Genomic DNA, 113,423 nt, shown 5'->3' with positions numbered 1-113,423 from the left:
GGACCCACGGCTAGCCAGTGGCAGAGCCAGGACTGAACCCAGGCTTCCTGACTCCATATTCAGTGTTTCCCCTATCCCATCAGGCTGCTACTCTTACAGGCTCAACGGAACCCTTTTCCTTTCCCTCACCTCTGCCCTGTCTGTGGACCCCTACCTTTAAGAAGCTCAATGTAGACACTGATCGACTTCCCCTCCAAGTCTCATCTTCGTGCTTTTCCTTCCAGGAGAGGTCCACAATGATACAAAAACAGCGAGTGCACACACAGAGGCGCCCACACATGATGGGCTCTTTCCCTGCCCCACCTCATCCTCCCCTGCCTGCCAAATGATCACTGGCTGGGATTCTCCCCTTTCTAGTGCCCTCCTTCTCCTTCCCCTCCATGTTCATCTTCCCCTTTTCTCTCCCCCACTTCACCCCAACAGGTACATCTTTCTTGGGTTTCCACAGCTTGAGGAGTTTTCAGCCTGTATTTGTACTGTTGAGGTCTTTCTTTCCTCCATCTCCATTCACTGCCTTCAGCAACAGCTTTCAAGGAGGAAGAATTTCAGGAAAAGGGGCCAGAGGTCCTTTCTGCACTTCCAGTCCGGAAACCTGCGGAGGAAGCTGCCCCGGTGTTTCCTGTGTAATCCCCATTCTTCCAGCCCCACCTACCCCAACATCCCTGCCCTTCCAATCGACTGATATACTCAATTTAGCTTTTGCTACTCTAAGGACATTGATCAGGAAAGAATACAGTACAAAGAATCACGTAGGAATTGGAAGGGAATTTGAAAGAGCAACCATTCTTTCCTCATTCCCCCCTTCCCCTACCCCCAGCAAATTCAAGATTCCTGTCACTACGTCCTCATCAGATGGTCACCCAGTATTAGTCAAACATCACCAAGGGTGAGAAATTTGTTTCTTTCAAGAGGTCGTGTTTTAATGCAGTTTGATTTAAGCAACCCATTCTTTGACCTCTGGGTGATTTCTGATTAACGGTCTAGATATAATCTGACTAGGACAAAATATAGGAAGATAAGATTTTCCTTGTTCAAGGTTCCATACTTATATAACTGTAATTAAAATGGTCTTTCCTGTGGGCTCCCATTCCCCTTGACAACATGCTTAACAAATTTCATTTTGATGGTTTGAGTCCATCATCTCAGCTTCTAAGGGGAAACTTTTGAAATCCTGATTCAGTCCTCTGTTGCTGTGATACCAACTTAGATAAGCCTGCTATCCTTGGGTCTATCCAAGTCTTGATGGAAAATATTGACAGAACAACGCTAAAAACAGAACCCTACTTCATGCCATTAGAAACCTACTTTTCTCAAAGGTCAGAGAAGACTTCATGGAAGAAGGAGGACATGAGCTGGACATTGACGGTTTGGATAGAGTGACCTGATATGCCTGGAGGGGAAGGTGCAAGGTAGGGGGCGTGGGAGATGATGAAGACTGCATGAAAAGGTGTGTGGAAAGAATTACTCAAGATGTGACGGGTATGGTTATGGTGTTGTTGATGATGATGATGATGTGGGGCGTGGGCAGCAGCAAGAAGATGGAGGAGGTTGGAGTGTACACTGGACAAGGTAGGAATTGCTCTCGTGGCCTTCTCCTCTCTTACTCTTCCTGTGGGTGTCCATTCACCTTGATGTGTGGCGGGTCCAGAAGAGGGGTTTGGGAGGAAGCGCAGGACTGCTCCTCAGGTGCAGCAGAGGCTGTGGTTGCAGCTATGATGCTGGGGGCAGCAAGGCATCTGTTGGCTTCTCAGTGGCTGACCTGGGTTTTATGGAGAAGAGAGACCTGTGATGTCACCTGAACTCCTCTCTAGTCCCTTAACTTCCTGGTGCTTCTTGCATCGTGGGCCCATTCAGATGCCCCTTCCTGTCTCTCCAGATGCTGGGACATACTGCAGGTTCCCAGGGCCCACTTGTCCCAGCCACTGACCTTTGATGGTCAACTGGGTTTGCCCTAAATGGGTAAATACCACCCGACTATGAGTTCTAATGTTGCCTTAGAAGGTTCAGAGAGTAACTGCCTCTGGTAGAAAAGATGATCTTAAGATCTTCAAAGCCATAAAGCCAAACTAGCCCCGCAGAATAGAGAGGGAAATGCCTAGCCTGTGACCCCTTGACTTTAAGGATGAGATGGCAGGGGTTCCACCTGTGTGTGGGGGGGGCATTTCCAGAGAAGGCAGCCCAGATTTTATTTCAGCTTGTTTATATTTCTTCCGTGTGGGATCCCAGTCCCCACCCCATGGGCAGCCTACCCGAGGCAGAGCTGTTTGAGAACATCAAAAGCCTGACCACTGGTGGTTCTGACGAGGGTAGATTTATGTCTGCCTTAGGCAAGATGGTGGCTTAGTATCAGCCAGGTGGATGTTTCTCAGTAATTTTGCTTCACAGTTCATGCGTTAATTAAGTTTCTCTTTATTTCAGATACTAGATACAGTCACTTGTCTTGGAGTTCATTTCCTAACATTCCACAGAAAAGTTAAGTTGTTCTGCAGAGTGTTTGGGGTGCAGGGAAAGGGCTGGGGTTTCCCCCCTATTCTCTCACTACCCTGAGATGTTCACTCTCTCTGACCTGGACAGAGATCTTGTTCTCTTCTTTCTCTGGGTCTTCCCCAGCTGTTCAGAACAGCGCTCCACAGGTCCCCACCTAGCGAGTCAGCCCAAGGAAGTGTTGGGTATCTTTCTAGGATAAGAGAATAACAACATTCGTATAGCATTTACCCATCTACAAAGTTGCACAATTTTTATATTTCATTTTTCTTAATCTTTGTAGTTAATTTCACATTTAACTCTATTTAATCCTCAAAACTCGTTATGCAGGAGGTATTGGCATCACCCATGGCCAAACTTGCAGGGGGTGGGGCTGGAGGATGAGGAAACAGAGGCTCAGTTCCTCCCTCATGAGTACAGGGAGAGTGATGGCAGAGTCAGGGTCTGAAGCCAAACCCGGGGGTCTCTCTACCAGACCACATGACCTTCTCTCAGAGATTCAGTTTCGCAAAGGACGGGCACTTACCTGGCTATCTGAGGGGAAAACTCTGCCTAAACCCTTTATGAGCTTTTTATCCGACACTTACTATGTGCCGTGAACTGCTAAGCTCTTCACACACATCACTTCCTATGGTCCTCTGAACAGTCTTTATGTGCTAGGTATTTTTATCACGTTATCACACGTGTGGAAACTGAGCTTCAGGCAGTAGTGGGAAGTAGCTGTAAGTGTTAACAGCTCTCTCAGTCACCAGTGACCCAAAAGCACAATAAAAATGAACACAGGAAGTGGGGTGGTAAAGGTTCTCAGTGTTGGAGCCAGCACCCACGCAGAGCTCCTCTCTCATTAGGTAACAGGTAGGAGTCCTGCGGGGAGGAAATGAGCTGCAGGTGCATCAAGGTTGCCTCAAGGTTCTAGGGGCCATGAGCGTGTCTGGGAACCTCCGGCCTGGGGCGGGTTGTGTGGTCAGGATTAGAGAGTGAGTGAGGTTCCTGGATCCGGTGCTTGAATGCTGAGTACGGCTGAGCCCCAGCCAGAGGGGTGATGGGAAGATCGAGGGAGGTGGGATTCAGGCTCTGCCCTGGGAGGACTTTGTCCAGCAGAGAAGGCAGAACAGACCCATGTGCCCAAGTCTGCACACTCGTATACACATGTAACTTGAGAACATTTTCAAAGCAACATACACGCATGTATTTGAACCCAGTGCGGGCCGAGTCCGGCAGTGTGGAAGACACACAGAGTAGGAAGGATATACCCAGCGTTCCTTTACACATAATCCTGTGCGTGAATGTACCGTATAAACAGTGGAAAGTAAGCCAGGTTTTATAGCAAAAGGCCTGGACTGGAGGCCCAGCATTTCTATTTTTCAACAAGGCTGCTTTTAGACAAGACCTGCCTAGATATTCCGAGACACATCAAACACAGAATGCCAAACAGGGCATCCTTAGGAAAGCGGTTCTCAAATGTTATGCCTCAGAATCACCTGGAGGGCTTGTTAAACAGATGACTGGGCCCTCCCTCAGGTTTTCTGATTCCCAAGGTCTGGGGTGGGACCTGAGAATTTGAACTCCTAACAAGTGACCAGGTGATGGTGATATTGCTGGCCTTGCAACCACACTTTGAGAACCACTGCCCTGGGCTGCACAGCACTGGTACGCGGAGAGCACTGACGCTGACCCAGCCCAAGCCAGCCAGCAAACTCTCAGCCTCTCCACACAAACCCTGCCACAGCTGAGGCTTCTCTACAGCAACTCACCTCACACAACCGGCACCACAACCCACAGCTGCTTTCCCTCAGAACACCGGCTTCCCTGGGCCCCAAGCTGACCCAGCTGAAATTCAGATCATGGCTTCCATCTCTGGCCCTTCTCTTGTCCATCTCGGCCTCCATGATAATTGGTGAAGCTTAAGTTCTGCTGGCTAACCTTCAGCACACCGTGTAACCCAGTCACTTTGACCATGGCCCATAGTATGAAATAGGTCTTACATCACAGCCTCGTTGGCATGTGTACACACACACACACACACACGTTCCCCAAATAATACATATTCTTTACTTATTCTTAGTATGTGTGACGTACTCATATTTTCTACCCTTCCTTTCTTCCTCCCCTGCTCCCTCTGGGTCTCTGCCTCTGTCTCTGCCTTTGTCCCTGTCTGTCTGTCTCTCTTGCTTTTTTTCTTCAGTGGAAGTCACTCCACTGAATTGCTTTCGTGGATCCACAAGTAAGTCCAATCCCTGGGTATATAAATTACAAATAAAACTTCTCTGAGCCTTAGCTTCCTAATCTGTACACTTGTAAAATGCCTGCACTGCCAATGCTGCTACTGTTTGCCTTGAATAACGTCATGTATGTAAAAGTCTTTTTTTCCAAATAGAAATACTCCAATAGGTACAGAGAGCTATTAAACCCACACCCATACACACCACACTTTTAAAAGGGGCTTGGAAAGGAAGGAAGTTCAGACAGGACTCTGAGGGAAGGGAACAGGGAATGACTGAGCCCCAGCAGAGGTCTGCAGGTGGTACAAGCATATCTTGGGGAGAGGATGGTGGGCAGTTTTTCTGGACTGGAGCAGAGGAAGATGTGGGACAAGGACAAGAGGCTGGGAAGGTGGATTCTGAGAGGCACAGAGAGCCTCTCTGGGCATTTGGATCACAGATGGGGCAACTGGGAAACGCGATAGATCCTTTAGCAGCAGAACTTCACAATGAAGATAGAATTAAAGGAAGTTTGTTCATTTCAACTTCAAAAAAAACACTTATTAATTGCCTACTCCATGCCAGGGTGTAGCAGTGAACAAGACAGACTAGCCTTGCAGATGTCTCTGGTGAGGATGGGCAATGGGTCCTCATATAACTTAATTATTCCTTAAGCCTCCATTACATTCCAAGCACTGAACCAGATGCTGGGAAAAATAATAAGAAACAATCCTACACATGACTCCCACCCTATCATAGCTTACACTCTGGAGAGGAGGTAGGCAGTAAACCAATCAACTATCTGCTTAGCAGTAATGATAACTTATAAGAATCTGTAAGTTCTCTGAAGAAAAGGAACAGGATTCCCAGAGAGAAAACAATAATGTGAACTCAATCTCCACAAACTAATAACCACAATCATAATACTCCCAGATTAATTTACAGTTTATAAAGTTCTTTCCCATGCTTTGTCTCAGCAGGACCTCATCTCAAGCCTGTGGAAAAAGCCAGCCAGGAGTTCTTCACCTCTTTTTTTTTTTTTTTTTTTGATGTTCTGCTCTTTTCAATCATTTTATTCCTTATCTTTTTCTTTTATAAATTTATTTATTTTACCTATTTATTTTTCTTATTTATTTTTGCCTGCGTTGGGTCTTCGTTGCTGAGCGCAGGCTTTAGCTGCAGCGAGTGGGGGCTACTCTTTGTTGCCGTGCGCGGGCTTCTCATTGTGGTGGCTTCTCTTGTTGCAGAGCATGGGCTCTAGGTGCGCAGGCTTCAGTAGTTGCGGCACGCGGGCTCAGTAGTTGTGGCTCGCAGGCTCAGTAGTTGTGGCACAGGGGCTTAGTTGCTCTGTGGCATGTGGGATCTTCCCGGACCAGGGCTCGAACCCGTGTCCCCTGCATTGGCAGGCAGATTCTTAACACTGCGCCACCAGGGAAGCCCCTCTTCACCTCTTTTATTTGTGAGAAAACCAAGCCTCAGCCGATCTCATGAGTTGCATGAGTCTTTCCAGTAGAAAAGGAAGTTCAGCCAGTTCTTCTGACTCCGGACCCAGTGCTCTGCCCTCCAAGGAGGAAGAGATGAACTGGCCCCCAGTGGGGCAGTTAGCTTGCTTGTTCTAGAGCAGATGTAAAGTGGCAAAATGTTCATCTCCAGGTGTAAAGAACAAATTTATGATTACCAAGGGGGCGGGTGGGTGGGATGAATTGGGAGATTGGGATTGACATATATACACTATTGATACTAATGAGAACCTACTGTACAGCACAGGGAACTCTACTCAATGCTCTGTGGTGACCTAAATGGGAAGGAAATCCAAAAAAGAGTGGATATATGTATACATATATCTGATTCACTTTGCTGCACAGCAGAAACTAACACAACATTGTAAAGCGACTATACTCCAATAAAAATTTAAAAAAAAGTTTATCTCCCCTACGTCCACGGCCTCAGAGCCTCTACGTGAGGCTAGAGAGAAGAACTGTGGTTGGCGAGGAGGTGGGTTAGGGGCCTGGCCTTGGATGACTCAGAGTGGGGCGGGCAGGACAGAGCAAACTTGAAGGGCAAAGGCAGGAAATGCGAAGCAGGACTGTGAGATGGCATTGTCAAATCATCTGCACCCTCTCCATCTCTGTCTCCGTCTCCGGCAGTGAAAGTGAGCCGGGCCCAGGGCGGAGGTGAAGGGCCAACGAAACTCACCACCGCGTTCACCTCCGTGACTGGGGACCCAGTGAGGCAGGCCCACCTGCCGTATCAGCACCTTGATCACAGAACTCATCAGAGCGAGGTTTCCAAATGACTCGGCCCTGCTGCCCCAGGAAGGAAGCCTTCTGGGCTGCTGCGTGGGGGTCGCTGGTTGTGGGCCAGGCACTTGAAAGAGAGTAAACGATGACACAGCAGTGGGGGACAGGGCTGCTGACACTGTGGTTCCAGCTCTGGAGAGGAGGCCGGGAGAGGTGAGGTAGAGCAACCACCTGGCCTTACCCACCAAAGGGCGATGCTGGGGAAACCCCATAATGGCTCCCTGTAAGCAAGGAAACAAGCACCAGATTCTGTAACTTGGCAGTTTTGGTCCCTGTAATCTGGCCCCAATGCACCGTTTTTCAGGTAATAACTACTTATAGAATGGCCACTCTCTATTTCTAAACCTCTGTCCTCCTGCTTCCCCTCAGGTGCATCGTCCTCCAACCACCCAGATTCCTATAGTTTCCCCGCTTCCTCTTCCCACCCCTTCCTGCCTTTACCTTTTGCTTACGGTGTTTCCTGAAATCTCAGCAGCCCTTCCCCCATATCTCCGCTGGACCAAAACTTGAATATCCTCAAGGCCCATCTCAGTGCCCCTCCTCCACAAAGGTTCTCCTAAATCAGAGTAATTTTTTCCTCCCTTGAACTCGATCTAGCGCTTTACCTACATTTCTTACCTTTCATCTGGCATTGTAGTTATTTATGTACTATATACTCTCCTATTAGGCTATGAGAGCCTTTGGTGACCAAGTCCTTGATGATTCATTTCCCCCCTCTCCCTGAGAGCTTTGTACCTAGTAGGTGCTCAGTAATTGTCTTTGACTGACTCACTGAATGAAGGAATGAAGAGGGAATGGGAGAGGGGCCAGTGGAGGAGAAGTAGGAAGTCTGGGTAGGGCCCAGGGGAGGTTGGCTTGCCCTGAGGCTTTCTGTGGGCTGAGCCTGCAGAGCTTAACCTGGGACTGCCAGCAAGGTCAGGAGAAAGAACTCCGGCTTTTGAATCTCAGTCATCAGTAGCCGTATGACCTTGGGAAAGCCTCTGTCTTCTTCCTCATGTGTAAGTGATCTAATACCTATCTCAAAAGTTTATTGTGAGGACAGATATGTGATCAATACAGGAAAACCCCCAATACCCAGTAGTGTTCGATAAATTTGCTGACCAGTTAGCCAAGTGAGAGGGGTTTGTCTTAGCTGCTTGTTTTAGGTGGGGTGGGTGGGTGCGGCATTTGCCCTACTCCTCTTTGTAGCAGAGACATCTGCACACTGATCCTGCTAGACTATAACCCAGCACAGTGCCAGGCACACCGCATGGAGTCAGCAGTCCACAGAGGTTTGATGAATCGATGGATGAACACTGCATGATAACTGAGTCAATAGCCTCTGGAATCTAAAATCCTCCTGGGGCTTCCCTGGTGGCGCAGTGGTTAAGAATCCACCTGCCAATGCAGGGGACACGGGTTCGAGCCCTGGTCTGGGAATATCCCACATGCCGCGGAGCAGCTAAGCCCATGTACCACAACTACTGAGCCTGTGCTCTCCAGCCTGCAAGCCACAACTACTGAGCCCACGTGCCACAACTACTGAAGCCAGCGTGCCTAGAACCCGTGCTCTGCAACAAGAGAAGCCGCAGCAATGAGAAGCCCGCGCACCACAACGAAGAGTAGCCCCTGCTCGACGCAACTAGAGAAAAGCCCGCACGCAGCAACGAAGACCCAACGCAGCCAAAAATAAATAAATAAAATAAATAAATGTTAAAACTAAATAAATAAATAAAATCCTCCTTCTGGAAACTAAAGGAGCATAAGCTGTGGCTGTTACTGTTGTACTGCTTCAGGCAGAGGAATTCTTATCCTCCGGGTGGTTGATCCAGCCCTGTGATCCTCCAGGGCCCCTGGCTAGATGCCGAGGAGAGGCTGTAGAGGCAGAGGTGGGAGAGAGGCTCAGCTTGTGCGCGAGGGCAATCACCCTCGCTCGACAGCAGACCCAGAAACGCAACAGCGCTTTTTTGTCCTTGTCAGACCTGGGGTGGGGAAGAGAAAGCCACAAGGCACTGAGCCTTACAAATCAGCCCAGTGCCCAGATAATGGACCCTGGCCAAGGCTGCATAGCTGTGGAACTCACTGTCCTGGAGATTGGCCCGGGAGGCTGAGCCCTGGTCAGCAGCAAAGAGCCGGCTCCTTGCGCTGGGCAGTGGGCAAAGAGGGTGGCTGGGGAGGTGCCTGGGGATAGGGTAGAATGAGCCCAAACTGGCCTTGACAACTTCCATTGCACTCATTTCCTCCTGTGAGATGAGCAGAGTTTGGAACACATCATAGAAGGTTCTCGGACCAGGGGCACAGAAGGCTGATGAGGGGCTCCTTTCCATAATCTGAGGCTAGTGCACCGGGATGTGTCATGTGTGGATGCACCCTGGAGAGAAACCGGCCTCACTGATGTCTAGAGGTTGCTGAGCTGCAGGAATTCGCGGTCAGAGGACCATTGTGGAACCGCACAACCAAGACTGGGGCTGGAACCCAATTGCACCTCAGCTGTGACTCGAACCCAGCCAAATCTCAGACTGGGAGTTGAACCCACTGTCTTTTTTTTTTTTTTTTTATGGTACGCGGGTCTCTCACTGTTGCGGCCCCTCCCGCTGCGGAGCACAGGCTCCGGATGCGCAGGCTCAGCGGCCATGTCTCACGGGCCCAGCCGCTCCGCGGCATGTGGGATCCTCCCGGACCGGGGCGCGAGCCTGTGTCCCCTGCATCGGCAGGCGGACTCTCAACCACTGCGCCACCAGGGAAGCCCGAACCCACTGTCTTTTATTTGAAATCACACACCTGGTCTCGGACTTAATGAAACTCAGGTTCTTTACGTCTCAGCGCAGAAGGAATTCAGCGAGAAGCAAAGTGATAGGTAAGAAGCAGATTTACTGAAAGAGAGACACACTCCATAGACAGAGCATGTGCCATCTCAGAAGGTGAGAGGCCTTTTAGATACACATGCCTTAGGCATAACGTGGTCTGTCTCAGAAGGTGAGAGTGGCCCTGAAATATGGGGTGGTTAGCTTTAATGGGCTGGGTAATTTCACAGGCTAAGGAGTGGGAGGATTATTCCAATTATTTTGCGAAGGGGTGGGGATTTCCAGGAATTGGGCTACGGCCCACTTTTTGGCCTTTTATGGTCAGCCTCCGAGCTGTCATGGCACCTCTGGGCGTGTCACTTAGCATATGCTAATGTGTTACAATGAGCATATGTATAATGACACTCAAGGTGTACTGGGAGTCGAATCTTCCGCCATCTTGGGCCTAATCAGTTCTCACCAGTTTTTGTCGTGTCCTCAACAGCTAGACATTCTTTTTTTTTTTTTTTTTTTTGCGGTGCGCGGGCCTCTCACTGTTGTGGCCCCTCCCATTGCAGAGCACGGGCTCCGGACGCGCAGGCTCAGCGGCCATGGCTCACGGGCCCAGCCGCTCCGCGGCATGTGGGATCTTCCCAGACCGGGGCACAAACCCGTGTCCCCTGCATCGGCAGGCGGACTCTCAACCACTGCGCCACCAGGGAAGCCCCTAGCCATTCTTTTAAACGTTGTGCCCTGTCCCCTTCCCTCCTGTCTCACTTGGGAGGCCACAGTCTCTCCCCAGTTTTTTTTCTCTGGGTGGACTGAATCTGTGTGGATCCCGCTTTCAGAGGGCCCATCGACTCTTTCCCCCCCCAACGCTGGGGGTCTCTGAGGGGAGGTTTTAGAGCCCTGCTGGAGACAGGGAGAAGGGAAGAGGGTGTCCTCACCCAGCCACCCCGAAACTGGCCGAGGACTTTGGGAGTGTGTCCCTGGGGCCATATCCTCAGGGGCAGAGGAGCTCTCCAGGTCTCTCTCCAGCCTCCCCACAACTGTGTTTAGGGGAAGCCCCCTGGAGCCTGGCAGGGGGAAGAAGTGGAGATTTGTTGCTTTGTGAAACCTCTCCTTACGGACCAGACTGTTTTTTTCTAAAGAGGCTTCTTCTAGACTTATTATTTTTTTTCAATCTAATTACACAGTATAAGAACATGTTATTTTTGTAAATGATTTACAGAAAAAGCCCTTTGGTAGAGACCATCAATGTGCTCCTGCTTCTCCCCACGGATAACCACAGTGGCAAGGTCAGTGTCCTCTCCAGACCTATTCCCGGCACCGTCAAAAAGGTAAGGTATTGCTTTGCTTCACTTTTCTGTAAAGGATGTCATGTTGTTCCTACTTCAGTACTGTAAGTCAAAGTCTTGTTTTAGAGGCAATATTACATGTAATTGGAAAATAGCAGGAAAAATCCGTCATAATGTTACAGTGAGAACTAATGCAAATTTTGTGCACCATCTTTTTTCTTACACACAAATTGCAAATTTGTAATCATAGTATCCATGTGATTTTGTAGCCTGCCTTTTCATTGAGCATGCTCTCATAAACATTGTTTGGAGGCTTTTTTTTTTTTTTCCCACCACTCCGCGTGGCTTGTCAGATCTTAGTTCCCTGACCGGGGGTTGAACCTGGGCTCACTGCAGTGAAAGCACCGACTCTTAACCACTGGACTGCCAGGGAATTCCCTGTTTGAAGGTTTTTAGCATGAAATGTGAATGCTTAAAATTGTTCTTTTCCTGACTCTTACTGTTTCCAAAATGATAAAAGAATAGCCAGAGCTATTAGTTAAATGTATTCACAATTATTGTCAAGAATGTACTATATGCCAGGTTTTGTTCTAGGCTCCAAGGATGTAGCAGTGAGCAAAAGAGACAAAGATCCCTGTCCTCCAGTCTACATAGAGCTTACTTTCTAAAGGTAAAATACAGATAATAGGCAAAATAAATTAGAAAATTAGATAGCGTATTAGATAAATATGTATATGAGAAGGGCATATGTGCTATTAAAAATGGTGAAGCAGGAAAGGAGGACAGGGAGGGCTGAAGCTGTCAGGAAATACCTAACATTTAGAAGGCGACTTTTGGGTGAAGATTTGAAGGTTACAGGAGTAAGCCAAGAGCATGACTCGGGGTAAAAATGTTCCAAGCCTCAGTTAGCAAGCACAAAGATTCTGAAGTGTGGGAACGTGCAAGGAGGCCAGTCTGACTGCAGCAAAGCGAGCAAAGTGCTGTGTAAAGAAGATGACAGCAGAGATGGTGGGACCAGATTATGTAAGGCCTCAGAGGTCCTGTAAGGACTTTGGCTTTTACTGTAAAGCAGGAAGTACTGGAGGCAGAAGAGTGTCATAATATGACATTGGTTAAAGTAGGCTCACTTTGGATGCTGCATTAAGAATAGACTCGAGGGGGGACTTCCCTAGTGGCACAGTGGTTAAGAATCCGCCTGTCAATGCAGGGGACACGGGTTCGATCCCTAGCCTGGGAAGATCCCACACGCTGCGGAGCAGCTAAGTCCATGCGCCACAACTACTGAAGCCCTTGCACTCTAGGGCCCGCGTGCCGCGACTACTGATCCTGCATGCCATAACTACCGAAGCCCGCGCACCTAGAGCCGGTGCTCCGCAACAAGAGAAGCCACCGCAGTGAGAAGCCCGCGCACCACAACAAAGAGTAGCCCCCACTCACTGCAACTAGAGAAGAGCCCGCACGCAGCAACGAAGACCCAACACAGCCAAAGGGAAAAAAAAAAAGTTCAAACATCAAAATAAATAACATTAAAAAAAAAAAAGAATAGACTCAAGGGGAATAAAAATGGAAGCAGGGAAACCAAGAAGCTATTTCATTAGTCCAGGTAAGAGATGACGGTGACATCTCTGAGATGACGGAGAGCCTCAGCCTCTCTGACCCTTCCCCTCCCCCTTCTCCTGGTCAGGAAGCCCGTGGTTGGATGTGATTCCTGACTTCCTAAAGCTTAGGTCTTAAGGTGGTCCTATGGAGTGGTTCTGTGTGGCCATCAGCAAGTTGCTTCCCTTCCCAGCCTCAGTTTCCTCTTCAGTAAAACAAGGGGATTAGGTCAGGACAGTGGTTCCCAGGCTGGCTGTGTACCTGATTCACCCATCTCAGGATTGTTTAAAGACTGTAGTGCCCACAACAGACCTATTGAATCAGACTCTTCAGGGGTGAGGCCCAGGCAGGTGTGGGGTCCTTCCAACATACCCCTGATTAGGACGCCCTGGGTGAGATGATCTTGAAGGCCTCTTCTCAGTTGTGTGTGCTGTGGTTCTGGGGCCTCTCTCATCTTGGTCTGTGCTTCTCTGATGTCTCTCAGGGCCCAGAGCAAGGTGCAACTCTGAGTAGAGGGCAGGGAACTTTTTTTTTTTTTTAACATTTATTTATTGGGCTGTGCCAGGTCTTAGTTGCAGCACGTGGGATCTTCCTTGCAGCATGCGGGATCTTATTTGCAGCATGTGGGATCTAGTTCCCTGACCAGGGATTGAACCTGGGCCCCCTGCACTGGGAGCACAGTCTTAGCCACTGGACCATCAGAGAAGTCCTTGAGGGCAGGCAACTTGAGTTCTCATTGCAGCCAGACCAGTAACTCAGCTCTAACAGGTTGCTTCCTCTCTCTGGACCTCAGTTTCCCCATCAGCAAGGAGAGTTTATGGGGGTGGGGTAGAGTTGCCCTAGATTCATTCACCCAGCAAGCGTTCACTGAGCACATACTTGACTCTTTGCCAAGCTCTACGATTCACTGGGTCTGGGTCTAAATCACACAGAAAGGTAGTATCATGGCGGGTGAGGGTGGGAGGAGGGCTGCTGCCAGGCAAATTGTCCCAATTGCCTAGACTTCCAGGCATGGATGCCATAGGTTCCCTTTTAGCAGGGTGAAGGTCCCCTCTTCCTAAACGCTCTTCCTGGCCCTGGCAGCTCCAGCTGGTCCCCACAGCGACAAGCAAGCCTGCTGGGCTCAGGAAGGGAGAGTATGCAGAACTGGTCAAATAAAAATCATTAGCTTTTCTAGATAATCTCAGTAACAAGCTCTAAAATATTAAACTAAACAATCCCACTTAAAATAGCATAACTACAACCTAGTAAGATCAACGTGTGGGCCCCAGCACCATAGCAGCATCATCTGAGAGCTTGCTAGAAATCCAGAATCCTAGCCTCTGCCGGGGGCCTGCTGACTCAGACTCTGCTTTTTAAGAAGATTCCCAGGTGATGGTATGCACGTCAAAGTTTGAGAAGCACTAAACTAAAAATAAAATCGCCTCAGAAAACCCCTTGATGAGAAATGTGTGTGAGACCAGCATGAGGACAAGCACATGAATTCCCTGAGAGACAGCACATAGCATGCCATGTTCCTGGATGGGGCGACTCAGTGGTGTGAAGATGTCTATTCTTATGAGCGCAGAATGTGTAAAAGTGATTTGTGAAGTTCATCTGAAAGAATGGCCAAGAATAGCTTTTTTTATTTTTTAAGTAAATAAAAATAATGAGATGGGATTTGCCCTATCAGGGAGAAATGGGAATAAGTAAGAATTCAGGTTCTGGAGGAAGTAGACCTGGGTTTGAATGTGACTCCACCACTTCCTGGACATGTCACTGTTGTAGAATGAATTGTTGTTCCCCCACCATTCACATGTTGAAGCTTTAACCCCCAAATGTGACTGTACTTGGAAAGAGATCTGTCTCTCTCTCTTTGACTGAGAACAAAGGAAAGGTCATGAGAGAACACAGCAAGAAGGAGGTCATCAGCAAGCTAGGGAGAGAGCCCTCACCAGAAACCAGAAACCAAGCCCTGCCAGAACCTTGATCTTGAACTTTCCAGCCTCCAGAACTGTGAGAAAATAAATTTCTGTTGCTTAGGCCACACAGTCTGCAGTATTTTGTTGCGGCAGCCTGAATGGACAAATATAGTCACCTTGGGAAATATTCCTAATGTCTAGTAGCCTCAGTTTCCTCATCCAGGAGAGTGGGAACAAGAATACCATTTATAGCATCATTTTGAGTATTAAATGGAATAATACTCAATAATAAATGGATTCAAAGCACTTAGCACAATGCTTAGCCCTTAACTAACTTAAATAAATAAAAAGTACAATGATAACAACTGTGCCACTGGGGCAAAAATTCAGAGAAAGACCGTTGGAACCGAGTAGACAACACAAAAACATACTTCAGCATTTATATAAGCTCCAGGAGAGAGGAGAGGGACTGTATTTTTATTCACCATTGTTTCATTCCCCCCATGCAGCACGAGTATGGCACATAGTAGATGCTTTCAAATATTTGTTGACTGCCTGAATTAGAATTTAATATTATACATGCTAAAGGAAGACTCATAAATCATTGGTGACAGAAAAGACTGTTCTTTGAATGATGCTGGGAAAATTGCTGATTTGGAATAAAATAGATTTTATCATTAAATTTTGTAAAGGGGATTTCAAACCATGACCCACGGTAAGAAATATGTGAGACATCTCAGCCCAGTAAATACACTCAAATATAAATTCATAATTAAAGCAAAAGATCATAAAACAGTATTTATCCTTATTATGTCAGATGGACTCTGATCTAATCTATTCTACTCCATTCCACTCCTATCTTATCCTATGAGAAAGGAAATTCTTGTCCCTACCCAGTAGACTGATCTCACAATACTAATGGTAGCGATCAGCAGTTTGAAAAGTACTACCTTATAAAAGTAATTTCCAATTTGAAAAAGAAAAAGAAATTATAGATAAATAATATGAAGTCTTGAAGTGAGAAAGGACTTGAGATTAAAAAACAATGGGAAGAAGCTCGCAGAGGCAAATGTCAACAGGTTTGACTATTTAAATATTTATTTATTTATTTGGCTGTGTCGGGTCTTAGCTGCGGCACCTGGGATCTTTTGTTGCGACGTGTGAGCTCTCCATTGGGTGCTTGGGCTTCTCTCTAGTTGTGGTGCATGGGCTCCAGAGTGCGTGGACTTAGTTGCCCCATGGCATGTGGGATGTTAGTTCCCTGACCAGGAATCAAACCCGGGTCCCCTGCATTGGAAGGTGGATTCCAAACACTGGACCACCAGGGAAGTCCCGGTTTGACTATTTAAGCCTTTGAAGCATCTGTTGGAGGGATTGCGTGTGGAAGAGGCAGCCGTGACTGAAACAGGACGTGGCCATGACGCGAGGGGAAGAGGCCATTCATCCCTGACACTTCTTTCTTCCTCACACTCACCTGCCTCTAAGCATCAGCAAGAACTGAGGATGCAGCCTTCATCTGTGCCCTTTTCTCCCTCCTATAGCCCCAACTTAGTCCAGCCACCATTATCTCGCACCTGAACTGCCGCCACCACCTCCTAACTGGTCTCCCCACTTCCATGCTGCACCCCACCATCCTATCTCCTCACAGCAGCGAGAGTGAGATATTTAAAGTATAAATTAAATCACTCCCTTCTTAACACTCTTCACGTACGTACAATCCAAACTCCTGGATGTGGCCTCAAAGCTCGATGGAGCCTGGCCCCTGCCCACCTCCACCTCATCCTCAGATGCTCCCCATGTTCCTTTTTCCCTGGCCTTCTTTCAGTTCCATCTGAACGCAACACTCTTCCCTCAACTCTCTGCTCCCCTGGCTTCTTCTCATCCCTCATTCAGCCTCGGTTACCTTCACACAAACCAAAGTAGGCCCTCCCTCAGCGATTTTTTCCCCAAATGTGTAAATATTTGCTATTTATTTGCTCCTTTCTTTATTGTCCAACTCCCCTTATAGTCTAAGTTCCTTGAGGGCACAGACCACTCAGTCTTCTTGACTGCATCATCCTCAACACCCAGCACAGGGTCTGGCCTATAGTAAGTGCTCAATAAATATTCACTGAATGGAGTACATGCTAAGACCAGAGCAAGAGGGGCTCCAACTTTGGGCCTGTGCTTTAGAGGGCCCTGCTCTGGCCCTCCCGTAGTTCTGCCCTTCCCTATAGGGAGGAGAGAAAATGTGCCCACTGGGTGGTTTCTCCCCACAAATACATATAATACCTGGGATCCTAGAATTCCTTTCCCATCTCCCTTCAGCCCTCTTCCAGAGCCTGCGTGGGCCTCTTTCCTGGGCCCATCAACCCAAGGACAGGTTGGGTCGCTTATGTGTGCATCCCTAGGCCTGAAAGGTGGCCAAAAGTGACTGAAATTTCAGTGTGTAGTGGAACTTGGAGGTGTTGGTTGAGGTAGCCACAGGCATGCCCCCAAGGCCCTGTGCGGGATGGGCTGGAGGTGTAGGGTTAAAAGAGGGAGATGCCAGCTCTGCCTGCACCCCGACATTCTGGAGAGAAACTCTAAGGAGTCCAGGAATTCTAAATTAGAGCTAGGCCTTCCTGGTTGTTCTGAAGGTATATTTGTCAAGGTAGGAGGATAGACTATATATATATATTTTTAAATTTCTTTTATTGAAGTACAGTTGATTTACAATGCTCTGTTTATTACTGCTGTACAGCAAAGTGATTCAGTTATACATATATATTCTTTTCCATATGGTTTATCACAGGATATTGAATATAGTTCCCTGTGCTATACAGTAGGACCTTGTTGTTTATTCATTCTGTATATAATACTTTGCATCTACTAATCCCAAACTCTCAATCCATACCTCCCCTACCCCCCCACCCCTTGACAATCACAAGTTTGTTCTCTATGCCTGTGAGTCTTTCTGTTGTGTAGATAAGTTCATTTGTGTCATATTTTAGATTCTACATATAAGTGATATCATATGGTACTCGTCTTTTTCTTTCTGACTTCCTTCACTTAGTATGATAATCTCTAGGTCCAGAAAATAGACTATATTTTATCTAATAATCTCTTAGCTGGACTTATAACTTTTATTTATTTATTTTTCTTTTCAAGTTATTCCTATGAGAATTTTATTTTTTAAAATTGAAGTATAGTTAATTTACAATGTTGTGTTAGTTTCAAGTGTACAGCAAAGTGATTCAGTTATATATATATATATATATACATATATATATATATATATATATATATTCTTTTTCAGATTCTTTTCCATTATAGGTTATTACAAGATAGAGTATAGTTCCCTGTGTGGACTTATAACTTTTAAATATTAGATATATGGTCTATGGGTGTCCATCTGCACTTTTGCCCTGGGCCTGGCTGGGTCAGGGACAGGCCTGGCTGAATGCACGGACAGCGACTTCCTAGGGCTGAGCTCTCCTTGCCACGGATAGGGAGTGGGGACACACACAGACTCTGAGAGTTGGAGCTCCCATGGAAACTTGACCCTAAAATCTCTGAAGCCTTGATAGGAAAGGTGGGGGGGAAATGAAAATCTGTCATTTCAAAGCTAATGTTAGTCCATTTTCATTCTAGGGAAACCGCTTAAGAGGACTTTTACTTATGCAAATGTAGAGCAAAGCTACTCTTTTGAAAAGGAGATGCCTGTGGCCCAATGGCCCAGGAGCATCACTTCTGGTCAAAACAATGGCAGTAAGCCTTTGCTGTAGCCAGAAAGGCATCTCTTCAGATTCTGTTTCCAAAAAAAAAGAAAAAAATTGTATAAAATATACTTTATACAGTAATATTAAATGAACGATCATCATGTGTCAGATACTGTGATAAGCACTTTACATGATTATCTCATTCAGTCTTCATAATACCCAATATTATCACCTTCATTCTATAAATAGGGAAGCTGAGGCTCATAGAAGTTGTACAATTAGCAAGCAGCAAAGCTGGGATTTGAACCTTCATCTGACTCTAGAGATGGCACCACCTCTGTCAACCTCTGGAAATATTAATGATCCTCTAATGTGGAACGCCCAGACTAGAAGGGCATCCTCAAGACTGACTCAGACTGGAGCAGAACGGGAGAAGCCATCACTTTGTGTGAAGTGTGTGCCAATCAGAGTCATCTTTTCAGTTCTGACTGATGGCAGTCAGACCTGCCATCAGTTCTGACTTCTGAACTGTTTCTTGACCAAAGAGGGAGAGGGAGGAACCACTTTACAACAAGGGCACAAAGATACAGCAGGCAGGAAGGAGCCAAGGCCCTTTCTCCCTCTGGGCCAGGCCAGGAAGAGTTGAGCTCCACCCAGGTGATCAAGCCACGTTCAGAAGGGTGATGTTGAGAATGGCCTCAAGGTGATGCTGAGTTAGCTAGAGTGTCTCACAGAAACTTAGGGCCCGCTAGACAGGGGCCTGTGGCCAGAGTGAATTGCTGGGGTGAGCCACTTTGGAGAGCCAGAGGAAATCTGAAAAGAGCTCCCACTAGCAGCCTGGAGCCACAGCCTGTACAGGGCTGCCCCCTTGATGCAGACTGGGGGCTGGACACTGTATTGGAGACCTGTGGGTCCAACATGGAAGGATGTCCTTGTCCTTGGCTGTGGAGGCCTGTAGGACTCAAGAGAACTTTTGCTTGTAGATTTAGCTTTTTTTAATTTAAACTTTTCAAACCACATGGTTAGCAGAGTGCAAATGCTGCCTGCCTCCTATCCAATCCCCTTGCACTGTCTGGGAATACAGGTGAGGGTTTGAGCAAAGAACGTGTAAGAACTCCATCCTCTCCCACCCCTCTTCCAGGAAGGGAGCCCTGCCTATTTGCTGCAGCGCAGTGGTTACACTTTTATCGATGCTTCTTAACATTATATGTAAGCTGTTTGTTCATATTTAGCTTGTGGTTGACCTAAACAGCCAGATCTTTTTCATACAAACTGCTGTCAGGCCAGTTTTTCCCAGCTTGTGCTTCTAGTATTTGTGCAACTGATCAAAAAAAAAAAAAAGCAAAATGTAAATGCAGGACGTTTCACTTTTAATTTTGTTTGAATCTGGTCTGCTGAAATAATGTAAATATTTTATTCTGTCAGCTTTTATAGTAATCCCTTGGTAGCTTTGTATCATCTGCAAAACTGATGAGCACTAATTACTTTGTAGTTAATGAAAATTAGCTACAAAAACTTCATTAGTAATTAATGAAAATGCAAGATAGGACAAAACAGAATCTTGTGGCATAGCATGACAATGGGGGTTCCCAAAGTGTGGTCTGCGAACCCTGAGACCCTTTCAGAGGGTCTATGAGATCAAAACTATTTTCATAAAAATGCTAAAATGTCTTTATCCCTCTCATTCTATTGTGAACAGACTGTGGAATTTTTCAGAGGCTACATGACAGATGATACTGCAATAGACTGTGCAGAAGTAGTTATGAGAATTCAGCTGTTCTCTATGAGCCAGACATTACAGAGGTTTGCAAAACTGTAGAACGAAACCACTCTTTTCTCACTATTTTTTTCCTTTTTGGAAGATATAGCCATTTTTAATAAAATGGTTATATAATATAAAATAGAGAAACAACAAGAACCTATAGGGAATTATATTCAATATTTTGTAATATAATGGAAAAGAATCTGAAAAAGAATAAATATATACATATATATAACTGCATCACTTTACTGTACACCTGAAACTAACACAACATTGTAAATCAACTATACTTCAATAAAAAAAAATAAAAATCTAAAAAAACTTTTTAGAAACTTTACATAACATACAACAGGTTTATTTTATTTTAAAAGCAGTTAAAACATTTAACATGTTTTATTAATTTTAATTTCTAATACAATAATATTGTATTAACAGATATAATCCACATAAACAAAAGTTCTGAGGGTCCTCAATAATTTTTTTAAAAATTAATTAATTTATTTATTTTTGGCTGTGTTGGGTCTTTGTTGCTGTGCCCGGGCTTTCTCTAGTTGCGGCGAGCAGGGGCTACTCTTCGTTGCGGTGCACGGGCTTCTCATTGCAGTGGTTTCTCTTGTCGTGGAGCATAGGCTCTAGGCGCGCTGGCTTCAGCAGTTGTGGTGCGCGGGCTCAGTAGTTGTGGCTCGCGGGGTCTGGAGCGCAAGCTCAGTTGTGGTACATGGGCTTCGTTGCTCCGCGGCATGTGGGATCTTCCCCGACCAGGGGTCGAACCCGTGTTCCCTGCATTGGCAGGCGGATTCTTAACCACTGTGCCACCAGGGAAGCTCCCCCCACCCCCACCCCCAATAATTTTAACTGTAAAGATTCTGAGACTACAAAGTTCAAAACCACAATGGTAGAGATATTCCTCTAGGCTGATAGCTAGCCCTTACTCTATGAGTTGTCACAATAATGTGAAGATTCTCAGAATTTCTCTAGCACTTTTCTTCTAAGACAGAGGCAGTATAGTCAGGCAGGCACTGGAGATTAAAGAGACTGGAGCTCTAATACTGGTTCTGTCACTAACCAGCTGTATGATCCTGGGTAAAACCCTTCACTTCTCTAGAGAACAGTTTCCACATCTGTAAAATTAGGAGCTGTATGGGATTGACCTCTAGGGTCAATTTTTTAAAAATTAAAGCACTTTTACCAACCTCTTTGTGGGAGGGAGGAAGGGGCAGGTAGGTATTTGTTCTTCATTTTACAACAAATACCTACAACAGGGAAGTTAAGGTCCAAAGATGTTAAAGAGAAAGACACGTCCTAAGCTGGTATCAGATTCAGGATTGAAGCCGGGGTCCTTGTCTTCTGGGCTAAGACTTGATCCACTAAATTGGTAATATTAAGAATAATAGTATTTGCATGTATATAGCATTAAAAAATAAATTCTTTTTTTTTTTTTTTTTGCGGTACGCGGGCCTCTCACTGTTGTGGCCTCTCCCGTTGCGGAGCACAGGCTCCGGACGCGCAGGCTCAGCGGCCATGGCTCACGGGGCCAGCCACTCCGGGGCATGTGGGATCTTCCCGGACCGGGGCACGAACCTGTGTCCCCTGCATCGGCAGGTGGACTCTCAACCACTGCGCCACCAGGGAAGCCCTAAATTCATATTTTGAAGCAACTCCAAATTTCAAAAAGTTGGACAGAGGGAAAGAAGAACTTTATAATTTTCATGACTATGGGAGCCAGCCTCGGTCATGACCCCCAATAATCCTTACCTCCTGGTATGTGCGGCCTTGGGTAGTCTCCACCCACATTCAATAGTGCTGACCTGTGCGACCCACAGGATATTGGTCAGTAAGTTGAAGTATAGGGTATGACTTTGAGACTATGTCATAAAAGACAATGCAGCTTCCACCTTGCTCTTTCTTAGATTGCTCTAGGGAAAGCCCACCACAATGTTTTGAGGACACGTGCGTCCCTGTGGAGGGTCACATGTGATGAGGAACTGAGTCTTCCTGCCAACAAGCAGCACCAACTTGCATTCATGTGGAATGCAAAGGAGGTCAGAGATCTTTGCAGACTAGACTATGACAGAGGTTGGAGAGTTGGTAGAGCCCTTGGGTAGAGCAGTGAAGGTGTACTGCTGGCCCTGCCAACTAAAAGAAAACTGCATCGGGTGATCTCTTCTAAAAGGTATAGAGTAAAAAGCTCTATAGCCAAGTCAATAGCAAACGAAGTGCCATGGGATATGTTGATTTGCTTTAGCAAAGAAATCATACCTGGAACAGCAGATGTGATTGAGTCACAAAGTTTGGATCATCCATTGTAATTCTCCAAGTTCCATCGGTCTTCGGACAGACAAATAGATGATTTGAGTGGGGAATATGGTAGGAATAACTACCTCTGTACCTCTCAAGACCATGTTGGTGGTACTAATCTCTTCAATCCTTCCAGAAATGCGATACATTTTTGGTTTCCTATTTCAGTAAGTGCACACAGTTCTAGTGACTGCCACATGGCCTTTTCTATAATGAGAACCTTTCCTCCCTGGGTCAGGGAAATGTCTAACAGTTGCTGAATATATCTACCCAGACACCTATCTAAGCTGCAATATATATCCATCTATGTGTTCTGGGACTGAGGAAATAATAATGGGATGGGTTCTGGGAACCACTGGGCATGCCGTGAGATAGAGCCAAGCCAAAACTCCGAAGATCATCTGACTTCCCTAAGCCCCTGCTTTGACAGTGGACCACAGTGACATTTTGAGTCTCCAGGGATTAGCATCAGTTCAGAGCCAATATTCCATAATCCCCTAAAAATCTGGTTATCTCCTCTTCCTAATGCACAGTCGCCCTGGTAAATGGCTGCAGGTCCCTTCAGGGGAAAGGGTTGGCAGAAGATTTACAGTATGACTTTTTGGCAATAGAGCAGGTTCCTTCCTCAAGTGGTCCCAGTCTTCCCTTCATTCCAGCGAGTCAGGGTTTATGAACTGGCTCCAATTGAAGAACTGGCTGAAGGGCTCTTGCTCTATTGTCAGAAGTCAGACTTCTGTTCACTACAACTAGAACTTTCCCACTCACACAAACCAAGTAAGACTTCAGTAGGCTGCCTGTCCACTTCTGTCCCAGGGACACTCTGATCAGTTAGCTGGTGCCAAAGCTCTGTCATCCAAACCCCTATGATGCCTGCTTTGGCTCCGCTGCCCATTAAAGTAACTACACTAACTTGTCTTGGTTACTAAATGCCTCCACTTTGCTCCTGACACCCTGATATCCCATCATTTCCATTGCATTAATTCAGGGAGCCCGTTTTGATAACTGCATTTCCACCACCATGCCCTGCCTTTAGAGAATAGCCGCTGTAGAGCTCTTCAAGGGTGCTGGTGCTCTTCTCACCAATGCATGTCTCAAAATCCTGGTGAAGGAAGTGTCCTCTGGATCCTACCAAGGAATAGTGTTCATTGGTTTTACATTTTAAATCTACTCTAGTATTCTGAATACCTTCCTCTTCTGTATTAGAAGTTCCGACATCTCAGCTTCATTCAGTGCAAGCCCTTTTTGGGTTTAATCAAACTGTTAGAGCCATTCCCAGCCAACACGAGCAAATACATTAAATCCGGAATCTCTGCTTAGTGCACCCATGTTAACACATTCAGCCCAGTCCACAATTATATTCCTTCCATCCTGATCCAACACCTTTGGGATCCAGCCTCATGCATATTCTCTGGGTTTCCGTCAACATACATTGGCATTGGAGGGGGTCTTGATGAAAGGTAAAGAGTATTGTTTGTACTATTGTTATAACTTTCAGTAAGGGTGAAATTATGTCAAAACAAAAAAGCGAAACAATATATAAACTGACAAACTTTCAATATTCTTTTGATGTGTATGGTGCTTCCTCATGGGTCACACTAGCCCCTGCTATCACTCCAATCAGGTCACAGATCTAATAGAGGTGGGTGGGGTTAGGTTCCTAGGAGGATGAGCAGTCCCCTGCGAGGCAAATACTTCAGGGGAGATCATTACAGGTTCTTCAGGTAAGGGAAGAGTAACTTCATTTTTATTGCTGAAGGAGGGTCAGCAGAATTTAGAGTTTAAGGACTTCAGTTTCATCAGAATCTGTCCATATGTCCCTCTCCTAAGATTCAGGGTCTCACTCCTTACCAATCAATGTCTTATGTTAACATGAGACCCTGCTTGGTTATGAATTCAATTTGTATTGAAATTCAGTTCCCTGCAAGTAAAAATTGAGGGTTTGGTTATCAGAAATCTTGACCCTGAGGCTACAAGAGATAAAAGTTTCTTCTAGGGTAGTCAGAGAAGTTTTTTTGGTCCCTTTCCCAGATTTTGGGCTGGGAATTTAAAGGCCTAAGCTTATTATTTTCTTTCTCCAAACTCTCCAGCATACTTAGAAGCAACCAACAGAGCTCACTGTTTGTACTAAAATGTTCTAGGGCTGCAAATATTTGGTTACTCAAAGGCCTGCCTTCCATAGGCGTTTATCACAGTGAACATTATCTACAAGTGAGAATTCGACTGTTTTGCCACTGAATGCCATGGAATACCCATGGCCCCCTTTACCACTGGCAATAATCATTAATGCATTTAAATTTAATCAGATCAGAAAACCAATTCCAGATTCCCTTCCTTAAGAGTCTGCTTCCCTGAGACCACAGCCAGAACCAGTAAGTGTATCCGTCAGGAAAGCTTAACGACCGTGAATTATGAGATGAGGAGTTTACTATGGAAATTAGAGTTTACACAGTTTTGGAAGGAGCTGGAGAAGTGAAGGGCCAACAGAGAAGTCAGAGGATCCGGAAAGGAGTCACCAATATGGGAAGCCAAGCATATCCAGCTGACATGGGACTGTGATGGGAAAGCTCGTGAAACTGCCACCTCTGCGGGCCCACCAGCAAGTGTCTGGAGGTGGGCCCGGGGCCACTGTTGGTCAGCAGGGTCAACAATTGGGAAGTGTTTCTGGACACTAAGGAGAGCAAAGCAAGGACAAGCTTGAGGTCATTAACACTTCTGTTTCCAACAGTTACCACATCTAACCACAAGGACCTTCAGAGAGTCGTATTTGCTGCTTTATTTCTGCTTTCCAAATCGCATGCACATTCCTTCATTTGACTAATTCTAGCCTGAAACCATCCGGGGAACAGGATTCTGGCAAACATAGCTCCAGCTGAACCAAGTTCTCACAGTGCAGAACCACTATAGTAACGTGCAGTGTGTGAGCCTGGACTGGATCCTGGACTGGAGAAAAACAACCCATAAAAGACATTTTGGGGACATTGGGATTTTTTTTTTTAAAGAAGACTGCTATTTTATAAATTTATTGTTTGTTTATTTATTTATTTATGTATGGCTGCGTTGGGTCTTCGTTGCTGCATGCAGGTTTTCTCCAGTTGCGGCGAGCAGGGGCTACTCTTCGTTACGGTGCGCAGCTTCTCATTGCGGTGAATTCTCCTGTTGCAGAGCATGGGCTCTAGGCTCTCGGGCTTCAGTAGTTGTGGTGCATGGGCTTAGTTGCTCCGCGGCATGTGGGATCTTCCCGGACTAGGGCTTGAACCCGTGTCCCCTGCATTGGCAGGCGGATTCTTAACCACTGCGCCACCAGGGAAGCCCTGGGATGATTTTTATATGGAACAGCTATTAGATGATTAAAAGGGATTAATGGGGTTTTTTTTTGGCTGTGCCACGTGGTTTGAGGGGATCTTAGTTCCCCAACCAGGAATTGAACCTGGGGCGGTGGCAGTGAAAGCCCGGAATCCTAACCACTAGGCCACCAGGGAACTCCAATAAAAGGGATTATTGTTAATTTTTGTGCTTGATCATGACACTGTGGTTGTGTAAGAGAATGTTATTCTTAAGAGTTAAGTGCTTAAATATTTAGGGGTGAAGTTTCCAATGTTCTAGCATTTATTTATTTTTATTACTTAGTAAGTGAATATGGTAAAATATAGGTGGTGGATCTGCAGATGTTTCAACTCTTCTGTGTATCTGAAATTTTTAAGAATAATAGGGAAGAGACAAGACTGCTATGGTGATTACTTCCTCTAGAAGCCTTTCCCGCCCACCTCCCCCTTCTCCTCCAAGCTGGTTCTGTTCATTCTTTTACTCTGCAACACCCCAGATGTAGCTCTGAGGCATTTATCACACTGTATGTTAATTTCTTGTTTTCTCTTCTCTCTCCCCCTCTAAACTCTGAAGTCTTTAAAGGACACCAGTGTCTCTCGTCTCTAACTCTCTAACCCTTCTTCCTGTGCCTGGCACAGAGTAGGTGCGCCATTAATCCTTGTTCAGTCAAGAACAGAAGAAAGTCTATTTTATACATATTAATACAATTAAAAAAAAAAAAGAAGAACAGAAGAAAGTCTAGTTGAGGAATTTCCTTCAGGGATACCACCAAATTAGGGTTCAAGTGACTCTAAGGAAAGCAAGGTTTTTAGTTTTAAAATTTTTTGTTTCAAATTACAAAAGTAATACATGCAAATAAAAATAATAGCGAATTAAAGTGAAAATGAAATTATTGTTTTATTCCTGTCATATATATATATACTCCAACCCGGGAGTCAAGAGTTTAGAATGTATCCTTCCAGAACTATTTCTATGCAATTATAAACACACACACACACACACACACACACAACAAAACAAATGTTTGGTGACTTACTTTTTTCTTTTCTTTTTTTAAAAAAATAAATAATTAATTTTTATTTTTGGCTGCGTTGGGTCTTCGTTGCTGCACGCAGGCTTTCTCTAGTTACGGCGAGCGGGGGCTACTGTTCGTTGCGGTGCGCAGGATTCTCGTTGCGGTGGCTTCTCTTGTTGCGGCGCACGGGCTTCAGTAGTTGTGACACACGGGCCGAACCGTGTCCCCTGCATTGGCCAGCAGATTCTCAACCACGGTGCCACCAGGGAAGTCCCTACTTTTTTCTTTTAACCTAATAATCCACATCAGTGTATAATAGATCTACATCATTCTTTACAAGTAATTTATTGTATGTGCGTCCATTTATTTATGTAACAACAACATTTGGATGAGCATGTAGATAGAGGAACAGTTTCTACAGGAAACCAGTAGCCTAGACAAAAAGGGATTTGGTAACTCCAGTAATCAAAGGAGTAAGAATAGCTCAGCCTTAGACTGTGGATATAAAGTCAGAGTAAACTGGCAAGGAAGGGACTTTACCAAAGCCTCCGCTTACAGAAAAACTTGGCCTTTTCAAGGAATGAAATAGAGAGTATAGAAGAGAATGATCCAAGAGTGAAGCTGAATTGAGCCAGCTGACAAACGTGAGACCATGTAAGCGTCTAATCTGCATACACTGACACCTTCCCATGAAGTTAATGAAATGAACGAAATTAACGAAATTATGGCAAGCTGGAGGACTGTGAAGCAGCCAATTGCAGACTGCAAATAGCCACCAGGGAACAAGCGAAAGTGGCAAGTGTGTTGGGCCTGGTTCATCTTGGAGGAGAAAGTCTCACAGGTTTCCCATTGACAACAGAAAGTTACCCAAACAAGTGCTGATGAAATCCTGCCAGAAGGCTGTTTCGGGGGCCATCTGATCTCATCAACTGGGACCCCCACTGTTTTCGCTTTCCCTACTCATTCCTCATACACAAAAACAAGCTTGTTTTGTCCTGTAGCTCTCCCTCCTTTTTGAGCATCCTCACCCTCCCTAATTATCCTATCTTTTTTTCCCTCTAAATTTCTTTTTTAATTAATTAATTAATTAATTTGGTTGCGCCGGGTCTTCATTGTAGCAGGTGGGCTCCTAAGTTGTGGCTCATGGGCTCCTTTGGGTGCGGCATGCAAACTCTTAGTTGGGGCATGTGTGTGGGATTTAGTTCCCTGACCAGAGATTGAACCCAGGCCCCCTGCACTGGGAGCTCAGAGTCTTAACCACTGCACCACCAGGGAAGTCCCTCTCCCTAAATTTCTAATGCCCACCTTGTGTTCCACTCAGACTATTACTGTGTCAACAGAAAGATGCTAGACTGCACTGAGACTGTTAAAATGATGGTGTTTACCTATTCCAAAGCATAGTATGAACCCATCCACGTCAATTTACCTTCACTGTCATGTCATAAGTGTGTGTTGGGGGTTCTGGCTGCTGCTAATGGCAAGTATTCCTGCAAATAAAAAAATATTAATAAGTTTAGATGCATAATTTACTTTATACAAATCCAACGAGTAGTGATCCAAGAAATAACAAGTTTGGGAGGCAAAGTAAGTCCTTAAATTGGCAATTTCGAACTGGGATTCTGTGTAGTGCCGGGAAATCTGAATGTTCCACTATTCAAACACATACAACTCCATAGTGTTCGAGGTTGGTGTTTCTTTAGCGTTTGAATATTCACTGTGAATTACAGTCATTTGTATATACTTCAACAGAAGAAATGCAAAGAGAAGAGATGTGAATGTTGTAGAATGCACTGACATGAAATCAGAAACTGATCTAAGGGACTTCCCTGGTGACTCAGTGGTTGAGAATCTGCCTGCCAATGCAGGGGACATGGGTTCGATCCCTGGTCCAGGAAGATCCCACGTGCCGCGGAGCAGCTAAGCCCATGAGTCACAACTACTGAGCCCGCGCACCACAACTACTGAAGCCCGTGTGCCTAGAGCCCATGCTCTGCAACAAGAGAAACCACCCCAATGAGAAGCCCGCGCACCGCAACAGAGTGGTCCCTGCTCGCCACAACTAGAGAAAGCCCACGTGCAACAACAAAGACCCGACACAGCCAAAAATGAATAAATAAAAATAAATAAATTTATTTTAAAAAAAAAAAGAAACTGATCTCAAATCTGGATTTGCAAAAGTAATACCAATTTCAACAGTAAAACCAAAATCAGGGCAGGCAGACAAAATATTTTCATTGTTAAAGGGGAAATGAACTTGTATGAACCAACATGTACTCTAATGCCTAACTTAAAGGTGCTTTTAGATATTTTTTTAGCAATTCGACTGACATTAATGCAAATGAAAGAACTTTCTTTTATATCTAGAATATTGTCATGAAACAAAGGTTAGACTACTAGACAGGCAATTAATTTTTTGTGTGTTTAAAATTTTCACTTTAAGAATGCTGACTTTTTTTTTTATTTTATTGAAGTATAGTTGATTTACAATGTTGTGTTAATTTCCGCTGTACAGCAAAGTGATTCAGTTTTACATATATGCATTCTTTTTCATTATGGTTTATCACAGGATATTGAATATAGTTCTCTGCACTATACAGTAAGTAGGACCTTGTTGCTCATCCATTCTATATATAATAGTTTGCATCTGCTAACCCCATACTCCCCATCCTTCCTTCTCCCACCCCCTTCCCACTTGACAACCACAAGTCTGTTCTGTATGTCTGTGAGTCTGTTTCTATTTCATAAATATGTTCATTTGTGTCATATTTTAGATTCCCCGTATAAGTGATATCATATGGTATTTGTCTTTCTCTTTCTGACTTACTTCACTTAGTCCATCCATGGACTAAGTCCATCTCTAGGTCCATCCATGTTGCTGCAAATGGCATTATTTCATTCTTTTTTTGTTTGTTTTTATAAATTTATTTATTATTTATTTATTTATTTTTGGCTGTGTTGGGTCTTTGTTACTGCATGTGGGCTTTCTCTAGTTGCAGCGAGTGGAGGCTACTCTTCGTTTTGGTGCGCAGGCTTCTCACTGCACTGACTTCTCTTGTTGCAGAGCACAGGCTCTAGTGGGCAGCCGCAGTAGTTGTGGCACACAGGCTTTGTTGCTCCGCGGCAGGTGGGATCTTCCCAGACCAGGTATTGAACCTGTGTCCCCTGCATTGGCAGGCAGATTCTTAACCACTGCACCACCAGGGAAGTCCCTATTTTGTTCTTTTTTATAGCTGAGTAATATTCCATTGTATGTATATACCCCATCTTCTTTATCCATTCCTCTGTTGATGGACCTTTAGGTTGTTTCCATGTCTTGGCTATCACAAATAGTGCTCCTATGAACATAGGGTTGCATGGGTTTTTTTTGTTTGTTTTTTGAATTTTATTTAATTTATTGTTTTATATAGCAGGTTCTTATTAGTTATCCATTTTATACATATTAGTGTATACATGCCAATCGCCCAATTCATCACACCACCACCCCCCGCCACTTTACCCCCTTGGTGTCCATACGTTTGTTCTCTACATCTGTGTCTCTATCTCTGCCCTGAAAACCAGTTCATCTGTACCATTTAGGGTTGCATGTATGTGTATATATATATATATATATATACACACACATTTTTTTTTTTTTGGCACGCAGGCCTCTTACTGTTGTGGCCTCTCCTATTGCGGAGCACAGGCTCTGGACATTCAGGCTCAGCGGCCATGGCTCACGGGCCCAGCCGCTCTGCAGCATGTGGGATCTTCCTGGACCCGGGCACGAACCCGTGTCCCCTGCATTGGCAGGCGGACTCTCAACCACTGCGCCACCAGGGAAGCCCGCATGTATATTTTTGAATTATAGTTTTGTCTGAGTATATGCCTAGGAGTGGGATTCCTGGATCATATGGTAACTCTATTTTTACTTTTTTGAGAAACCTCCATACTGTTTTCCATAGTGACTGCAACAATTTACATTCCCACCAACAGTGTAAGAGGGTTCCCTTTTCTCCACACCCTCTCCAGCAAGAATGCTGGCTTTTTTTTTTTTTTTTTTGGTACATGGGCCTCTCACTGTTGTGGCCTCTCCCATTGCGGAGCACAGGCTCTGGACGCGCAGGCTCAGCGGCCATGGCTCACGGGCCTAGCCACTCCGCGGCATGTGGGATCTTCCCAGACCGGGGCACGAACCCGCGTCCCCTGCATCGGCAGGCAGACTCTCAACCACTGCGCCACCAGGGAAGCCCAAGAAAGCTGGCTTTTATTTATGTATTTATTTTTAAGGCTGGAGACCAAACCCAGAGGATTTATTTATTTATTTATTTTTGGCTGCACTGGGTCTTCGTTGCTGCGCACAGGCTTTCTCTAGTTGCGGTGATCGGGGGCTACTCTTCGTTGTGGAGCACGGGCTTCTCATTGAGGTGGTTTCTCTTGTTGCGGAGCAGAGAATCTAGGTGCGCAGGCTTCAGTAGTTGTGGCACGTGGGCTTCAGTAGTTGTGGCTCATGGGCTCTAGAGCGCAGGCTCAGTATTTGTGGCACATGGGCTTAGTTGCTCCGTGGCATGTGGGACCTTCCTGGACCAGGGCTCGAACCCATGTCCTCTGCATTGGCAGGTGGATTCTTAACCACTGCACCACCAGTGGAGCCCCCATGCTGACTTTTTTTTAAAACAAATTTATTTATTTTATTTATTTATTTTTGGCTGCATTGTGTCTTTTTTGCTGTATGCGGGCCTTCTCTAGTTGCGGCCAGCAGGGCCTGTTCTTTGTTGCGGTGCACGGACTTCTCATTGCAGTGGCTTCTCTTGTTGTGGAGCACGGGCTCTAGGTGCGCGGGCTTCGGTAGTTGTGGCACGCAGACTCAGTAGTTGTGGCTCAAGGGCTCTAGAGCACAGGGTCAGTAGTTGTGGCACATGGGCTTATTTGCTCCGCAGCATGTGGGATTCCCGGACCAGGGCTTGAACCCGTGTCCCCTGCATTGGCAGGCGGATTCTCAATCGCTGTGCCACCAGGGAAGCCCCATGCTGACTTTTAAATGCTAAATATTGGTAGCATTATCTCTCAATTTTTAAAATGGTTTTTGTTTGGCATTAATTTGTGTTAACTTTTTAGATTGTCCTTTAGCGTTTTCCATTATCAAATGTTGTATCAGGTAGAGACCATGTTTACATGTTATTGAAATTAATCTTGTCACAATATGTTGGGTTATAATAATAACTGTACATTTATTATTTCGTTGCTTTTTTATAGCAAGCCTCTGAAATTTTTAGTATAACCTTATCACAGAAAAGTGATTCGCTGTTTATAATTATGATCACTTATTATTACTTAAAACATGTAAATAAAGTGTTAAGAAAAATACAGAATAATTTATAACATCAAGAATTCCTGGTGATTTCTGGTTATTCCTGAATCCAGAAGATTGTAAATTGATAATTTTTGAAGCTGATCGTAGGCACATGAGAAGGTTCATAATACTATCATATGTTTTCATATATGTTTAAATTTTTTGTAATAAAAAGTAAAACAAAACTAGATCATGCTACATTCCTGCCTAAACTTCAATGGCTTTCTAGTGCTTGTAAGATGAAGGCCAACTGCTTTGAAACCTTGCATAATGTTGACCCTTTCGGCTCTCCAGCCCCAACTCATCTCACTCTCCCACTACTTTCCAGCAACACTAGCCTTCTTTCAGTTCCTCAGACTCACCACTCAAGATCTTTGCCTGTGCTGTTCACTCTGCTTAGAACACTCTCACTGTCCATATTTCCCTGGCTAACTCCTACTCGTCTTTAAATATGAGTTCCTCTTGGAGGCTTTGCTTGGACCAATCACCCCCACCTCCCACCACTAAATCTAAATGAGGTATCCCTGTGATAATCTCACACAATTTCTTCATAGCACTCAACACACTTTGTAGTTATATGTTTATTCATTACTTATTGTTTTAATGACAATATCCCTCATTACGTAGTAAGCACAGAGAGTGTGTCTGTTTTTCTCACCCCTGTCTTGCCTGCATCTAGCACAATGCTTGGTACAAAATAGGCCCACAGTAAATGAGTTTAAACAATCCCAACTGTGCAACATAACAATTAGAAAATAAAGCAAAATTGTTCTTAGTGAATATAAGACAGCTCTCAGTGTTTACCAAGTTTTTTGCATTGCTCATAAACATATTCTAGAATCTCACCCAAGATCAACATTCAGCTTGCTATTTGTTGTTTCTGGAGTCTACCTTTCTTCCTAACAGCTTTAATTAAATCTAAAACTGATCCTCCAAGGTTGGCAGTGAAAGGAAAATAAGAATAGGAGACCTAAGAAACATAGCAACCAATTGCAATTCTATTTGCCTAGAATTTGAAGTCTGACTCTTGTCCCAAGATTTAGTTTTTGGTGCAAAAAAAGATGACTTAGAGCCTATAGATCTATAGATCACTATAGATCCTACAGATTTTAAAAAGACAGCAATGGAATTATGAAAAACTTTACCCCAATAAAAATTTGACAACTTAGATGAGATGGATAAATTACTTGAAAGAGACAAATTGTAACAACCGACTCAAGAAGAAATAAAATACCTGAATTGTCCTATATCAATCAAATAATTGAATTTGGAATGAAAAATCTTCCCCTAGGCCCAGATGGCTTCCTCGTTAAACAAAATATTAGCAAATTGAATTCAGCAGTAGGTAAAAAGGATAATACAACGTTCCCAAGCGGATTTATCCTAGGAACCCAAGATTGGTTTGAAATCAATTAACGTAACTTACCATGTTAATAGAACAATGGAGAAAAGCCATATGATTACCTCAATAGATGCAGACAAAGCATTTGAACAAATACAAAACCAATTTGTAACAACAGTCACACAACACTCACCAAGTCTTTTTGTCCAAGATTCACTTTGTATGTAGCCTAACTTCCTAAGTTAAGCATCTCCCTCTACGGCCAATCCTGAGGGAGCCAACACTCAACCTTGAACAAATATTTGTGAGACAGGAGAGAAGCGGGTAGGGTATAACTTTTAAAAGAAAGACATAGCTATTAAGGATACAGTATAAACTGGTTAGAACCAGCTAGGCCCAAGATGACAGAAGATTCGACTTCCAGTAGCCCTTGAGCCTCATTATACATACGCTCATTGTAATATATTGGCATATGCTAAATGACATAACCCCAGGTGCTGTGACAGTTCCAAGGTCGACCATAAAAGGCCAAAAAGTGGACAGTGACCCAATTCCTGGAAACCCCTGCCCTTTCCCCAAATAGTTGAAATTATCATACCACTTTTTAGCCTATGAAATTACCCAGCCCATTAAAACTAACCACTCTGGCACCCCGAAGCCTCTCGCCTTCTGAGTCGGCTGGTACTCGGTCTATGGAGTGTGTATCCCTGAATAAACTCGCTATCACTTTACTATGGCTTGCTCTTAAATTCTTTCCTGTGTGAAGCCAAAGACCCTCACTTGGCGGCCTGTCCCAGGGACTCACCCGAGACCTGGGACATGACCATCCTCTTGCGCCCCATTCTTCTGCAACATTTGAGTGCCTATAACAGGTTACGCAGTGTTCTAGGAGCTGAGGGTACAGCTGTGAACCAGCCGACGAAGTCTCTGCCTTATAGAGTTTGGAAATAGCTTTGATTTTATTAAGGGTTCTGGGAGAATTCCTTTCACTTTCATCCTACCCATGCCACTTCTGAAAAATCTGTACGTGTGCCTGTCTTCTCTTCCCTCCCCCAATTCTCCATAATTTCTCTCAGATTATGGGGTAAATAGTGACTACACCTACAAGTTCTTTCAGTGCCCTAGGAGGTAATTTATTTGGGCTCTGGAGTCTTTTTTTTTTTTTTTTGGTAGCAAATAAGTCTAAGTCTATTTATTTATTGATTTTTAAATTGGGGTATAGTTGCTTTACAATGTTGTGCTAGTTTCTGCTGTACAGTGAAGTGAATCAGCTATACGTGTACATATATCCTCTCTTTTTCAGATTTCCCTCCCATGTAGGTCACCACAGAGCATGGAGTAGAGTTCCCTGCTACACAGCAGGTTTTCATCAGTTATCTATTTTATACATAGTAGTGTATATATGTCAATCCCAATCTCCCAATTCATCCCACCCCCACTTTTCCCCCTTGGTGCCCATATGTTTGTTCTCTACATCTGTGTCTCTGTTCCTGCTTTGCAGATAGGTTCACCTGTACCATTTCTCTAGATTCCACATATATGCGTTAATATACACAGAGGCTCACTTATTATCTTTCCCACATCTTGCACGTCAGTTCACATTTAACTCCATTCTCCTTAGTGGAACACTGAATAGGAGAGGCATGGTTTTCTGTCTGTCACTTGAAATCTGGAGCTTTATGCCTGAGCGATAGTTAATAATTATCTTCTTCTTCTAAACACTTTTTAAAAAACAGTTTTATTGAAATATGCTTCATATACAATTTAAGGTGTTTTCCTATTTAAAGTATATAACTCAGCACTTTTCAGTATATTCACAGGTTTGTGCAACCATCATGGCGATCTAATTTTAGAACGTTTTCATCCCCTCTTAAAAAGTCCCATACCTATTAGCAGTCAATCCTAAACACTTTTAAAGTGTTTCATGACTGTCCTTAGCTGGTTTATGACTGTCCTTAGCAGGTTTTCTCAAGCCTCAGTCTAGGGAGGGTCTTCCTCCTTGGTCTCAGTCTCCCTAGACCTGCTGCTGTAACTGGTGCACACATTCTCTCATATGTTATATTTGAGCTTGCCCTTCTTCTGTTTTCTTCTCTTAGGATCATAGTGGTTGTTGTCTTCACAATATCCAGCCCACCTCTCCCACTCCTGATCCAAGAACTTGGGAAAAGAATGGAGGCACAAGAGACTTCTCAGGCAGTCCAGTGGTTAAGACTCCATGCTTCCAATGCAGGGGGTGGGGTTCAATCCCTGGTTGGGGAACTAAGATCCCACATGCCATGCAGCACAGCAAAAAAAAAAAAAAAAATGTATAAATGTATAAATATAGACTGCTATACCAAAACCTCATGGTAACCACAAACCAAAAATTTATAATAGATATACACACAAAAAAGAAAAAGGCATCCAACACAATACTAAAAGTTGTCATCAAATCACAAGAGAACAAAAGAAGAGGGGAAAAAAAAAAGACCTACAAACCCAAAACAATTAACAAAATGGCAATAAGAACATACATATCAATAATTACCTTATGTGTAAACAGCTTAAATGTTCCAACCAAAAGATATAAATTAGCTGAATGGATACAAAAACAAGACCTGTTTACAAGAGACCCACTTCAGATCTAGAGACACATACAGACTGAAAGTGAAGTGATGGAAAAAGTTATTCCATGCAAATGGAAATCAAAAGAAAGCTGGAGTAGCAATATTTATATCAGACAAACTAGACTTTAAAATAAAGACTGTTAGGGAATTTCTGGGTGGTCTAGTGGTTAAGACTCTGTACTTCCACTGCAGGGGGCCCGTGTTCAATCCCTGGTCGGGGAGCTAAGATCCTGCAAGCTGCACAGCATGGCCAAAAAAGAAAAAAAATACTGTTACAAAGATAATGAATGACAGTACATAATGATCAAGAGATCAATCCAAGAAGAATATGTAACAATTGTAAATATAGATGCACCCAACATAGGAGCACCTCAATATATAAAGGCAAATGTTAGCAGACATAAAAGGAGAAATTGACAGTAACACAATAATAGTGGGAGACTTTAACACCCCATTTACATCAATGGACAAATTATCCAGACAGAAGATCAATAAGGAAACAGAGGCTTTAAATGACACATTAGACCAGATGGACTTAATTGATATTTATAGAGCATTCCATCCGAAAGCAGCAGAATACACATTCTTTTCAAGTGCACATGGAACGTTCTCCAGGATAGGTCACATGCTGGGCCACAAAGCAAGCCTCAGTAAATTTAAGAAAATTGCAACCATATCAAGCATCTTTTCTGACCACAATGCCATGAGATTAGAAATCAACTACAAGAAAAAAAACTGCAAAAAAAACAAACATGTGGAGGCTAAACAACATGCTACTAAACAACCAATGGATCATTGAAAAAATCAAAGAGGAAATTAAAAAATACCTAGAGACAAAAGAAAGCAAAAACATGATGATCCAAAACCTATGAGATGCAACAAAAGCAGCTCTAAGAGGGGAGTTTAAGCAATACAAGCTTACCTCAGGAAACAAGAGAAATCTCAAATAAACAACCTAACCTTACACCTAAAGCAACTAGAGAAGGAAGAGCAAACAAAACCCAAAGTTAGTACAAGGAAAGAAATCATAAGGATCAGAGCAGAAATAAATGAAATAGAGACTAAGAAAACAATAGAAAAGATCAATGAAACTAAAAGCTGGTTCTTTGAAGAGATAAACAAAATTGATAAACCTTTAGGCAGACTCATCAAGACAAAAAAGGAGAGGGCCAAAATCAATAAAATCAGAAATGAAAAAGGAGAAGTTACAATCAACACTACAGAAACACAAGGGACCATAAGAGACTACTACAAGCAACTATATGCCAATAAAATGGACAACCTAGAAGGAATGGACAAATTCTTAGAAAGGTACAATCTCCCAAGACTGAATCAGGAAGAAATAGAAAATATGAACAGGACAATCACAAGTACTGAAATTGAATCTATGATTTAAAAAGACAACACAGGGCTTCCCTGGTGGCGCAGTGGTTGGGGGTCCGCCTGCTGATACAGGGGACACAGGTTCATGCCCCGGTCCGGGAAGATCCCACATGCCACGGAGCGGCTAGGCCCGTGAGCCATGGCCGCTGAGCCTGCGCGTCCGGAGCCTGTGCTCCACAATGGGAGAGGCCACAACAGTGAGAGGCCTGCGTACCGCAAAAAAAAAAAAAAAAAAAGACAACACAAACAGATGTAAAGATATACTGTGTTCTTGGATTGGAAGAATAAAGATTGTAAAAATGACTATACTACCCATGGCAATCTACAGATTCAGTGTAATCCCTATCAAATTACCAATGGCATTTTTCACAGAACAAGAACAAAAAATTTTTAAATTTGTGTGGAAACACAGAAGACCCTAAAGCAATCTTGAGAAAGAAAAACGGAGCTTGAGGAATCAGGCGCCCTGACTTCAGACTATATTACAAAGCTACTGTAATCAAAATAGTATGGTACTGGCCAAAAAACAGAAATATAAATCAATGGAACAGGATAGAAAGCCCAGAGATAAACCCACTTACCTATGGTCCATTAATCTATGACAAAGGAGGCAAGAATATACAATGGAGAAAAGACAGTCTCTTCAATAAGTTGTGCTGGGAAAACTGGACAACTACATGTAAAAGAATGAAATCAGAACATTCTCTAACACCATATACAACAATAAACTAGAAATGGATTAAAGACCTAAATGTAAGACCAGATACTATGAAATTCCTAGAGGAAAACATAGGCAGAACACTCTTTTACATAAATTGCAGCAATGTCTTTTTGGATTCATCTCCTAGATAATAGAACTAAAAACAAAAATAAACAAATGGGACCTAATTAAACTTAAAAAGCTTTTGAACAGCAAAGGAAACCATAAACAAAATGAAAAGACAATGTACAGAAAATATTTGCAAACAGTGCTACTGACAAGGGATTAATTTCTAAAATATAAAAACAGCTTATACAGGGACTTCCCTGGTGGTCCCATGGTTAAGAATCCGTCTTCTAATGCTGGGGACGTGGATTCAATCCCTGGTCGGGGAACTAAGATCCCACATGCTGTGGGGCATCTAAGCCTGTGTGCCATGACTACTGAGCCTGTGCACTCTGGAGCCCACGAGCCACAACTATAGAGAAGACCGTGCGCTGCAACAAAGAGCCTGCTTGCTGCAACGAAAGATCCCGCATGCTGCAGTGAAGATCCCTGGTGCCGCAACTAAGACCCGACGCAGCCCAAAACAATGCTTATACAGTTCAATATCAAACAAACAAACAAACAAAAAAAAACCCAATTAAAAAATGGGGAGAAGATCTAGACATTTCTCTAAAGAAGACATACAGATGGCCAACAGGCACATGAAAAGATGCTCCACATCTCTAATTATTAGAGAAATGCAAATCAAAACTACAATTAAATATCACCTCACAGCAGTCAGAATGGCCATCATCAAAAAGTCTACAAATAGGAGGGTTCCCTGGTAGCCTAGTGGTTAGGATTCCAGGCTTTTGCTGCTGTAGCCTGGGTTCAATCCCTGGTTGGGGAATGGAGGTCCTGCAAGCTGAGCGGCACAGCCAAAAAAATAAACAACAACAACAAAAAAAGAGAAATGCATTCAATCAGTCTCTATGCAAAAAAAAAATGCTGGAGTAATAAATGCTGGAGAGGGTGTGGAGAAAAAGGAACCCTCCTATACTATTGGTGGGAATGTAAATTGGTGCAGCCACTATGAAGAACAGTATGGAGTTTCCTTAAAAAACTAAAAATAGAGTTGCCATATGATCCAGGGATCCCACTCCTGGGCATATATCCAGAGAAAACTATAATTCGAAAAGATACATGCACCCCAATGTTCATAGCAGCCAAGACATGGGAGCAACCTAAATGTCCATCAACAGATGAATGGATAAAGAAGATGTGGTATATACATACAATGGAATATTACTTGGCCATAAAAACGAACGAAATAATGCCATTTGCAGCAACATGGATGGAACTAGAGATTATCATGCTAAGTGAAGTAAGCCAGATAGAGAAAGACAAATATCATATGATATTGCTTATATGTGGAATCTGAAAAAAAAGATACAAATTAACTTATTTACAAAACAGAAATAAATCCACAGACATAGAAAACAAACTTATGGTTACTAAAGGGGAAGTGGGGGAGGGATAAATTAGGAGGATGGGATTAACATATACACACTACTATATAAAAAATAGATAACCAGGGACTTCCCTGGTGGCGCAGTGGTTAAGAATCCGCCTGCCAATGCAGGGGACATGGGTTCGATCCCTGGTCTGGGAAGATCCCACATGCCACGGAGCAACTAAGCCCGTGTGCCACAACTACTGAGCCTGAGCTCTAGATCCTGCAAGCCACAAGTACTGAGCCCGCGTGCCAGAACTACTGAAGCCTGTGTGCCTAGAGCCTGTGCTCTGCAACAAAGAGAAGCCACCGCAATGAGAAGCTCGTGCACCGGCATGAAGAGTAGCCCTCGCTCAATGCAACTAGAGAGAGCCTGCGCACAGCAACAGACCCAAGGCAACCAAAAATAAATAATTCATTAAAATAAAATAAAATTTTTTTAAAAAATAGATAACCAACAAGGACCTACTGCATAGCATAGGGAACTATACTCAATATTTTGTAATAACCTATGATGCAAAAGAACCTGAAAAAGAATCTCTATCTCTGTCGTCTATCAATCTATCTATCTATCCATCTATCCATGTACCTATCTATCTACGTATCTATCTAAATCACTTTGCCGTATACCTGAAACTAATACAACATTGTAAGTCAACTATACTTCAATTTAAAATTTTTCAAAAAAACAAAAATTAAAAAAAAAGAAATCAAAGCATTTTCCCAGTTTACTAGAAATTATACAAAGCATCTTTTCTAATGATTGCATTAATGTTCTACTGTGGGAATATACTGAAATTTATTTAGCCAGTCTCATTTTTTGGTACCTAAGATGTTCCTGTTTTTTCAGACTCATATATAACACTGCATCCTTGTGAATAACTCTTTGTATATATTTTGGATAATTTTTTAGGATAATTTAAGAGGAGAATAATTGATATGCATCACCGGATTATTTCTCTAAAAGCAGTCTCAATTTGCCTCACCACCAGCAGGACATAAGAATAGACTTCGCACTGCACACTTGCCTGCCCTGGATAGCCTTTTTTTTTTTTTCTTTTTTTAAGTTTTGCAAGTTTTGATAGATGAAAGATGGTACCTGGTTTAAAAAATTTGCATCTCTTTTGTTATTAGTGAAGTTGAACATTTTCCCACGTGTGTTTTGGCTATATATGTTTCCTCTTTTGTGAACTGTTCAAGTTCATTTATTTTTCAGGGTGGGGGGGTGTCCTTGACCAACCTCTTAACACACGTGGGTCATTCGCTCAGAACCTACAGAAAGAGGTTTTCTAAATAAAGAGGATATTAAACAATATATAGATATCTAGAAAGGGGCTTTTCTTCATAAAATGTAGAGATTTAAAAAATGGGGTCAGAGTACAAATATTCATTTCTGAAAGGGCTGTTAGCCCTCTCTGACCAGCTCCAACAGACTGAAAAGTTGGCAAATGTAGCCTTGGGCAAAGCACTAAGGTCTTGAGGATTTCCATACTTAAAAATCTCCAAGTTTAAGTTCCCAATGTCTCACATATAACCATAAACTTAAGCTCCTTAGGACCGTGATAAAGATCTAAGTGGTCCTGTATTTGGAAAGGATTTGGGATGGGGGGGACTGCAAAAGTGATGCAAAGCTATTATCTGTTTTCGCCCAAGGCAGGAAAAGAAAGGCTAAGCATAAACTGTCTTAGGACAGGTATGGTTTAGGTAACAATAAGGACTAGCCAGTTGTCAGCCAAGTGAGTCTGTGGACCAGATCATTGTGAAAATCTGGTTACTTTGTAGGAAGAAATTGAGAATTCTTTGATAACTTTTTGTGTGTAATAGGCATGGCCTAAGGGAGATTGGGATGGGTTAACTAACCTGGATTTCAGCTGGTCCAACGAGCGTGAAAGAGTATGATCTCAGAGGGCCGTGACATCATCACGTCATCCAGCCATTTCTGAATCAGACCAGCCCATTAACATGCAGGAATTCTGGGCCTGAGTGGGAATCCCACTGAAGTCACACTACAAGGTGAAGGTTAAGGGGGGAATACCAGACCGGAACCTGACATTTCATTCTGCTTCCCTGGCAGGACCTTTTCAAAGAAACAAGAACTGAAATGTAGCTTGAACTGGAATGCAAAGCAGGCCGCTATTTCAGTCTGAATCATGAGTAGGGGCTGCAGTGGGCCATCCGAAACTGAGGGGCAAAAAAAAAAAGAATACCGAGGCAGGAGCTGCACATAATAAAAAATTGAAACTGTCTGGGCAACAGGACAGTTCCAAGCATTAGCTACACTGGGAACTGAGCCAGGAAGCAGAATTTTATAGCATTTCCTTCCTGGCTAGAGCCATGCACCAGTGATTCCCCCTCTGTTTCTCTCTCTCTCTCTCTCCCCCCCCTCCTTCCCAGGATTCCTGCAGTCAGTCCCCTGATCTGCCGCAGCACTGCAGGACAGCGGGTCTCTTAGCACTCCTTTGCCTTGTACTGCAGTGTAGCCGTGTCACCTGGTGCTCTGCCCCTCCCCCAGCCCAGCCCAGGGTCCTAGCGGCCTGCGGTGTTGCCAAGGGGCTGGCATCACCCAGGTCCAGAGGGCAGAATAGTGGCTGAGGTGGCCAGCCACGTCATCTGTAACCCAGAGTGTTTATGTTCTCTGCAGTCCAGCGACGCAAGGATCTGCCAACAATCCTCAAATTTATTCTGCTTTCTTGGGCCTTCAAGAAGTGAATAGCTGTCATGAAAACAAAGCAGAGAAAGCTCTGATGGGAAAAAAAAAAAATTCAGGCTTCCTTCTTGAATTACCTTTCCTGCCTTTTTCTGCTAAGTCATCTTCCTCCCTTCCTCAGACTCCTGTGTATCTCCCCATCTGGAGAGCCTTCCTTAACCCTGGCTAAGACCTGCTCACTCAGGCTCCTGTTCATCTTTCCCATGATCATCAAAAAAGAGGTTTGGGCTTCCCTGGTGGCGCAGTGGTTGAGAGTCTGCCTGCCGATGCAGAGGACACGTGTTCGTGCCCGGGTCCGGGAAGATCCCACATGCCGCGGAGCGGCTGGGCCTGTGAGCCATGGCCGCTGAGCCTGCGCGTCCGGAGCCTGTGCTCCACAACGGGAGAGGCCACAACAGTGAGAGGCCCGCGTACTGCAAAAAAAAAAAACAACACAGTTTTTCATTCAAGGTCCAGCTACCTCCTAACCAGGGAAGCTGAAGGACTGTTTAGAGAAAGTAAATTGATTTTACTTTTAGCTTAAGTTACACATATATCTTCAGTACCTAGTAAGCACCAAATGTATGTAACTTGATTGACATCAGATGCAAAAACACCACGTGTACTTGAGAGCCAAGGCAACCTTAATTTTTATATTACCTGTGCATACATCATTTTTGAAATCCCAGGATCTTGATTGAGACAGACCTAAGTTTAACCCTAGGCTTTCCCACTTACTAGTTGTGACCTTGGACAGTTCACTTCACTTCTCTGAACTGCCTTATCATATGAAACACAGATCGTAATAACATGCCTCATAAGGCCTGTCAGGGGATTATGTAAATGAGCCCCATTCACATTTGTGAACAGTTAAGCGACAGTTGCATTACTCTGTGTGTCCGTATTCTTTCATATGTTCTCTCTGTACACCTCTGCTCTTTGACCATGACCCCTATGAGGGTGGGGCCAGGCTCTACCACCTGAGTCGGTTGTTGTCCAGCTGATTGATCCTACATGCATAATGCCAAGAAAACTCAGATACTGTCTCATGGTACCTGGAGTAGAGACTCGGGAGAAAGGCCTGGACCATTGATTTTGAGACCCAGGATTGATGTCTGCATAATGAACCAAGCGTGCTACATCAGTCCGTGATACACAGTTGTGAAGTCTCAGGAAAGTCATTCATTTAATTATTTGTTTATTCACCCAGACATTTATTGAACATTTGTTATGTTGGAAAATATACAAGTTCTCTTTCCACCTAAGCTTACAGTTTAATTATTTAACCTAAAGATATAATGAGGCAATTTAATTCATATTCATTGGAAAACATTTCAGCTCTGTAAGGGAACATTGTGCTTTATTAAACAAAACCAGAACCTCCAAAGCTTAGCTCTTGAAAGAGAATATCTAGATAAGAATAACTGGCTGAACTGAGTCGTGACTCTGTCCCAGGTTCCCCCTCCCTCAGCTTTGCTAAGTCTTTTTTTAATCGAAGTACAGTTGATTTACAACGCTGTGTTCGTTTCTGTGCTGTAAGTAGGACCTTGTTGTTTATCAGGTTTCCTATGTCTTTGCTGTTTCCTCTCTAACACTCTGACCCAAGCATAGATTATAAAATTTTTGCTTATCAGTGAAATTGGTCAGAGTTCTCAATAAAATATTTTACTAAAAAAAATAAGAGAGAAGAAAAGGACATCCTTGAAAGCAAAATGAAACATTGTTATGACTTTGGAAAATTGTTTGGTGGTATTTACTAAAGCTAATCACAATCATATATATGCAAGGACTCAGCAATTTCATTCCTAGGAAATGTACCCAATGTGCATTTTTTGTGTACATAGCATATCTAGGATGATAATACCAGTACTATTTGTAATAGCCAAATATTGGAAACAACCTAAATGTCCATGTGCAGTAGAATAGACAAATTAGGGTATCTTTACACAGTAGAATACCACACAGCACTGCAACGAACATACTACGACTACAGGTAACAAATGCGTGAATCTCACCAGCGCAATGTTGAGGGTTAAACCAGACACAGGGCTTCCCTGGTGGCGCAGTGGTTGAGAGTCCGCCTGCCGATGCAGGGGACACGGGTTCGTGCCCCGGTCCGGGAAGATCCCACATGCCGCGGAGCGGCTGGGCCCGTGGGCCATGGCTGCTGGGCCTGCGCGTCCGGAGCCTGTGCTCCGCGACGGGAGAGGCCACAGCAGTGAGAGGCCCGCGTACCGCAAAAAAAAAAAACCAAAAACCAGACACAAAAGGGGATCTGCTGTCTGTTATTCTATTTCTCTAAAGTTCCGAAACAGGCAAAACCAATCTGTGGTGTTTGCAGCCAAGATAGTGATTGTCATTGGAACTAGTGACTCCAAGGGCACAGGGACAGCTAGGGGGCTAGTAATGTTCTATTTCATTGATCTGGGTTCTGGTTACATGGGTGAAAATTCATTGAGGTATTCACTTATGATTTCTACACTTTTCTATATGTTCAGTACACATCAATAAAATGTTTTTTAGAAAATAGTATAGAACAGTCTGATTTCCTGATCATTCTACAACTAACTCACTCATGAGCTTGGTTTGAATGATCTGTAACCTACTCAGACCGGGCAAATACCCAAGCACTTTGCATATGTTCCTGTTTCTTCTGTCCCCTGAACACTTACTGGGAGCAGGTGTGGTCTTACTTCCCACCACACAAGAGGTAATGTCTAGACAGTTGTGTCCCCTTGGTGGCTCAGCTTACCACCCCCCTGGGTCTTCTAGCTAGTTCCTGTCTCCCAACCAAGGGATTTTCCCGACCCCAGATTGATAGGACTATGGTAAACGATTCAGTGAATAGGCATATCTTTTGGGTGAGATCCCAGCCCCCGTATCCAAGAGTGGCTATGCCCCTAATATAGATGCAATAATAAAGTAATGCTTTAACAAAACAATAGTTATTGCATTCATGCCATAATTTCTCCCCATCTTTTAAAATAAGTTTTATGAGGGCAGGATTTTGTTTTATTTTACTCATGCTGCTATTGCCCTAGCATATAGAACAGTCCCTGGCACATAATAGGCACTCAATTAAAATGTTTTGAATGAAATAATTATTCTCAAAGAAAAGAAGCATACACAGAGGATAAGAGTGTGTGTTCTAGAATTAGACTGCTTAGGTTCAAATCCTAGTTACACCACTTGCCAGCTGTGAGATGTTAGACAAATAATTTATTCTATCCATGCCTCATTTTTCCCATCTGTAAAATGGAGGTAGTACTGGTATATCTTCCTCTTAGAGTTACTATGAACTTTAAAGAACACATGTAAAGATAATGTATGGAACAGTTTGGTGACCACTATGTCAAAAGTGGGCTGGCCTATCTCTTAGAAATGCAAGAAAATTGAAGTCTTCTGACCATCTGTGTGACATACAATAAATAAGTAATTAAAAGAAATGTTAATAAAAACAAAATTAGTGACATGAAGAAAAATTTTAAAAATATTAAAATTCAAGAACCCAGCAAGATTGTTTTGTAGGTATGGACAAGCTTATTCTAAAATTTATATGGGGGCTTCCCTGGTGGCGCAGTGGTTGAGAGTCTGCCTGCCAATGCAGGGGACACGGGTTCGTGCCCTGGTCTGGGAGGATCCCACATGCCGCGGAGCGGCTGGGCCCGTGAGCCATGGCCGCTGGGCCTGCGCCTACGGAGCCTGTGCTCCGCGGCGGGAGGGGCCACAGCAGTGAGAGGCCCACGTACCGCAAAAAAAAAATAAAATAAAATAAAAATAAAAAAAAAATAAAATTTATATGGGAAGGCAAATGAGCTAGAATAGCTAAAACGATTTTGAAAAAGAAAGGTGGGAGGAATCACTCTATCTCATGTTAAAGCTTATGAGATAGCTACAGACTCACTATAAAGCTATAGTAATCAAGACAGCGTGGACTGATAGACGCGTAGATCAATGGAACAGACCAGAGGACCCAGGAATAGACTCACACAACTCTGCCCAACTGAATTTTCACAAAGTGACAAAAGCAATTCAACAGAGGAAGGATACACTTTTCAATAAATGGTGCTGGAGAAATTGCACATTCATTGTCAAAAGAAAGACAAAGAAGAACCTTTACCTAAATCTCACATCTTATACAAGAGTTAATTCAAAATGGATCATGAATTTAAATGTAAAATATGATATCCGGAAAAGACAAAAACTCTAATTAGAAAAGATACATGCACCCCAATGTTCATAGCAGCACAATTAAAAATAGGCATGATATGGAAGCAACCTAAGTGTCCATCAACAGATGAATGGATAAAGAAATGTGAGATATGTATACATATATATCTACACACACACACACACACACACACACACACACACACACAATGGAATACTACTCAACCATAAAAAAGAATGAAATAATGCCATTTGCAGCAACATTGATGGACCTAGAGATTATCGTACTAAGTGAAGTAAGTCAGACAGAGAAAGATAAATGTCATATGATATCACTTATATGTGGAATCTAAAAAAATGATACAAATGAAATTATTTACAAAACAGAAACGGAGTCACAGACATAGAAAACAAACTTATGTTTACCAACAGGGAAGGGGGAGATAAATTAGGAGTTTGGGATTAACAGATACATACTACTATATATAAAATAGATAACCAACAAGGACCTACTGTACAGCACAGGGAACTATATTCAATATCTTGTAATAACCTATAATGGAAAAGAATCTGAAAAGGAATATATATATATATATACACACACACATATATGTGTGTGTATATATATATATCTGAATCACTTTACTGTACACCTGAAACTAACACAACATTGTAAATCAACCATGCTTCAATAAAAAATAAATGTAAAATATGAAAAAGTCAATCTCTGCATGATTCCATTGATATGACATTCTCGAAATGACAAAACTATGGAGATGGTGAGGTGATTGACGGTTGTTAGGGGACAGGGATGGTGTATGTGTGTGTGTATGTGTTGCTCACAAGTATAAAGTGATAACACAGGGGGGTTCTGTTGTGGTGATAGAACAGTTCTTTATCTTGATTGTGGTGGTGGTTCCATGAATCTGTGTGGTTTAAAAATTTCATACAACGACACACCTGTGAATGAATGCATACTAAAAATGGCAAAAGCTGAATAAGGTCTGTAGTCTAGTTAAAAGTATTTGTTCCAATGTCAATTTCCTGGTTTTCATATTGTAATACAAGTATGTGAGATGTCACCATTAGGGGAAGCTGGATGAAGGGCAAACAGGACTCTGTATTCTACTGCTTCAGCTTTCTGGGAGTCTACAATGGTTTCAAAATAAAAAAATTTTTAAAGTGGAAAACAAAAGGGTTAATCTCCAAAATTTACAAGCAGCTCATGCAGCTCAATATCAAAAAAACAAACAACCCAATCCCAAAATGGGCAGAAGACCTAAATAGACATTTCTCCAAAGAAGTAATACAGATTGCCAACAAACACATGAAAGGATGCTCAACAACACTAATCATTAGAGAAATGCAAATCAAAACTACAATGAGATATCATCTCACACCAGTCAGTATGGCCATCATCAAAAAATCTAGAAACAATAAATGCTGGAGAGGGTGTGGAGAAAAGGGAACACTCTTGCACTGCTGGTGGGAATGTGAATTGTTACAGCCACTATGGAGAATAGTATGGAGGTTCCTTAAAAAACTAAAAATAGAACTACCATATGACCCAGCAATACCATTACTGGGCATATACCCTGAGAAAACCATAATTCAAAAAGAGTCATGTACCACAATGTTCATTGCAGCTCTATTTACAATAGCCAGGACATGGAAGCAACCTAAGTGTCCATCGACAGGTGAATGGATAAAGAAGATGTGGCACATACATACAATGGAATATTACTCAGCCATAGAAAGAAATGAAATTGAGTTATTTGTGGTGAGGTGAATGGACCTAGAGTCTGTCATACAGAGTGAAGTAAGTCAGAAAGAGAAAAACAAATATCGTATGCTAACACATATATACGGAATCTAAAAAAAAAGATTCTGAAGAACCTAGGGACAGGACAGGAATAGCCGTAGAGAATGGACTTGAGGACACGGGGAGTGGGAAGGGCAAGCTGGGATGAAGAGAGTGGCATGGACATATATGCACTACCAAATGTAAAATAGCTAGCTAGTGGGAAGCAGCCACACAGCACGGGGAGATCAGCTCGGTGCTTTGTGATCACGTAGAGGGGTGGGTTAGGGAGGGTGGGAGGGAGACACAAGAGGGAGGAGATATGGGGATATATGTATACGTAGAGCTGACTCACTTTGTTATAAAGCAGAAATTAACACACCTGGGCTTCCCTGGTGGTGCAGTGGTTAAGAATCTGCCTGCCAACGCTGGGGACACGGGTTCGAGCCCTGACCCAGGAAGATCCCACATGCCGCGGAGCAACTAAACCCATGCACCACACTACTGAGCCTGAGCTCTAGAGCCCACAAGCCACAATTATTGAGCTCACGTGCCACAACTACTGAAGCCTGCGTGCCTAGAGCCCATGCTCCGCAACAAGAGAAGCCACGACAATGAGAAGCCCACGCACTGCAACGAAGAGTAGCTCACACTCACCGCAACTAGAGAAAGCCCGTGCACAGCAACGAAGACCCAACACAGCCAAAAATAAATAAATAAATAAATTTATTAAAAGAAATTAACACACCATTGTAAAGCAATTATACTCCAATAAAGATGTTAAAAAAGAGAGGAAAAAAAATAAAACTGACAGGCAAAAAAAAAAAGTGTAAAACACTTCTCACAGCACGTGATACAATAGTAGGTGCTCAATAAACATTAACTATTATTCTCTTTTTTAATTATTGTCAATATTATTATAACAAGAGGAGAATTACTCATTCACACTCTTTTCCTGGCACAGAGCAATCAATCAATAAATATTTGTTGATTAAATGAATGAATTATAGGTATGGGGGAAAGACGGAAGAGTGATAGATTTTAAAATTGGAAGCAGCCTTCATGGAACTTCCATTCTAAAGGAAGAAACAGACATGAAAATAACTAAACATAAGGCTTCATGGAGGTTGTGGCTTTGAACTGAGACTTGGAGAATAAGTAGATGGAGAAGAAGGATGAAGAATGTAATAGGAGATGAGAATATAAAGGAGATTGAGGAGGGTTTTGAATGTTCCTAAAGAGTATGGTCCCTTATTCTGCAGGTGAAGGAGTACCATTAAAGAGTATGTGTAAGATAATTCCAGTGGCAGTGTGAAGCATGGATGACCAGGGAAAGAGTGTAGGCCACCTGAAAATATATAGTCCCCTACTAGGAGATTACAGTTTAATTCTGAGTTGACAAGGATATATTTATGTTAACATGTCAGCAGTCACATGGCTATGACTAATTTTTCTCTGGTCTGGGTAGACTTTTTAGAGGAGGTGAATCCTGACCTTTTACAAGAAGGAAGTAAAAAAGATGGAGGAAGAGTGTTCCAGGCATCTCCATTTTGAGTTATATCTACTTTCTAGAATTCCAGGACTGAATGGAAATGAAGTCAGTGTACATTACCCCAGACAAATAGGTGCCTTGCAGAAAAAAAAAATTAAGGTATTAAATCTAAAAACAAGTGATTTCTATAAAACTAATACAAAGAAACTCTGCAAGAAGCTCTCCTCTGGCAGAGTTAAGGATGTTGTAATTTGAGGATTTGCACTTCACTTTATTTCTCCACCTGGCCTATTTCCTGTTTCTAAGGTACTTTGGTTGCCATGGAAACATAAACAAACATAACTACTTTCCTCTAGTTGGACTGCTGAATTCCACCCTGAGCTCTACCCCTCTGCTTTCTCTCTCATGGCCACTTCCCACAACACTGCAGTTAACCATCGCCTTTTTCTACCAACCTACCTACCCACCTCCTCCCTGCCCCATTAACTTTCTCTCCCAATCTCCCTCTCCTGATGTGGCAGTGTATGGAGTGTATGGATAGCTATTTGCCTGCCAACTTATACATTCTTTGTGCGAACTAACCTCTCACCAGTGGGATTGCCTCCTGCAAAGACTTCCATTTTCTTTGTGGAGTTATACTGATTGGAATTAAGAATACCTTGGGTATTGACATTTTGTTTCCTATTAAATAGCTGTATAAGGAAATAGTAATATGAGTAGGAAGATGAACAGCACAAAGCCTCAAGGAATTAGTGAGATGCATAGAAATTCATACAAAATAGTGACCCAAAACAATGAGTGACGTAAGTAAAATTAAGAATTAGAGGAAATGGATTGAGGGGAGCAATCAAAGTCTGGACAGTTCATAAATGAACTATGTGTTTCATTTAAGAGAAAGAAACCATTCTTTCTCTTTCCTTCTCCTCATTCTCCCTCTTCTTAGTAATAGAGTCATAACTTGGGACATGATGTGAAGTATGGTGACATTCCTAATGGGATGCAATACAGATCAGCTGGGGAGGAGATCTGACCCTGAACAGAAACTCCTGGAATGTCCTATAGCAACTGGTGGACCTAATGTCAGAGCTGTCTGTGATACGGAAGAATGGGTGAAACATTTCATCTTCTGTGATAAGCACTGTCAGCATGAAAAACCTTCTTGTGCTTTGTGCTGCCAGGAGCAGGTCCCACCGACACACGCCCTACTATTGAGGAAACTGCAAAAGAGAACTCAGAAGATTGAACACAGATCTCCTGCGAGAGATGTATTTACATGCTATATGTAGATAAAGTGAGTATATTTTTAGAGTAGCAAGTTCTGGCCAAGCAAGTTTAACGTGAAAACATGAGTATTGCCCTACTTCAGCAGACCCACCCAATCAATATTCTGTGTTTGAGAGTGGAAGTGAAAACTTAATTATTGTGAAGAGTTTATTGTATAAATGACTGATTTAGTTCTCATAATACACTGTCTTGTAATAAATCTACACCATGTTCCCTATGAGATTAATTTTCCTCTAGGACAGAGTCCCTGTGAAATCACCAGCTATCTGGGAACTTGGAGAAAAGTCATTCTAGATTGACAAGTTAAACATGTAGGCAAGCACTGATTTTTTTAACGTATAGAAAAATTTTCTAAATTGGTAACAATAGGGTATAATAAAATTTGTAAAACTGATTGTACACCAAATGTCTCAGAATGCTGCACTTCTAAAGTTTTTTTTTTTTTAATTAATTTATTTTTGGCTGCGTTGGGTCATCGTTGCTGCTCACGGGCTTTCTCTAGTTGTGGCGAGCAGGGGGCCTCTCCTCATTGTGGTGCACGGGCCTCTCATTGCGGTGGCTTCTCTTGTGGCAGACCATGGGCTCTAGGGCGTGTGGGCTTCAGTAGTTGTGGCGCACAGGCTTAGTTGCTCCGTGGCGTGTGGAATCTTCCCGGACCAGGGATCAAACCCATGTCCCCTGCACTGGCAGGCAGAGTCTCAACCACTGCATCACCAGGGAAGTCCCCTAAAGGTTTTATGTCGTCCCCTTATAGTTTTTCTTGTCACTTTCCGTGCTATTGGCGCCCACTTCCCTTTGCTCTTAGGGTAGGGCTTACTTATCACAGACTGTCTTCCCTTATAATACAGTTTCTAATTTGCTACAGGCAGATGATAATTGTCACTTACATTTGAATCACCCTTCAGCAATTATAAAGTGCTTATCTGACCTTTGAAGTTGACATCATTGTCTGTCAGTCATAACCCTAGGGCCTGGCCTGGCCAATCATAATATTCCATCTCTCTCACCAATGACTGGTTCAGGGATGGGCACATGTCCCTAGCTGGGCCTATTGAATCTGTCCTAGGATTTTTGTCAGGGTGATCAAGAAAGCAGTTCATCTGAAGTTTATCTTAATGCTATAAAATCAGGTAAACCTGGAGCTGCCCAAGTCTATCTTATGGCCTATGAAAAGATCCTAACATAGAGAGAAACAGCTGAGAGATGGAGGGAGATAGACCTGCAAACAACATCGTTTGAACATCTGAATCCTGGACTTTTCAGCTTGTATGAGGGCCTGCACCCAGTCCACCATGCACATCCATTTTCATTTCTATTTTGTTGTGTTTAAACTGGCTTGACTTGGGCTTCTGGGTTTCTCTCATTTGTAACCAAAAGAATTCTGGCAAATACAAACTTCCCATCAACACTCTGAGATAATAGGGATATTATTACTGGTTTTACAGGCTGAGAAACTAATGACTTATTCCATAAATGAATACACGTCATTGTAAATAGAAAAAGAACTTCAACCCAGGTCTCACTCTCACACTTTCAAATTTCTTAATCTGGAGCTTTTTAAAAAATTAAAAAAAATTTTTTTGCTATATTAAATTCCTTTTCAAATAGCCAAATGTGTTAAAATTGCATATAAAACAAGAGAAAGTATGCTCTGAGAAAGGGCCCACAAGTAAGACATCATGGGGTGATCAATGCTTCATGAGCACTTGGGGACAGATTTGCTGAGGCCAGACTCCAATCTAATGCACCCTGCAGCATGTCAGAAACTCTCACCATTCAATGAAAGATTCCAGTCAGTAGGGGCTCCAGGACTTCCTGGGGGACAGATTTTCAAAAACAAAGACTCTCAAAACAAGTTTTCAACAGAGTTTTAATTTGAACATTTTTCCCTAATGGATAAAGTCTCTTTCTCCTCCCTTCCTTCCATCCTTCCTTTTCTTCCCTCTTCCTTCCTTCCTTCTTTTCTTTCCTTCCCTTTCTTTCTTTCCTTCTTCCTTCCTTCCTTCCTTCCTCCCTCCCTCCCTCCCTCTTCCTTCCTTCCTTCCTTTCTTTTCTTTCTCTCTCCCTCCCTCTTTCTCTCTGTCTCCCTCTTTCTCTCTGTCTGTCTCTTTCTTTCTTTCTGGCCACATGCACAGCTCGTGGGATCTTAGTTCCCCACCAGGGATCGAACCTGGGTCCATAGCAGTGAAAGCGTCTAACCACTGGAACGCCAGGCAATTCCCTCTCTCTCTCTTTCTATTTTTTGGTTTCTTTCTATTTTTTAGTTTTCGTTCTAGAAAAGAGTCTGAAAGACTTATTACAAAAAACAAAAAATGTAGCCTCTTGTTCCCTCCACCCCACTTTCTTGCCTCACTTTTTGCTCTTTTAACTGATTCCTTTGTATTTTCCAGCATATTTTGAATAACATGTTTAGACTGCTACTTACCGATTTTTCTGTTTTAGATTATTATCTATTGGCTTCCCCATTATGAAGATGAAGATTTATCTCTCTTTTACACACACCATCACCACCACCACCATCATCACCACTGGTTTATATGTGCCATTCCCCTTTCCCTAATATAATTATATCATAATTTTGGTTACTTAGTCTTATTAAGATTATTAAGTCATTAAGGCTATGTAAATGTTATTCACAAGTGAGTCATATAATGTACTATGATTAGTGTTCCTTTCTTGCAAAACTTTTTGTTTCCTGGAAGTTAATAATTAACCTTTTTGTTTGAATGCTTAGCTTTCTAATTCATCTCCAAACTTTCCCCCAGCCATTACATCCTCACTCAATACATTAAGTGCTTTGGGGGTTCCAGTGCTTTCATTTGGCAACATCTCTCCAGGAGCCATTGGACCCACTCCAATCCAGACTGGTTTCTGTGACCCCAGCTGCACAGTATCTGCCCAGGATCTCTTTTCACCATCATCCTGTGATTCCCTTCACCTTTCTCTGTGTTGTGACTTTCCAGTCCACGTTTTCCTCCTTGATTTATTTCTTCATTTTGGTGAAGTACATCCCTTAGTAGCTTCCTGAATACAACTACAATTTCCTGTAGTTGGGAAATTAATTTTTGGAGACTTTGCATGCTTGAAAATGTCTTTGCTTTCCTACTTCATTGATAGTTTGGCTATATTTGGGATACTAGGTTATAAATAATTTTTCCTCAGAATTTTAAAGGTATCTTTTCATTGCCTTCTAGCTTCTAGTATGACTGCTAATAGGTCTGAAGTCATTTTGATTCCTAAGTCTTTCTTTGTGGCCTATTTTTGATTAGTTTTGCTCCTAAATCTTTCTATGTGGCCTACTTTTGATGAGTTTTGTTTCCTTTCTGGGACCTGTTCTTCTCTTTATCCCTGATTTTCTGATGTGCCTTGATGATGTAATGTTCCTTGTTGTGGGTCTGTTTTCATTCACTGTGCTGGCACTAGGTGGGACATTTCAATGTGGTAAGTCCTTCAATTCTGGGGAATGTTTTCTTTTCATAAGTTTTATTTATTTCTGGCTGCGTTGGGTCTTTGTTGCTGCGCACAGGCTTTCTCTAGTTGCGGTGAGCGGGGGCTACTCTTGGTTGTGGTGCGTGGGCTTCTCATTGATGTGGCTTCTGTTGTTGCAGAGCACGGGCTCTAGGCACACAGGCTTTAGCAATTGTGGTGTGCGGGCTCAGTAGTTGTGGCTCGTGGGCTCTAGAGCGCAGGCTCAGTAGTTGTGGTGCACAGGCTTAGTTGCTGCTCAGCATGTGGGATCTTCCTGGGCCAGGGCTTGAACCCATGTCCCCTGCATTAGCAGGCGCATTCTTAACCACTGTGCCACCAGGGAAGCCCCTGGAGAATGTTCTTTAATTGTTCATTTGATAACTTTCTCTCTCTGATTTCTCTGTTCTCTTTCTTGAGTACCTGTTTAGATGCTGGATCTCCTGGTCTAATCCAATTATTTTGAGGCTTATTTTGTTTTTGATTTTTACCCCTTTATAATCTATCTTTGTCTTTTTTTTTTTTTTTTTCCCTGTAAGATTTCCCCAACTTTGTCTTGTAAACTTTCTGTTGCGTTTTTTTTTTTTTTTAATTTCTGCTACAGACAAAGACAAATACTGTATGGTTTCACTTATATGTGAAATCTAAAAACAAACCAAATGAATAAAACATAACAAAATAGAAACAGAGTCACGGATAGAACACGCAGGTGGTTGCCAGAGGTGAAGGGGGTGGGGGGGGGAGGAAAGAAATAGCTGAGGGCGATTAAAACGTACAAACTTCCAGTTGTAAAATAAATGAGTCACGGGTGTGAAATGTGCGGTGTGGGGAATGTAGTCAATAACTCCGTAATATCTTAGTATGGTGACAGATCGTAACTAGACAAAAAAATTCTGTCATATTTTTAATTTACAGCAGTTATTTCTTGTTTATGAGTTTCTTTTTATAGCATACTGTTCATTAATTTGATCCCCTTATTTCTCTGAGGATATTAGTGATAGATTTTTAATTTAATTTGTTTTTATCATGAAAGAAGTTTAAATTTTCAAAAAACTGTGAGAATAGTTTAAAGAAATTTTTTCTTGGATCATTTGCGAGTAAATTGCCAACATGATACCCATCATCACCAATACTAGTATGTGTGTATTTCCTCAAACAAGGCCATGCTTCTACCTAACAAAATCATTAGAATCAGCAAATTAATACTGATACATGATTGCCATCTAATCCACAGACCACCCCAGTTAAATTTCTCCAGTTGTCCCAATGCTGCCTTTTATAACAAAGGATCCAATCTAGGACCATACATCGCACTTATTGTCCTGTCTCTTTAGTTTCTTTTAGTCTAGAACAATTATTCCACTGTTTCTTTGGCTTTCATGACCTTGACAATTCTTTTACAGGCCAGTTATTTTGTAGAATGTCCCTCACCTTGAGTTTCCTCATGATTGAATTCAGGTTATGCTTTTGGGGGACAAGAATAGCATAAAAGTGATGCGGTGTTCTTTTCATTACCTCCTGTCAGATAATAACTGGTTTCAATTTGTCCCATTATTGAGACTGTTTTTGATCACTTGATTAAGTGGTGTCTGCTAGGTTTCTCTATTGTGAAGTTACTCTTTTGCTCCGTGTAATTAGTAAGAATTTTGTGAGGAGGTACTTTGAGACTGTGTATATATTCTGCTCCTCATCAAACTTTTACTCACTAGTTTTTTTGACTGAATGAATTTTTACTATGATGGTTGCCAAACGGCGGTTTTCCAATTTATTATTCCTTAATTTATTATTCCTTAAATTTTCTCTTCTGCCCATTCACTTATTTATTCATTTTTTATATCAGTATGGACATATATCTTCCTATTTTATTCAATGGATTATGACCTTTGACTATCATTTTATATATTTTTTTTTAAATTTTTTTTTTGGGGGGGTACGCGGGCCTCTCACTGTTGTGGCCCCTCCCATTGCAGAGCACGGGCTCCGGACGCGCAGGCTCAGCGGCCATGGCTCACGGGCCCAGCCGCTCCGCGGCATGTGGGATCTTCCCGGACCGGGGCACGAACCCGTGGCCCCTGCATCGGCAGGCGGACTCTCAACCACTGCGCCACCAGGGAAGCCCTATCATTATATATTTTGATGCTCAAATTTTTTTTTTTTTTGCGGTACGCGGGCCTCTCACTGTTGTGGGCTCCCCGTTGCGGAGCACAGGCTCCGGACGCACAGGCTCAGCGGCCATGGCTCACGGGCCCAGCCACTCCACGGCATGGGGGAATCTTTCCGGACCGGGGCACGAACCCGTGGCCCCTGCATCGGCAGGCGGACTCTCAACCACTGCGCCACCGATGCTCAAATTTTGTTAATGAAAGTCCCCATCAAGCTCCTTCTATGTTCTTTTGATATGTCTCCATCACTCTTTAAGCACCTCTTTATTTCTGACACAGAAACGTGGTCCAGGTTTATCTTGTACTTTCCCTATCTCAACCCTGGAATCAATCATTTCTCCAAGGGTCCCTGGTTTCTTTTAGTAAGAGGATGGTATTTAGAGACTAAGATTTGGGCAGTAGAGGTGTTCATTGCCATTGGAGTAATGCTGTTTCCAAGCTCTCTCTCAGTGGATGAAGCTAGAGAATATGTGTATCAAAAACCCCACTTGCAGACACTCACCTCCCCTGGACCCCAGTTGTTCTCCTTATTCTGCTTAGGTACCCATAACCTGTTTTGGGCCACTGTCACATACAGCCTCCCACCCCACACAGATGCTATCTTCCCTCCACTTGGGCTCCAACATATCACACGGGTTGTGGACATGACTCCTTACTCTGCTCAGGTTCTGACCTCCCGAGCTGTATAGCTGCCTCTGCTTCCCCTGGTCAGACACCCTCCTTGCCCTGCCCAGGCGCTGACACCAAGCTTGGGGCTATTGCCACCCACCCCTCAATGCCTGATGGCCTCTTTGACTCATCTGGGCTCTAATATACTGGTAGGTTACTGCTGCTGCCACTCCCACTCCCTCTGCAAATATTTTCTTTATCCCACTTGGGCTCAATACCTGTGTGGATTCCTTGTCACTCTACTTAGACTCCAACTCCCCATACTTGGCTGCCAATGCCACCACCCCTGACCCCCACCCCACAGAAGTCCTGCTCACCCTGCTCTAATACTCCCCCAGCCCCTCATAGATAACCTACTTGCTCATGCCGGTCTAATGGCTTTGGGACTAAATTAGTCAAGAGGAATGGAAGACAGGAAAACAGGAAGTAGGTTTCTACCTAGTCTATTTTCTTTAAGTAGCTTTTTTCTGTTTGTTTTGGTCTCTCTTTCACATAAGAGGACATTCTCAGATACCTAGTGATTCTTGGTTGTCTGTGGGGGGAGGTGGAGGGGGTGTTTGCTTATCATTTGGACACTTTACTGATCTTGCAGGGCTATTTCACTGAGGAATGTCCAAAGGCTACATCTTTAGATCTTGTCTCTTTTATCTGCTCCAGAAACTAAACCTCCAGCTTTCTGTTGGAATGAGGGAAGAGGGAGGAGCAGTTGCCCAGCAGCTTGGAGTCAGCGAGGGGGTCTGGATGTCTAACAGCATTTTAACCGGACTTTCAACCAACCTCCTGTTTATAGTCCCTTCTCACCGCAACTTCCAGAGGTACCCGTGTCAGCAGTTCCTGAGCCTTTGAAAGTTCTGGGTGAAAATATAGTTGCTTCTTGGACTTCTCTGTCAGTTAGGACACCAGTTTCCTGGCTCTGCTAACCCGATTACCATTCATCTCCTCTCCTGTCCTCTTTGTTCTTAAGAAGTGTTTTTTAAAAGTCTCTTTTCTGTCATTTGAGTAGAGTTTTGAAAGGAAGTGGAATTAAGTGTGTGTTTAATCTGGCATCTCTTACTGGAACTCCCATTTGAACTTTCAGGCTTTTAATTTGCCTTCATGACTCAGTATCGAGGGTCAAAAGCCCAAATACAATTCTTTTGGATTGCGTGTTCTTTTAATCCTTCATCCTTTTACTTCTTTGTGTTTCTTTCTGTTTGGTTCTTCTTACCATTGACCTCTTTGCCATCTCTTTCACTGTGTCCTATACAATCCTCATTGCAATAACAGCAATAACAGTAATAAAGAAATCTTGACTTCTCCCTGTTGACAAAAAATTAATCAGTCAATCTAAGAAAGAAATGGAAATTTTTTTTCGAGCCAAATTGAGGATTGCAACTTGGGAACAGCCTCTCTGAAAGCTCTGAGAATGGTTCAGCCTGTTAAAGGTCAAAGTACAGTTATATAAGTTTTTGAGACAGAGGGCTCTACATTAAATGAGGTATTATTGACAGTACACAATCCAGATTGTGGGTCATCTTGGCCCCTTACAAGATTTAAGAAGCAAGGCTATCTCCCAAGTTGCAACCCTGATGAGATCAAGAACGAATGTTATCTCCTAAGGATGTCTGGTTAATGCAGATGTACGATACATACTAAAGGGGAAGGGGGAGGCTCAAATGGATAAAGAAAAGTTTTATGTTTAAATTTTCCTTGTCATGCCATAAAATATGAATTTTATTTCATCATCCCTTAGCCGCACATCAAATTTATCCCCAAGGCTAAATTCTTGATTCTTCCTCCTAAATATCTCTAGAGCCTGCTCCTTCTCTCCCTCAACACTTGATTCTCACTCAAACCTTCATTTCTCACTTGTACCTTCTGATCTTCCTGCCTCTAGTCCAGCTCCATTTTATGCATCTAATTTCTTTTTCTAAAATACAAATGTGATCGTGGCACTTTCCCAGGGTCATGGTTTTAAAATTCAAATTCGAATGCTTTCAGGTGAGTGTGTACTCTGGAAGTCTTTGCAGTCCCCATCACTTCCTCTAGGACATTTTTTTAGGCCACCTGCCTTCCCCTAAAGGCATTTGAGCTTCTGATTCCCTGCTTTAACCATTTTCCATTGCCATAGGGTAAACCACAAACTCTTTATCTGACCTACAAGACCTTCATGATCTGGCCCTGCTCACCTCTCTCCAGCCTCATCTTTCCCCATAACTCTGTTCTCCAACCTGAACTACTGAATACTTTTACTTCAAATTTGCCAAACTGCATCTTGCCTCAGGGCTTTTTGTGTGCTATTCTCATTCTCCCCTTCCCATTCATCTGGCTGATTCTGACTCACACCTCAGTTTCAATTTAGACAGAATTTCCTTTGGGGAGCCCTACCAGTTATTTGCCCTTCCTGCTGGCTCTCACAGGGAACTCTGTCTACTTCTTCTATAATAGCACTTATCACACAATATTCTAATTACCTGTTTATTGTTCTATCTCCAAAATGTATCTCAGTATTTGACACATAGGAGACCCTCAATAAATATTTCTGAATTAATAAATACATTTATTTAGTAGCTAATGATAGGTCAGGCCCTGGGATAAGCTATATATAAATATATAGATATTTATATACCACACACACACACACACACACAATCTCCTTTTGTCCTCACAATAACTCTGGATGTAGATATTATTATCATGATAATACACATTTTCTAGGTGAGGAAGTTAAGTCTCAGAAAAATAAAGAAACATGGCCTAAATCATATAGCTATTAAGCAACAGATCCAGGATTCAAATACAAGTCTGCCTGATCCTGAAACCTTGCTCCCAACCATTTAGGTTGCTACATCTTTAGTCTAGTTCAGGAAACAGCCATCCATGCCTTCCTGGACCAAGTCCTAGCCTGCCCCAGGCACTTGCTCTCTCACAGTCCCCTTGTAAGTAGTCCACTCACTCTTTCATGATCTGTTGTGCACACAGCCAGGAGACAGAGCGGCATTCTCATGGCATCCCATAGCTTCTCCCAGGTAGGGTTGTCAGATTTAGCAAATAAAAATTCAGGAAGCCAAGTTAAATTTGAATTTCAGGTAAATAAGAAATTATTTTCTTGTCTATGTCCCAATGCAATATTTGAGACATATTTATATTAAAAACTTATTCTCTGCTTATCTGAGATTCTAATTTTTAACTGTGTGTCTTATATTTTATCTGGCATCTCTGCACCATTGTCCTTCCACCTTCTCTGAAAGCCCCTCTACTTTCAAACCATCCTGCTCACTGTCATCATTTGTTCAACACATACTGAAAAATCAGATACTGACTTGCTGTGATACCACACATCCCCTACAGGGAATATAGAGAAGTCACTACCTTATCAGTATTTAGCGCTCTATTTTTTTTTTAATACATATCACTGAGCACATAAACATGCCTTCACAATAATTGTCAGCCCTATTTTCCCTTCTCAGAATCACCCTGTTTTTCTCCTCTACTCAGCTCAGATTCTTAAAAGACTTGTCTCCACTTCCTCACCTTCCATTCATTTGAAAGATAGGGTAAAGAATAGTGATTAAAAGTATGGATTTTACTGTCAGAATACTTGGGTTAATATCCAAACTGACTCTTGCTATTAGTAACCCAAAGAGCTTGATCTCTCTAAGCATCAATTTCCTTGCCCATAAAAAGAGATAACAGTGCCTGCCTCACTTCAGAGGGTTTCTGTGAGCATTAAATTAGATCATTCATATAAAACACTTAGCACATGCCTGCAGATAATAAACATTCAATAAACATTAGTATTATCCAACTGAAATCTATATTCTGCGTAGTACTCTACTGAAAATGCTCTGGCCTACGTTATCAATGACCTTGTAATTGTCAGATCCAAGGGTAGTTTTCGGTCCTCATCTTGCTGAACTCTTGTGACACTTGGCACTACTTCTTTCTTTTCTTTTTTTTTTTTTAATATTTATTTATTTATTTGGTTGCGCCGGGTCTTAATTGCAGCAGGCAGTTCCTTATTTGCAGCTCACAGGCTCCTTAGTTGCAGCAGGCAGGCTCCTTAGTTGTGGCATGCGAACTCTTAGTTGTGGCATGCATGTGGGATCTAGTTCCCTGACCAGGGATTGAACCTGGGCCCGCTGCGTTGGGAGCTCGGAGTCTTAACCACTGTACCACCAGGGAAGTCCCACTACTTCTTTCTTGAAGTTCCCTCTCCCTTTCTCCCCACTTTCTCCTTGTTTTCCTTGGCCTGTCTCTTCTCAGACTTCTTTGCCACATCCTCTTCTTCCTGACTCCCCTGATGTGCTCTTCTTTGAGTTTATCCTTTGTCCTTCTGCCTCAGTCCCACCTACCTTTCCTGGGACATCATTCCCACTCCTGTTGTTTTAACTCTCCCTCTACGAAGAAGACATTTTTCCTTTTTTCACTTCTGACCTCTCCTCTGACTTTCAGTTCCATATCTCCAGATAGATGCCTACAATAGACTGAATGGTTGCTTCCCTCCAAAATTCATATATTGAAATTCTACTCTCAATGTGGTGGTATTTGGAGGTAGGGCCTTTGGGAGGTAATTAAGTTATGAAGGTGGAGTCCTCATGAATGAGATTAGTGCCCTTATAAGAAGATGCCAGGGAGCTAGCTAGCTCTTTTTTCTACCATGTGAGGATACAATGAGAAGTCAACTGTCTGCAACCTGGAAGAGGGTCTCACCAGAACCTGACCATGTTGACACTGATCTCAGACTTCTAGTCTCCAGACAGTGAGAAATAAATTTCTGTTGTTTATGAGCCACTCAGACTATGGTATTTTGTTATAGCAGCCTGAACTGATTAAGACAATGCCCAAGAGGCATGTCAAACTCAGTACTCAACTTAGCCATCTCTGAAAGTATCACTTACCATCCCCACCATGAACCTAATCTTCCTCTTAGGTTCTCTCTGACAGTGGCTGTTGCTTCCAACCTCCCAAGTCTGCAGGCCTAGAAATGTAGACATCATTCTTTCCACCTCCTTTACCTTTCTTTCTTTTTCTTTTAAATTTATTTTTATTAACTATCTATCTATCTATTTATTTATTTATTATTTTTGGCTGTGTTGGTTCTTCGTTGCTGCACGCGGGCTTTCTCTAGTTGCAGTGAGCGGGGGCTACTCTTCGTTGTGGTGTGTGGGCTTCTCATTGCGGTGGCTTCTCTTGCTGTGGAGCACGGGCTCTAGGCATGCGGGCTTCAGTAGTTGTGGCACACAGGCTCAGTAGTTGTGGCTTGTGGGCTCTAGAGCATAGGCTCAGTAGTTGTGGCGCACAGGCTTTGTTGCTCTGCAGCATGTGGGACCTTCCTGGTCCAGGGCTCAAACCCGTGTCCCCTGCATTGGCAGGCGAATTCTTAACCACTGGACCACGAGGGAAGTCCTCCTTTACCTTTCTTCCCCACATCCAATCTATTCCCATGTTCTGTCATTTAACTTACTATTGATCTCCCAAATCTGTCTCTCTTTGTCAACCCTCATGCTGGGTAGAGAATGGATTATAAGGACCAAGGAGATCAGTTAGGAGGTGTTTTCAGTAGTCTAAGTGAGAGATGATGAGGAACCTCTTAACTGATCTCCTTGGTCCCTCAAAAATCCGTCTCTATTCAGCTGTCAGAGTAATATTCCTTTTATTTTATTTTGCCACACCACACGGCTTATGGGATCTTAGTTCCCCAATCAGGGATTGAACCTGGGCCCTTGGCAGTGAGAACATGGAGTCCTAACCACTGGATTGCCAGGGAATTTCCAGAGAGTAATGTTCCTATAGTCCCATAAAGTCACCCTCATCTTCAAACTCTGTAGGTTAATGTATAACCTTCAATGCTTGACACAGGCTGTTTATAGAGTGACTCCTGACAGGCTCTCCAGCCTCAGCTATAGTCACTTATTTTCCCAACACACACCTACACACCTAAGCTACTTGTGGGACCCCACTCCCCATCCTAGTCAACCTGCTGTTGACTCTGTCAGTAATGCTCTTTAATCCATAGTCCACCTGATCAATTCCTACTCAACTTTCAGCATCTTGCTCAGAATTTCATCTTGAAAGCTTCCCTGAAGCACTGCATCCCTACCCCCTTGCAGAATTAATTACTCCCCCTACTCCTCTTAGGCTTAGTACATATTTTCTTATTTTAAAGCTTGGTACATATTTTTATTATAGAATGCATTATTATGTTATTTTGTTAATGTGTTTATCTTTGCTACTATTAGAGTATAAATTCCTTTTCATTCATATTTGCTCCCCCAGAGTCAAATGTCAGGCCTGGCACATAGTGGATGTACAGTTAATGTTTTTTAAGCTCAGCTGAGGCCTCAGATGAGGCCTTGAGGAGGAAGGAAAAGGGAGTATTAAGAGAGAGGGGAGGTGGGAGCTAAGTTTGGAGAGGTTGGGAGAAGGCACCTTGTTTGCCAATCTACGACGCTTGGATTTTACCCTATGGAAATTTGGAACCAGCAGAATCTTCAAGCTGGGGAGTGATGTAGAAAACAATTGTTTCAAGAAGCCAGTTCTAAAAGCAGACTTGAAGACTGTTGCAATAATGTAGGCAATGGATAATAAATATGTACATCAAGATAATGGCGGTGTAGACAAAGGAGCTAAGCTGTAAACAGTATTTCTGAAATAAATTTGATCAATTTAATTCAGAGGGGTAAGGAATGAAGGTTAAGACTTCTAGGTTTCTGGCTTAGATGGCTGGTGATACCATTAACCAAGATACACAATACAAGAAGGGCAGGGATGTTGGGGGGTTGGGACACAGTCAGAATGAAAGGCTAGTGAGGCAGCCAGAATAGATGTACCTAGTCACTAGATGGGGACACAAGCCTGGGGGTTATGCATTTGGTGGTTATTAACACACTAAATGCCTGGTGACCTCATGATGGGTGAGATCATCTTCAAAGGAAGAAAGAGAACCAGGAAAAGTGGAATCCTAGGAGCCAAGGAAGGAAGATATGGAGAAATAGTGGGTACTCAACAATATCTAACACTGGAGAGTAATGTGTTCCCATGTGTGTGTTTTATGAACTCCCCTGGGATGTTTGACAGTATTCTACTACTGGGAACGTGAGAGAACAAAGAGAGCAACTGGTGATCGAGTTTGGAAAATCCTGTGCTAAACAAATTTGAACAATTTTTTTCTGTTGCAGGATTTTACATTTACATATTCACACTGTGAATTTCCCAGAGGGAAATGTATTCATTCATTCATTCATTCTTTCAGTTCGACAAATATTAAACATCTTTTACGTGCTGGAATTATGGGACTATTCAGTAACAAAACAGATAAGGGTTCCTGCCCTGAAGAACGTGCATTTCTCAGAAAAGTCAGATATGAACTAATTAAACAAATTAACTGCAATTGAGCTACATGCTACAGAGTTGACGCACAAGGTACTACAGCAGCGTCTAATAGGAGGAACATGAACTCACTTTTTTACCAGAGCAACTCTAGGGACTAGTGTTCTGCAGAACCAAATTGAGGAAGTGTGGCTGTGGAAAGGTCAAGTAGGCTGAGAACTGGAGCATATGTCTGTGGATTTCAAAACAAAGAGGTCATTCATGGTACTAGGGAGGGCTGTTTCACAGAGTGGGAGTGGATGAGGTCTAGACAGACAATCTACTCTTTGGTAAAGTAAGGGAAGAAGAAACAGGGCTGCAGCTGCAAGGGGAAGAGAAAGTCTAGGGTAAGTCTTTAGTCTTTAGTCTGTCTTTTGTCTGGGGAGTCATACCCATTTGCAAGTTAAAAGGAAGGAATCAGAAGAACTAGACAGTTTGCACTCAAAGATAGTGAGGGCACTCAGTCGTGTACGGTATTCACTTGTAAATGTTTGTTTGGTATATTCTTTGCTCTAGGGATTGTACTAGGCACTTGGGATACAAGGGGGAAGACAATATACATTGTCCCTGCTCTCCTATATTCTAACAGGAAAGACAAACAATAAACAAGTCATCATGAAGAAATAAAATAATTAGAGCTATGATAAGAAGTATGAAGAAAATAAACAAGATCCTGTGATAAGGGACACGGTGTATGTGTGTGTGGGAGGGTCTTTGAGGAGTGATATTTACTTGAAGAATAACAAGAAGCCAGCTGTGTAAGGAGAGGAGAGGAGTGCTTCAGTTAGAGGAAACAGTAGGTCTTGAGGTGGGAAAGAGTTTAGCTGATCTAAGAACTTCCAAGGGCCACTGTGGCTCAAGTAGAATGAGCAGCTAGGAGAGTGGCAGGAACTGAAGTAGGAGGGGTAGGGTAGGTAGGACTCGGATCATGTAGGTCCTTGCAGACCAGGGCAGGGAATTGGGAGCATATTCTCAGCATATTGGGAAGCTATTAACAATGCAGGGTACTGATGCTCTCATTTACATGAAAAAATATCACTAAGGCTGTGTGGAAAATAGACTGGGGTAAGACAAGGAGTGAGTAGGGAGTCCAAGTTAGGACACAACAGCAGTAAACAGGCCAGTGAAAGACAATTCTATCTGGTTGAGATTGGAGGCAATGGGGTAAAGGAGTCGACAGATTCAGGAAATATTTTAGAGGTTGGTGATGGATTGGATATAAGAGATGAGGGAAAGATCTAGGCTGAGGAAGTAGAAATTGAGATACTATGTAATTCTTTTGGAAGGATTTTTTTTTTTTCAGTAAAACTTTCTGTGATCATCGAAATGTTTTACATTTGCCCTGTCCATTATGAGCCATACTGTGTGACTATTTATTTATTTATTTATTTATTTATTTTTGGCTGCGTTGGGTCTTTGTTGCTGCGCGCAGGCTTTCTCTAGTTGCGGCAAGCAGGGGCTACTCTTCGTTGTGGTGCGTGGGCTTCTCATTGCAGTGGCTTCTCTTGTTGTGGAGCGCAGGCTTCAGTAGTTGTGGCACACATGGGCTCAGTAGTTGTGGCTCACAGGCTCTAGAGCACAGGCTCAGTAGTTGTGGTGCATGGGCTTAGCTGCTCTGCAGCATGTGGGATCTTTCCAGGCCAGGGCTCGAACCTGTGTCGCCTGCATTGGCAGGCAGATTCTTTTCTTTTTTTGTATTTTTTTGTGGTACGGGCCTCTCACTGTTGTGGCCTCTCCCGTTGCGGAGCACAGGCTCTGGACGCGCAGGCTCAGCGGCCATGGCTCACGGGCCCAGCCGCTCCGCAGCATGCGGGATCCTCCCGGACCGGGGCATGAACCCGTGTCCCCTGCATCGGCAGGCGGACTCTCAACCACTGCGCCACCAGGGAAGTCCAAGAGCCCTTCCAATAAACACTTACCGAGCACCTACCAAATGCTAGGCCTTATGTTAGGTGTTGGACATACAAAGAATAAGGCATAGATAGATCCAGTCATTGTGAAAAAACCTACAACCAAATTAACTCTGATAGCAAGGGATCTGCACAGTCATAGAAGTTTGCACAATGGTGGCACTGAGGTGGGAGTGCTTCACTCTGCCTGGGGTACTGACATTAACTAAGGGATGTCAGGGAAGGAGGTAAGGACAGGTTCTCTGGAAGATGAGTCTAGAGGTGGAGAAGGGAAACTGAAAAAGACTGAGCTCTGTGACCTTGCTTTTTTCCACGAAGCAGGAGGCAGTCATCTGCTGTGAGTCAGTAATAGGTTAGAAGACTTGAAGGAATATTATATATTCTTGGTTGTGTTCTCTGTAGGTGAAGTACCTGGATTTGCACCTTCAGCAACCAGCATAATGTCCTGACCTTAGTCACAGGGCATTTTATACTCATCCAGAGATATCATTGAGAGCATATCTCCAAAAATGTCTGCATCCCCACACATTACTTATTACTCTATTATTCATTCAACATTTTTAATTGTACGCTTTATTTTTCCTTCCAGTTTTATTCGTACCTGACATACAGCACTGTATAAGTTTAAGGTATATAGAATAATGATTTGATTTCCATATATCATGAAATGATTATCACAATAAGTTTAGTGAACATCCATCATCTCATATAGATACAAACCTAAAGAAATAGAAAAAAGTTTTCCTTGTGATGAGAACTCTTAGGATTTACTCTCTTAACAGCTTTCATATCTACCATACAGCTGTGTTCATTATATTGATCATGTTGTACACAACATCCCTAGTACTTATTTATCTTATGAGTGGGAGTTTGTACCTTTTGACTGTCTTCATCCAATTCCTCCTCCCTCAACCTGCCCCTCTGGTAACCAGAAATCTGATCTCTTTTTCTATGGGTTTGGTTGGTTGGTTGTTTTTGAAGTATAATTGATCTACAACACTATGTTAGTTCCTGTTACACAACATAGTTATTTGGTATTTCTATACATTTCAAAATGATCACAGTAAGTCTAGTTACAATATGTCACCATACAAAGAACATCGTTATCGACTATATACCCCACACTGTACATTTCACACCTATGGCTCATTTATTTTGCAACTGGAAGTTCGTACCTCTTAATCTCTCCGCCTATTTCTTTCTTCCCCTCACCCTTATTCAACAGCATTTAATAAGCATTTATTGTGTATCTGGTATAGAATAAATGAATGAATGGTGAATAAATGAACAAAAGAATAAATGGTTGAATGAATGAACAAGTAAAGAATTACAGCTTGTCATTCACACTAGAAACAAGATTTAACTAAAAATTTGATAGCAGTTATATTTTTAGCTACCCAACCTTTAGCATCGAAACCTTTAGCTGCCTAGATCACTCGCTATAAAAATAGCTATTGTTTATTGAGGCTTGCAATGAGTTAGGCCCTATGCTAAGCATTTTACATGTATTTCTCATAAACTCTTCTCATAATCACCCCAGAGGCAGAGGTATCATCCTGATTTTACAGATAAGAAAACAGGTTTAGGGAGGTTAAATAGCTTAGGAATTCAAGGTCTTTTTATTCCAAAGTTAGATCTCAACACTATGCCTAGTTTTCACTCTTCCCCTACTTCCAAAACACACTATGCTTTTGCATAACCATTATTTGATCTTTTGAACCTGTACCCTGAAAACCTTACTGAAATTGTTAGGATGGAGATATCCGAAGCTCCTCCTTTTGCTGGCTGGAAGAACACAGAGGCATGCATCTACAAATAGGGAAGGTGATCTTTGACCCTGGTGCCACTGACTGCGGGCACCTAACCTGATATTTCCTACCATTGTCATCACTTCACTCTTTCCTACAAATTACCAGCCAATAAGTACTGAGCATCTCAGTTATCAACCAATTTATAAATATGAACTAGTTTTGTTATGTGGAATGGAGAATTATAAGACATGATACTTACCTTCAAAGAGCTTCCAGTCTAGTAGAAGAAATAAGATCACAAAAAACTCAATAAAAGCAAACTAGCTAGTATGTACCAGGGTACTGAATGGTGTGGCACAGTCTATAATCAAAGAGCTTGGGAGACATGACATTTGGAGTCAACTGGGGGCAAAGCAAAGTAACATTTATTGGCCTTTTCTTTAGCCTAACGCACTTACAGTGTGTTAGATATTGTGCTAGACTCTTCACGTACATGATCTCCTTCTAATATATCATCCAGGCTTATTCAACAAACACTTCCTGGGCTTTTACTATATTTATACAAAATACTAGGTGTTATTGAGGAAAGAAATAGGAACATTACTTTGTTCCTCTCCACATTGAGCTTAGAAATAAGACATGTGTACAAATGGCTATGATACAGGGCTTTACACAACAGTGACTGTATAATTTATTGTCCAAATTGGGATGCTTTTGAGAATAAACAGGAGCACTATTAATAATTACCGTGGAACAACCCAGGCATTAAACCCAGACCGCTCTGGACAATCCAGGCTGTTATCACCTTGGCAAGGAGAGAGCTCGAAGTGGTGGCCAAGCACAAAGGAGCCAGGGGGCTGAATCAGCGAAACCCAGTGCTAGAAATGGATAATTTGGGCTTGCTGCTTGGGAGGGCACAGGCAATAAGCATGTAACCAACATAATTTCAGGTAGCTTAAGGGGGTAAAGAGACGGGGGAAGGGGACTACTTTAAAAGGGATGGCCAGGGGAATTCCCTGGTGGTCAAGTGGTTAGGACTCCACGCTTTCACTGCTGAGGGCCAGGTTCAGTCCCTGCTTGGGGAACTAAGATTCCACAAGCCGCATGGCACGGCCAAAAAAGAAAAAAAAAAGAAGCATGTTTAGTGGGAAGACATTTCAGAGGCAGTAACATTTAAGCTGAAACTTGAACGATGAGAAGAATCAAGAAATTGAAAGACAAAAAGAAAAAAAAAAATCACCAAAATGGTCTTATCTCAGCAGTGATCTGAAGGTCAGCAGCCCCAACCTCCCACTCATGGGGTTTGGAGTGAGGAGGTTTAGGGGTCTCCTACTTAGTGTGAAGAGAGTTGAGGGGATTTCAGTTTTATTCTGTAGGTAATAGAGAATCATTAAAGAGTCTTGAACAGAACAGTGATATGACTGCAAAAATTACTCTGGCGCTAGTGTATAGGGTGGGTTAGAGAGGGGAAGAGGTTGAAGCAGGAAATCCAGGCAGCTACTGAAATAGTCCAAGCAAGAGAAAAAACTCCTGGATTGGGACAGTGGTAGTAATATTGGAGAAATAGAGATGGAAGTGATACCCCAGAGCAAGAATGCGTAGGATTTATGCTAGGATGTCACCTAGCATAGTGCCAATCCCTAGGAGGCCCTCAGTAAATGCTAGCTCCTCCCCACCTCTCACTCAGGTAATGGGAGTGAGGGAAGATTGTTTCTGTTTGTTGTTTAGAATCGAGAAAAACCTGGGCAGGAATCCAGTTTCAGGTTAAGGGGAAGAACCAGTAGAGAGGGAGATATCAAAAATGTAAGGGAAAGGGGGTTACCGATAGAATGTTTTATTTAAAAAGGGATAGATGTAAAGGTGAATATAGTCTTAGACAGGAGGTGTGATACTTCATCCTCCAAGACAGGATCAACAGAAGTCTGTCGAGGGAGGTGGAAAGTCAGTGAAGCTTCTATGGAACATCTTTGATTTGAAGGTGGGCTTATGGATAGAAGAAAATATTTGGAACGCTTCCGTGGGAAACAATTTGTCCAACAGCTGTTCTCACCCTTGGTTGAATATTAGGCTCTTCCTGGGAGCCTTAAAACAAAAAATGATGCTGGAGCCCCAGCCCCAAAGATTCTGATTTAACTCCTCTGGGATGGGGCCCAGGCACTGGTGTTTTCAAAAGTGCCTGTGTTGCTGTTAATGAACAGCCCTGATTGAGAACCACCAGAAAGAGGTTCGAGGGCCTCAGAAAGGGCTCAGCTGAGGTATGGGAGCAGGAATTTGTTGTTGAGCCAATCAGCCTGGTTACAGGGCTCTCTCCAGCACCAACTTTTCTGGAGCAGAAGCTGTGAAATTAGAGCATGGCTCTTGTTTACTGAGGTTGGTAAAGCACTAGGCTGAAGAAGTAAGAGGAGATAGAGGTTGGGGGAAAAGAATTGGCCAACCACAGATTGTCTAATCTGACAGGAAAAGCAGAGGTTCAGATGCAAGTCGATAAAATAATAATAGCAACACCACATACTTTTTTTTGAGTGCTATCTACCAACTGCAAAAATAAAGTGATTGGGCTTCCCTGGTGGCGCAGTGGTTGAGAGTCCACCTGCCGATGCAGGGGACATGGGTTCGTGCCCCGGTCCGGGAAGATCCCACATGCCGCGGAGCGGCTGGGCCCGTGAGCCATGGCTGCTGAGCCTGCGTGTCCGGAGCCTGTGCTCCGCAATGGGAGAGGCCACAACAGTGGGAGGCCCGTATACCACAAAAAAAAAAAAAAAAGTGATTTATACAAATTCTCATTTACTCTCACAGAGCTCTAGGTCCTCATTTATTATCCTCATTTTATAAATGGGGAAACCGAAGCTCAGAAGTTAAGAAAGGTTCCCAAGTTTATGGAGTTAACAAGTGGCAGAACTGGGATTTGAACCCAGATCTGACTGACTCTAGAACCTGAGCTCTGGTTGGGCTGGAACAAGGGAGTGGGAAGGAGGGAAGATAAGAGCCTGTAGGAATCTGCTGGGTTTGAATGGGCTTGAGATGGGCCTCGAGGAAAGGAGATGAGAGGGTTTCTGAGGGAAACGATGGAAGGTGAGGGAATGGGTCCTGGGCATTGGAGGGAGAGTGGGAAATCAGATTGGATAGGCACACTGGCAGGCCCAATCTGTCAATGGAATGTAGACTCCATGTGGTAAAAAGGAACTGGGAGATACTAAGGGGTTATTTAGGAGGTGGCTGATGTGATAAAGAGTAACCTTAAAATTTATCAAGCAGATAAAGATCTAGGAAGGTCACTGAGGAGACCTCTGCACTGAAATACTTTTTTCTTCCTTTGTTCCCTGTCTTGTCCTGGTAGCCACAGATGTGACTTAATCCACCCATGGCACTCAGGACTGCAGACTGCCCACTCCTCAGCTCTAAGCTGTCTTTCCAGGGATCGTACCTAAGATCACAGTTCTATGTTCAAGGATCAATAGAAGGCTCTGCAGATTGACTACTGGCTGGAAAGCAGGGCTGGGCACTTTGTCATGATTGTTGCTACCCCTGCAGATAAGGTTATTCAGAAATATAACGTTATTACAAGGTGTTGGGTACAAAGGAGGCACCGTACACATACCAACACCATGACAATTCCACAGGATTGTCAGGGACCCCCATCAACATCACTCATTAGCAACTGTCCCTGACCTAACTCAGAAAGTACCCAAGAGCACCAAGCCATCTTCAATGGGGACGGTGTCAGTTCTTTCCTGATTTGAGTAGACCAAATTAAATTTATACCTAAAGAACTAGTTTCCGGATTTCAGTGTCTTCCCAGCCCATGTTGTTTTCAAATTAATGAAAATTAAAATTGCTGGTGCACAGTAAGGAAAACTGAAGAGGCAAAATGAATAGCTAGAATTCTCTGAATGATGACCAGAGCACAAATAATGCTGGGACCTGATGAGGCCAAAAGACACCTAGTGAGCTTAGCTAGCTGGTTGTGGTACCCTGGGAAGGGGGAGATGTTATCTGTCAAAGGGAAGATAAATTCTGCGAACCAAACCTGGTAGTTTGGGGAAAATGTGTATAACCCACTCACTTCCCTCCTTATTTGTAATATTGCTTTCCTACTTTTCAACTTGAGTTTACTCTGGAAGTGGAACATTTATTCCAACAAAATGTGGCCGGTGTGGTCTCTCAGTGATTAAAGACATGGGCTTAGTCGGCATTAACTTCAGTGTATTACCTGCACCTCTCTGAGGATGTCTTACTAAGCCCTCAGTAGGCTGACGCTGCTTCATGTTCTTCAGGTATATAAACTGAAGAGGCAACTTTTACCTGCTCTGAAATCCAAAGAAAATGGTACTTGGCTCCTTGGGCTCATTAGCCTTTAGTCTTGGTTAGTAATTACCAGATGTTGCTCAGGCGTATTTGGAAGAGAACTTTATCTGTTGAACCTTCTTTTGGAAAATCAGAACATTATGCGCCAATTGTGAAGGAGGGGAAATGCTGTACTAGAAAGCTTAGCCAGGTGTGACATAATCATTTTCTTGAGGATGTGGTGTGGCGAACTTTTTTTCTTCTAGGTAATGAACACATTTGCTTGTAGTTTGAGTTTTAAAAAAAAAAAGCTATTATGTTTCCTTTAAAAAAACGTGTAGAACGTCAAAAGTGTGAAATCCATTTTAGGCTGTTGAAAATATTTGGGTTTTTAAGATAGCATCACAGATGTATATATTCCAGGTTCAAATTACTCAGAATTCTAGATTTTAAATATTATAAACTGAAGTTGAAATCAAATGTAAATTAACCTGTGATTTTTTTTTTTCCTTCTAGTTATTTTTAGCTAAATAACCGGGGATAGGATGTGAGGCTGGCAAACAACATTCGCTGGGAGGACCCTTATTGTGATCGAATTCCAAGTAGTATTTTTTAGTCACATCTCATTCTTACACACACACACGAATCCTGTTGTGTTTTAAACAGATACTGAAAACCTCAACTCTATTTGTGACTCTTTTTCTTTTTTAAGATATCTTTCCTACAGACAGAATCTCTAGGAGCCAGCCAACAATCCAGGCCTAACACTTTAGCTAACAGCTTCATAGTTCAAAAAAAGTAGGGTGGGGGAAGTGAGAGTGAGTAAAAACAAAATGAAAATGACCAAGATGTTTTGGGAAACACTTTACTACAGTTATTAGGTGACCTCACTGGGGATAGCATGCTCTCCAAAAACCATATTTACCACGAATCACCCAAACTATTATATTCAATAAGGTCAAAGGGCTGGATTTATGTAATATTTTTAAATTTACATTTTATAAATATAAGGATACTGTGTGTATTATCAAATAATTCATCTGTATTTCTAAAGTGTCATATTTTCTATCGTTCTTGTTAATCTGTTTGAACTAGGGAGAAAAAAAGGTATTGACATAGTTGAATACTGGATCCATCAATCACTAAAATTGAACCAAGATCCAAGTTTTCATAGTTTAATTCTGTACCATCCATACTTCTCACCAGAAAACTGATAAGGGCTGACATAAATAACTCAGTTGGAAGGATATCTGACTATCTTATAAAAACATTATGCAGAATCTTTAAAGGTGTTAGCCCTGGCAGGATTCCTAGGTGAGAATAGGCAGCTATACCATATTCTACTTTTGGTGGCCTCCTCACTTTTGGATTTTGTCATGACTTCAACCAGGCCCCCTTTGAAGGTTTATTTCTGAACACAAACCTTTCTCCTTCGGCTGGTCTCATTTTTTTAGTGGTCTAGGGAAAGAGACCGAGGCAGGGTGTGGCCTATTTTAAATCCTTAGGTTCCTCTCCCTCTCACTCCTTGCCCTTCTCCCCTCCACATTCCTGCTACATGGAAAGGCAGTGGGGCCTCATACTCAACATTTTATTAAAGAACCACTTAGCCATTCTCTCACCAGGATGGGCACAAGATGCCGGTTATTCCCTTAGATGAGTGGGTTTTTAAAAAGCTGGGTGGGAGACCCCATGCTACAAATTTAATTCAAAAACTCTTAAAGGAACCTTTTTTTAAATCTTAAGAACAGCCTTTTCACACTTCTCTACCACCTTTCCATTGGCTGTGTGTAAATAAACAAAGACCACCAAGTGAGAACAGGCTATTTATTCAAAGCTTGCTACAGCAGGGGAGGCAGCCACCTTCACCCAGCTTGGGACTTACAGGCCGGCAGTGAAAAAAAAAAAAGAAAAAAAAAGGGGGTGGGTGGAGTAGGCTTCAGGGTATGCTCTGATTGGAGGTTAACTCGGGGAAGCTGGAGGCGGGCTAACTAGAAGCCGGGCGTCTAACGTGATTGGTTGGGGGGGGAAAAACATATTTGGCTTTCTCTGATTGGTCCCGAGTTGGTAACAGGGGCAAAAATTTGGGAAGCTGGCAGTCAATGACCGACTCCTGCTCGTTCTAAGCTGATCACTGCAGAGGCTGTGGTTTGGCTTCCCGTGTTGGTTGCAGCAGAGGTTGTGGGTCGGAGTTCTGTTGTCAACATATGGTCCCGTCATTGCCCTGTATATTTTCTGTCAACTGGGTGAGACCCAGGTTTTTATTTTCCCTTGACCTGGATAACTTTCAAGCTTCCGATTTTTGTTTTACCTGGAACAAGATTGCATTCCTGTTATTTCTGTTAAGGATAAACGGAGACATTAGGATATGGAAAGTATTTATGGGAACAAATACATAAGTGTCTTTCTGATGAGGGTCAGGCTGGAGAAAGAATCACCCTCGGTCCTCTGATTGCCCATTTCCGTACACAACTCCTATTACCATTATAACTGACTCCTTAGCAGCGTTTCCTTCCCTCGGGGTGGGGGGGGGGGCTCGGCCTCCTTGGTTCCCTCTCTTTGAGGACTGCCCTTTGGGGCCGAGAGAGGAGGATCGCTGCCCCAGTCTCCCACTTCCCTTCCCGAAGCTCGCTTTCCGGGTTCCGGCCCGGGTCGCACCCCCCGCCACCCAGCACCCCACCCCCGCGCAATCCTCCTACAGCGTCCTCCACCCCCGCCCCTGCCCGCCCGCGCACAGCGCCCCCTGTCCGCCCCGCGTCCTCCCCGGTTCTCCTCGCCGCACCGGTCCCGGCCGGCCCCCCTTCCGGTTCCCACACCCGGGCGCGTGCCGGCGCCTCCGGACTAGTGGTTCCGCGCGTTCCTGCACGGAGGCGCGGGGCTCGAACGGACGCGACCCCCTTGGTCCTGCAGCAGCTTCCCCGGCCCGCGGGAGATGTCAGGTCAGCTCTCCCGTCCCCGAGTCGCTACCCGGTCCTTGGTCAGGAATAAGCAGATCCTCCTCGGGTCCCAAGCCCCCGACATCCATTCTGGGGGTACTCTTCCCAGCCACCATTCCCCGATCATTTCTCCTCAGCTGTGGAAAAAGCAGCCCTCCTTTCTCTTCAGAAAGGGACCCGTATTTTCCCTTCAACTTCCCTCAACTTGGGCCCCCGCGGGCCCCCAGTCGGTGGGAAAGCACTACCCTCCATTTTCGCCCCAGGGAGGTTCCTCGGCCCGGATTTCTCCTGCCACGAAGCAGGAGAGGCAGAGGCGCCGCGGCGGGCTCAGCGGCTGCAGCTGGGCCCTCGCCATCTTGCGCGGAGGAGGAGTCGCGGCGGCAGCCATGCGGAGAGCTAAGGGGCGGGGGTGCTGCGGCCGAGGGAGGGGGCGGGGAGCCGAGTTAGCTCGGCCCGGGCGGCGGCTTCGGCGGCGCCTTGAGAGCGGGCAGCGGCGGAGGTAGGGCTGCGCGGCTCGGGGAGCGGGGGAGCGCCGGCAGGCTGGCCCCCAGGCCCCCGGAGTGGAGCGGGACGGGGGGCGGGGCGGGGCGGGGGGCGGCCGAAGTGAGGGGCCGGGTGGGGGCGGGCGGAGGTTTCCGAGGAGGAAGGAGCCGCCGCCATTTTGGGAGCTTCGAGTCAACAATAAAGGACCGAGGGTACAGAGCGGGAGTGGCCTCAGTGGTAGGACTCGGGCCCGAGCCGCGAGGAGTGGGGTGAGGTGAGGGGTTGGAGGTCGGCGGTGCAGTGGGGGCTGCGGGGAGTTACCCCCTCCCCCGGCCGGCGTGGGGGGCGCTCTGAGGCGGAGGCCTGAGGCCTGGTCGGGCCCGGGGGAGGAAGGCGGGCGGCAGCTGTGGGGCGGGGGCGCCCGGGAGGAGTGGGATAGAGCACTGTTGTGCCCGGCGGGGTCCGGAGGAGGAGCGGGAGAATTCCTCGGAGGAGCTTTGTGGGAGACGAGGGAAGGTGGGATCGTAGGGGGCGGCAAGGACTTAGGGAGATCGTGGAGGTTATAGGGTACGAGGCGGCCCTATAGGGGGCGGCAGGGATATGCAGTAGCGGAAGGCTGGGTTTCGAAGAGGACCGGCTGCTTGAGGGAGTAAGGCCTTGCAGGTCGATAACAAGGGGGTGATTATGGAGCCCCAGAGTCATGGAGAAAGGAGGGGCCGTCTGACTTAAGGGTTTCTCTTTGGGGCCTTTTGCGGGAGCCCCTATTGTTTCCTACCCGCGGAGCTGGTTCCCTGCTCTTGTTGCGCAGATACGATTTCAGGGCCCCAACCCATTTGTGTTTATGGGCCCAGGGAGCTGACTCGAAGTGTGTGGGTTTGGTGGGGGGGTGTTGAAGGGTAGGGGAACCAGAAATTATTTGCCTACGGTTATAGGGCTCAAATCACTGGCTTGATTCTTTCCCTGATCGCTCACTCCCCTTTCTCTTCAACAGTCCCCTCGCCCCTTCAAAATAGAACGGTCACTCCAACTTGCAGACCGAGCTTAGAGAAACTGCGCTGCATTCGCACACAAAAGGTCTTTTTGGAGATGACGATACTGTTTTGGGTGTGAAACTGTCAATTGCTAACTACGATCTGGGAAGTGCTGTAATTAACTCCGCTAGGGGTTCCTCCCAACTCGTCTTTGTTTCGTTCGTATTTTTGAAAATGTAGAAATATAACTTGCAAATCTAAATTGGGAAGGGGTAGGAGGAATAGTTCTTTTCCTGAGACGTAGAGCTGCAGTGCTGGTTTTAGCTTAATTGAGAGGGGAGCAGTTATCACATAGTCACATTTTGGATGCAGGGAGGTATGAGGTCTTACGTGCATGATGGACAGTAATGATACCATTTAATTTTTAGAAGTTGCCACCTTCATCTTCTTAGTGTTTGCAAATAAGTAAGTCTTCTGGTATGAAGTAGGTGATATTGCTGATCATAATATAAACCTGTCAATACAGGAAACCAATTACTACCTTGCACTGAAATTGGATGGCTCTTAACCACCCTCTGCTTAAGAGGTCACTCAGCTTCTGGGAGACTTGGAAATATACAGCTTTGTGTACGTGATAATCAGGATTTGCTTGTGAGCAACTTTATTTTCAATTAAAAAAAGACATCAAAGAGGTTTTTTAAAAAAATTTTATTGTTTGAGAAACCTTGGTGTATGGCAGAAACGCTAATTAATAAGCTAGTGTATGTTTGGTAAGAAATGTAAAGGAGTTAAAGAACAAAGCAAACAGAGCAGCCCTTTATTTTCTGGCCTTTTTCCCCCCTGGCTTTTCAATTACGTTTTCATGTACTTCCTTTAAAAATAATTTTATTTGGGGAATAATTTAAAAATTTTTTTAATTAACTTAATTAGTACTCTGGGTTTCCTGGAAAGTTTGATTAAAGTTACTAGTATCTTTACCCTTTAACAGATTTTTTTAACACAGCTCATTTCCTTTTTGTGTTTTTGTAATTTAAAAAAATGCTACTTCAAGTTGGGATATACTTTTTGAAAAGTGTTATGTTTAAAAACGTAGCAGTTATTTTAGTATTCAGATTTAATTAAGGTAGCTAAAGGTTTTCTTGGCTGTTTTTCAAGCAGAAGATTTTGACATGTAGACATATTTATATGCCTTGACATGCTTCAGTTACTGTTTTAAAGGGCAAAAACTTAAGGGGAAAAAGAAAATGTATTTTTCTTTATAAAGTTTAACTTCTGTCGTTGAAATTCACAAGGGCATAAATGTGTTCTTTTTAAAGCATAAGGTGAAGCCAAAAGCTCAACTCTTCAAGGATTCTCAGTTGTCAGAAATAAAAAAAAAAATTAATGAATTGTCTTGCCTTGTTCATTTGTAGATTTACATTAAGTTGTGCGATACTTCACTGAGTTGTAATGCAATTGAATGTAATGACTCATTGACTTTAAGAGGTGGCAGGGACTTCAGAGAATTCATCAGGGTGGAAACAAGGGAAGAGATTGTCATTTGACAACTAATGCTAACTTAATCACAGTATCTTTCTACTTTGTATTCTCTGGGTTGATTTGAACTGACAGTTTAAAATGTTTGAGATGGGTCTCGGTGCAGGTTTGGTTTTTGAGGCAATTCATCTTTTTGTGTTTTTCCTAGCTTGGCTAGTGATTTGGTCTCAGTGCAGCTGTATTCTTAATTCTTTAATTTAAAAGAAGAGAGTTCTTCTAAGGGAGTTCTTTAAAAGGGAAACAAAAAAGTTTTTTTCTAATTTTACTCTGTTTGCTAATTTAACTTTTTTCTTTGTTTCAGACTGAAGTGAGCGAATTCAGATATATAACTCAACCTTGTTAGAGGGCTTTATTAAAAAATAAAGAGTTGATTCCGTGCATGAGAGCAAGTTACTGCTGCTTACCGTTCAGAGACTTACAGGTGCTTGCCTGCATTGCAATAAAGGACTCATATATTGAGCAAGACTTATATTTATCTCTTCGTTTTGGAGAGCCTAATAAACTGTTATTACAGTTTCTCTACTGACTTTCAAAAGTTTTGAAGTTTGAAAGAGACATCTTTACAATTAATACAGCATGAGCACGGCCAGAACAGAGAACCCTGTTATAATGGGTCTGTCCAGTCAAAATGGTCAGCTGAGGGGCCCTGTGAAGCCCAGTGGTGGCCCCGGAGGAGGGGGCACACAGACACAGCAACAGATGAACCAGCTGAAAAACACCAACACAATCAATAATGGCACTCAGCAGCAAGCACAGAGTATGACCACCACTATTAAGTAAGTGTTAGAATAAATAATAAACACACTTGGGGGACCAAGGAGATTTATTTTGTTAGTTGTTGACTACTTTGTGTATACCTTAGTTTAACCATTTTGATTGCAAATAGAGGACAGATGACTTCGTTTTATGGCCAGCAGGTATTTGCAATAGAAGAATGTATTTCTTTCATAACTAATTCAGGTTTATTAAGTAACAGATTGGCACAGATTAATATATATTAATTTTGTATAGACTATTTTTTGAAACATTTCTGGCTTTCATAATGAGCTCGGATTCATCTTGTTTTTGCCAGTATGGCTTTTTCCCTAGTGTTAGAACTTGACCTTATCCTAGTTTGAATGGCTGTTATAGCCAATTTCACATTTTAAATTTAACGACTTGCCCAGCCTTCTGAACTTCAAACATACTCATAGAAAATTTATCCATAACTTTTTTTTAGTTTATGACACTTTGCTTTTCTGCCCTATTTATTTACTTTTCAAATATACTTTCTCCTCCTTTTACACACGCACACAAAATAACAAGCAGTTTATGTCATAGGGAACTCAGGATTTTGAACTCTTATAAACACATCTCTGAAGAGTCCCATACCCCTTTGACGACTTTTAAAAACGTAAGAGCCTCATCTTACTACAGAATATTTTTTCTTTTAAATTTAAAAGTGTGTAGGCTATCATCTTTAAGTGTACACTTTAAAATATTTGAGTGGTAACTATGACTCCAAAGAATCAGTTAATAGAAAATTAACATTCAGGAATCTTGACCCATTTGAGATTTGTCTTTGTTAAAAATCTAGCCATGTAAGTTGATTTAACCTCTAGAAATCTTCGTAAGATGATAAAACTCTTTCAAGGAACCAAAGCTTGTGTTTTATTATAACCTAGATCTTTTCCATGCTTAAAAAGTACTTACTAAAGAAAAATAGCCCTAACTTCCAACAGAATTGGTTTGGTCACTGGGAGATTTGGCATTAATACATATTCTATTATTATTTTATTATTATTATTTTTTAAGTGTTTTTTTAATTTTTATGTTTTTGCGGTACGCGGGCCTCTCACCGCTGCGGCCCCTCCCGCTGCGGAGCACAGGCCCCGGACGCGCAGGCCCAGCGGCCATGGCTCACGGGCCCAGCCCCTCCGTGGCATGTGGGATCCTCCCGGACCGGGGCACGATCCCGTGTCCCCCGCATCGGCAGGCGGACTCCCAACCCCTGCGCCACCAGGGAAGCCCTCTATTATTTTTGAGATGAATATTTTAATTAGTATAGAAATCAAGAATATTTTCTAAACTGTAGCTTGTCTTGAAAAAATATGAATAGGCTAGCAGTATTTAGGCTATTTTTAATTCTTAATGATAGAAACATAAAACTACATTATTTCTTTTTTTTTTCTTTTTTTTTTTTTTTTGGTACACGGGCCTCTCACTGTTGTGGCCTCTCCCGTTGCGGAGCATAGGCTCTGGACGCGCAGGCTCAGCGGCCATGGTTCACAGGCCTAGCCGCTCCGCGGCATGTGGGATCTTCCCGGACCGGGGCACGAACCCGTGTCCCCTGCATCGGCAGGTGGACTCTCAACCACTGTGCCACCAGGGAAGCCCTCATTTCATTTTGAGAGTATTTTCTACTTGAACTCAGATTTGAGACAACAGTGGATTTTACCTTTTTTTTGCTTTTCCTAGGATTAATGTTTTTTTTCAATTCTGTGGATCTTTAAATCTCAGTTTAAATGTCATCTCTTTTATGAAGACTTCTAGATCCCATGGCTCAGAGCTCTTCTAATACCTATTTCTATCACTTGTTTTCTCGTTAAAAATTTTTTTTTAACCTCCTAAGATTATAAATTTTTTTTGTAGGCAGATTTTGCCTTGTATCTTCCTGCATTTTTATCCACGATTTAGTGAATTTGGCAATGTGGCAAGCTGGCTTACTAGGATGTTCAGTTGACATTTTTGTTTATACCAAACTTTGCTATGGTATAGACTGGGGTGAAAGGCTTTAGTACCCTTGGATTGGTAGCAAATAGTTGCCTGTGTTACAGTATCTTGGATTATGTGGGACCTAGCTTTAAGTAAAATAATGTGCTTATCTTTCTAAATGAAGACTTGAGATGTTTGAGGTGCTCTAATTATATGAGTTGTTACAGTTAAATCAGTGAAAGCTTATTTATTTTAAAGACACAGTTGAAAGCATTGTCTGCTTTATTGACAGTCTTTTTTCTCTTAGATGCTTTGGATATTATATTATTTGAAGTTTTTACCTGACCAAAAAGAAAATTTTTTATTACATTTTCTTTGTTATTTTCTTTCGTGGTTTCAGGCATCCCCAGTAAAAAAGATTAAGAGAGATGTTTACTAACAGCTAATATCGAGTTCTTCTTTTGCCAGGCACTGTGCTGAGTGCTTTATAGAAATTATTTTATGTAATTTTTATCCCATTTTATATATGAGAGAATGGAGGTTTAGAAAAGTAACTGTTGCAAGGTCATAGAACTAATATGTAGAAGAATCAGGGCTTGAACTCAAGTCTGAAACTTTATAGATTCCTTGGCTTTAACTAGTCACCAAGAGTTACAAACTCAGATGCCTATAGGGGACTGCCAGATTAGAGGGTACTTGCCCTATTAAAAGGCATCAACCACTTGATTTTAAACTCCATTTACTAAGCTCTATCAAACTGTTGCCATGCAGAAATTTGGAACCAGTGTTACTAAAGCTTCCAGATTTTTTCAAGAAAATCCAGAATCTGGACTTTTACACAAAATCTCCTAATTTTTTAATGTTGGCCACTGATTTAAAACACACACTATGGGCTTCCCTGGTGGCGCAGTGGTTGAGAGTCCGCCTGCCGATGCAGGGGACGTGGGTTCGTGCCCTGGTCTGGGAAGATCCCACATGCTGTGGAACAGCTGGGCCCATGAGCCATGGCCGCTGAGCCTGCGCGTCCGGAGCCTGTGCTCCGCAGCGGGAGAGGCCACAAAAAACATACACACACACTATATAGGTCAAACAAAACATATGGGTTACTAGTTTTGAAAATGGTTGGACTGTATACAACTCTGCTTTTCTTAAGAGGATGGATACCTTACTCCTTTCTATTCTTGATTTTTTAAAATTCTCCCTAGATTGTTGTGCTTTGTAAGAAAACAGTTTTTCTAAAGTTGTTTATCTCTTTTGTTACCTGTATTCTTAAGTAAACGGCAATATGTTCAACTTAGTGTGCTTTTTAGAATTATAATCGAGATGAATTATCTTTGTATTTTACAATACTAATGCTGTGAATTCTGATACTTCAATTTTACTGTATTCTCTCTAGACCTGGTGATGACTGGAAAAAGACTTTAAAACTCCCTCCAAAGGATCTAAGAATCAAAACTTCGGTAAGTTGGTTGTAACATTGAAGTGGAAAAATGATCCTGAAACTCTAAAAGTGAAGTAGTTATTTAATGATAACAGGCACTGTGTTTACTCTTAAGTAAGTTGAAGTGGTTGAAATTGTATAACTCATGTATGATGAGTTGCCCAAAATTTCCACTATTTGGAGGAATTAGTCATAATGTGTATGTATACACGTTATTGCAATATATAATGTAATATTTAATATACAGTATACGATACAATAATTATTACTATATATACAGTATTTCATATATAATTTATATATTAAATACCGTGTTTATACGTATATATATCTTATCTCTTTTGTGGAATGCTTTTATGGTTTTCAAGGCGTTTTCTCAAAATTCTCTTGTTTCCAGCAGCACAGTAAGTTTCAGGGTAGGTATTGTCCACATTTTGTGGATGAGAAAACTGAAGTTGAGAGGTTAGTTCTCTTAGCCCAGTGTTCTCAACCAAGGGCAATTTTTGTCCCCTAGGAAGCATTTAGCAATAGCTGGAGCAATAGCTGGTTATCACAGCTGAAGGGATGCTACAGAACAGCCCCTTACAGCGAAGAATTTTCTGGCCCAAATGTCAATAGTGCTGGACTTGAGAAACCCTGGTTTAGACTAGGATATTTGTAGGCAGTGAATGGTAGAGCTAGGGTTTGATTTCATATCTTGTGGTTTGATACTTATATAGAAATAACAGTATTCCATCAGTCCTTAGAGAAAAATGACCACAGGGTGGCTGATCTTTCCCCAAAACATAGTTTTTAAATGGCTTGTGTGTGTTAAAGAGAGTGGTTATTTTTCAGTTGAACTATAGATCAAGACAGAACTAATCTGCGCATATTTATATTTTAAATGGGGTAAAGAATTAGTCTCTCCAACACTTTATTAAGCATGCTAATTACCAAAGGAACCCAATTGTACTTCATTCTTCTGATGTTGTTTGTTTTTGTTTGACCAGGATGTGACCTCCACAAAAGGAAATGAGTTTGAAGATTACTGTTTGAAACGGGAGTTGCTGATGGGAATTTTTGAAATGGGCTGGGAAAAGCCATCTCCTATTCAGGTATGTTTCCCCTTTTTTATCATATGTATAATGTTATGAGTTAAGCGTTACACACTTTCTGATCTGCGGGAATGATACAGTGAAACAACAGTTCTCTCCAGTTTGTATACACACACATATATATATGTACACACAGGCATACACACTTTTCTGAACCTTTAAATGGTAAGTTACAAAATCATGGCGCTTTATTTCTAAATATTTCAGTGTGTATTTCCTAAGAATAGGGATAGTCTCTTGAATAATCATAGTACAGTTATGTTCAGTCAATTTAACTTTAATGCAGTATTTCTATCTCATCTGTCATTTGTAGTCTTATTTTTAACTGGCCCCCAGATTTTGTCTTAAAGCATTTTTTTTCTCTTCCATACAAGATTCATCCTAGGATCAGGTATTGCATATAATGGTTACATCTCTTTTAGTAGTGAGCATTTCCCTGTTCTTTTTTTGTCTTTTATGACATTGACATGTTAAAAATATGGCCCCCCTTCCTTTTTTTTTTTTTCTCCAGTAGAACATTCCTCATTTGGGGTTTGTCTCGTATTTCCATGTGATTAGATTCAAGTTATGCATTCTTAGCCAGAATACTGCAGAAGTCACATTTGGAGGTATAGTGTTCATCTATTCCTCAAGGGTGATTTTAATTTTGATTACCCTTTCAAAGTGGTGTCTTGATTTTTCTACTGTATAATTATTGCTCCCCCACCACCACCTTAAAACTAATAAACAGTCTTTGGGGAGCATTTTAAGGCAATGCAGATATACTACTCTTCATAAAAATTTCCCCCTAACTCCTCCTTATGTATCTATATATTATCAGTGTGGACTCATGAATTTTTTTTAATGGTATTTTTTATATATATAAATGTATTTTTTATTTTTGGCTGTGTTGGGTCTTAGTTGCTGTGCACGGGCTTTCTCTAGTTGTGGTGAGGGGAGGCTACTCTTCGTTGCAGTGCACAGGCTTCTCATTGTGGTGGCCTCTCGTTGCGGAGCACAGGCTCTAGGCGCACAGGCTTCAGTAGTTGTGGCACATGGGCTCTAGAGCGCGGGCTCAGTAGTTGTGGCTCATGGGCTTAGTTGCTCTGCGGCATTGGCAGGCAGACTCTTAACCACTGTGCCACCAGAGAAGTCCCTTTAGTGGTATTTTTGTGCTCGAATTGTCCTGTATTTGGCCAGCGTGAGCTCCTTCAGGCCGGTTCCTTTGTGTTTGTAATGTGCCTCATTTGTTTTTTCCCTCTGATAGACTATTTTATAAAGCAGTTTTAAGTTCATAGCAATTGAGCAAAAGAGATATTTCGTAAATCCCTGCCCACACTCATGCATAGCCTCCCCCATTATCAGCATTCCCCACAAGAGCAATATTTGTTACAACTGATGAACCTGTGTTGACACATTATCACCCAAAGTCCATAGTTTGCATTAGGGTTCATTCTTGGTATTGTAAATTCTATGGGTTTGAACATATGTATAATGACATGTATCCACCATTATAGTATCATACAGAGTAGTTTCACTGACCTCCGTGCTCCGCCTATTCACCCTTCCCTTCCCCCTTTGTTTTTCTTGAGCACTTCCTTTTTGGTATATCACGATGTCAAGCTTATCTGTAGAGCCACCCTTCCCCAGCCTCAGAATCAGCTATTTTCTCCAAGGAACTCTGATTCCAATTAGTGGGGAGTAGTATTAGGGACCAAGATTTAAGTACTAGGTGCACTCTTTCAGTGAAAAGAGCAAGGAAATATATGTATGTATACACATACATGCCTGTAGACCTAAACATGTGTTATACATGTACAGATTTGATAAATGTGATTGTTGTCTTCACATATTTAAATTGAAGCTGTTGAATCCAAGCTGTACTCAGGACAAACTCTGTGACATCATTGAGTACTTTTTCACTGAACAAACATGTATCAAGTGACCTAGAAAGTGTTAGACCCTGAGGGTGTTATGATGAACAAGATAAATAGGGTTCCTGCACTCAGAGTCTGGTGGAAAGGACAGCTTATTGTACAGGTAATTTCAGTGTAATGTAATGGGCACATATATGTAGTTGAAATTGCACATATATGTAGCTACTAGGGAAGATGGAAGAACCGGGAAGAAGTGATCCATGTTCCAAGTGGGGAACACTGGAATGGTGATTGCCTGGGGATGAGAGTGTGCCTTTGTGGACAAACTGAAAGGACAAACTTGTGGTTAGAGAAAGTATCAAGATAAAGTTATACCTCATCAGGCAATTTGAGTGCAGATATCAAAAATATTTAGGAATCTACTTTTCCATAATATAGTTCATGTTAATCTATTTTATCTATAGGAGTGAAACATTTTATGGGCACTTTTCTACTGTATCATTCAACTTTGTATCTCTAGTACTTAGCAAGGTGCATGGCAGGAAATAGGCCTTCAGTTGTATTGCTTTGTTGGAATTATGGTTAATGGATATCTGTAAGTGAACTTCGTCTAGAGAAGTGTTTTAGAGCACTGTCTTTGCGGTGAGGCTGGGCAGGTTGAATCCCAACTCCACTCCTCTCTAAGGAGATTATTTAAATGTCTCGAAGCCTCTGCTTTCTGACCTATAAAATTGATATAATAGTGTATACCGTGGGGTTGTTGTAAAGGTTAAGTGAGGTAATTCATGTTTGTATCCTTACTGCAGTGGCTAATAGGTGACAAATGCCCAATAAATGTTATGGGGTTTTATTTTATGTAGTAGTTTTATCAAAAAAGGAGATTGGTTCATTTGGCAGAGTTAATTCTTAATGGACCCTTGCTGACTCCTGTTTCACACTTTTGTATTAAATTTTAAAATTCACTTTGTTATTTGCATTCTCAGTTTGGTATAGCATATAGATAATTAACTCTCCAGCCACTTAGCCAGTCTACCATCTGGGTTTTTCTGTAAAGTAGAAATGCTCTCCCTCACAGGGTTTTTATTGTGAGGATCGAAGGTTGTGTACAGGCATACCTCGTTTTACTGTGCTTTGCTTTACTGTATTTTGCAGATACTGCGTTTGGGTTTTTACTGTTTTTTTTTTTTTTTTTTTTTTTAAACAAATCGAAGGTTGGTGGCAACCCTGTGTTGTCAGATGATGGTTATTATTTGTAAATTTAGGTGTGTATATTGTTTTTTTACACAATACTGCTGCACACTTAATAGACTATAGTATAGTGTAAACATAACTTTTATATGCACTGGGAAACAAAAAAATTTGTGTGACTCACTTGATTGCACTGATCTAGAACCGAATCTACAATGCTCCAAGGTGTATTTTGAAATAGCAAGCAGAGTATGAATATAAAGTATTATTCTGTATACCTGAGACTATCATTCACATTGCTTTTTCCTGCACTATTGTTTTGCCTGAGGATCCATGGAAAACACAAGATAACATGCTTCTTAGAATCATTCAGTGTAACAAACCATAAATACTAGGCTTTTAGAACCAAAAGAAATCTAGAAGTCCTCTAGTAAAATCCAACCTCGTGACTGGCATTCTTCTATTCTCTTCTTGTCTACCTTCTTTCCTCACTTTTTTTTTTTGTTATTTTTTTTTCTTTTACTAAAACGTGTCTATTGTCTTTATAGTACTTAGTTTTACAGTTTGATCCAGGCATTTTTTTTTTCTCTCCAGATATAAAATCCTCTTGACCAGATGGGTGTCATATACATTTGAATCTTTTTTAAGAGATCTGACTTAGTTGCACTTTGGCTATAAGATTATTAGAAAATGAGGCACTTAAAATCTTTTGAGACGATATAATTTTACACTGACAGGCTGGAACCAGATATACTACAGATTGCTTCCACACATTTTTCTTTGGTACAGCCATCTGTGATTCTAGTTCTTGGTCTGAATGCTGTGCTCAGTAGCATAACCATGCCATTCTGAGGCCTAGCTTTACAGGAATAGAGACTTCTTTGGAGGACCTAAGAGTCTGTCTTATTCTGCTTAACATTGAGAAACCTTATATTAACTTGGGGATGATTGGTGACAGCTCTTGCTGCTTCCAGACCTTAGGCACAACTTTTGAAGACTTTTTAGGTAAGAAGATGATGGAATGGCAAGTAGTTCATTATTGAGGGAAACATGGAAGTTCCTTCTTTTGGCAACCAAATTTCATATCAAGTCAGGAATCTCAAATTATTTTGAGAAATTATTTTGTTAACCAAGTCTAATTGGTCGTTTATTAAATTTATAGTTAAGAATTAGAGCATTCTTAATTCTTTTATAATTCATTCCTCCTGCTAACATGGATTTATTGCCAAAAGAATTATTTTCCTAAATTCTCAAAGTCTTTAAATGCATGTCTTCATTGGTTACTATGGTAAAATTGGGGTGTGTTCCTTAAGGTGGAGATGTTCTTTTTGAAATTACTATCTTCCGTCTCCTTTTTTTCTGGGTAGCAGTAGATGTCGTCACCATTGCTTATCTCCTCCACAGTACCCATATTTTTTTCCCCTGAAATTAAGGTTCTTAAATTCAACTAGTCCTAGGAAGTAAAAAGAAGCAGCTACTCTAAAAGCAGCTAGCTGGGCAATTTGGAGCCTTTTCAGGTACTATACTTTTGTAAAATGCCTCTCAGTACTAGGAAATTGGAAGGTATCCCATTCTTTGGTTGTAGGCAACAGAGACCAACTTGGGTTACTTAAGCAAAAGGAAATTTATTGAATATCAGGAATTCACAAGATTAGGGAGAAGTCTGGAGAAACACACTTGGCATTGGCCAAGAACCAGGGCAGCCCTAAAGGGCTCAGGAAGCTGTAAATTGTTATAGGATGCACTATAGCAATTTCAGTTCTTAGAAGGGAGCATTCAGCCAGGCCTGGCTTCAGTCATTGTCCTCCATACAGCTGAGGAAGTTGGCTAGACTATCCATTGGGGTGGGGAGGATGTAACTCCTCAGAGTTACGGTGCTACTAAGAAAGGGGAATGGATGGATAGTAGGGTTATAAAAACACAATAAATACATACTGGCTCAGTCCCTAGACCTTACAGTGGAACATGGACTTTGGAGAGCTAAAGTGGCAGAATCAGACCTTAAGGTCATTTAAGGTTAAGGTTTCTGTTTTTTGTGTTGTTTTTTGGGGTTTTGATGGGTTTTGTTTTTGTTTTTGGTTGTTTTGTTTTTGGTGGCCTTAGGGTATAAATCACACAATTCACACATTTTAAGTATACAATTCATTGTTTTTTAGTATATTCACAGTTGTGCAGTCACACAACTCAAACAGTCAATTTTAGAATATTTTCATCACCCCAAAAAGAAACTTTAGTAATCACCCTTCATCTTCCCCTAGCTCTAAGCAACCACTAATCTACTTTCTGTCTGTATGGATTGGCTTATTCTCGACAATTTCGTGTAAATGGAACCATACAATATATGCTCTTTTTTTGACTGGCTTTTTTGACCATGTGACTAGCATGTGTTTAGGGCTCTTCCATATTGTAGCATGTATCAGTACTCCATTCCTTTTTATTGTTGAATAATATTCCACTGTATAGCTATACCACATTGGTTTATCCATTCTTCAGTTGTAGGGTTGTTTCCACTGTTAGCTGTTATGAATAATGCTCCTTTGAACACTGGTGTACGAATTTTTGCGTGGAGATATTTTCATTTCTCTTGGGTATATACCTAGGAGTAGAATTGCTGGTTCAAATGGTAACTCTTTAACTTTTTGAGGAACTGCCAGACTGTTTTCCAAAATGGCTGTACATTGTACTTAGTGGTATATGAGGTACCAATTTCTCTGTTTGCAAACCGAAGTTCAAATCCTGGTTCTAGCATTTCTTGCTTTGTGACCTTCAGTAAAACAGTCTGAGGATCCATCTGTCAGTTGTAAAACAAAACGTACCTAACTTGAAAGGATATAATTAATGTTAAGTATCTAAGCATAGTGTCCATCTCAGTAAGTTTTTAAAAATTATTTAGCTTCCTTCCTCCTTCCTCTTCTCCCTGGCTGGTCCCCATGACTTCCTCTTGGGTTTCAAAGCTGTGTGAGTCGGACTTGAATTCTCTTGCTTCATATTACTTAATCTTCCCAGGAAACAGTAGTAAGAGACGGTGTGGATATACTGGATCTCCTGACTGCTAATCATAATGATCACCATATGAGATGAAATACAGTGCATCTTAACTTACAGATTAGCTTACTTTGTTAAAGTCCTGTCCTTAAACAGTTTCTGTAGAGCATAAGTCCTGTCAGAGTAGAGGAATAGAAGTCAGTGAATGGCCTTTAAGTCAAAAGATAAACCCCAAATAGGAATTAGGATACCCCCAATCTAATTCTGCCCTGTCTTACTTCATTCAGAAGTCTTATCTTTTTTTTTTATTATTAATTTTTATTGGAGTATGGTTGCTTTACAATGTTTTGTTAGCCTCCACTGCACAACAAAATGAATCAGCCGTACGCATACAGGTATCCCCTCCCTTTTGGACTTCCCTCCCATTTCGGTTACCACAGTGCATTAGGTAGAGTTCCCTGTGCTATACAGTACGTTCCCATCAGTTGTCTATTTTGTACATAGTTTCAATAATGTATATGTGTCAATTCCAGTCCCTCCCTCCCTACCCCTTTCCCCCTTTGTATCCATACATTTGTTCTCTACGTCCAAATCTCTTTCTGCTTTGCAAATAAGATCATGTATACCATTTTCTAGATTCCATATATACACGTTATTATATGACATTTGCTTTTCTCTTTCTGACTTCACTCTGTAGGACTCTCAGTTCATCCGTGTCTCTACAAATGACCCAATTTCGTTCCTTTTTATGGCTGAGTAATATTCCATTGTATATATGTACTGCATCTTCCTTTTCCTTTTTTTTTTTTTTTTTTTGCGGTACGCGGGCCTCTCACTGTTGTGGCCTCTCCCGTTGCGGAGCCCGGGCTCCAGACACGCAGGCTCAGCGGCCATGGCTCACGGGCCCAGCCGCTCCGCAGCATGTGGCATCTTCCCGGACCGGGGCACGAACCCATGTACCCTGCATCGGCAGGCGAACTCTCAACCACTGCCCCGCCAGGGAAGCCCATGTACCACATCTTCTTTATCCATTCCTCTGTTGATGGACATTTAGATTGCTTCCATGACCTGACTGTTGTAAATAGTGCTGCTGTGAACATTGGGGTGCATGTGTTTTTTTTTAATTACGGTTTTCTCTGGGTATATGCCCAGTAGTGGGATTGTTGGGTCATATTGTAGTTCTATTTTTAGTTTTCTAAGGAACCTCCATACGGTTCTCCATAGTGGCTGTATAAATTTATATTCCCACCAACAGTGTATGAGGGTTCCTTTTTCTCCACACACTCTCCAGCATTTATTGTTTGTAGATTTTTTGATGATGGCCATTCTGACCGGTGTGAGGTGATACCTCATTGTAGTTTTGGTTTGCATTTCTCTAATAGTGATGTTGAGCATCCTTTCATGTGTTTGTTGGCCATGTGTATGTCTTCTTTGGAGAAATGTGTATTTAGGTCTTCTGCCCATTTTTGGATTGGGTTGTCTTTTTGATATTGAGCTGTGTGAGCTGCTTGTATATTTTGGAGATTAATCTTTGTCAATGGCTTCATTTGCAAATATTTTCTCCCATTCTGAGGGCTGTCTTTTCGTCTTGTTTATGGTTTCCAGGAGTCTTATCCTTTTAAAGAACCTGATTCAGGAAGTCACTGGGAGACTACCTAGCCTTTTTTTCTGCTGTAGAACTGAGTAGTATGCAGGTAGCCTGTTTAAAAACCATAGAAGAGAATGAACTCATGGGGATAATGGGACTTCAGGACAACAAAGGATTAATAGAGTTGACTCAAAGTAGGAGGAAAGAGATCAAGACCAAAGGGTCAAAACCAAGGTTTTCTTCTTTGACCTGCTTTACCATACATAATAAGCAGACTGTTTAATGCTGGCTGTAGGAACAAGGTAATAGAGTATTATGACTGGATCATTTTCGCAGTTGTTCTGGCAGCTGTGTTAGTTATTCTGACCATATGGAACCCATCTGACCCCTGTGATTGGGGTTCTAGAATAAGAGTCATGGTGGGAAATGAAAGTCATGATGCTTATGATTTAGATATTTCTCCAGTAACGGTGTGGGGTTTTTTTTGGTTTTTATGGCTGCGTTGGGCCTTTGTTGCTGTGCGCAGGCTTTCTCTAGTTGCGGTGAGCGGGGGCTGCTCTTCATTGCGGTGTGCAGGCTTCTCATTGCAGTGGCTTCTCCTGTTGCGGAGCCTGGGCTCTAGGCGCATGGGCTTCAGTAGTTGTGGCACGAGGGCTCAGTAGTTGGGGCTCAGTAGTTGTGGCACGAGGGCTCAGTAGTTGGGGCTCATGGACTCTAGAGCGCAGGCTCAGTAGTTGGGGCACACAGGCTTGGTTGCTCCGAGGCACGTGGGATCTTCCCGGCCCAGGGCTTGAACCCGTGTTCCCTGCATTAGCAGGCGGATTCCTAACCACGGTGCCACCAGGGAAGTCCTTCAGTAACAGTTTTAAAGTGCTAGAGATACTTTTTTTGGTCATTAGCTCAAGCATAGAAAGAGCTAATTATTTTAGTGATTGTGAATCTCGTTTCCTAATTTATTTTCCTAATTTTCTAGTTTTAGAAATTAAAATGTTTAGTTTTAGAAATCGAAATGTTCTGCTTCCTCTCTGTTTATACCTGTTTTACTTTTTAAATTTCTCTCCATATATGTGTATTTAATATTTAGTAATCGTTAGGAATCCTTTGCTATTGTCTAGGAAATTTGTCCTAATAAGAAATACTATTTTCTTCAAAACACATATGACCAACTAAGCCAAATATGAAAATGAGAAGTCAGACTTGGTAATGTGACCATGGATCAAGATAACTGGAATAGAGTTGAGACTCCAGTTGAGTACATCTCAGGACGGAAGTTGACTGTGAGACAGACATTGGACATTATGTAATACGATTTTTAAAAAAATCAAATAGGACCCGAGGTTAAACTTTTCCAGCTGATTCCTGTTTTGTGTAGGGATAAATTGTCCAACTTACAATTTTTCATGTGGTCAAGTTGGTTTACTAGTCTCAGAATATCTTATTACAGTCTTTCCTTTGAATATTGTTTGTGCTGTCTTTTCCTCCAGTTTTTAATTGTGAAATGTCCTTTGCTTTTTTTCCTCTATGTATTCATGATGTTAGCCCAAGTTACTCGTCTTGGTTGTTGATGCTCAGCTTCCTTAGACAACACATTTGCACATGCAGACTTACATATACAGTTTTTTTTATTACTTGAGTATGTATTTTATAAGCAGCTCTGGTAAATGTCAGTTGATACTGATGGTGACGTGGATTGTTCCTGCTAATTTATTTGGTCTCTACTTATTCTTGTAAAATGCTTCAAAATAATACCAAAGAGCTGTGTATACTTTCAGTGTGTTTTAGAGAAGAATTTACTTATGTACTGTTTTTATTCACAAGTAATTTGCATTGTCTTATCTCTTCTAGGAGGAGAGCATTCCCATTGCTTTATCTGGTAGGGATATTTTAGCTAGAGCAAAAAACGGAACAGGCAAGAGCGGTGCCTACCTCATTCCCTTACTTGAACGGCTAGACCTGAAGAAGGACAATATACAAGGTTAGTTGTTTGTTTAAACTGTAAATGGCGATTTAAATCTTGGAGCGATTACCATCTTTTTTTTAGTCAGAACTTAAATAATCTGGAATTCGTATTTATCCTTTTCACGGTTTTTGGCCTGGTTGTCTTGTAAAAATGATTCCTAACTTTTTTTAAAGAGATTTTCTAGTTTTCAAAGTTCTTTTACATATTACACAGCTATGACAACATTCCAGTGAGATAGGCAAAATAAGATTATCGTCCTATAGATAGATAGGAAAAGCTAAGATCTTGAGAAGTTAAATTATCTGACATAGATACTTACAAACTATGGAACTGAAATGTTTCTTGTGACAGCTGTGTGTCTGCAGAGTTCCTTGTAGAAACATGAACTTTTTCTCTTTAAAGCCTTGTGGTTTGGGGATTTTAAGAGGTTAGGCAGTAAGGAAGAAACAAATTTCCATAACTGTACCCAGAGTAAGCTAATAGAGTTAAGTTTTCATCTCTGAAGCTTTTTCTTAAATTTTCAGCTGTTTTTTCCCCCAGCTTTCTTGATCTATATTATTTCTGCCCTCTCTCTGTTACTTACTTTCATATGATGTAAATAGAACTGGGTGGCAAGAGTTTCTTATTTGGGTATTTTGACTAGTGAATCTCTTACTAAAATATTAATGAACTTTGGGCTAATAATTGACAACTCAAAGAACCCTTTAAGGGTTTGTAAATAAGAAGAGTACAAGAATTGTATAGCATTGTTACTGAGGAATAGTCTAAATCTGGAACACTATAATAGGTTCTCTTTTTTTGTTTTTTAGGAAATTTATTCATTTGAGTGTCTTAATTACGAGGGGAAATATTTCTGTAGCTTCTTAAACTCTTAATATATGCTGTTTTTTTTCTGTTTTCTCTGTTATTTGTTATTTTCCAGCAATGGTGATTGTTCCCACTAGAGAACTTGCTCTACAGGTCAGTCAAATTTGCATCCAGGTCAGCAAACACATGGGAGGGGCTAAAGTGATGGCAACCACAGGAGGAACCAATTTACGGGATGACATAATGAGGCTTGATGATACAGGTAGGAAATGATTGATGTAAGGTGGCTGGCTCTCTGTAATTCCACACACAGGTGTTTCCTTTCAGTAACTTATTAAAATTGTTTTTTAAATTAATAAGGAACAAACATTGCAATATAAAAATGAATAAAGGAAATGACCATTTCATTCAAGCAAAAAAAAACAAATTGTTTTAGTAATAGAAAGAATATTCAGCCTTACTAATTTTTTAAATTGTACATAAAAACAGTAAAGTGATATTGTACCTGTCTGATTGACAAGGTTAATTCAGATTGGCAAGGCTAATTAGTAACCAGTAATGTGAGTTTGTGGAGAAGTTGGCTGTCTTGCAACATGGGCGTATAAGTTGATATAATCTCTGTGGTGGGCAATTTGGCATTATATTTCAAAATTATAAATGTATATTTTTAAGAATCTTTTTTTGAAGAAATAACTGGACAAATGCAAGGTTGTTTACTACAGCATGGTTTGTAGTACTGAAAAACTTGGAGCAACCTGAATGTCAAGGGAGTTTGGCTAAAATACATTGGATATAGTCTGAAGGGAATTCTACACGGCCATTAAAGAGTGAAGCTGACCTGTATTCATTTTTTAATGAAGAGTTCTCCATGGTACATTATTTAGTGAACAAAGAAAACAGCAAGAATGAAATCCACTTATATAAAATTATACATAGAATTTTAGTCAAAATTTTACATATGATTATCATTTAATTAGTTTAATTATTATATTCTTTGTGCTGTCCTGTTATTTAAAATGATTATTTTATTTGATCCTTACTACAGTCTTTGGAAGACCCTTGATCTAGATTAAAGGCAAGCTACTGTATCAGAAGCTTGGCATACCTTTTGTTTTTCCTTGGGGGTTGCCCCAAGACAAGGAAGTATGCCCCTTATTTGGAGCAGGTGATTTGGGAAGTTGTAGCCCCACCCCCATGTAGCACTGAAACTAACAGGTATTCTCTAGCCAACCAAAGATGAAATGGAAATCCATATTCTAAAACACATCTGTGCCTCTTTGTATTATTCCTGCCTCTACAGCAGTATTTCTGATAAAATATATGATATAAACCTTTACTATATCCTTTTTGCCCCAACTAAAATTAACGAAAATATGTTTTCTAATCTTGTGTAGTGCATGTCGTGATAGCTACCCCTGGGAGAATCCTGGATCTTATCAAGAAAGGAGTAGCAAAAGTTGATCATGTCCAGATGATAGTATTGGATGAGGTAATGTCTCTTCATTTGGAAATATACTATTCTGTACTACTCTGGCTTTGTTCATAACTGCCAGTGAATGAAGCATAACCTCTTTGTGTTTATGCGCTTTTATTTGTTTTGTTTTAATATTTGGCTGCATTGGGTCTTCGTTGCTGCACGCAGCCTTTCTCTAGTTGTGGCAAGCGGGGGCTACTCTTTGTTGCGGTGGGTTGGCTTCTCTTGTTGCAGAACACAGGCTCTAGGCACACGGGCTTCAGTCGTTGTAGCACGCAGGCGCAGTAGTTGTGGCTTGCAGGCTCAGTAGTTGTGGCACGTGGGCTTAGTTGCTCTGTGGCACGTGGGATCTTCCCGGACTAGGGTTCAAACCCATGTCCCCTGCATTGGCAGGTGAATTCTTAATCACTCTGCCACCAGGGAAGTCCCTATGACCTTTTAATAAATGCATGACTCTTGTCGGTTCAAAGTAATTTGCTTACAAAACATGTTTTACCCTTTAAAAACAATAGATGATAGGAATTTATAGGACTAAATCAGCCTTGTGTCTTTTTCTTAGTAAAGCGAGGTTTTTATTTTTCAGTGAGAGAAGTTGTTGAATAATCTCAAAGCCAAGTTCATTCAAAGTCTCTTTCCATTCTGTGATTCATCTTAAGAAGCATGTAATGTCTCTAACCCCTCATTTAACATACAGCTTTGTATTGTTTGTTTTTTCGTCCCTGTTATAATGTGTTATCTCACCAGGTTATAAGTGCCTTTTAAGAACTTATTCAGCTCTGCATCCTTAGGACCTAGCAGTGTTTTATACATATAAGAAACCAGTGTTGATGTTTTTAAAGTTATTTTCCTGTTTGGTCTGTGTTTTAGATTACTAGAGCAGTTTCGTCATGATCTATTCAGAACAGGTTTTTATCTTTGAGTAATGAGAGCACATTTATTAGTTACTGCATGCTAGCACTAAGTGCTTTACGTGTTTTTTCATTTAATTTTTGCAAGAATCCTATAAGATAGGTATCCTATAAAGTGGTTACTACAGTAAGAAGACATCTTAATTTTTAAATTGTGGAAACTAAAATAGTGGTTAAGAAACCTCCCAACATAGCTGATAAGGAGACAAGTTTTTTTTTTTTTTTTAATTTATTTATTTATGGCTGTGTTGGGTCTTCATTTCTGTGCGAGGGCTTTCTCCTGTTGTGGCAAGCAGGGGCCACTCTTCATCGCGGTGCACGGGCGTCTCATTATCGTGGCCTCTCTTGTTGCGGAGCACAGGCTCCAGACGCGCAGGCTCAGTAGTTGTGGCTCACGGGCCTAGTTGCTCCGCGGCATGTGGGATCTTCCCAGACCGGGCTCGAACCCGTGTCCCCTGCATTGGCAGGCAGACTCTCAACCACTGTGCCACCAGGGAAGCCCAGGAGACAAGTTTTAAACCCAGGTAGTTTGACTCTGTAGCCTGTACTTTTAACCACTATACTATAATGTCTCTGTAATGGAAGTCACATTAAAATTTTGTTATGGGAACAAGGATTATTTCTGTCTGGGACTTTTTTTCCTTGGAGGATGAGTATTACAGACTTTTCCCCTTCTGAATCACTGGTAACGTGTCTTGGTGCCTTTGGACTACGCAGTGTTGCAGAGGACTTAACTGTTTACAACCAGGAGCATTCCATGAACTTGCTGGATGATGCCTTATTAACCAAAGACCTTAGACATTATTTCATTGTGTTTAAGATTGTCTTCTCTTTGTACTACAGGCAGATAAGTTGCTGTCACAGGATTTTGTGCAGATAATGGAGGATATTATTCTCACGCTACCTAAAAACAGACAGATTTTATTATATTCTGCTACTTTCCCTCTTAGTGTACAGAAGTTCATGGTGAGTATAAACCTGTACTTGGAAGCAGTACTATTCTGTTGTCCATGAGTATATCTTTATCCATAATTACATCTTACTACTAGTCTTTATTACACTGATTTCAAGTTTGGGGCTTTTTCTTCAGCTGATCAATTAAGGTTTGTTGTGCATAAATTAACTGATTTTTTTAAGATACAAAAGTAATTTGATTCTTATTTGTTCACTTAGCTTTTGGTGTCAGACTGACATGGCCATTGGTTCTAGATAAATTGATTACAGCATAATTCTATATTTAAAGTACAAAATAGTAACTTAGCTGTATATCTGAATGTTATATCTCCCATTTTATGGTAATTTACTTCTTCCATGACAGATAATAACGTTTTAAAGAGGGCTCCATTCTTTAAGAGTTTGTCAGGCAGAAATGTATGAGGATATATTCTGAGTTTAAGAAATAGACTCTGCTTTCATTTAAATATGAGACTCTTCTTTTTTTCAGAATTCCCATTTGCAGAAACCCTATGAGATTAACCTGATGGAGGAACTAACTTTGAAGGGAGTAACCCAGTACTACGCATATGTAACTGAGCGCCAAAAAGTACACTGCCTCAACACACTTTTCTCCAGGGTAAGTCTGTTAGGCTTCAGCGGCTGAATGTTGTCCGTTACTTACTACTTAACCTCAGTAAAACAAACAGTTGTATCAGTTTTCTCACCATTTTCTTTTTCTTTCTTTCTTTTTTTTTTTAAATACTTATTTATTTGGCTGTGCCGGGTCTTAGTTGTGGCATGCAGGATCTTTTAAGTTGCAGCATGTGGGCTCTTAGTTGCAGCATGCGGGATCTAGTTCCCTGACCAGGGATCAAACCCGGGCACCCTGCACTGGGAGCACGGAGTCTTAACCACTGGACCACCAGGGAAGTCCCTCTCAGCATTTTCAGTGTAAAAAAAATTCCTTAGTTTTTCCTAAAGGTAGTTTGTGTTGTTGATCTGACGCTGATACTGTATGATTGTCAAGTCACAGGCACTTCTAATTTGATTCTAAAATAATTTGACCTTAATTACAGATAATCCTCATTATTCTCAGTAATTATAATTGTTCCGTTGTAGGCAGATTCTGTTTTTGCAAATTTGCCAAAATTTCCTTGTCACCCCAAAGTCAGTACTCAGGTGCTCTTGACGTCATTTGCAGACATACGTGAAAAATTTGAGACCTCGTGCGGTTTCCCCCGCTTTCTTGTTTCAGCTCATACTATAAATGAGCACCCTTTTCACCGTCTATTTGCCACATTTCCCACATTTCTGTGCTTTTCTGTTGATTTCACTCTTTTAAATGGCCCCTAGGCATAGTGCAGAAGTGTTGTCCAGCGCTCCTAAGTACAAGAAGACTGATGTGCCTTGCAGAGATAATGTATTAGATAAACTTCATAAAGGCATGAGTTACAGAACTGTGGGCCATGAGTAAATAAGGTGTCTTTAAACAGTAACACTGTTTAAACCAAATTCCTTGGTGGTCCAGTGGTTAGGACTCCGCGCCTCCACTGCAGAGGGCATGGGTTCAATCCCTGGTCAGGGAACTAGGATCCTGCAAGCTGTGTGGCAGGGCCAAAAAAAATAAAATCAGTAACACACATAAAACAAGGTTATCTGTTGGCCCGTTGATGAAGAAGTTAAGTGTTCCTCACAGGAACCTAACCCTGTATTTCCCCTGGAAGCAGTGGTCCTATATTCAGTAATTCAGTGTTTCCAGTAACTGTATAGAACATAACTACCTCAAGTAATGAGAATTGTGTTTTACTCCTGTTGGCAATTATGCAGCCCTTATGAAAAATACTCTGCTACAATAAAACTTACTCTACAATAAAAATTACCTTCAACTGCTATGTAAATGAAATAGTACTTAAAATTTTTACAGTTTTGCATCTCTCTTATATTATGAGATTCTGAGTCTTAGATGATATTTTCAAGATTTGGCAAAGTTAATGAAGGTTTTTGTTTTCCTTCCTTACGTCATCTTTTGTTTTGTTTTCCCCCTGTGCTCAGCTTCAGATAAACCAGTCGATCATTTTCTGTAACTCCTCTCAGAGAGTTGAATTGCTAGCCAAGAAGATTTCTCAACTGGGTTATTCTTGCTTCTATATCCATGCTAAAATGAGGCAGGTGAGTATAAAACTTGAACTTGTATAGATTTTTTTAAAAACCTTTTTCTTAGTATTTCTTGGATTTTGTTTTGTTTTAATGCTCTTCCAAATGCCGTGAGTTTAAGAATAAATTATTCCTTAGCAGGCAAAGGACCATTCATTTTAACCTCTCTGAGGTTAGGTTTTCTAACTACAAACAGGGTTAATAGTACACATTCTTACCTCACAAGGTTGTCAGGAAGATTGAGATTATGTATGAATGAGTAGTTTGTAAGTTGCCAAGCATAATAGAAATGTGAGATTTTATTCCCTTCCTTCCCCATATTCTTAGATTTGGGCTAGTATTTAATACAGTAATCACTAGCCACAGGTGGCAATTTAAAAGAGTTAAAATTTAAATAAATAAGTGAAAATTAAACAATATTTAAAATTTAGATTCAGTACAATCCCTGTCAAACTACCAATGGCATTTTTCACAGAACTAGAACAAAAAATTTCACAATTTGTATGGAAACACAAAAGACCCCGAATAGCCAAAGCAATCTTGAGAAAGAAAAACTGAGCTGGAGGAATCAGGCTCCCTGACTTCAGACTATACTGCAAAGCTACAGTAATCAAGACAGTATGGGACTGGCACAAAAACAGAAATATAAATCAATGGAGCAGTATAGAAAGCCCACAGATAAACCCACTCACATATGGTCACCTTATCTTTGATAAAGGAGGCAAGAATATACAGTGGAGAAAAGACAGCCTCCTCAATGAGTGATGCTGGGAAAACTGGACAGCTACATGTAAAAGAATGAAATTAGAACACTTCCTAACACCATACACAAAAATAAACTCAAAATGGATTAAAGACCTAAATGTAAGGCCAGACACTATAAAATTCTTAGAGGAAAACATAGGCAGAACACTCTATGACATAAATCACAGCAAGATCCTTTTTGACCCACCTCCTAGAGAAATGGAAATAAAAATAAATAAATGGGATCTAATGAAACTTAAAAGCTTTTGCACAGCAAAGGGAACCATAAAGAAGATGAAAAGACAACCCTCAGAATGGGAGAAAATATTTGCAAACGAAGGAACTGACAAAGGATTAATCTCCAAAATATACAAGCAGCTCATGCAGCTCAATAGCAAAAAACACGAAAACCCAATCCAAAAATGGGCAGAAGACCTAAATAGACATTTCTCCAAAGAAGTAGTACAGATGGCCAACAACACATGAAAGGATGCTCAACATCACTTATCGTTAGAGAAATGCAAACCAAAACCACAATGAGGTATCACCTCACACCAGTCAGAATGACCATCATCAAAAAATCTACAAACAATAAATGCTGGAGAGGGTGTGGAGAAAAGGAACCCTCTTGCACTGTTGGTGGGAATTTAAATGGATACAGCCACTATGGAGAACAGTGTAGAGGTTCCTTAAGAAACTAAAAATAGAAGTACCATATGACCCAGCAATCCTACTACTGGGTATATACCGTGAGGAAACCATAATTCAAAAAGAATCATGCACCACAGTGTTCATTGCAGCACTATTTACAGTATCCGGGAGATGGAAGCACCCTAAGTGTCCATCAACAGGTGAATGGATAAAGAAGATGTGGCACATATATACAATGGAATATTACTCAGCCATAAAAAGAAACGGAATTGAGTTATTTGTAGTGAGGTGGATGGACTGAGAGTCTGTCATACAGAGTGAAGTAAGTCAGAAAGAGAAAAATACCGTATGCTAACACATATATATGGAATCTAAAAGAAAAAAAAATGATTCTGGAGAACCTAGGGGCAGGACAGGAATAAAGACCTAGACGTAGAGAATGGACTCTAGGACATGGGGAGGGCGAAGGGTAAGCTGAGATGAAATGAGGGAGTAGCACTGACATATACACTACCAAATGTAAAATAGATAGCTAGTGGGAAGCAGCCACCTAGCACAGGGAGATCAGCTTGTGCTTTGTGACCACCTAGAGGGGTGGGATAGGGAGGGTGGGAGGGAGATGCAAGAGGGAGGGGATATGTAAAGCAATTATACTCCAATAAAGATGTTAAAAAAATAAAATTTAGTTCTTCAGTCACACCACGTTTGAAGTGCCGTATTACATGTGACTAGCAGTCACAGTTTTGGAAAGTACAGATACAGAACATTTCCATCATTGCAGAAGGTTCTGATTTTTCTGTGTACCTCCTCAGGTACATCTGTTTTTACTATTTGCCTGTAGAAAAGGATGCAATCTATATTTCAGAACTTAATTCAACAGAAAATAAATTCAAAACTATCACAAGACAACATTTTGTGTTTGTGCTGACGTTGTGAAATTTCATAAGCAGTTTCTGTAGGCTAACGGGTTAAGAACTTAATCAACTCACATATGGTTTTCAAAGAAGCTTAGTGTCATGGATCAGATACCTTCTTGTAGGCCCCTAATATTAAAATTGTCACAGGAAATGAATGTATTAAATTGAAGAGAATATTTCAGAATGGAAGAACATTGTGTTGAAAAAATGTTTACCAGATGCTAGATTTATTGCTTTTGCTAGAGTCAGTGTATGTTTTCATTCTTGTTTTTTAGTTGGAAAGTAGTTATTTTTAGCTTTTGTATATAATAACTGAAAAGGTAAATAGTAGATGTTTTGGTCAAGCCAAACTTTTGGCATCTTTTGTTTGAAATATTTTAGAAGTATGGTGAAAATTATCACTAAAAATCCACTCCAGCAAAAAAGAAAAATACCTTTTTTTTTGCGGTACGCGGGCCTCTCCGGTTGCGGAGCACAGGCTTAGCGGCCATGGCTCACGGGCCCAGCCGCTCTGCAGCATGTGGGATCCTCCCCGACCGGGGCACGAACCCGCATCCCCTGCATCGGCTGGTGGACTCTCAACCACTGCGCCACCAGGGAAGCCCGAAAAATACCTTTAAGAATTGAGATAATAAGCAGCATATATATATGTATTCATACTTATTCCCATGGGAAACTAGTTTATGGTTAATTATTTTCACCTTTTGTTTTTAATTTATGTGTATTGAATTTGGCTCCTTTCTCATTCGTGTAAAAAATAATTTGGGTATAAAGAACTTTGGGTAGGAGAAAAAAATCATGGCAGTTTGGGGGCTTGTGTGAGTTTTAATCAAATCAAATGCGTTACTTTGTTCCTAGGAACATCGGAATCGTGTATTTCATGATTTCCGAAATGGCTTATGCCGCAATCTTGTTTGCACTGGTAAGTATTTTGTTTCGTTTACACGTAGTTTTGTATTGTTTTTGTTTTGTTTTGTTTTGTTTTGTTTTGCGGTACGCGGGCCTCTCACTGTTGTGGCCTCTCCCATCGCGGAGCACAGGCTCTGGACGCGCAGGCTCAGCGGCCATGGCTCACGGGCCCAGCCGCTCCGCGGCATGTGGGATCTTCCCGTACCAAGGCAGGAACCCTTGTCCCCTGCATCGGCAGGCAGACTCTCAACCACTGCGCCACCAGGGAAGCCCCCTACTTGTATTTTTCAAAGTCTAAATTAGCATAATAATTGTGGGACTAGAAAAGAATTAGAAGGGATAGCCTTGCATATTAGCTTACCTCAGGCCTCTTATAAATCATTTAGCAGAAGGGGATGAATGAATTCTAAACAAAGCATAAATAATTACTGCTAGAGGATTATGTCTTTTTAGAAGTATTCTACGTTACACAACAAAATTTTTAAAAATAATTTTCTCTGTTAACCTTGGATTAAATACTCAAAAATAGACTGAAGAAAATTACACTCCTGAGACTCATTTATGAGTATATAGCTTATCAGTCATCCTTGATTTGCACAGTCACCTTAGACCATTTTTTTAAAACTTTGTTACAGGACTGGGAAAAGGTAACTTGTTGAGCAGAAAGCTGCTTATGGTAATGTGCATGACAGATAATGCCAGTAATTTGCAAATGCTTTTGAATTACTGATGAAGTGAATGAAGCTTAGGTTACATTAGAAATACATGTTAAAGAGTATTATGGCACCAAATTGAAGGATATAATGGAGTTTTGTGTTTTTGGTTTTTTTTTAAGATTTGTTTACCCGAGGTATTGATATACAAGCTGTGAATGTGGTAATAAACTTTGACTTCCCAAAGCTGGCAGAGACCTATCTCCATCGTATTGGAAGATCAGGTGAGGAAAAGGAAGGAGATGTTCTTTGTGGAGGTTGTTTGAGAAGTTTAATCACTAAATTTTGTTCCTTTGTAGAGTGTGGTAGCAGTTAGAACAGTGAATTAAAACTAATTTAGTTGTTTGATATATCAAATTAATTTCCAACTCTTCCAGAACACTTATTTTAAAAAGTTAAAATAACTTTATGCTTAATTTAAGATTCACAAATGAGAAGCTCACTTCTCTAACTGTACTGTTTAGTATGTATATTCTGGCAATTTTTGACAGAAATGAGCACCCGTTTTTTCATTTGACAAAGGTAAAATAGCAGTGCTACTTGAGGCTGTGAAACCTGACGTTGTAACGTGTGTGTGAGTTCATATACTCAGAAGGGCACCGAACCAAAACATACATCCTGTATGGATTTGCCACTTATAGACTAGTGCTTGCACATTGATTCCCATGTTTAACTGTTTCATTAATTAAAATTGGTTTTTGTTAGGTCGCTTTGGTCATCTTGGCTTAGCCATCAACTTGATCACATATGATGATCGCTTCAACCTGAAAAGTATTGAGGAGCAGCTGGGAACAGAAATCAAACCTATCCCGAGTAACATTGACAAGAGCCTGTATGTGGCAGAATACCACAGCGAGCCTGTAGAAGATGAGAAACCTTAACAAGCATGTGTGTACCCGACAAAATAGCAAAGTGAGCATAATGTTTAAAGAAGGGAAATCAAGGTCCTCTTTCCTGGGGCAAAGTTGATGTTCCACGATATATAATTAGCAGTAAAGGATGAAATACCTCTTGGCATAAATGACAGTAAACAGGAAGTATCTTGAAGTTGTAGTTGTGATCTTATTGGCGAATCTATAAATGCGGTTCACTTGAATATAGTCTTCCTAAGTAATGTAGTACGTGAGCAGTACTTAAGACAAATTCAGACTTCTAAAATAATGGAAACAAAAAAGAATCTTAGCGATTTTGAATGTGAAAATATTTTTGCTCTTTATCACTCGGTCATCTGTTAGTGTTCACTCTTAATTTCTAATGGGAACCTTAATAAATTATGTTAAATTACCTGTAAAATTTTATTGCTAAAGGTGTAATCAGGTTATGATGATAACTGTCTTATTTTAAATGCCCACTGTGGTTTCCTGCAGATGGTTTCTCATCTTTTGGTGACTGTTGGGCTCTGGTAGAAATGCTTAAAACAAGGCTTAACATAGGGAAAAACCCCTAAAACAGCCTACATTCCTCTAAGGAAACTGATTTAATTTGAGAGCTGTTAGTTTCCAAATCAGCAGTGAACATTCTACCTGTTACTATTTTTAGGTTTTTCAAATTACTCTCTTCACTTTAACCTTTTTATCCTAATTTAAATGTCAAACACAAAACCCTTGGACAAATATAAAACTAGCCCATGTTTGCTAATACATTGGTAGGCTGTTGAGTTCATGTACGGTTTAAAAAAAATTTTTTTTTTTTAATTGTCATAGAGACTGCTGCCTGTTACCAGAACTTTCAGGGTTTCATTCTGTCTCTGGGATACATAGCAGAAATTCCTTAATCCTGAGTGAATTCTATAGTAGGCAGACAGGCTCAGTAGAAGCTGTTATAGAGAGCAGTGGGATGGGGATTGTGAACACCTATGTATCCTAGTTCGTATTGCTTTCCTGGCATTAATTTTAGGCTTCTTTTTTCTTTAGGTTTTGACAAACTACAGAAGGCTCGTTTGGATCTGTGACACATCGATTTTGGGGGGATGCTCTTCTCTTTGTGGGTTTTTCATCTTCTTTTATTTTGGAACTATGAAGACTTAAAAGAGCTCAGACATTTTTTCTTTTTTTTAATTGGTGAAGAGAAAAAAGCTAAAAAGGAATTTACCTTTTTTGTTCCACTTGTTTGCACTGTGTGCTGACTGAACATTAGTTGCACTAACTGCTGGTTTTTTAAAAATGTTTTCTGGGGAAGGGGGACAAGGAAGGAGGAGAAAGAAGAGAAGGGGAGAAACCCTAAAAAGAGAAGAATCTTGATGAACACAAGCTTGTCTGCGATTTCAAAATTCTCCAACAGCTGACTCTTGAGTGCATTTCAACTTCTCCCTGGTTACTCATCCGTTTTTTAAGCCTGAAGAGCTTATTACTTATTTGTGCAAAGTGCCTTATGCTACGAGACCATTCAGAATATCATCTTTTAGACACAGCCCAAGGAATCAACAGTAGTATTGTTTTTTTTCTTTTTTCTTTCTTTTTAAAATTTTTGTCTTTCCGTTTTGGTTTCAAGTTGAAGTCCCTCTCTTCCCTTTCTACCCGATACTCAAGCCCAGGGCTGGAAGATGAAACGTATTAGTAATGTTAAACACCATTTTCTTTTTCTTTATGTGGAGGAGTTGATATGCAACTGCAGTTCATCCGCACTGTAAATACATGTATTTAAAAAAAAAAAACAATCCCAAGTAAAAATTTCTTCTGGGCTGAGTAGATGCAACATCATCGCTCCCAAAGGAAAGAGCAGTCTATCATTGCAGGAGCCATATGACAAGCCTTTTGTGCTCTATAGCAGAACACTAAAGACTGGTTTACATACACCTCCATTAGCAGTTATGGCACTTGATGTGTAGACGTTGTCAGAGCCTTTGACCCTCTTTCCTCTGTGGCAAAGCGTGTCCCATAGAAAATTGGGTGTGTATACTTGTATAAACTTTGTAAATAGGTTTTTTTCTGGGTTCATATATATATATACATATATATATATATATATATATTTTTTTTTTTTTTGGATGAAGGTTGCTGGGATTAAGGGGATTAGATTGATTATGGGAGCAGCTAAAGATGAGAGGGGCTCAGTTTTCCGCAACACTAAATTCTAAAAAAGTACTTTGGCTTCTTACTGTAGAGAACAGACCTCTACAGGGACATCCTCTGTTGGAAAAGGGACCCAGAAGCCTGGGATCACTGCTGCCACACTTTGTCTCATATAGTACCTTTGGAGGAGGCCTGACAGAGAGAGCAAGGAAGCTTCAGAAACCTGTAATTCAAGATGTTATTTTTGAGACACTCTCTCTGATAATGTTTCTTCCCCCCTTTTTAAAAGTTTGAGAAACACTTCAAGCTCAGCAAAAGGGGACAAAGAATAATTTGCCTTGCAGTGTGGCAGTTTGATTGAGTGGCAGTTTCTTTGAGCAGTATATGTATAAAGCGTGGATTTGCATTTCAGAATATTAGCCAGTACCAGCTGTGGTGACATTAGCAGTTCTGGGGCTTACTTTCTGTGGATCTTCTCCTGTACTGTGTAAGTGTATTGCCCTCTGCCCACCTTGATACATAAACTTGCAGGAATGGGCAACCCCTGAGAGCTGTTAACTTTGATGCTACAGAAAGCTGCTTGCCATCCTCTTGCTTTGTGACAAGAATTATCTGTCATTTTGCATTGTAAATTGCTGGCAAATGCGTTACAGTCAATAGTGTTGCTTTAAATTGTGCCCCTCCCAACATGCTTGATGTTTGGCCTGATCTCCAGGCAAAAGGAGTGAGATGAAGCAAAACCAGTGAACTTTTTTTTTAATGTTTTTAATTCCCTTTTAACCCAGTGTACTAGGTCAATTAGGAGGCATCTAGGATTTTTTTTTAAAAAAAGGAAAAAATAAAATTAAAAAAAGTTGATTTCCATATGCCACTGTTTTCCAAAACCCTAAAATATTGCAAGATGTGTCCTGCATAAACTTTCATGCTTAACTCATCTGGAAAAAAATCAGTTATTCAGAGTGGCTTTTTGACTCTGCCTAGTTCTAAGCAAAATTGTGACACCCAGAATTCCTTGAGGATCAAAATCCTGCAGATGCCTCCTGATCAGACATAGCCCTAACTCCTTAAAAACTGTAGCAAGAGCTGCACAGTACAAACCCCAAAAAGAATAACCCATTTATCTGGTAGCCAAGCCACATGTGTCTATCCAGCCAATGTTGGTTACTAAATACAAGGCCTACTTAAGGAAGTAACCTTTTTCCGGGGAGGGGTGGGGGGAGGGAATTTAAAAGGCATCAACTTTTGACCAAAAATCTTGCCCTTGTACTGATGCAGCTCTCTTTCTCCCCCACCTCTGGCGAGATAAGAGGAATCATTCATTATAGAAGAAAAGGAATGCTCATAAATGAAGTTTTGTGTCTCGCTAGAGTGTGTGGGTGACTAAGCAGCGCAGTCTTTTTTGCCATCCTCAGACTGTGCTCTGCCTGGTGCCACATGCCTGTGGGTCCCTCTAAAAGCACAGACTTTAAATTGAAAGTATTACTGAAGTACAGCCTCTGATGAGGAGTGGCACTTAAAACTATCTGGGACACCACTATTGGACACAGTCTTGTAGAGGCAGCTGTCCAGTTTTGGTGCTTGTCTCTTGAATAGGAATTGTTAAATGGAAAGATGCTCAAAGGACTAGGTCAAAGCCTAGTCTTTTTTTTTTTTTTTTAATCGCCCTTACAATAAGGAGCATTGTTACTATTGGAAGTTGTTTTTGTGTTCCTTGCAGTATTGGGTGTTTATATTAAGTAATGATATTTTTCCACTGGTTCATTTGGATGAAAACTATTTGCCCAATTTTTAATATTTAAATTACATTCAGCACCTGGTTTAACCAGTGGTTATATAGTTGTGTAATGGGTTGTGGACTGTTACACAGCTTGCTGCCTCTGTCCTCCTCTTTTCCTTACATTCCGATGGAGAAACTTTCATGCCTTTTCCCTTAGTAATGGAATGGAATAAATTTATTCTAAAATGATCTTCCATGGGAAGAAGGGAGAGAGAAACCTAAATATAATCTCTAAATTATTTTCAAGTTGGTCCCAGCATCATAATATGGGTTGGCCCCAAAGACTGGGGGGAGGGGGGAGGCAACTGGTTATCAATATTTGTTTTCAGAATGAGATGGGAGCATCTTTCCTTTGCCATGAGCTTTGTGTTAGAGACCATCATGCTTGGGTTAGAACCAGACAACCCAGCACAAAGCCTTGAGTGTAAATTGTTGGAATCAAAACATCTCATTCTGATCACTTGATTTTTTTTTTTTTTAATAGGGGTGGGAGGGAGGTTACTTTGCCCCAAAAGGGAGGGTATCTGCACTAAGGATTTAGAAACACTTTGGAAGCTCATAACCTCATCAGTAACTGCCTTTAGTCACACTCCTGACCTTATAGATGAGTAACAAAAGGATGAAATAAGTTCTTGGGAATTAAGCCATGTTATTTTAATTTGCTCCTTTTTTCAGCGTTCTGTGTCTCTTAAGCTGTTATTGTGGAATCATTTTCTGGCAAAATAACCTTTGTCAAGCAAAATTATTGGCCTTGTGGGAGCTGACGTCAGTCAACTTTGGTGAATTTAAGTGGACTTTGGTGAGCTTATAGTTGTACTTTATATCCTTAAAGGTAGTTTTTTAAAACTTCCAAAGAAAACCCACTCTCCTTTCTGGTCTAAAAACTCATCTTTGGGGTAAAGAGTTCAGTGTCCAAAGGTTGTAACAGTTCATGAGGTAAGAGGGCGCTAGCCTGGCACCTGGATTCTGCCCCTCCGTAGCTGACAGATTCCAACAGAAGTGTGTTTAAATTCTCCAGTAGACAATACTGGGCGGGGGGGAGGGAGGGGTAGGGTTGGGTTGCTAAGGTACAGGCTGCTGTACTTTACCCAGTGGTTGTGAGGGAGGGTCCCTGGAGAAAACCAAGTCGCTAGTCCCTTTTTTGAAACAAAATTAAAACTTGAAAAAAATTTTTTGTTTAGTACAAAATGGGATAGAATTTAATGTCCCTAGCCACAAGGGACCAGTTCCACTGAGAAGTGAACAGTGGGAACTCAATTTTGAAAACATTCGGGGAAAGGGAAAATTGGCTTTCTGTTAATTGGCAGATGTTCCAGTGGGGCTGTTTTTGTTGGAATGTGTTATGTTGTATGTACACATATATGGACCAGAGCGTCTGCTGAGTTTATAAAGTTAAAAGCTGGTTGATAAAATCTTGATTTTTGTTACTTTATCACAATAAAAGCCCACTGGAACTTCAGATGTGTGTGTGGTGTGTCTTTAGCATCAGGCTGTGCGGTTTAGGAATACTTGCCTTTGAAATCATTTTTACTTACATAACTCACATTCTGGTAAAGCAGTAAGATTCTCAGCACTACTCCTCTGAATAAATTACGTGAGCACCTTTGTCCAGCCTTATTCATTGTCCCACCGTTTGCATTTCACTCTGTTTTCATAGCCTAAACACAGAACAGATAATCAGTTGGAAAGGAGAGAGATGTTGGTCCACAGTATGCCCGGGGGACTGCTAGTAGTCAGTCACCTCCTAGAATTGTTCAGATATTTTAGAAAGTTGAACAGAAATTACTTAGGAATTAACGATATGAATGGAATTTGTATTCTGAGACTGAGAAATACTAATGAAAGAAATCAGAAGACCTAAATAATTGGAGAAATCCAGACACAAAGCTGGATACAGCATCCTCGCCCCCCACCCCAAAAGAAATACTTCAGTATAACAAAATAATGTTCCAGACATGTATGCTGAAAACTGCAAAATTGCTGATGAGAGAAATCAGGCCTGAAGACATAGTCTTCCAATCCATGAATATGACACCTCTATTTTTGTCAGTTCCCCAGTTTCATCTGTAGGTTCAGAGTATTTCCTTCCAGTCCCAGCAAGCTTTTTGACAAGATAGCCACAAGATAATTCTAAAATTCATATGGAAAGGCAAGCCGCCATAACAGTTTTGGAAAAGAACAAAATAGGACTCATTACCTGATTTCAAAATACAGGAAGCTACAGCAGTCGAGAAATCTGTAAATTCAGTTCTTTCACTACAATACACTGAAGAAATGTAGGGAGACATGCCATCAACCTTTTCATCTAAGGAGCAAAGAATGGATGTGTACAGTCTGGCCGAAGATCAATTTTTCTTGTAGATGCTGTGTGGGCAGTTTGTTCCTAGTTCATTAGGTGCATTTCCATTATCCTGTTAATCTAATCGCGGAACAGCGTACGGCTATCTCTCTGCCTCTGGATTTGTCCCACCCTCCCTCACTTTACTGTCTCCAGAGATTGACCTGTATGAACCACATAAATATTTCCTCTGCTCTCCGGCTCCCATTTGGGTTTGCTCACCAGGGATTCCCCCTCAGGAAATTAGAAAAAGTGAGGTAGGAGTTTGTATTCCTTTAATTCCCTCCCCGTAAGATGCCTCCAGCTGCTTTGTTTCTCAACTGGAGATCTCTGCAGCTGAGTCTGTCACTCTCTCCCTCCATTTTCTGGTAACCATCCTCTCCCCTTGATAGATTTTCCCTACACCCATGCTTTTGTAAATAGGCCAGATGTAAATAAACTCTCCTCAAATTTTCCTATGCCATCTGTTTCTTGTTGGGACCCAGACAGAGTAATTGGTACCAGAAGTGGCCCCAGGAAACAGACTCTTAAAATGAGATTCTGGGATTGGGTTAGTTATATTTGATGAGCTCAATGACAACCTCCTTATGGGGGTTGGTGGATGGGATGGAACATGAATAATTCATGGTATACGGTGGCATCACAATTCAAATTTTCACTGGTAGTACCACGGGATTAAGTGCAGGTAAAGGACGAGGCATAGGGAAATCAAGGGGCTGTGACAATCAGCAATAAAACAACCTACGGACTGGGAGAAAATATTTGCAAATGATATGACCGACAAGGGATTAATTTCCAAAATATACAAACAGCTCATACAACAGAAAAACAACCCTATCAAAAAGTGGGCAGATAGAGAAAGAAAAAAAAAAGTGGGCAGATTGGGGCTTCCCTGGTGGCGCAGTGGTTGAGAGTCCGCCTGCCGATGCAGGGGACACGGGTTTGTGCCCCGGTCCAGGAGTATCCCACATGCCGCGGAGCGGCTGGGCCCGTGAGCCATGGCCGCTGAGCCTGTGCGTCTGGAGCCTGTGCTCCGCAACGGGAGAGGCCACAGCTGTGAGAGGCCCGCGTACCGCAAAAAGAAAAAAAAAAAGTGGGTAGATGATCTAAATACTTCTCCAAAGAAGACATACAAATCGCCAAAAGGCACATGAAAAAATGCTCAATATCACTAATTATTAGAGAAATGAAAATCAAAATTACAATGAGGTATCACCTCAATCCGGTCAGAATGGCCACCATCAAAAAGTCTACAAATAATAAATGCTGGAGAGGGTGTGGAGAAAGAGGAACCCTCCTACACTGTTGGTGCGAGTGTAAACTGGTGCAGCCACTATGGAGAACAGTATGGAGTTTCCTTAAAAAACAAAAATGGAGTTACCATATGATCCTGCAACCCCACTCCTGGGCATATATCTGGAGAAAACCATAATTAGAAAAGATACATGCACCCCTATGTTCATAGCAGCACTATTTATGATAGCCAAGACACGGAAGCAACCTAAATGTCCATCAACAGATGAATGGATAAAGATGTGATACATATATACAATGGAATACTACTCAGCCATAAAAAAGAATGAAATAATGCCATTTGCAGCTACATGGAAGGACCTAGAGATTATCATACTAAATGAAGTAAGCCAAAGGCAAATATCATACGATATGCTTATATGTGGAATCTAAAAAAAGAGATAAAAATGAACTTATTTACAAAACAGAAATAGACCCACAGACATAGAAAACAAATGTATGGTTACCAAAGGGGAAAAGTGGGGAGGGATAAATTAGGAGGATGGGATTAACATATACTCACTATAGTATATAAAATAGATAACAAACAAGGACCTACTGTATAGCACTGGGAACTATACTCAATATTCTGTAATAACCTATAAGGGAAAAGAGTCTGGAAAAGTATATCTATCTATATATCTATGTCTATAGATATATATATATCACTGAATCACTGTGCTGTATACCTGAAACACAACATCGTAAATCAACTTTACTTCAATAAAAAAAATAATAACTTCCTTGTACCTTTCGTCCGCCAACCACACACACACATAAAAGTGGTAGGCCTTTTAAAACTTATTCTTTGGCACAGGGTTAAAAAAAAAAAGGCCTCAATTGCATACATAAGATTAAAAATATGAACATGCAATTAACATACAAACAGAACAAGAAGGCCTCCCCAGGAGTTTTGAAGAGGGTCCCTTATCTGTAGCTTTGTCCTTAGCTAATTGGTTACTGTGTCCCTAGGACTGAAATAGATGGCAGCCTTCTAAAGTTTTACTTGATTTGTATACACAGAAAATCTCTGGATCTGATGAACAGAATTCTGACTTGAGCCAGTCTGTTGATCTCTGAAGTTTCCAGGTGCGAAACAGTTAGCTGACACAGAGCCTCTTGAATAAAAACGAAGCCTTCCTCAAAAGGACTTGTGACCATTTGCTAGTGTGACTATATATTGGGGAAGAGGGAATAACCAGACTTTTGAGGACTACTGGGGGCCCAAAATGCTACAGGTCAGAGTAAAGGCTTATGGAGGTCAAGTGATCCATGGAGTTTTGACTTGGGTCCATCTCACAGTTGACATATTGGGTCCCCAAACCCAGGTCTAGATTGCGTAGTGGGAATTGACATCCTCAGCAACAGGCAAAATCACCAAATTAGTTCCCTGACCTATGGAATAATATTATGGTAGAAAATGCTATATAGAAGCCACTAGAACTGCCTCTAACTACCAAAGTAGTGAACCAAAACCAATACCACATTCCTGAAGAGACTGCAGAGATTAGTTCCACCAATGAAGATTTAAAAGATGCAAGATTGGTGGTTTATAGGCC

The 113,423-nt window shown here is 41.8% G+C and overlaps 1 protein-coding gene across 8 annotated transcripts; it reads left to right on the top strand.

The window, feature by feature from the left end:
- Window positions 1-9,319: 9,319 nt before the first annotated feature.
- On the top strand, window positions 9,320-109,692 carry DDX6 (DEAD-box helicase 6). Of its 8 annotated transcripts, XM_079928451.1 has the most exons (15): window positions 9,320-9,821; window positions 10,979-11,087; window positions 78,728-79,202; window positions 82,517-82,580; window positions 83,551-83,655; window positions 93,118-93,247; window positions 94,155-94,301; window positions 95,434-95,528; window positions 97,265-97,387; window positions 97,866-97,994; window positions 99,410-99,526; window positions 102,682-102,745; window positions 103,568-103,669; window positions 104,151-104,357; window positions 105,359-109,692. In XM_079928451.1, the coding sequence occupies exons 3-14, from the start codon at window positions 79,003-79,005 to the stop codon at window positions 104,324-104,326; spliced, it is 1,452 nt and encodes a 483-aa protein (XP_079784577.1). In that variant the 5' UTR covers window positions 9,320-9,821; window positions 10,979-11,087; window positions 78,728-79,002; the 3' UTR covers window positions 104,327-104,357; window positions 105,359-109,692. The 8 variants fall into 8 exon arrangements, with proteins under 8 accessions (XP_079784577.1, XP_079784578.1, XP_079784580.1 ...); XM_079928452.1 differs by lacking the exons at window positions 9,320-9,821; window positions 10,979-11,087 and adding an exon at window positions 50,898-50,919; XM_079928454.1 differs by lacking the exons at window positions 9,320-9,821; window positions 10,979-11,087 and adding an exon at window positions 75,293-75,439.
- The last annotated feature ends 3,731 nt before the right edge of the window (window positions 109,693-113,423 follow it).

Source organism: Stenella coeruleoalba, assembly GCF_951394435.1.
Source record: "Stenella coeruleoalba genome assembly, chromosome: 8".
NCBI classification, from domain to species: domain Eukaryota; kingdom Metazoa; phylum Chordata; class Mammalia; order Artiodactyla; family Delphinidae; genus Stenella; species Stenella coeruleoalba.
The sequence above is the reverse complement of the archived record's forward strand: the minus strand, read 5'-3'. Positions and strand labels throughout refer to the sequence as shown.

What these genes read in the sequence shown, in the direction of transcription:
- DDX6 (XM_079928451.1), top strand. Translation starts at nt 79,003, where the DNA reads ATGAGCACGGCCAGAACAGAGAACCCTGTTATAATGGGTCTGTCCAGT. An exon ending in AGATGATAGTATTGGATGAG is followed by an intron (nt 95,529 to 97,264) that starts GTAATGTCTCTT and finishes TTTGTACTACAG; the next exon opens with GCAGATAAGTTGCTGTCACA. An exon ending in CCATCGTATTGGAAGATCAG is followed by an intron (nt 103,670 to 104,150) that starts GTGAGGAAAAGG and finishes GGTTTTTGTTAG; the next exon opens with GTCGCTTTGGTCATCTTGGC.